The 142,962-nt window shown below is 39.3% G+C and overlaps 9 protein-coding genes, 1 long non-coding RNA gene, 2 other non-coding genes and 2 pseudogenes across 19 annotated transcripts in view; 3 read left to right on the plus strand and 11 right to left on the minus strand.

Annotated features, from left to right (window-relative positions):
- Positions 1–2,745: 2,745 nt before the first annotated feature.
- LOC143888126 (uncharacterized) lies at positions 2,746–18,780 on the minus strand. 3 transcript variants are annotated; one of them, XM_077392446.1, is made up of 17 exons: positions 17,797–18,780; positions 15,391–15,787; positions 15,192–15,299; positions 14,989–15,093; positions 14,689–14,802; positions 14,096–14,197; positions 13,136–13,682; positions 11,916–11,956; positions 11,750–11,818; positions 11,542–11,642; positions 11,337–11,415; positions 11,139–11,237; positions 10,985–11,053; positions 8,012–8,061; positions 7,837–7,918; positions 3,157–3,251; positions 2,746–3,064 (listed from the first exon to the last, which is right to left on the minus strand). In XM_077392446.1, exons 1-17 carry the CDS (start codon positions 18,060–18,062, stop codon positions 2,956–2,958), a joined length of 2,433 nt encoding a protein of 810 aa, XP_077248561.1. In that variant the 5' UTR covers positions 18,063–18,780; the 3' UTR covers positions 2,746–2,955. The 3 variants fall into 3 exon arrangements, with proteins under 3 accessions (XP_077248561.1, XP_077248562.1, XP_077248563.1); XM_077392447.1 differs by lacking the exon at positions 14,096–14,197; XM_077392448.1 differs by lacking the exon at positions 14,689–14,802 and having other exon boundaries at positions 17,797–18,778.
- LOC143888127 (uncharacterized) lies at positions 2,753–16,429 on the plus strand. Its single transcript, XR_013254486.1, has 2 exons — positions 2,753–3,208; positions 16,224–16,429. It is a non-coding gene; the product is annotated as an uncharacterized LOC143888127 (long non-coding RNA).
- A 1,350-nt stretch (positions 18,781–20,130) lies between the features above and the next one.
- Positions 20,131–35,966, minus strand: FUS6 (COP9 signalosome complex subunit 1). Of its 2 annotated transcripts, XR_013254487.1 has the most exons (7): positions 35,278–35,966; positions 24,786–25,106; positions 23,161–23,277; positions 22,980–23,065; positions 20,919–21,153; positions 20,532–20,781; positions 20,131–20,469 (listed from the first exon to the last, which is right to left on the minus strand). XR_013254487.1 is itself a non-coding variant. In XM_077392449.1 (6 exons), exons 1-6 carry the CDS (start codon positions 35,662–35,664, stop codon positions 20,608–20,610), a joined length of 1,320 nt encoding a protein of 439 aa, XP_077248564.1. In that variant the 5' UTR covers positions 35,665–35,966; the 3' UTR covers positions 20,131–20,607. The 2 variants fall into 2 exon arrangements, 1 of the variants encoding a protein (XP_077248564.1); XM_077392449.1 differs by having other exon boundaries at positions 20,131–20,781.
- On the minus strand, positions 21,777–21,888 carry LOC143889038 (small nucleolar RNA snoR100). The gene has a single exon (XR_013254663.1). It is a non-coding gene; the product is annotated as a small nucleolar RNA snoR100 (small nucleolar RNA).
- A 5,236-nt stretch (positions 35,967–41,202) lies between the features above and the next one.
- LOC143887301 (cytochrome P450 87A3-like) lies at positions 41,203–44,251 on the minus strand (annotated as a pseudogene). Its single transcript, XR_013254127.1, has 9 exons — positions 44,052–44,251; positions 43,613–43,944; positions 43,393–43,538; positions 42,559–42,813; positions 42,365–42,454; positions 42,177–42,254; positions 41,994–42,100; positions 41,748–41,875; positions 41,203–41,567 (listed from the first exon to the last, which is right to left on the minus strand). The product of XR_013254127.1 is annotated as a cytochrome P450 87A3-like (transcript).
- Positions 44,252–54,824: 10,573 nt separating this feature from the next.
- Positions 54,825–57,324, minus strand: LOC143887302 (cytochrome P450 87A3-like). 4 transcript variants are annotated; one of them, XM_077391412.1, is made up of 9 exons: positions 57,127–57,324; positions 56,702–57,046; positions 56,476–56,625; positions 56,147–56,398; positions 55,977–56,066; positions 55,788–55,866; positions 55,592–55,698; positions 55,343–55,470; positions 54,825–55,225 (listed from the first exon to the last, which is right to left on the minus strand). In XM_077391412.1, exons 1-9 carry the CDS (start codon positions 57,322–57,324, stop codon positions 55,135–55,137), a joined length of 1,440 nt encoding a protein of 479 aa, XP_077247527.1. In that variant the 3' UTR covers positions 54,825–55,134. The 4 variants fall into 4 exon arrangements, with proteins under 4 accessions (XP_077247527.1, XP_077247528.1, XP_077247529.1 ...); XM_077391413.1 differs by having other exon boundaries at positions 56,702–57,026; positions 57,125–57,324; XM_077391414.1 differs by having other exon boundaries at positions 55,343–55,460; positions 55,588–55,698; positions 56,702–57,026; positions 57,125–57,324.
- A 7,704-nt stretch (positions 57,325–65,028) lies between these two features.
- On the plus strand, positions 65,029–65,100 carry TRNAW-CCA (transfer RNA tryptophan (anticodon CCA)). The gene has a single exon. It is a non-coding gene; the product is annotated as a tRNA-Trp (tRNA).
- Positions 65,101–67,574: 2,474 nt separating this feature from the next.
- LOC143887304 (sm-like protein LSM3B) lies at positions 67,575–79,537 on the minus strand. The gene is made up of 3 exons (XM_077391415.1): positions 79,377–79,537; positions 69,416–69,511; positions 67,575–67,880 (listed from the first exon to the last, which is right to left on the minus strand). Exons 1-3 carry the CDS (start codon positions 79,491–79,493, stop codon positions 67,800–67,802), a joined length of 294 nt encoding a protein of 97 aa, XP_077247530.1. The 5' UTR covers positions 79,494–79,537; the 3' UTR covers positions 67,575–67,799.
- Positions 79,538–84,502: 4,965 nt separating this feature from the next.
- On the plus strand, positions 84,503–99,317 carry LOC143888129 (plant UBX domain-containing protein 8-like). The gene is made up of 11 exons (XM_077392450.1): positions 84,503–84,696; positions 87,189–87,250; positions 87,372–87,930; positions 88,037–88,120; positions 88,221–88,339; positions 89,998–90,253; positions 90,369–90,581; positions 90,866–91,030; positions 92,822–92,965; positions 93,147–93,203; positions 98,859–99,317. The coding sequence occupies exons 1-11, from the start codon at positions 84,613–84,615 to the stop codon at positions 98,964–98,966; spliced, it is 1,851 nt and encodes a 616-aa protein (XP_077248565.1). The 5' UTR covers positions 84,503–84,612; the 3' UTR covers positions 98,967–99,317.
- A 7,455-nt stretch (positions 99,318–106,772) lies between these two features.
- On the minus strand, positions 106,773–108,208 carry LOC143888131 (protein LIM3-like). Its single transcript, XM_077392452.1, has 2 exons — positions 107,877–108,208; positions 106,773–106,926 (listed from the first exon to the last, which is right to left on the minus strand). The coding sequence occupies exons 1-2, from the start codon at positions 108,178–108,180 to the stop codon at positions 106,919–106,921; spliced, it is 312 nt and encodes a 103-aa protein (XP_077248567.1). The 5' UTR covers positions 108,181–108,208; the 3' UTR covers positions 106,773–106,918.
- A 1,116-nt stretch (positions 108,209–109,324) lies between these two features.
- LOC143888130 (putative methyltransferase PMT15) lies at positions 109,325–113,096 on the minus strand. The gene is made up of 6 exons (XM_077392451.1): positions 112,269–113,096; positions 111,564–111,774; positions 111,160–111,457; positions 110,327–110,719; positions 110,169–110,246; positions 109,325–109,810 (listed from the first exon to the last, which is right to left on the minus strand). Exons 1-6 carry the CDS (start codon positions 112,935–112,937, stop codon positions 109,564–109,566), a joined length of 1,896 nt encoding a protein of 631 aa, XP_077248566.1. The 5' UTR covers positions 112,938–113,096; the 3' UTR covers positions 109,325–109,563.
- A 15,130-nt stretch (positions 113,097–128,226) lies between these two features.
- Positions 128,227–131,693, minus strand: LOC143887305 (scarecrow-like protein 28 pseudogene; annotated as a pseudogene).
- A 7,380-nt stretch (positions 131,694–139,073) lies between these two features.
- Positions 139,074–139,685, minus strand: LOC143888778 (uncharacterized). Its single transcript, XM_077393187.1, has one exon. It carries the CDS (start codon positions 139,683–139,685, stop codon positions 139,074–139,076), a length of 612 nt encoding a protein of 203 aa, XP_077249302.1.
- A 2,822-nt stretch (positions 139,686–142,507) lies between these two features.
- Positions 142,508–142,962, minus strand: part of LOC143887306 (putative (S)-N-methylcoclaurine 3'-hydroxylase isozyme 2) — a 2,905-nt gene continuing 2,450 nt past the window's right edge. Inside the window, exon 2 of the mRNA XM_077391416.1 lies at positions 142,508–142,962. This exon is cut by the window's right edge and continues 381 nt beyond it. Coding sequence (XP_077247531.1) covers positions 142,741–142,962 — 222 coding nt within the window. The 3' untranslated portion in view covers positions 142,508–142,740.

Consider the following 142,962-nt stretch of genomic DNA (forward strand, 5'->3'; position numbering starts at 1 on the left):
GGTAGTTCTGAGCCAGGTGGTGGCCTCTGTATGGACCAGGTTTCATACCTAAGGAGGGCAGGTGGAGGTCCCTGATTGGTCCAGGTGCCACACCTAGTGGAGACAGGTGTTGGCCTTCCAACGGTCCTTGTGAGGGCCACGTGCCAGAAGCTAATTGGATGCTGAGTTCGGACCCCTCAGTGCTGAGTCCGGATTCCCTCAGTGCTGAGTCCGGACCCTATCAGGTTCCACTAAGAAAGACAATGAGATGATTTTTGTAGGCCTTTATCTTACAAATCAGATTTCTACTAGGCATGTTTGGACTCAAGTTCAATGGTCACCTATCGATGGCCGTACACATGCATATACCAGATATGACCTAAAAATCCATCCTCAGGATTGATCCAACAAGTGGTATCAGAGTCCGGTCAGGGTAAATTCAGTCAACCCTCAAGGACGTAGAAAATCCATCGGACAAGATCTCTCAGATCCTACGTTTGATCTCTAATAAGTGCCTGTTTTGCGGTTTTATAGTCTCAAAAGAAGAAGAAAAAACAGGAGCCAGAAGAAACGTAGGCCAGAGGCCGAGGTAGAAGGGAGAAACTTCACAGGGTCTGAGTGCGATTCCAAGTTCTGTTGCAGACAGAACTGACACTTTCCTTTTGTTTTATCTTGTCAAAACCCTCTCCTTCTCTACACAGAGAAAATCCACTTCTTTTCTTGTCAAATCCCATGACCAAAGAAACACTATTATCGTGTCTTCTAGTCTTCCTAAAGCTGTAAAAGTAGGCTTCGGTCATTCAATCCTACTTGTCCACGTGGATAGAGAGGGTGGCTTGTCAGGAAAAATCTTTGTACGGCTGCATGTGGGATCCATCCCACTCAGCTAATTGGTATACGACTCACATCCTGTAACTCAGTGGGTCCCACATTTGATTCCATCCTAACATCCCAATTGTCCAATCCTAACATTCAACCTACTAGCAGTGACAATCGTCTGGAATTTGGCCCTTAAAGTAGGGGTATCTGTGTCATTCCAAAACAAAATCAAGGGGTTCCAGACTTCCAGATTGGTCACTCCAGTAGCTGGAGGACACATGCTATGGCAAAGGTAGACTAGATAGATACATTGCATCTTCTTACCACGACTCATGTTCCATCCATGAATTTTGACTGAATGATTTGTGGGCCACATTGAACATACATAAACTGGTAAACATCATCCTTTCTTTTTCAAATGGAAACTTTCCCAAATGTAGGAATAAATGAAGTACATGTAAACTTTAGAAGCGCTTTACCATGATTTGAACCCCACCGAGATGCTGCTCCGCGAGGGTCACTGCCCCACGCATCACATGGGCTCAAAACCACCACATTCTTAACCATTATTAGAGCAAAAAATTAGTGGGGAAGTGATAAATGTGCCCCTATTCATTACTTGGGACACCCAGCTGCAGTGTATCTATGACTGTAGAGGGGCTGATGTACTTCACATGGGAATGATTCAACCAGCCTGATTGCCATGTACATTGCATCTGGGTGTCCGTAGTTATCCTTTCCCAAATTAGTGTTACGTTACAAAATTGAAGTGTAGAATTAGTGTGAGTCTCTTCTTTGACCATTCTCCCGGCGCTTCTGCCCTTTTTTTTAGGGGTGCAACTTGGGTGGGGCTCAACCCGAACCCTACGGGTTCAACCCGATTTTGGCTCGGGTTGGGTTAGGGTTGAGAAAAGCCAGCCCGATTTAATTACAGGTTGAGACCTTGGCAGCCTCACCCATCCCGAGTCCGACCTCCATCCTGCTAATTTTATCTCGATTTTCTTTGGGTTATTGTATATTTCTGTTTGGCCCAAGGTGAAATGGGTTTGGTAAGGGTTGACCATCCTCGACCGAGACTCGGATTGGGCTTGGTTAGGGTTGAGGGAATGCTATCTCGGGTCGGGTTAGGGTTGGCCTCAATCCGATCCAATCCAACCCGAGTTGCACCCCTAGTTTTTTTCATGGGGAGAACGAAAAAAGGAGAATGGTGTTAGACAAATCCAACTCGTTCACCCCGTTTCTCCTATTTCCAACTCCCAGGGGGCATTTGTCTTGAATTTGTGTTGAATTTTCGGAGTGAAGTGGAGTCGCTCCAACTGATTCTGTTCCACCCGCTCCAAAGTTCGGCGAATGAGAAATGCTGAATAAATGGTAGGCCCCACCCTATGCATGGTTTATGCATGGAGAAGGTGGGCTCACCACATTAAAATATTAAGTGTAAAATGGCGAGCGCCACGAATGCTAGGCATGGTTGTAAATTGTTGAGCACCTCATCATAGCACCCATGTAAAGAAGTGGGCTCACCATATGCTGAGTAGCAGAAATTAACAAAAAAATTGGAAAAAACCAAAAACCAGGTAGAGAGGCTATCAAATTTTAAAGTGGAAAAGATTTACCAATAAAAAATTTCCTTGAAAAGGAAATGAATTGCCAAACCTGGTTTACAATCTCCCTTCTAATTCCGTTCTAATCTGAACAAGATAGGACCAAGGATAGGAGATTGATTAGCTATTTATTCTATGCAGGGATTTGCTAGGGACTTTTGTGGAAAGGCATTTCGCGGCTGGCTGTTGCATGAGAAAGCAGCCAGGATGAATTAAATGAATAAGACAAAATCTGCTGAAAAGTGAGCCTATGTGGCTGCTTTCTCATGCAACAGCCAACCCCTAAATGCCTTTCTGCGAAAGACCCTAGCTAATCCTATTCCATGCGTGAACAGAGGATTCATTTTAAACCACAAAATTGTTAACGAAAGCCCGCCACAAAATTGAACATTCTATACACACAGTAATCGCATTTCCCCCTTCTTCCATTATCCGAGAGAGTTCCCTCTCCTCTTCTCAAACCCTAACCTCCCCAACCTCTGCAAAACCCTAAATCTCTTTCCATCTACATTGCTCCCAAAATCAACACGAAAGAAAAAAAACGAAAAACTCTTCAAACCTGAGGATCCGAACTCCTCCGACCTTGTGTGGCCACAACCGTGTTGATCAGATCCACCATTTTCTGGATTATATCTTTGAAGGAAGGACGAAGTTCGGGATCGCTGCATCATTTTTCCAAAATTAGGGTTCCGTTTCATTAGAATCGCAGATTTTTAAGTAAAATGTGGTGTGAAAAGATTAGCAATCATGTTACCTTCGCCAGCACTCGTGTATGACTGGTGAAATTCGAGGATCCAGATCTTCTGGTATGTCCAATCTTCGATCCATGAATCCTACAACACCTACGACCTTTAACAGGCGAAAGTAGAAGTTAGATTGAGCATTCTTCAGATGAATTATAAATTTTTCCACTTTATTGTGCTATACATGTATCTGCAAATCTCAGAAATTTGATACTGTTCGTTAATGTTGTATACATTTATACTATGAGCTACACTGATTTATCATTTGCAAGAGAAATCTTATCATGAAATGAAAAGGTTAAACGAAATTATAGTTCTGAAACTGTTCTGTTTCCAAGATATTGGAAAAAAAGTTTATGCTAAATTAGATGATAATTAAATTAAGATGTTGCAAGTATTTCGACTGTTGAACTCTCTGACTTACAGTATTAAACAGGTTTCAACTGTTCTGCAGTTAATGGCGACCGTCATATGGTTAGAATTAGAGATGATTAGCCTTGCTCAAATATTTCTAAAGGGGATCTCTAACGGGATTGACATTTTTTCCATCCGACTTCAATTGTGCAGTTATTATGATACTATTTAGGGTGATTTGGAACAACTGTGATTTTAAGATGTGTTTTTAAAACTTTATTCAACTATGAGATAACAGGCAAAAGTGCTCTCGGTGGCTATATTGGCTCTTAAAGGGGTGTGAAAGCTTCATTTTGATGGGAGTAGCTCAGGAAATTTTGGTTCATCGTTCTGTATGCTTTTATTAATGCCATTCAAAATTCAACGGAGTCGAAACTTCGTGTTTTGTAAACAATTATGCTTATAATTGTCCTACTAGAAACTTACTTATGGGCGCTGAGCATATTGTAGGGGAGAATCATGATGAACTTGTTTGTGATCATGAGTCGAGTGAGCCTGCCATCAAGGAGTATGCATTTGGGGAAGATGCCTCTCAACTTAATTTGTTAGAGGATTTCGAATGACCCCGAAGGTGGGTGAGCAAGAGGATTGGCTTCGTACAACAATCTTTTGCCCTAATATATGTTGCGGAGAGAAGATATGCCGATTGATCATTGATGGAAGTAGTATGAATGTGATTTCGTAGAGCGCTTTTGATTGTCTTAAAACTAACACTATACACACACCTGAACCCGTATAAGGTTGCATGGGTTGATAAGCTACTATACTAGTCACCCCTGTGATGTCATTTCCCATCAATGTTGCAAATATATTACATGACAGGCCATGGATGTATGATCGAAGTGTTTTCCATAATGGTTGATCGAATACATATCATTTCAAACATAATGGTAAGTACATTGCTCTGAATCCCCCGACAATTTGAGAAGTAATAGTCAAGAAGAATGTAAAGGAAGTTCCAAAATTTACAAAGGAATCCTAACCTCTGCAACTTTTGAACAAGAAATAATTTGAGCAAGAAACTAAGAAGAGTGTAGTGGCTTTCGCCTTGATAGAGAAAGAGGTTAAGCCATCTGAAGAAGAGCAGCCTCTATGGGCACATCCTAAACTTCAAGAGATCTTGTCCAACTTTTGGACATAATTCCAAAAGAATTGTCGCATGAATTGTCGAGAGATATGCAACATGATATTGATTTGGTTTTATGATCTTCTTTGCCAAATTTACTCGCTTATATAATGAGCCGGTCAGCGTGTGCAACTACCATTGTGCCCTATGTGTGGAGGTAGGTGAGTCGATGGATCATATGTTTCTTCATTACAGGTTGGCCAAAGAAATAGAGAGCAAGATTCTCAGGAGATTTGGTCTTTAGATTAGGTATTCCAAGCTCGTCTAGCCGACCTCTCGAAGTGCTGAATCTTTGTCTCTTGGCGAAAGAAAGGGAAGATCCTTTGAAAATTGGTTTTGTTGGCCGCTATATGGATACTATGGAAGGAAAGGAACTCTCGGGTCTTCAAAGGCCCGGTTAAGAGTTTGCTATTCTTCCTTTCGAAGGTAATTGCCTTAACCATTTCATGGGTGGCATGGCTGGGGAGAGATTTGTCCGAGAGTGGCGAGATAGTAGAGAAACCCTCCTTGGCGTGGAATCCTCTTGGTCCAGGTCTCTTGAAGCTCAACTTTGATGGGTCTAGTATGGGCAACCCAGGGCTAGCAGGAGTAGGAGGCATTCTATGGGATGAGCAAGGTTTGACCAGTTGGAATCATGGACACAAATGAAGTGGGGGTGAGGGTGATTCTTAGAGCATAAGGATAATAACTAGGAGAGACTTCCCTACACTGATTGCGGATGGAGATTCCCTCAATGTCATCTGTTAGATTGATGTGAGCCACCCACATTCATGGCGATTTGCTCACTACAATGAAATCCAGGACCGTGTGGCGGGCTTCCTCATTTCCTTCCAGCATGTTAGGAGATCCGCTAACAGCGATGCTGGCATACTAGCAAGGTTGGGAGCTGATCGAGATAATTTGGATATTTTTTTATTTCCTTCCACCTTGGCTTCGTTATATCATTGCTATGTACTTTTTCTCTAGTGATTGTACCTTTTTATTGACCACAATGATCATGGGACGCTTACCTCTCTTTTCTTAATAAAATCTCTCATCATTCCCCCCCCAAAAAAAAGAAAGAGAATGAGCCCAGTCGGAACATGCATAAATAAGTGACAAGACGATAAGCTTCTCAAAAAGAGGTTTCATGCAAGAAATTCTTAGTCTGTGCAGTGCCAACCTTATTGACACCCAAGAAGGATGGCTCGTGGAGGATGTGTTGATAATAAAGATATTAACAAATTGGCATTGAGTAATACTTTTCGATCCCACGATTGGATGACTTGTTGGACATGATGTACCTTCGTCTTCATGAAGATTGGCTTGTGAAGTGGTTATCATCAGATTCACATGATGATGTGGAAGACTGCCTTTAAGACGAAGGGCACACTGTATGAATGGTTTGTGATGCCCTTTGGCCTCACTAACACACCAAGTACGTTTATCATAATAATGACATGTGATCATCCTTACATAGGTCACTTTCTAGTGGTCTACTTTGATGATATACTTATCTACAACAAAACAGAAGAGCATTTGTCTCACATGTAGATCATATAGAGGCTTCTCCATCAATAGAAACTGTGTAAATTAAAAAAAATGCCCTTTCATGTGCCCCAACGTATTATTCCTTGGTTTTGTTGTTTTAGCCAAAGGAATAGAAACTGACCCTAATAAAGTGAAAGCAATACTTGATTGGTCAACTTCGAAAAATATTCACGAAGTCACGAAGTTTGGAGCTTCCATGAGTCAAAAACAATGTTACCTGGAACGTGGTTCAGCCCGGTATGCCGTACAGGAATGGATACAGGGTACGGTGGTAATCCGGTACCCGGTATGATGAGGGTAGGCTAAGTTGGTTCGCTATTTGGGGTCATGGGTCTGTTTGGAGCACTAATTTGGGTCGCTCTAGTACTCTCTCTCTCTCGGATCTGGTGTGGTAGGATTGTTATAGGGTGACAATTGGTTTCACTTGATCCTCCTCTAAAGGCCTAAAGGAGGCTCAAACTAGACCTGGAAAAGTAGAGAACATTCCATAAGTCTAGATTCGGGTTGAAAACTCCTGAATCTTGTCAAACCTGGAAGCGTGTAAATATTTGTAGAGATGTAGGAGTTCTAGAGAATTCTTGAGGGTCCTTTCTATAGACAAGTATGAAGAGTTACAGTAAGTCTAGAAGCTTCTAGTATGGTCTTGGATCTTTGGATGATTGTCATATGGCATGATCAAGTGCATTGGTGTAGGAGGGAGCCTATCTGCAGGAGTGAGCTCCTCATTTGCAGATCATCTCTTAACCTCGGAACTTCAAGTCTTGTATGCTTCCCACAAGGAATGCATGTCCTCCATCCATTCACTGTAGGCTTTCCACAAGTCATACAAGCCCCCCTTCCATTCACTCTTTGTGGTTCCCAGTGGGAGAGACTAAGTGTCCTTGCCTTAGGCCAAGACTAGCTCACTTATCTTGGGTTAGGCTGGCTTGGGGCTAATGTTCAGGCGTTGCACAAGTGTCGCACAGGTTTGAAGCTAAGGATTAGCAGGCCCACGACATATGATGTTTCTATGCATGTGTAGCTAGCAGTATGTTTACCAAAGGGTTTAGTAAAAGCCCACTATAGGTTCTTTTGGGTTTTCCGGTGTCCCATCAATGATTTCTTCAATTTCTCAACTCTGGATTTTGTGGTCCCATCATATAGTTTTTCAGGTTGGCAAAAGCCGTATGAATTAAAAAGACCTCATCTGAGATCTTATTCCCGATTTGAAATCTAATTGGGACTGTATGGTTCTTTGCTCTGAGTTTCGAGTCAAAAGCAAATCCTGCAGTTCTTCTGTTGGAGTTAAAGCCAGGAGTTCGTGAAACTGAAGTGTAAAGATAACGTAGGTAGTAATACGATAACCTACTAAGAGTAGTTGGTCATTTCATTAGTCATTGGGCAGCTTTGCGTATAGGTTTAGTTGTCAAGGCTAATTTTGTGCTTGCATAGAACGAACAATTGATTGCTTAATAATGAATCCTGTATGAGACGTCTGATAGTTTGTCTTTCACCTAGTAAATGTTACCAAAGTTCATCATATATACACAGTCGAATAGATGGATGGGTGGGTCAATATTATATCTGCAAGAGGATTAATAGATTTTGTTGATATTTTACTTCATGATTGAAGGAAACATACCTCTAGGGAATTTAGATGGCTCCATGGAATGGATTCGGTCATTAGTTCCCACAGAATAACACCAAAGCTGAACACATCAGACCTGTTCAAAGAGGAATAAGTTTTGTAACAGCAGATCAGCTACTTGTTTATATAGAGAATTTGCCATTTTAGGAGATTCGTCTTGGTAGATTACTTCTCATCTGAAGGTTCGTTCCGAAGAACTTCAGGGGCCATCCATTGTGGCTGCACCAAATATAAGAATTTCATGAACAGCTATAAACAAGAAATTTGAATTATCTATGCACTATTGGAAATAAATTAAGCTAAAAAATTTGAAACAAATATTTTCATCTTACGACGTGTCTGAGGAAACAAAAGTATGATCCAGTGACATGAAAACACATCATACAATTATCTCCCCATCCTGTATCGAATGAGCATGCCCCCCTTATTTTCTCACTGACTACATCATTATATGGCATATTATGCATTAGAATATGAACTTTTCATATATTTCTTTTGCATTACAACCATAATGAACTTTTTTAGTCTCTACGTCAATACCTCATTGTACGACCATGCATGTCCCATAAATTATGGTTGGAACTTGGAAATGTTGCCCGACATGTTTATGTATCACCAAGGTCCGATGCGATACAGAGTTCCAAACCCTTCTTATCAGAGATCACAAAAAAGGCAACCGTATCGGCTGATACACAAGGCGTGATCACAAATACGACTGATATGGAGATAGTACAACTGATATGGGGCTGATGCATGGTGCATATCATATCATATCATGTCATGTTATTCTTTTCTTTTTTTAATATTCTTTTTTTCTTTTCCCCCCCCCCTTTTAAAGGGAGTTTTGCTTGATAGTTGGTAATAGATAAACTAGATTCAACCACAGAAAATAAGATTTGAAGCATGAATCAATGGAATTGAAGTTGGATTCACAAAATTTTGAGATTTTTCCATTCAAGGTAGAATCGTTCTCTTTCTATGGATTAGTTGTATTGTAATACACCAAAAAATGCATGATTGAGTGGATATTTTGTGATAAGATTTGGGTGTTCTTTATGCAAGTTTTATTGTTTTCTGCTTTTTGTTTCTATTTCTTCGTGTTATTTCATCTTTTAATGATAGATTTGTGCAATGTATTGTTTGATGTTTTATACATCCGTTAGGCTTGATCTATCAAGTTATGCATGCTTTTGGTTTTTTCCTTCATTTATTTAATTTCTTAAAATTTTATTTATTTTTATTTTATTTAACATATACTATCTGTTCATTATTATAGAGCTAGATCTACATGTTATGAGCGTGATCTACGCATGTATAGGTATATGCATAGTTTTAAAACTCCCCCACGTCATCGTGGACTCCCCCGAGTCTGTTCCCTTTTCCCTTAGCCACATTCCGCGTTTTGCCCTACAAAGTCCATAAAAACTCCTTTGACTCTCCTGAGTTATGACCGTATCAACAGAGTACTCAGCATAAACCACATTTTTGTCTGCGCCCGAGCCGAGTCGACATGGGTTTTTCTTGGGTGCATTTTGACCCACATCCGTGTTTTTAAACACTGGGTATATGCGCTCATTTTTATGAACTCCTTTTCATTTTCATGATATTTTAATTTTTTTAATAATTATCTTCTTTTATTGTTGATATTTTAAAATTTTGGAGCTAGATCTATGTGTGAAAGCTTGTTCTTAATTCCTTATTTATTTTACTATTTTTTCTTAAAAAAAAAAAAAAAACTGTGGGACTTGTGAGTACTTGTGCAGTTATGTTGGTGTTTTACCTAAAGAGAGTCCCTCTGTCAGGACTCTTCCGAAAGTTTCTAAAGTTACAGATTCTATAAATCAAAGAACCCCTTTCCAAGAGAGCTCTTCCCAAAAGGTTCTGTGACAATTAAAGAGTCATCCACTGGCATGACTCTTCCCAAAAGTCTCTTAATTGGAAACACCATTCTCTAATGGGCTTCTTCGAACACCATACAAGTAAAGACTCTTAGGACTCTTAAAAGAACTCTATAACTAATCTCAAGAAATGGACAGTGTCTTCTCCTGAGAGATCAGAAACCATGGCAGAGCTAAGGAGAATCAAACAGCAAGCCAGAAAGCATTCCTCTTTGGAGAGGACTCTCCACATAAAATCTTTTGATACCTTTTCTGTGAATCCTTGAATCTGTAATTAACATCAAGATGAAAGTGCAAGATACCAAAAAATTAATAAAACCTTTCTTTTAACAAGAGGGAAATTGGATCTCAATAATATTGGTGTGTTTTTTCCATGCATACAAGTGTAGTGAAAAAATATTGATCAAACTCGGTGTGAAAGATTTATGCTCTCATCTTGAAATATAGACTCTAGAGGTTTCATAGCTTATCAGTTGGTGCTATAGCGGTACTTGACAGTTCCTACATATGCTTTGACAAATTGGCAAAATACACTTCCACTGCCCAATAGATCTTGAAGATAACGGCATATTCTCCAAGTTTAACAAAACCAAGAAAGTTCACCTCTAAGTCTACTTTCTCATCTCATACCAAAGTGACTTTTGCTAACTACGATGGAATAGCATAGGCCACTCACCACCACCAAAGGTCGTTAAAGCCTAAGTGCAAGATTACCATCAATTTCAACCTCTCCTTCCATAATTGGGTGGACTTAAAAGCCATTCCTGGAGCTATTGTCATTAAAAGCTACAAGGGTCTTGAGTGCTCTATTTTCTCCAATGAGGTCACCATCTAGATCATTGAGATCTCCTGTGGTCACAGGAGTTGTTGCTCATACAATACTGATCAGTGTTGCAAAAACTACTGAGTAATTTTTATTAATAACAAAGGTAGTATAAAGACCTGTAATCATAGACCTTTCTTTCTGGATAAATCGAACAATGCCTTTGTTGATAAAAGTCTCTAGAGATCCATCCAGGTTATAAACTTTGAAAAAGCCCAGTCCATACAATGATTTAGCACGTTTTCTGAAATGGGGAAGGGTCGTGGGTCTCGGAGTGAGTTGGATGTTCAATGAATTGAAACGAGGAAGAGAAGATTTAGGAATTAGTTTATGTAATCAAGCCAAGAACTCTTTTTTTAATCTCAGTTGTTAATTTGATGCACATGCAATAGCAATTTCTGCAAAGACAGAAGACCCTTACTGTTCCTCTTCCAGATTTTGCAGTCAAGAAGGTTGAGTTCTTCAGTTTTGATAGGCCAAAGTCACCAACCTATTTAAGACAAAGTGAATAGACCCAGTTAATCCATAAAAAATAGTCTTCCGGCCATGACCTGTTATAAAGGACAAACTCTTACCTTGACTGTCCAGTTTTTGTCAACAAGGAGGTTTGAAGATTTCAGATCTCTATGTATTATTGGTGGTTTCCTATGATGCAAATAATTCATGCCCCTAGCCTGCAATAAAGATCACAGTTATCAGTTGTCTACATATGTAAGAAGCTATCCACTAGACTCCTTGCAAGAAGGCTTAAGTATTTGCGGAAAGAGACATACAACATCGAGGGCCATCCTCAAGCGGCGCATAAGGTCTAATGCCTGATTACTCTTGTGTAGTATTCTGAAGAGACTTCCCCTGTCCATTGGGAATAAAAAAAATCATTTCAAATAACTAACCAACTATTTTTTAAGAGTCAGGGAGCACAAATATGAAATTTTTTTTTTTTTGTATTCATAATTATGAGATGTCATTTTTAATTACCGTGGTAAGAATTCTGTGACTATGGCAAGTCGTTTAGGTGAGTATACTGCTCCCATAAACAGCAAAACATTTGGATGTCTGAGTCTTTTCATTATCCCAACCTGAAATAAGCGTGAATGAGACTTTGTGGTAGGCAATTCCTTTTACTTACTCCAGACAATTAGAGCTTTAGAAACTAATCCCACAGAGTATGGAGTTTTTGTTTTACCTCTTTCTTGTAATCAAGTAAAACCCCCTCACAATATTCATTTCCTAAATAAACTTTTATAGCAACATCCTGATGAACACAAGACAGAATTATAATGCATTTTTGTAATGGTATTGTAGGTGCAACCACTAAACTAGAAAGAAATTTTGAAATTGAGCTATTGTACCGATCCATTCCAAATTCCTCGATATACAACACCATATGAACCTGAAAAATGAATGATAATCCGAGCCATCAAAATGAAAGAAAACACCTTAAAGATATGAAATGGTGCATATGCACTAGCCTGCAGATAGTCAAGTAATAAAATCATTTAAACTAGCAACAAAAAACTTGTAGAAAGAGATAGTGTTATAGTCAGTCAGGGTAGAAGAGTTAATGTAGGTCAAGGTTAGAATTACAAGCTTTAGGGATTCATATTTTTACATGTCCTATTCATTTAGATTTAATTTTAAGTTCTTGGAAAATGATTTACATAACTTTTTATTTGTAAATATGAGTTTTAAGTTTTAAATATACTCGTTTTCTAAATACTCTCTTTTGGCATTATCAAAAGGGGGGAAAACTTTTAGAAAAATGAAATCGCATGAATATAAATCATACTCTAAATTAAGCGGAAGCATATTGGAAGTACGCTTTGAGTCTTTGACTAAATTGGGGAGGGAAAAGAATTTAGCTTCCTAAGCGAGCTCCAGACCCAGCTAGGGATCTTCTGGTAACTGTGCCAAACTATAAGCTTGTTATTAGCTCAGGCCTTGGCTTGCAGAGTGAAATGTTTAAGTATTATGTTGGATGCGCAAATAAAGTCATTTATGATAAGAAAAAAAAAGTGAAAATCTAATTATTAGTGCTACAGTAATGTAAAGCAACAAAATATTTAGTTTTTTTAATGGTAACAAAATATTTCATTGTTCGGTGCATAAAATCTTTATTTGTTATAAAGCACTAACTAACCAATATTTACTATTTACATTTCCATTTATCTTCCAAATTTTCAATTCTAGACTTGTTATTCTTATCATCATGTGAGAATTTTACTGCTCGTGATATACTGATATGGTTCAGTCTTAAATGCTTTACTAACACCGTAGGAATATTAAAAAACATATAGATGTGAGAAATTTAACAGAAAGCAAAGGCTATGCTGTTCTGAAGACATTTAAGTAAATATAAACCCATTATGTTGAACTGAATGCAACTAAAGAAGAGGTGCACAGCCAATTGTGCTATTCCTACATGTACTGCTTTGCTGCATCGGGAAATCCTTGCAGTGAATTAGCAGAGACCATAGGCTTTAATCAAAACATATCCTATTATAAAACTTCATAATAGGAAAAAAAACTTTAAAATGTAGGTGTTGTCCAATTTTTTTCTGGAAGTAAGTACCTTGTCCAATTTTTTCCCCTAAAAGCAGGTCTTGCCAAAGAATCTCGCAATCAATTAGTGAGTTTGATTCTTCTTCCCCCCTGGCCGATGAACCTGAGGGGCTACCAAAGCTCTCTCCAGGGCTTGATAATTCTGACGCAACTTCTGCATTCTGATGTGCCATTGCGTCTGCTTGTAAATCCTCACCTGAAGTCACTGGATTAGGCGGTGTCTCCTCATCATGTTCAGAGCCAAATCGAGGCACCACATTTCCAAATGTGCACACGGGAGAACACTCTTTGCATCCCAACCAGAAACTGATGGATTTTCTATTTACAACAGAGGGACCCTCCACCCCAAGAGAATTATTATTTGCGCTCTCCTTTCGATTAGAATATCCACCCCTTAAGGCTTGGAAAGAAACTCTCTTGTCAGGATCTGCCCCCTTTACCTCAGTGCCAAGATTGCGATGACCCATAGCTCCTCTTAGTCCTCTTAAGGGGTTTGAAACACCAAAAACTGCATGTTCCACACTCTGTGTTACATCTTCATTTGCTTGAACACAAACCTGTAAGAGATTACATGTATCATCAGTTGAGCCGAGTGAGAACTAGGAATCTAGATCAAGGCATTGGCGATGGGAGTGAAAATTAGGGTCTAGAAGCAACAACAATGAATCAGTGAGTCCTATTTCTTTCTTTTTATCTATTTGTCCTTTTTTGGATCGGAGCTGTACTTTTTTTTTCCTCTTGTTGCAGTGGGAGCATTTGGGGCTCTTTCTTCAAATCCAAGTTTCTCTCTTCCACACACACACACACACATTATTCTCCTCACAATTTAATAATTTTATTATTATACAAAAATATTTAGTTTTGTTGATTTAGAACTGTCAAGACCAAATCGATTCTCGAGTCAACTTGACCCAATGGAACTCCAAATCAAGTTTTCGTACTGATCATTGAGTGAGGTTGAAAGATATACCGGTATTGAATTATGTGAACCTTCCACATTCTGCTCATTTGACTCATAACCTTCAGTTCCATTGAAACTGGTGTAGTTGTCTTGCTTTGATAACACTGCAGGCTACAGTCAAAGAAACCAATCCAAGCTAATTAAACAAACCCAACACGAATGATTGTTTGAAGCTTTTGAAATTCAGTTGCTTGCAAATTTTATTGGCAAAACAGGACTGAATGTTTCATTCTCAAGATCGACAATTAGCGCATCAAGACTCCAGAGCCAGAAATGAGGAAGACATAGATGCTAAAGAGTTACATCTTTGGAAAATTTCTCATTCTAGTAATTCAAGAAATGAAATACATAATTACTGAGAAACTACTTGTTAATTTGTCCATATCTCTACTCCGACAACCGTTAGAAGTGACCGAAGAAACTGTTACTTTAATGTATTGTTCTATGCATAGCTCCTGAGCTTCTATTTCAATAGTATGTTTCATGACTTTCATCCAAAATGTTTGTCCTCATACCAACTCTCTCTCTCTCTCTACAATGTAGATTAAAAAAGGGGCATGTATAAACAGCATGAAAGTAAATGCTTTTAAACTGTGAAACACCTTTTTGCTAAGATTGATTTCTGAAATATTTGGTGATCCAACTTGAACATTTCTAGAACCATCTTGAATATTTGTGCTATTTCCAATATGTAATTTTGCTAAAACCTTTGCTGCCTGCATTCAGAGTATTGAGGAAGTTCGACAAATCAGTTACCAAGCAAAAAAAAAAAGACCTAACGAGGAAGCTGCAAGAATAGTAAGGGTGGAAAGGCAATAAATGCTCAAATAGACTTATTCTAAGATAACATTCAAGTGCATAAAAAGAATGTGCTGTTTGAATCAAGAGAAAGTCCATATTACAATTTTAGAAGGTTCAGCAAATCCAAATACAGTTTCCTCTTTCTTATTTCCCTTCCCCTCTTTAGCTCTCTTCTCATCATATAATCTGAAGACCGGCTTGGGTCCCTGAAAGAAATTTCATGTTTCCTTAGAAGCTGTCTTAGGATGTCGATCTACTATGTCAAAGGACCACTAAATAGTCATAACTAGAGAATCAAACTTACTGGTGTTCCCGTCTTTTCTGATTGCTTGATTTCAGTTTCCTGCATCAATTCTCGTCTACTCTTAGTGCTTGAACTATCCCCACATCGATCTGTGAAAATTTTTGATGCCTGTAGGTTCATTTGAATATCCCTTTAGCACTTGGAATGGAAGAAATAATAAAAAGAATAGCTAAAATGTGATAGTGTAGTACACAAGCACCAGATTGGAAACAGACGATGCAATCTGTGGGCTTTGGTGCCACTGAATCCTTCTCATGCTTAGCCTCCAATCTCTAGGTTGTTCGTGGGCATCATCCTGGCATTCTCTTATTTTTCGCAAGTTTATAGAATTAAATACGGCTGCATCACTTGATACAGTAATGACACCTATAAACTTGCCATCCTCATATAATGGGCTTTTTGTTACTATTGCCATAAATAGCTCACCAGTCTTTTTCTTCAATGGAAGCTGACCTGACCATGATTGACCAGCATTCAACCTTTTCGTGATTTTTTTTACTAAAACATAATTTTCTTCATCAATAAGCAGATCATTAACTCTTTGGCCAAGTACTTCATAGTCCTTCCATCCGTAGAGATTTTCAGCTGATCCATTCCTGAAAGAGAGAAAAGATCTTTATTTGGACTGGGCCGTTATAACATCACCATGTTCTTTTAAGTATAATCTCTGTTCTGCTTCGCACTATATCTCTATTGAACGTATTAGTGTCCTGTTTTAAGTGAAGCCTTTTTACATTCAAACATCGCTTCTGATGAAGACTGCGAAAATTTAAAGCCAATAGAAGAAATAATCCTTCCAAGAAAAAATGATCAGAGATCCAACTAACTTGAGTAATCGAAGTGTTGGTAAGGGACCTATAGTAATTGACTGGAGAAACACTAGAAAGTTAAAACAGCTTAACCTTTTTTGTTTGTCATTGAGATAGGAATCCTTAATGACTAAAATACAATGGTTTGATAAGTGAACATGACAAACATTTCCAATTACCACATGCTTTCTCTTATATTTTGTGTTTTCACATTGAACACTAGGTGGGAGTTCAGCTAGATGGCAAGACATCTGCTGCAATTGCAGGACCAAAGGTGACTGGCGAAGCAGTTATGTGTAAGATTTCTGACAATATGAGCTTTCCGTTATGTGTAAGATTTCTGACAATATGAGCTTTCCTTGAAAAACTACTGGGAAGGCAAAAGCAAAAGTTAGGTACACTTGTTCAATGACCAAACCGTTTATTTGCTAGGCTTTGCTATGGATGAGTGACGCCCCTCCAATGCCTTTAAATTAATGGATAGAAAACAAAAAATCAATGGCCTAAATTCACCAAGAAAGCCTCCAAAATTCGAAGGGAGATTAGATTTTGGAGCATGGTCTATCAATAGCAAAACTAGACCTGGCAAACGGGTGGGTCGGGCTGGGTCAACCTGCGGGTGATGCGGGTGCGGGTCCACGGGTCGGGTGAGGAAATGACCCGCATTTTTGCGGGTCAGAATTTAGGTGACCCGTGCGGCCCGCGGGTGGGCCGGGTCACCCCCGCAAATATATATTGTAATAATTCTCATGATTTTACCGCATCTGTTTTTCCGGTAATTGTCATAACTTTCTATATTTTATTAGTATTTTTTTTGTAATTTTACAACTTTATAACCATTTCTAGGTAATTTTTCATTTAAAACTTTATAATTTAGCTATTTTACTTTTTTGGTGTAATGATTACTTTTTTTTGTTTGCTACGTGCGCATCTTTGCACCCGATGGCACATGCCGAGAAGTTGCCATAGGAGAAGTTTGGTAGCAAATTGTTATAAAATAAAAAACAGAAGAAATGTTATCAACACTGCTGTTTTCTTATGAGCGCACTCTCACTTTATTAAAAGTATGGTATGGCCCATACCATAGGATGATCCAAACCGTCCATTAGATGGGCCATAGCCTAAATAGGTTATGCTCCAAAAATCATTTCCATAGGATGATCCTAACCCTCCAATCTGAATGTTAGAGGGTTGATCCTAACCCGCGGGTTGACCTGACCCGACCCGTGTTTTTGCGGGTTGGATCACCCGCGGGTTAGATTTTGACGGGTCACTAAAACTTAGACCCGTGCCCGCAAATTTGCGGGTGGGTCGGGTCGACCCGCGGGCACGGGTCGCTTTTGCCAGGTCTAAGCAAAACCATGAGGCATGCTTTTTTTCCAGACACCCTGGACTCAACTTATACCAAGAATAAGCTTGAACTACTCTATCTGGGTAGTTATAGAGATTTGGCCCTTAGTGTTGAATCTGTTTGGAGCTGCCTAGATTTTCCATGTGAAACAACCAATGACTCCAAAAGCTTAAGCTGTTAGAGCTTTAGAGCTGGTGTAATTCAATCATTTATACATCAGCAATATCAACTGTTATATCAGATGGATTATCATTGACAAGGAGGTCATTGCTTTAACAGTCATTCGAGCACTGTTCATATGAGTGACATTCACCAATATCTATAAATGAAAAAGAAGCAGATGATCTTATCTCATATTTAGCACAACAACAAGACTATATTCATGGCATCTACCCACCAAAAAAGGTATGTAATACTAACAAGTGAAGAAAAAGAAACCATATACCAGTATATAATTTCCCCAGAAGAAGCTTTCCATATATGAACAGCATGACCCATACACTGCAACACATTCCAGTAAGGATTTCTTAAGAAGAAACCAGGAATAACCTCTCCACCTCTCCCTCTCTCCGAAGCTCTCTTCTCTATTTCTCTCTCCTTCACAATCACCTCAAACTGCTCTTCAAGTCTCGCGTGACTCACTTCTAAGTCTCGGAATCTCTTCAACAGACCCTCGTAAAGTTTCTTCTCACTCCGAGTCGACTCAGCCATTGAGCCCGAAAATCACCAGGAAAAAACGCAGAGAACCCACATCTGATGATGTTCGAGTTGCGAAAGTGAAAACAATGAGTTTCATGAAAATCTAACGCGTGTCATTTTTACAGGTTGGAGCTTCTTGTGTTGCCGGATGGCCGAGTTTTGGAATTTAAAACAAAAGTGAAGAAGAGAGTTTAAGCGTTAGTTTCAGATTTAGAGAATTGAGAATTACCGAGAAAGAGTTTTGACGTGTTGTGTTGTATTGTTTCACGGGAAAAGAGAAGGAAAAAACCATTTTTACTTCACGTGAGAGCCTCTTTTTTGTTAGATAAGTTCAAAATAGTAAAGTTGGCTTTTGTGAAAGTGAAGTGTCGAGACTCTGCCATGCCTCAAACGGCAGTGGCCGAAGCTTTGAGTTGGAGAACCTCGGATCTTTGTCTTTTCCTTTCACAAGTAGTGCGTGCGACAAAGACATGACCGACTATAGGACTTCATTAGTGGTGTTTTATGTAAATGAAAGCTGCTGACAAAAAGCCCCCACAGGGGGGACAAAAGGATAAAGAGAGGGAGCAGCATAGGTGTAAAATTTGAGTTCTACCAAGATGACCAAAATCGACTCATTTTGAGGGTAAAATTTTGAAGCAGCCGATATGGTATCAGAGGAAAGTTTGGGATTTATTTGAAAACTTTATAATCTATACTAATATCTCTCATTACTCTGATACTCCTTGGATTAACACTGTTCTAAGTTACAAATCCCAAAAATCTATCACCAATGAGTAAAGTAGAGAGAGAGAGAGAGAGAGAGAGAGAGGTGCTATTACTTTTTTGAAAAAAAAAAAGGGATGTTAGATTATTTTATTCTGAACTTGATCTCTTTAGAGCTGTATTCTTTGGTCGTGAGGGATTGAGGTTGGCTAACGCCAGCTTAGATTGGGGATGAATCATCAGAGGTTGCGTAAGAGCTTCATCCAATTTGAGTATCATTGACTCTCTCTTCTACAGATAATTTAAAATAGAAAGGCCTGCTTTTACTTGCATTCCAATTTCATGTTGGTGGTCTGCCCTAATCTCTACCATCCACCTTAAAATGAACTGGAACCAACCACCTCGAAGAAAACAGAAAAGGACAACTATAAAACCAACAATTGGCCCTCCCAACCGTCTTCAAGATCCACCAAAAAGGACAAGTCCGCTAGCAACTTAAATGGCTGAGTTCCAACTCTATCAAGATACGGGCCGTGAGACCCTACAAGTACACTCCTCTATCAGATAGTTGTTGAACCCCTGACTGGTAAGGGCCCCTCCAACTAGAATAGTGGTATTCTAACTCCCTGTTAATGGAGAAATCCACTCCTAGGGTTGCACAACCCGTGATTTTATGGTAAAAGCTCAATCCAAATTCCTGAAAATCGGCCCGAGTCGCATCCCGGATACGGGTGCAACTTGGGTAGGGTTGGGTTGAGCTTTTGCTATAAAATGAATTGGAATCAACCTAACCAGATTTAGGTAAAAGCTCAACTCGAATTCCCAAAAAACACCCCGAGTTGCACCCGAGTATTCAATAGGCTATAGTTCATACAAAGTAAATATCATTGGATCAATGTAAAATTTGGTAGTGGCTGCCCTAATCGAGCAACACACCGGGTACTGGCTATCTTGTTGGCCAACTTATTAAATCGAGACCATTGATCTTGTAGATTATGAGGCAACCCAAACGGTCTTTGGTCTCATGCGAAATGGACAATCATGGTTCCAAATGTCAACAGAAATTGAGACAAAGTGGACTTGTTTTTATTCTCATACCCACAGAAATGAAATCATTCATTCAATGGACATATAGATTCCGATAATGTTACAACTATGCCCACCAAAATATTACCTTTTATTTAAGTATGTAAATTACAGAAAACCAAAGTGTAAAGAAAAGCTTGAGTTATTATTTTTTTTATAAATGCTTTTTTTATTTTTTATTAGGAAAATATGGGTCGCCTTAAGGTCATTCTTTTTTTAACCCAGAATTTATATAGGAACCCGTGCGGGCAACTTACATTTATGAAAATAAAAATAAAAATGGTTACCCTATTCAAAGCCTAATAAATGTCTATTTATAAGGCAATTTAAATATATGCAAATATTCTATGCATGCTAACAAAATCTAAAATAAAAAAAGTAACACAATATCTGTTGCTTTATCCCACATTAAAACCAGTTGACTCTAGGTTTTCTCACCTAACGCAACTACGCGGGTTCGACGTACAGATGTTAGCTCACATATTACAAGCAAAACGCATCAAAATACCAAGTCCTTGGTCTATCCTTGGAGTAATGTGCTGAGAAACATGTAAGCAATTTCCTAGTTCTTCATTTTTTTTATTGGCATCCTAGTTCTTCAATTTCCTAGTTCTTCATGGCATCTGATCTGCATAATTTCTCATGGATAAGAAATGAAAAGATGATTCAAAAGATAAACTATTCACATACCTGCACTAGAGGGCCATGTGAAACCAAACTAACAAATTCCTTGATCCAAATTTCTCCAAATTCTGCTATATACTATTCACATTTTCCTTGCTTTAAGGTTGTATTCATGCTTGATGAGACTGGCTCGCAACAGCATTGCACGTACATCACGATCAAACTCAACACCGGTTTGTAGGGTGCGTTGGAATGTAGCATTCCTTTGATCCGCATGTCGGGCATAAAGAATTTTATTATGCGAGTCAATGCGAGCCTGTGAATTGCACCATGGAATAAATTAGATGAAAAGAAAATCAAGGTTCTGCCAATGAAAATCACCTTTTATTTCCACATCAAATTAAGCTTCAGCATTTGAATGGCGTAAGCAAATGGAGAAAGTATGTACTATACCTGAATTTGGTCGTCGGTAATCAAAGCTTCAAGTTCTTTCTCCAACCCGGCAACACTAGTTTTGAAGGCACTGGCCATTGTGTGGAGATCAACAGAAATGAATGGGTGTGTATATTGGATGATGGCTTTGTGACGAATATCACTGTAAAGTGTTTCGACGTGGTCGTATAAATGGATATCAAGCAACAAGTTCGCTTTGAGATTCTCAAGATACTCGAGGCAGGAGGCATAACGGCTGCAATTAAATAATGTTGCGGTCAGATACGGATATTTCAGACTATCTAGCAGATTAGCTGACTGAAGGTGTAAATCAAAGTACACAAAAACCCCCAGAATTCCTTATAGCCCAGATTTCTTTACATGGTAACCAACACTGTCGTTGCTACATTGCAAAAGTTTTTCAGGTTCTTTTGGGTGCTTCTGCCTGCTCCTATTGGCAGGTTCTGGTTCTTGTGTTTTTTCTTTCCAAGGGATGATGGAGACTGAGAAAATAATACGAGTAGTTTTATCATTGTTTTGATGGGAAGGTTCTATCTGCATTTTTTTTGGGACACCTTGCTCCACTATGTGCCTCAGGATTCCATCTTTAATTGAATATTGACATCTTTAAAAAAAATGTTTGTCTTTTTTTCTTTCCCTTTCTAATTTTGTTGTTTCTACTACCTGGAAAAAATCATTAAAGAAGCAAAATCAAGCACATGAAGAACATGTGCTAGAAACCAGCCAGCCAAGGAGGCTGGATCTCTGAAAAGGGAAGGTGGACCCAAACGACTCAGAATCAATTTGTGACATGATGGCTTTGCGAACTCGTAAAATCACTGTAATTTGAAACAGACTAGCAAGTTGCAACAAAAATATGGATGTGGGCTAATCCAGGCCAGCAAAATAAAGGCCCGAAGGCATCAAAGCGAGCAGATACGAGGACCCATTCAGGGATCAATCTGTGAACCCTACCATGCTTCATTCATTTTGAAATCCAGAGCATCAGCTTATTGTACACAGACCAAAAACACAAGGACAGCATAAGTAGAAATATGGTAGATGAGGAGAGCGGGAAAAATAGGGGGAAAAAGCAAGCAAAGAGACGAGAAAAATGAGAGACTCCCAAACCCTCGAGGACGATGCAACAGACACTAACAAGAAAAGGCAAAGACTATGAACAGATGGTGTTAGGGAGAATACAGATACAGGAATCATAAGACACACTTGACAGCATATGGCAAAGATTTGCATCTTTCAACAGCACTGAGTGGAGCAGCAAAAGCAAAGAGAACAAGTCCCTCTTGCTATCAAGTACATAAACACAAAGATCCCAACGAAACTCGAGAAAACAATATTTATATATTTTTTCTCTGACACTTGAATCGCATACTACTTAGATCAGAGAAAGTAAATCCATGATCTGGAAAATTTTGTTCCTAATTCTATATTACCTAAATGCTCATAAAAAAAAGATTAAAATCCAGAACATTTTATCTTGCCACTTATTAGCAGCCATTGCCAACGAACCTGGAAATCCATCATCAATGAAGGTCCCCAAGGATGACAAATCACTGTCACTAGAAAGAAATCTCTCAAGCCTGAGATCTCTACGTCACACTTTGAATAGTCCGCAATAACTTCTTGTCCAAATCTCATCATCAATTAGCTCAAGTCTATTCTTCGCAATTTGCCAGAGGATACTGCCTATCAATCTGTGTATCTAGAATATACCAGTGTCTAGGGCATCTAAGTCCCAATCACCACCCTTTAGAAAACAGATCTTATTCCAATGCCAATTGACAAAGTGTTTGCTGAGAGCCACGGTTTTATATATCATGGAGGGAATAGTATACAGAATAATTGACAGAAATATAACATGATTCAACTATAATACTCATCGCAAATGCTACTGGGCTTTAGGTCTCATTTCAAGGTAAGTAGAGCCATTTCCTAAAACATGGATCCACGTAACACATTCATAGCGAACAAAATAATGACAGATTTATAGTGATTTACACTAGATCATGCAGGCTAAGGATATCCAAACAAAGCACAATGTTGGATTTCCAATTGCTTTACCTTGCATAGAAGTCATGAATAAGCTCCCTTACTTCAGGAACTAACTCCAAGAAATTCCGGAAGTTGATATTGTCTATAACTTTGTTCTGTCAAACAGGAACAAATAGTCAGGGCATCACCTAAAAGTTGAATATAATTTTTCAGATGTAAAAAAAGAAGTAAACAAGTAATGGATGCATGCCTTCAGCTCTGTCCTGTCAAAACTAGCAAGTGCACAAAGTCCACCATATGTTGCAACATCTTGTGGTGCTATCACTTCTGAATAGTTATTCCCTAGTTCTGGCACCGTTTCCAAGAACTGCAAATGCACCAGGAGAAATAAAATATCGGGAAAAAATTTCAAGCACTTAGAAATCGTTCCATCTTAAAATTGCTATCACTTCTGAATAGTTATTCTCTAGTTCTGGCACCGTTTCCAAGAACTGCAAATGCACCTGGAGAAATAAAATGTAGGCAGAAATTTTCAAGAACTTAGAAATCATCCCATCTTAAAATCTGCAATGAAGTCCCATCCAGGACACAAATTCAGGAACGCGCCTCTCATAATGCAAACTATCTTCAGTAAGGCTTCAAATTGCTTAAGGACCTCATCACAATCCATTTAAAAAAAAGGGAGCTCCTCACAGCAGTAAATCATCCGTGAAAATTCATGACCGACCTAGATCTGCATTCTAGAGTCGTAATGCCAAAGAGGGACCTGCCCATTGACTCGGATTGGAAAAATAGCATCATACTAGCATTGGTGACCGGGAAAACAAATGGAATCCTTCAGTAATCGAGAATTCCTTATAGACCATCTTCATTGCCCACAACCATGGAGAAAAACTAATCACAAGCTAATCAAAACTAGCTAGCAGGAGAATATATTTCTTTAGAATGAAAATATCCTTGTTGCTTTTCAAACTATTACAAATCTAATAATAAAAATTCAGGAGGATATAAAAAGAGAAATCACCCCAAGGCAGAGCGCCCTTGGCTTCTATATCAACATTTTGTATTCTTAGCAGTTAGCACTGATTAGATAGGAGGAACAAATAGTTACCAAGTTGGAAAATGAATTCGTGAAGCAAAACGTTGAACGGAAGCAATAAATGTGAGGAAAAAAATAGTGTGGAAACAAGAAACGGGGAAGCAATAGAAAATCATAAGAGGAACGCTTCAAAAACGATAAGGGAAACACATGAAATGCAAGGGAAACACGAGAAAAATATGTGAGAGGAATGCACCTAGCTTTTTCATATATATATATATATATATATTATTTATTTTTTTAAATTAGAGGCACACATAGATGATTAATGTATGGTCATTAGATATTTTATATTTGAACGTATTTTTTACTTATTTCTACCTTTATTACTATATACTATTGTTTTGCTTATTAGCATGTATTCCACATATTTTTTGGTGTGAGTTCTGCAAAACGTTTCTCGTATGTTCGCACGTTTTCCACACATATCACATACATTTTCCATGTGTTTTACATATGTTTTTCATGTGTTTCACACATGCTTCCTCAATTTCTTTTTTCGTGTTCCGGAAACATTTCCAAAACACGTTTCTGGGGACTGAGGATTAAGCCTCTAGCTCAATGGTCAATGACTTGTTCTCCGGCCTCGAGATCCGAGGTTCAAAAAACATGTCTCCCACCTCCCCGAGGAGTTTCCAGAAACAATGGTAGGAACAATATCACTAGTCATTACATCTGGATAAAGCTCATCTCCCCTATATATAACTAAATCTTTTTAATGATGAAAAAAGCCCAATAACTAAATATTAAAAGACAATAATAGATACCAAACAAACCTTGCGGGCAGCAAGTTTATATTTTTTAGATTCCAATAGAGCCAACCCTGCAGCGCACCGTAACTTTGCAACTGTGATTGAGTCCAACACCTCTGGTGTTTGCTCAGCTTTGCTAACATAGTTTGTGACATGAATAAATTGGCCCATCTCAATACTGACCAAAATTACATTCAAACACATCTGAATTAAGTGTTTTGATGTGGTGCAATAGTCACGAGTACGGGTATAATTCTTAAGAGCATCCCCAAGTGAGCCATGGGCATAGTAAAATTCTCCAAAATCATTATATCCCATTCTGATACTTTCCTTGATCAAATTTGTCTGCAAATGAAAATTAAGAATATTAGGTCAAGGCAAAATTAAAATTAAAATTACGACAAAAGAAATCTAGTTATATTTTTATCCTCATGACGTGATTTGTGAAGATATAGCAAACCAAGTCCCATGGAAATGCAAGTACTAATTTGCCCAAAGAAGGACCCATGTTAGATTCGCCTCTATAAGCATTAAAGAATAGAAAAGCAAGAACAGCGTATTCCAACTATAATTAAGGAAAATAGCACTTTTTCTTTACCTGTATAAGAGAAAGAATGCAAGGCAAGGAACCACCGTCAATCAAGGGATACGCATACAAAATAAACAAATTGGATCTAACATCCAAAATATTTTCTAATATCTAATTCAGATTGATAAATCTAATTGTTATAGGCTTGTCCATGGTTGACTTTAGTTGCAACCGTGCTTATACTAAGAAAGTAGGTTCTCACATGAATGGCTGATGATACTCCAATGGGATAAAACTATCCAAAGGAAAGGGTCCCAAGCAAACTGGCTCACAGAAGGCAATGAGATCTAGACCTTTTCCATAATGCAATAGCTATAGGAAGAATGAACAACTGCTCACAAAACTAGGGGTGGGAGACCATTGGATATTTTAAGAATGTTAATACTCTGAGTAGTATGTCAGGTTATTGCCATTCAAAAAAAAAAAAGAAGTATGTCAGGTTATTCCTTACTGAGGAGTGAAGGGAAGTGGGCAGTCACTGTTAAAAGGAGTCTCATGCTACTTCATGGATGAGTTATTATGGTATTATTGATGTACACTTGGTTGTTTGTTTGAATAAGATCCCAAAAAGGAGTCGGGAGTTGAATTAGTTATGATGGAGTCTAGAGAGTAACAAATTGCTCGAATGAAGAAAGCAGTTGAGTGATAATAGGAGTGTGATGTAAAAATTTGGAAGGTATTGGTGTCAAAATCTTAAGCTTATCATTTTTTTTAATTCACCAAATTGGAGGAGGGTGTCCCTCAAAAGGAGCACATTATAGTTTTCAATCAAATACTCAATTGTTATGTCCATCAATATGCTTTCAGGAATTGATAGTGATAACGAGGTCCAAGGATGTGTCACCATCACACCTTTATTTCGTTGGAACAATTCACATGCCACAACAGTTATCCTAGTGAATGATGTAATGGGCCTAATGGCACCCTGGATTGCTCAATTGTTAGAATCCCTGGATCTACTATTGTTAATATGTTATATATGATCACCTCAATAACAATTCAGGACACAATGATGAGATGACATTGGTAGCCATGGAGCAACAGGAAGATGACGTTCCTTTATCCTGGACCACGACAGATGGAACTGAGGTAAACAAGAAATGGACTTGATAAGATTAATGAACTGGTCGGGAGACACATTCCTCAGGTAGGTAAGGTGTTTGCCTATCATTTGTGGGACTAGAAAAGGAAGTTGCAACAGTGGAGTTATGGGCCAAATGATATGAAAATCTGACAAACGAAGAGGAAAAAGCATGACCCACATGGATCGCAAGATTGCTGAATTAGAATTTAACATCTATTTACAGTTGACCCTCTTCCAAAGTTGGGCATCCAGAAGTAGGTCACGGAGTCCAAACAAAGACTCCAAGGAGGGCTCAGTTGTTAGATATGTTTGTCCAAAGTTGGAACTTGCTTTGGATACTCCAGAGAAACAAATCTTGATCGAACTCATATTTGCCAAATGAATACAATTTGTTCATGGTAAGACTCCATATGGGTTCTCAACGAATCGCCCAGCATTCAATGATAGTTACAAACTAAATGAAACGGAAGAGACCCGAGTGAAAGGAAAAACTTAAAGATAAAGACGAACTCCAGTAGACCACTTACAATAATTGTCCTAGTTTTACCATATCTTTTGTTTCATTTCTTCCGGTACAATCACAACAGCTGTATGGAGTTTCTACAATTGTTATTGTATGTATTACTATATCGAGAATCGATAAAAAATAAGCGAACAGTTAGGAACACCAAGGTACATGAAGGAAGATCACGCTTGTGAAAGCTCTCTCTCTCTCTCTCTCTCTCTCTCTCTCTCTCTCTCTCTCTCTCTCTCTCTCTCGTCTTTGTTTCAATGCCTGTGCAATGTGAGTGATAAGATTGAACGACTACACAGAAACTTTCTTTGGAATGATAATGAGAGTTGCAATAAATATCATCTCGTTGTAGGGACGAGGTATGCTAATCCAAAGAGGAAGGTGCTCGTTCTATCCAAAGAGGAAGGTGGTCTTGGAATCAAGGGTGATGAATACTGTTCTTCTTGGCAAATGAATATGGAGGTTCAGGGCAAAAGGGACCAACTTTGGCACAGTTTCAATGTTGAGAAATATGTATCTAGATTTACGGGATGGCATTCTATGAAAAAGTACAGATTTCAGGGATTCCAATTCGGCATGTGTTTGGTAAGCATGTTTCAAGATAATGCTCGATTCAGAGTGACTAACGATGAGAAGGTAAGATTCTAACATGACATTATGGGTAGAAGAAACTAAAATAGCTTCCCTCTTTGAATTTTTGAGATAGACCTTTACAATAAGTACATAGACATAACAACAATGTTCTCAACCCCATTTCCATCTTTAGTATTACCCTTGTCATCTTTAGATCCACCCTTTGGCAGGGCAAAAGGTTACAGCTTCCTGTAACTAAATTTGGGATTTCACTTGTTTTGTATGCCTCACAGTTTGCACCATGGGTGTGAACTGCTCAATCATTCCTCACATCTCCAACATCTCAGCATGTTGGGCCTTGATTTGTCTTTGAACTCGTAGACGCTTTGCTGCAGTAGAAAATCTCATATCTACTTCAGTTATGATACCAACTTGGCACAACAAAAGCAAATAGGACATCCGCTTATCATGCAGAGAGACCAACCTTCCTTCACTCAACAATGAGGATGGGCCAGGGTCGCTTGAGTTCTGCCTTTCTCGTGGTTACTCTCCATGGTTTTGAAGGCTGCCTCTCTTAACCCGTACAGGTGTGGCTCTTTGGCTTAAAGTCTTGGGTATGCTCCCCAGAGACGAGAGTTCGAATCCCCATGGGCTTGCCTGATGAGCGTGGTTTACAGGTGATTGCGCGCATCAGGAGGGAATTAGTCCCACTCTATAAAGTGGGGTGGGGACACCCTACGTCATCAAAAAAGAAAAAATGAGGATGGGCCATTGGCTATTTCACAAAGTAAGATGGTTAAATGTCATTTCCAGGTTGTCATAGAAGTGCTCCGTCACTAGGACAACAAGACACCAAAAAACCAAATGGGAAGTACAACAAGCTCAGCAGAAGGTTTCCAAATTTTCAACCTTGACGACAAGGTTACTCTCCAAGAAGGGTTGAATATTACTTATATTTTTCATGGTACATACATGAAGGTAGGATGTTAATGTATAGGATGGCTTAGGGGAAAATTAATGAACAAAAAATATATGCTTGAAATAAAAGAGAAATAGTGATTCGAAGAAGAAAATTAGAACTTGTTAAAAAGAAAAGATAGGAGTTAGGGCATCACACCACTATCTAACCAAAGGCATTGCATCAATGACTAGAACATGAGCACCACGCCCATGTCTAAGAATAATGGAAGTCGCATCCTCCAAAAGCAAAAACTTCTGATTTTTTTTTTCATCCCATCATTCTTCCAAAATATAAAAAGGCTTTCTCTTTTAAAGATGGGCGGTTCTAGTAGTTACATAACTACTTGACTCTATTTAAATGATAGAAGGACACACGGCAATGAGTGGTTTTAATATGACATAATTACTTGGATAACTACTTAGGAATCTCTTTATAAAAGAGAATGACACATATGAAAGGGTGATTTTTGTAGACACCTACTTGAGTAACCACTTGGGACTCTCTTTAAAAGAGAGATTGACACATGACACTCTTACCCTATTACAACATGTAATTACAAGGTTACATGTTGTTACCCAAGTAAGTATATCATACAAAAACGACCATTATAAAGAGAGACCCAAGTAGTTACCCAAGTAAGTATGTCATACAAAAACCACACTTTCCTATGTGGTATTCTCTCTTACAAAGAGAGTCCCAAATAGTTAGTCAAGCAGTTATGTGATGTCTTACCAAAACAACTCATTGGTATGTGTCATTCTCTCTTTTAAAGAGAGTCCCAAGTAGTTATGTAACTACCAGAACCACCCATCTATAAAGAGAAAACCTTCTACACTTTGGAAGGATGATGGAATGAAAAAAAGAAATTAGAAGCTTTTACTTTTGGTGTATATGACTTCTATTATTCTTAGACATAAGTGTAACGCTCATGTTCTAGCCATTGATACTATGCTTTAGGTTAGTTAGGAGGGTGATGTCATAACTCCTATCTTTGCTATTTTAGAAGTTCTAGTTTTCTTCTTCAAATCACTATTTCTCTTTCATTCCAAGCATACAATTTATGTTCATTAATTTTCCCCCAAGTCGTCCTACACCAAATGCACACATAAGTTGGATTGAAAAGTCCATGCATTTCTACACATATAATGGACGATTGTTTTGATTTATAAGTTTGTTCGAGTCACATATGGGTTGCATATTTGACTTGGAAACTTAGTTATTTGATTGAATAAGATCATCAAGAGGAGTTGGGATATGCTATGAGTGCAGTAAATTGCTTGAATGTAGGAAGCAAATTGAATAATAGTAGGAGTTGTGTACATGTTTGGAAGGGGGAGTAGTGTACAAAATATTAAGCTATCATTTTCAACATCACCAAATTGGAGAACATCCCTTCAGAAGGACTACATTACTGCTTTCGAATTTCAATAAAACATTCCATAGTTAATCCCTTCTTTTTACAAATTTATGGAGAACTTCCTTAAAAGTTTCAACCCAACAACAATAATTCAGGCGGTTGAGAATCCATATTTTTAAAATTTCTAGGGAAAAAAACAATGAAGCTGAGGAAATCTTTGGATCTTAATGTCCCATTTTGAAGCCTTGGACTGCCCCTTCACCATCGAATATGTCTTCCCTGATAGCATCTTCTTGTTTGCATAATATCAAACAATTAACCAAAAAAAAAATTATAACAAAAAAACAGTTGAAATGGAGAATAAAGATGACAAGCAGATGACCCAGTGCCCGACCCTAAAACTCATAAAATTAGAGTAAAAGCAATTGCATAAAGAAGACATGTATGGATAGATACGTAATATAGAAAATCAGAATCGATTGAATAAAACCAAATCATAAACAGCGAAAACCTTATCCAAACAAGGCCAAATGATCGATCGATGAAGCAACATACCCTATAACATTGAGCTCATTCTCGAGCTTCTCCTTCCTAGAAAGTGAATGAATGGATTGGATGACTCAAACAACATGGGAGAAGGCGTATATAGAGGGCTGCTCAGGCTGCGCGATACCTCAGAAACCTTTTCCTGTTTTATTAAATACAATATCATGTGCAGATAATAAGTTAATAACTAATAAGTAACATAAAGCCATAGAGAAGAGGAAGTGAGAGTAGGTAAAAAGGATCGTCCAATAACAACATATTGGTTTGTTGATTAATCTCTTTCCACCTAAGATTGTCGTTACAACTTACACCTTGATGACGATCACGCACCTTCTTGCTTTTCGCTTATTTTGGTTTCTCGTTTCCCTTTCCCTTTCTAAATTACAGTAAAAATTAAGGCAGAGAGAGAGAGTAGTATAAGATGTGAGTAGGGGTAGTCTTTCTCTCTCTATCTTTCAGTTGGGAGGTGTTGTCGGCGCTCCATATGCAAAATTCATGTGAGGGTTATGATGGAAGAGAAGAAATATGAGAAACCCATGTGTTATTTTGAGTGAAAAATCTGAGAAAAGGGAGAAAGAGAGGAAAAGGGAAGAGACCCATGTGTGATTTTGAGTGAAAAAATTGAGAGGGGAAGAAATCCATGTGGGATTTTGAGTGACAAATCTGAGACGAGGGAGAAAGAGTGGGTGGAGGGGTAGAAACTTATTTGTGATTTTGGGGGGAAATTTTGAGAGAAGGGAGGAGGGGGGAAATACTTATGTGGGATTTTGGGGGGAAATTTTGAAAGAAGGGAGAAAGGGGGGGATGAAGATGAGAAACCTAACCTCCTCATCTTCATCCCCCCCTTTCTCCCTTCTTTCAAAATTTCCTCTCAATATCCCACCTAAGTATTCTCCCCCCTCCTCCCTTCTCTCAAAATTTCCCCTCAAAATCACAAATGGGCTTCTACCCCTCCACCCACTCTTTCTCCCTCGTCTCAGATTTTTCACTCAAAATCCCACATGGGTTTCTTCCCCTTTCAATTTTTTCACTCAAAATCACACATGGGTCTCTTCCCTTTTCCTCTTTCTCCCTTTTCTCAGATTTTTCACTCAAAATAACACATGGGTTTCTCAGATTTCCTCTCTTCCATCATAACCCTCACATGAATTTTGCATATGGAGCGCTGACAACACCTCCCAACTGAAAGATAGAGAGAGAAAGACTACCCCTACTCATCTTATACTACTACTCTCTCTCTCTCTCTCTGCCTTAATTTTTATTGTAATTTAGAAAGGGAAAGGGAAACGAGAAACCATAAAAAGCGAAAAGCAAGGTGCGTGATCGTCATCAAGGTGTAAGTTGTAACAACAATCTTAGATGGACGATCCTTTTTACCTGCTCTCACTTCCTCTTCTCTATGGATTTATGTTACTTATTAGTTATTAACTTATTATCTGTACATGTTATTGTATTTAATAAAACAGGAAAAGGTTTCTGAGGTATCGCGCAGCCTGAGCAGCCCTCTATGTACGCCATCTCCCATGTTATTCGTTTTTCTATTGATGAAAAACGATAGTCTAGAAAGTGACAAGATTTGAAACGGTAGACCATTCAGTTCCAGATATTTCCCTCAAAAGAAGCATTTATTCCGTATCTCATTATTCTTGCAACTTAAAGCCAGTTACAATGCTCTTACAACTTTTTTTTCTCCTTTCGAATTAATTCTCCATCAATAATTAAGAATATGTTCGCTCTTCAGCTGAATAGGAAAAGAGAATCATCTTCCAACAATCTCCACCCTACATCAGATCATGGATCATGGATTGATGATCGATTAGATACTTCACTAAACATTGATTAGGGACTCCTTTTTCTGTTCGGAAAATCCAAGCCATTGATCATCTAACTGATGGAGCTTCTAGAACATCCCTCATGTATGATGGGTTCTCATGGAGCACCCAATCTAGTGGGCCACAATCTCTACCCAAACCATGCATATGGTGGGCCCCACTATTTTATCCATCATACTATGATGGGGCGGGGCTAACATTTTATAACCATGCCTAGTGTGGGTGGGGCCCACCGTTTTACCCATCATGTTCTGATTTAGTGGGCCCACCATTTTGCACCTGTTATTAATGATGGATAGAGGGGCCTACCATTTTATACCTCAACCTTTGATGGGGTGGGGCCCACCATCTCTACCCAAACGGCCAAACCTAGACATAGGGTGGGGCCACCATTATGCCCCTATTGATGTTGACGGGTCAAGGTCCCCATTCTCTACCCTCATGTTTTCTTACAAGCCCTCGAAATTGAAGTAGGTGAAATAAAATTCACCAATAAGATCTATCCACGTGTATACTGACAAATACTCTCACATGCCCCTTGGACTCTGGCACTCTGCTACCCGTTGGTCTCATTCTACCCTCCCCTGTCCACCCTTTCCTTTCCGTCCCATTCTCGGGCAGGTCATATGCTGCCCGAGTGCCCGCTATTCTCTCCTCTTCCCTCTCCTGTTTCAAAACACTTCCTCTCAGAGAGAGAAATAGCTATAAAAAGGGAGCGAGAAAGAGAGAGGGTTGGCCTCTTCGTTACCTGATCATAACAAATATCAGTGGGGGCCCCTCTAGCCTCTTTCAATTGTCAGAATGGGAAAGTTGATTGGAATGTGCACTTTCACAAATCCTTCTTCAATTGGGAAATTGATATTGTTGCTTCTTTCATGGCTACAATGGACTCCACTTATATTAGAAGGCAGGATGAGGATAGATGGGTTTGGATCAGGAAGACGAACAATAGGTTTTCAAGGAGATCTTTCGATTATTATCTTGCCCCAAATTTTGACATGTTCCCAGGTAGAAGGGTTTGGAGAGTGCCTGCTCTACAAAAGGTTGATTGCTTTCTATTGGACTGCTTGCTTGAATAAGATTCTTATGGTTGATCATCTTCGTTACCAATGGAGGATTATGGCTGACCATTGTGACATATGTCTCAATCAGAGGAAACAGTCCATCATTTATTTATTCATTGTTGCTTGGCTTGCAAGATTTGGAGTTTCATATTCTGATTGATTGGCGTTAGTTGGGTTCTCCCTGATCAAATTGTTGAGCTATTTGGCACTTGCCCTTCTCTTTTTTTGCTTTGTTGTAGTTTGACCACCATGGTCACGGAAGCCTTGCTCCCATTCAATAAAATTTTCTTCACCATCCGAAAAAAAACATTCAGTTGGATACCCTTCTAAATTTCTAATACATATAATGTGTGATCCTTCTATAGACGACTCCATAAGAGATAACCACCCTTACACTTGCCATCCCTTGTATCTCAACTCTCCCCAATGCTATGTCCAATGTGGGCTGAATAAGGGATCAGACTAAATCCTTTCTCTAGTTGCACGGAGCTCCTCATTATTGCCTAATATTTTATAATCTCATCAAGCCATAGCAATTTTGGGTAGAGGAGACCAAAATAGCTTCTCTCTTTGAATTTCTAAGACAGAACATGAACAACAATGTTCTCTAGCCCTTTACAATAAGTACATTGACATAACAACAATGTTCTCAATCCCATTTTCATCATCCAATCTTTAGATCCACCTTTCGGCAGGTCCAAAGGTTCATAGTCAGCTTCCTGTGCCTCCATTTGGGCTTTTGCTCGATTTATATGATTCAAAGCTTGCACCCTGGGCGTGAACTGCTCAATCATTCTTCGCATCTCCAACAACCCAACTTGTTGGCCCTGATTTGTCTGCAAATTCGTAGATGCTTTGCTGGCATAGAGAATCTCATATCTACTTCAGCTATGATACCAACTTGGCACAACATATTCAAATAGGACATCAGCTTATGATGCAGAGAGACCTTCCTTCACTCGACAATGAGGATGAGCCATTGGATATTTCACAGAGTACAATGGTTAAACATCATTGTCGTGTTGTCACATAAGTGCTCCGTCACTGGGCCGACAATATGCCCAAAACCACATGGGAAGTATGACACAAGTTTTGCAGAAGGTTTCCAAATTTTCAACCTTGAGGACAAGGTTACTCTCTGAAGGTTGAATATTACTTATTTGTGCACGGTACATGCATGAAGGTAGGATGCACACATAAGTTGGATTAGTATTTTCATACGTGTATATACATAGGATGGAAGGTAGTTTTGATTTCCTAGTTTGTTCGAGTCACACGTGGATTGCATATTTGACTTGGAAACTTGGTTATTTGTGGAGTAAGATCATCCAGAGAAGTTGGTATTTGCAAAGAGTGTAATAAATTGCTTGAGTGCAGGAATCAATTGAGTAATCGTAGGAGCGGTGCACATGTTTGGAATAGGAAGTAGTGTACAAAATCTTAAGCTATCATTTTCAAATTCACCAAATTAGAGAACATCCCATTGACAGAACTACATTACCACTTTCAATAAAATACTTCATAGTTATTCCCTTCAAAATTGGTTCTTACAAATTTATGGAGAACTTATATAAGTCTCAACCTACCAACAATAATTCAAGTGGTTGCGAATCCAGATTTTTGAAATTTCCAGATAAAAAAAAAAGTGAAGTTGGGGAAATCTTCGGGTCTTAATGTCCCATTTTGAAGCCTTAGACTGCCCCTTTACCGTTGAATCTTTCTTCCCTACTAGTGTCTTCTTGTTTGTGTAATATCAAACAATTAACTAAGAAAAATATGATAACAAACAGTTAGAATGGAGAATGAAAATGACAAGCACATGATCCAGTACTCGAACCTCAAACCCTAAAATTAGAGTAAATGCAATTACAGAAAGAAGACACTCATGGATAGATACATGTAGAGAAAAATCAGAATCAATTGAATAAAACCAAAGCATAAACAGCGAAAATCCTATCCAAACAAGGCGAAATGATCGATCGATGAAGCAAAATACCCTATAACCATTGAGCTCATTCTCAAGCTTCTCCTTCCTCTGCTCAGCTCTCCGGTCAACACTGTCAGCCCATGATTGGTCCATCATATAAGAAGGCCCCAACCTCCCTCCGATCTTATCCACGACTTCTCTGAAGAGCTGAGAATTCTCCCCCTTCTTAATCTCTTCATAAGCCATTCTCAGCGCTTCGAGCTGCATTCCCTGATTCCCACAATGATCCGCGATGAAAATAAGACGCCTGATCTTAGTCCTCCCGATATAGAGACCGGCGTAAGCCTCCACGTCCATTAGCTCGCTGCTTCTAACCGGTTTGCTTCTTTTCTCCTCGATTCCGTTCGAGCAGATTGCATCGATCATCGCCCCAGTACCTTCGTCTTCTCCTTCCATGAATGCTTATCTTCCCGAAAAAAAAAAAAACCCTAGAAGCTTCTATCTGTAAATCTCTGGCAAAATCGCTTTCCACCCTTAGAAACCCTAACAGAGTACCCGCTCCTGCCTCACAAAAACTTGATGCTTCTTCTTCCCAAAAAAAAAAACCTAGCGAGCTCTATCTGCAAGCAAATTCGCTTCTCACCCTTCGAAACCCTAGAAGAGGACCCGCTATAACCTCACAAACACTCGCCCTCTACTTCTGTTTGCTTTTTATGGGAAATGAACTCAGGTATTAAATTATTAATGCGTGAAAATGGCTCAAAAGACACAGGCTGTTATCTTTTATTTGCTGACGGACACTTTCTGGGACTCTGGGACCACATGTGCCATGTGGACGTGATCAGGGCTGTTGAGTACCAATCCGGCCTTTGGCCCATCTTGATCGGACGATCTTGCTTCTTGGATCACCATCGGAATCGGAAATTGGAATCGGCATCCTATTCTAATTCAGCTGATTCCGGTTCTAGTAATTGAATTGAATGGGGGTTGTAAATAAGACTGGGTTAGGATAAATCTCCAAATTTAGGCCATCACCCATTTTCCTGAGGAGGGAATCTCCTTGGAAGAGACATTTGATCCTTAACTCGTTCAAGGGTTACTTTTATTAGAAAAACACTTCTAAAACGGGATCCGTGCTGAAAATAAAGAAGGGGTGTGTTGAGGCCAAAATTGGTGATCCGCTGAGGTGGCTTCGGAAGAGAGAAGAGCTACCTGCACACACGGGGGCAGACGGTCAGACGACCTACTTGGAGTTGTTTCCCGTGAAGGCTCTCTAATGCTTAAGTCAACGACCAACCAACAATGAATAAATTAGCTTTTTCTCTTGAATAGTAAACTGTGGGAATTGAACTCATACTTGGAGCCTTACGAGGCTATTTATAGTTTGAGGCTCGTTGGGCATTAGGGATGAGATTACCCTAATACCCCTCGAAAAGTGTCACTTTTTGGTTGGGCAAGAATTTACTCCAGAATCTTCTAGATATGGTAGGATTATTTAATTATCTTTGGACATGTGGCTTCCTGTGATTAGGCCGTCATTTTTACCCCCATTAGGATGAAGTGGCCTACCGGTAAGGCCATTTCCACGAGTTCTTGTTTCCCCATATGTGGGGATATGAGCTTACTTCCTTTGTCTTTTGCACGTGTATCCCAACATTAGATTTCGTCTCTATCTTCCAAAGGAAATCTCGTTTTGCTAGCAGCCCTCCTTTTGTTACGATACCTTTGTTTTTGACAGATTAAATAATACACGCTGGGAGGATTGCCTCATTTTTAGCATTGGGAATGACTTCATTGGCCTGTTATAATGGGTATGTCAAAAATACTTTGACCGTAGAGGCGATTGAAAGCGTGAGCATAGAACTCTTCCCACATGCTAAGCATAAAACTTTTTAACTTGATCAAGGTTGGTGTTAAGGTCTTGAATTTGATGGCTTTTTATCTGATGGGATCTCCTTGATGACATAGGGACTACTCCAATTAGGCTTGAAGTGCGAGTTGTTATTTGAGATGAGTTTTGAGGTGTTAAGGTCTTGAATTTGATGGCTTTTTATCTGATGGGATCTCCTTGATGACATAGGGACTACTCCAATTAGGCTTGAAGTGCGAGTTGTTATTTGAGATGAGTTTTGAGGTGTTAAGGTCTTGAATTTGATGGCTTTTTATCTGATGGGATCTCCTTGATGACATAGGGACTACTCCAATTAGGCTTGAAGTGCGAGTTGTTATTTGAGATGAGTTTTGAGGTGTTAAGGTCTTGAATTTGATGGCTTTTTATCTGATGGGATCTCCTTGATGACATAGGGACTACTCCAATTAGGCTTGAAGTGCGAGTTGTTATTTGAGATGAGTTTTGAGGTGTTAAGGTCTTGAATTTGATGGCTTTTTTTCTGATGGGATCTCCTTGATGACATAGGGACTACTCCAATTAGGCTTGAAGTGCGAGTTGTTATTTGAGATGAGTTTTGAGGTGTTAAGGTCTTGAATTTGATGGCTTTTTTTCTGATGGGATCTCCTTGATGACATAGGGACTACTCCAATTAGGCTTGAAGTGCGAGTTGTTATTTGAGATGAGTTTTGAGGTGTTAAGGTCTTGAATTTGATGGCTTTTTTTCTGATGGGATCTCCTTGATGACATAGGGACTACTCCAATTAGGCTTGAAGTGCGAGTTGTTATTTGAGATGAGTTTTGAGGTGTTAAGGTCTTGAATTTGATGGCTTTTTATCTGATGGGATCTCCTTGATGACATAGGGACTACTCCAATTAGGCTTGAAGTGCGAGTTGTTATTTGAGATGAGTTTTGAGGTGTTAAGGTCTTGAATTTGATGGCTTTTTTTCTGATGGGATCTCCTTGATGACATAGGGACTACTCCAATTAGGCTTGAAGTGCGAGTTGTTATTTGAGATGAGTTTTGAGGTGTTAAGGTCTTGAATTTGATGGCTTTTTTTCTGATGGGATCTCCTTGATGACATAGGGACTACTCCAATTAGGCTTGAAGTGCGAGTTGTTATTTGAGATGAGTTTTGAGGTGTTAAGGTCTTGAATTTGATGGCTTTTTTTCTGATGGGATCTCCTTGATGACATAGGGACTACTCCAATTAGGCTTGAAGTGCGAGTTGTTATTTGAGCTGAGTTTTGAGACACTCAGTATCTGCAGATGTATTTGTTATTGTTCCTATAATGCTGACATGGGTGTGAAAGATGACACTTCCACCCAATTCACTGGCTAATTTGTAGTTTGATTGTATTTTTTCAAATTTCACATCGGAAGAACAACTAAACATGCACATGACTTCAATTAAACTTTATTTCAATGCAAATGAGTCATTTCAAATGGTCCAACAACACAATTTTCTAAAGGGGAAATGATAAATGCGTCCCTTCTCCACACTTGGGACACCCAGCAGCAGTGTACATGGCAATCAAATGCATTGAATCCTTCTGACGAAAAGTACATCACTCCCTCTGCATTAATTGATTCACTGCTGCTGGCTGTCCCAAATGATGAAAAAGGGCGCATTTATCATTTCCCTTTTCTGAAGCAAAACCTAAATTCTTACATATTTCATGAAAGTACTTCATTTGTTTCTCTTCCATGGAAGTTTCGCTTTTCCTTGATGAATCATAATTGTCCCAATTCTTCTTGAGATGATAGATTGATGGAACCTTGATAAAAAAAAAATGCCCCTCTGTATTAACATATTAACAGGTACTTTAGGATGGAATGTTTTTTTTTTTAAAGGGAAGTGAAATATTCTCCTCTTTTCTTCCTCAGGTCAGCTCCCCTCTAGTGTTTTATAACCATACTTTCACACTACAAGGGTGTGGCCAAAGAAGAAAATGGAGTGACTATATCATCTCCATTTTTTAATAGGGAAATGATAAATTCGCACCCCTTTTAAAGGAGGATGTGTGGCAGACTTTTAACCTTTATTAACATTAAAGGGGAGTGAATTATCTTATAGGGAGTGCGAATTTATCATTGCCCTTTTAATAAAGGGATTTGCTAGGGTCCATCGCAAAAGGCCTATCGCACGTCAGAACAGCCACCACATGAATGGATCTCCAAGCTTTTGTCTCCATTCATGCGGTGGCTGTTCTGACGTGCAATAGACCATCCGCGAAATGCCTTTTGCGATGGATGCTAGCATTTCCCTTTAATAAATGGTGTCAACATGTATAATCAATATCTTTGGAGGTCCAAAATGTTTCAGTTTGTTTTTACGATAAAAAATCTCTCATCCTGCATTGATGTACATTGATGTAACTGTTAATTACAGTCACCTGAGGCACAAATCAAGATCGATTGCCACTGAGAACAATCGAGGAATGAGAGAGAGAAATTGATTGTGATGGCCAGGGTTTTTCTTGATCTTTCTTGTTCTCGAACCCTAGTGTTATAGTATAAAAGATTAAATACTGCCTTTCTCCAACAGCTTAAGCTTTTGGAGAAGTTGGTAAGTTAACATGGTATCAAATCAAATGCCTGGGTTCAAACCTCCATGATTGCAAAATCCACATGCAATGGCTAAACCCAAAAGTGGGGCCACATGTGCCACCTGTAGGCCAACCCTAGAAAGTGGGGCCACACATGAGGGGGAGTGTTAAAGTATAAAAGATTAAATACTGCCTTTCTCCAACAGCTCAAGAGTATAAAAGATTAAATACTGCCTTTCTCCTACAGCTTAAGCTTTTGGAGAAGTTAGTTAAGCTGTTGGAGAAAGGCAGATTCAAGGTTTTTAGGAAACTGATAGAAAAAATAAAAACAAGTTTGTGTTGGTTGATGATTTAAGGTTGAAAAGAATGTCTTAAAGTGCACCTTCGGGCAGTTCCTGGTCATGTCTTGGTTCCTTTGTTCTGCAAAGGAGGTATGAGACATTGTAACTAAGACATACTCATAGAGGAATGACATTGCTGATCTGTATCAGTCACAGCAAGGAATAACAAATCTTGCTCGGGGGAGATGTCAGTGAACCTGGATCATTACCAACCCATTTCATCTACTCCAGAGTTCATGCGTAGGTAGCCTGGCTAGAGGAGAATTTTTGAGTTCGTCGCTGGATTCAACCATGATTCAGAGCTCCAGAGGGTTCAAGTCTTAGGGAGGGATTCTCTACCACCACCAGAGATAATATTTAATTATATCAAACGGGAAGTAAGCAGTAGACCGAGCAGTCGACCCTAGTATTTGATTCAAGGCATGGGGGCAACTCTAGCAGAGGGGTAGCATGATAGTCTCTGAAAAGACAAGCTGAAATGCATCCATTATGGCAAAAGAAGACATACCATAGAGATGTGTTGGGATCTTAATCCTCATCTTTTACAGATGTTCAGGAGCTCAAGTGCTCATCCATACATAGGGGCTATCACCTCCCATAAAGATAGGGGTACTCACAAAGCTCTTCCATAGTTAGCCTCAGGTGACTCATCTACAGTCCAAATCATCGATGATTGCAGACAATGCTATGCTCTTCTTGATACTTGTAAAGTATAAAAAGATTAAATAACAACCAGTTACTCCAAAAGCTTAAGCTGTTGGAGAAGGCGTTATTTAATATTTGTATACTTTAACACACACCCTCACATGTGGCCCCTCTTTTTTAGGGTTGGCCTACACATGGCACATGTGGCCCCACTTTTTGGGGCTAACCATTGCATGTGGATTTATGCTATTGAGGATGTTTGAACTCAGGACATTTTGCTCTAATACCATGTTAGAAGATAAAGAATAGAAGGAGAAGAATAAGACTGAGGGAGAAAATGAGAGTCTCCACTAAGGAGTTCTCCCATGAATATGATGTATAAATAGGCCCAAAGTAGGGCAACATGGTACAAAGACTACAATACCCTCCAACATACTCGTAATGACCAATATACCCTTTGACACACTTCAACAGATACGATTTGCATGATTTATAGTACTTGGAAGCTTAGGATTTATTATGCCTGACATACATGACTTATCCTTCTGATTTTTTCCATTTATCCAGTCCTTATATAACATGTTTATATGGTCGGATTGATAAAGTCACCAATAGGAAATTTTGACATCGGCATTTTGCTCCGGTATCATTTCCTATGAGGATAGAAGTAACAAGCACTAGCAATGCCGAAGTCACGACCACCTGAATTCCGACCCACACACTTAAAACATTAAAAGGCAGCTCAGCTCAGTTTATTCGGATTTATAGATACTGGCATAACATCATGTTGAGGTAGCAGTTATGCAATTTTTTTTGTTCCAACGGATGACATTGAGGCTGTCATTAATGCTTTTCCATGAGCTGAATATGAAAACCACTTGGAAATGCTATGCCTGGAGTTCTGACTATGTTTCCTCCTTTGATTGCTATCCACCTGTCCAGACCAGATTTAAAAACATCAGTCTCTCTCTCTCTCTCTCTCTCTCTCTCTCTCTCTCTCTCTCTCTCATACATATGCATATATGACACTGATACTATTTGTTTATATGCGGGTGCATACAAGACACTGCTACTCCCTCTCTTTTCTGTGTCTGGACTACGAGTGCATATGTACCTGTACTTTGTGACCAAGCAATGGAGGAAGATGGCCATATGCAGCCTGGAGAAATCTGCTCCAACACAAAAACTCATGCCACCACCAAAAGCCATGAAATTCTTAGATCCAGCATCTGATTCCTTGCCCTGTGGTAAGTCAAGAAAAAAAAAAAAAAACTTTGCACCTTGGAAAGTATACATTGGAATAAGAACGGGATAAAAAACATTGAGTCATTTCTTCATATAGTTCCACTCTGGTACGCACCTCCCACCGCCATGGATTGAAGGCAAGTGGATCTTCATATGTTGCAGGATTCAAATGGACAGCTGGAGGGCAGACCATAACAGCCCATCCTGCGGGAAATGTATACCCTACATCAAATCCCAATGAACAGAAACGCTATGTGAGAATTATAACTAGCAATAGTTCAATTGATTTTTAAAATACCCTTCATCTGAATATCTTGCAATGCTTTTTTGAAAATCCCAGGAGCAATATTTGCAGCCTAACTGTTTCGTTGATAACCTGCCAGTTCATCGGACCCAGTAGTTTATAAGACCGAGCTAATGATAGGGATAGCAATCTTGTCACACTTATGTGGGCATCTGAGGAAATAAGTTATTCATTTCATTCACCTGAAATGTAAAGGTCATTGATTTGTACTCTTTCCATGTTATTTCAGAGTCCTGGTTTTCCCTTCTACTGAGAATTGCCTCATGCTCCTCCTGATAGATGACCAATGTTAAAGACCATGTCAAGTTACTCATTAATCAAAGGATCTGAAAGAGAAAGGATATTAGGTGGGGTTCTAAAAAGTAATATCCCAGACCGTTAATTTATCCAATACAGATGGCTGGTCTGTCAGAAACTTGATTGCTATTGTTAGAGCTAAGGAAGTCGTCTCGTAACTTCAAAGAGAAGTACAAACATCAAATCCAGAGCAATTTCTTCCGTCAGAACTGTTTTTTCTTTCTTCAACTCGTCCAAAACGTAATCAAAGAAATCCCCATGACGCCTCTCAGGCGAAGCATGTCTCTCCGCCAGCATATTTTTCAGCATCTTCATTGCCTTCTTCCGTCCCTGCCAAGAAATATAGTAATTGAATACATGAAAGATCCATTGGGTCGAAAGGGAAAAGGGAAAACTCCCCTCCCTCTTCCCATAGAAGAGAAGGAACAGGAAGCTGGTGAAGAAGAGCATCTCCAACATAAGAAAATAGAACTCCTCAATCGAAGAAAAACAGAATCCCCAAAGGTTCAGGAGCTGAGGAAGAGCCAGAGAATAAGAAAGTTTAGCCAGAAGATGATAGATGTCCTGGATCATAGTAAACATGGCTCCACCTCGGTATGGGGACCGGCTGTAGGGACCATGTGTCTCCCAAGCCCCACCAATTGCATAATTTCAGCTCGTGTTTTTTCTTTTCCCTTGCCTATTTTGAGTTTGTATCATGACCCTGGTTGTTCTACCCTCTTCCTTTATTGCCCCTCTTCCTTTATTGCTCTAAGGATTGGGCAGTGGTCTTGTTCCATATATTGTATCATATTTCTTTATTTAATATACTGATAGGGGTCCGCCAAACCCCAGTTTACCCATCAAAAAAGAAGAAAGATGCCTTGGGCATCGCAGTCATTTGGAGAGGTTTCTCAAGTACCTGCAAGGCTGCAAACATTTATGGTAAGCGGTACCGGGAATGTTCACGGGAAAGGATATCAGACCCTGTATGAAAGCATTGAAATTCAACCTCAAATTCCCTGAGGACTTGTTCGGATCATAAGTGATCAGCTTCTTCGCAGTCAGATCAAAAATCATCTGTAGAAGCAAAAGAATTACAGTCAATATGAGAAAATGTGAAATTTTTTCGTACATTCTTTGTTGAAATTTACAGTTGCAGTGGCTTCTTTCAATTCTATACTGGGTTGGGTGGACCACCGACCATGCACGCAGATTTTTCTCGGCCATCTGTTCCACTTGAGGAAGTAGCTTCCCTTTCAGGTTTTCAGGACCGAAGAGATTCAAAACCATGTTCTTGAGATACTTGTACATGAAGCCATGTAAGGAACCCACATTCTTGCGGCCGAGGACTTCCATAAATGTGTCAGGATACCAGCTCTGAAACAACTTCCCTTATTGATGAAAGACAAAATGGTTGAGTTCTGGGTCGGTCGATATTATGAATGGTTGGCCCACTAAGTGGGTCCGAAACACTGGCCCATATCTGAAAAATGATTGGTCAGCATGCAAGACATTCAAAATTTGAAGGAAGGAAAATTCACATTGTACTTTTTTCTCCCAAACAAGAAAAAAATGGCATACTATCTTCACCTTTCCATCCTTTCTCTGATGAAAGGAGGAATGTTAGATGAGGTATTTGGGGCGAAGAACTGAAGAGTCTCTCCAAGAAGTGGCAAGCCCATGGACCCTGGTGGGAGCTTTCCATTGCATCTAGGATTCCTCTGGCTGTAAACCCAATGACTGAGGCATACTATAAGCAAGATTCCAGTGCATAAAACAACAGACCACATGGTATCTATGTGTATATATGTCAAAGCTTTCTGTTATTAAAAAGAAAAGATACGGGTTCTATTGAGAAGGAAGGGAACATTGAGAAAGAAAGAGAAAGAGAAGGTGGTGAAGGGCCAGCTGTGTTGGGGTGTAAAAATATGGATAGGTAGTACCTTGTTTGTAACGCAGACATCTTTTTGTCTTGCCCCCATCACACCAATTTACTGACTTTGGAATTTCAGTAAAGTTACATGAAGGGAGGGAATATTGAGAGTTGGGTGTATATGAAGGAAAAGGAAGAAGGTAGTGAAGGGCCTTCTGTGATTTTATCTCACAGAGCGTGAGAGAGGGAGAGGGTTCCTTCTACGTTTATTTCAATGTAAAAATGGACGTAAATTTTGTTTTATGTTGTAACAATAAACATGAAACAAAATTTAAGTCTGTCCGTTTTTACCACCCCTGATATTTGAACCAACAGTAGCCTCTTAAAAAATAAAAAGTGGGCTGCTTTTGGAAAATCCCTTAAATAAACAGATATTATTTACATATGGTACATTAAGTAATATACAAAGTAGAGTAGCGATAAACTTAAGGGCGTCCTTGCAAAAATCAGCTACAAGAGCAACCCCACTGGGCCTTTTCAACAAAGTCGGCACAGAAAAATATGAATTGGTCCAGATAAATATGAAATTATATGAACAATAAATGCATTGTGTTGAGAAGGACCGGTACGAGCGCCTGTAGCTGGCTTTTTGCAAGGGCGCCCTTCAGTCTATCATTCCTCATGCAGATATAAGCTTGGCTTCTTTGTTTTCGTATTGTTGGTTGGTGAGAAAGCTGTGAAAGTTCATGGAGATAAGAATAGAATTGACTGAATATTTTCTTCTACACCACTTATTATCCTCTTGTCAGCCCATTTTAATAAGATGTGTAAGGCTTATTACGCCAACCGTGACCAAAACACGATGCTTCCTTATTCCCTAGGTTGTCAATTCAGCTTGTTGGTTTTGAGTATACTGACCCATGTCCTTTTGAATTCTTCTTAATTTGACATGTGGCCATCCTCTGTGCAAAAGTCTGAATAGCCTAGCGGTTTTGCTTGGAAAGACAAACAAAGAAGGCCAAAAAAGGCAGGAAAAGTGGTGGAGATATAAGTTTGTTAAGGCCACGTCTGTATACCCACAAGATTTAGATTTGGATTTCTCACATTTGCGGTTGAGATTTGGAACTGGATCGGATCAAAATCTGATTTTCAAATCTTTTCTTGGATATTCATATTTGTGGCAATGACCTTCACCCTCGCTCCTCGACGTTGCTGTAGCAACAGCAACACGCACAGCATGAGCATGAGGATGATTGATGTATTTTGTATCCAAAACTTAAATCCAAATCCAAATACTAAAACATGGGGTATCCAAACGGTCCTAATATTATGCATTTCTCACATGCAACAGCGCGAAATGCCTTCTGCAGTGCCCGACCATCTCGGCCAAATCTTTTCTGCGAGTAGCGCCATTCGCAAAACAAAAAACCTTATTATAAATTCCCCGCGGTGGCAACTTCAACGCTCGTATTCGAGCATCTCGGCCAGGAAGCCTAGTGCCGCTCGTCTCCGAGTACATATTTCTCTGAAAAGAAGATATTTCTCTGGAATTAGGGTTTTGGAGTTGGATGGCATTGAATAATCGACATTGTCTTTCAAAACCATATTTTGCAAAAAAAATGGGTTCCAAGGTTCGTCTTCCAACTTTGAACCATTCCTTCAGCTCGTCACAATCGATTACACCTTGTTTTTAAACCCTCGAGGTTTTACTTGTGATCTCAGCTTTGGAAAACTCAAGCGATTGGAGAATGAGAATCGTTCTTTGTGTTGTGCAATGTAGTTCGCTGGCATCCGCAGGGGTATTTCGATCATTGTTGGTCGGCCTAATTATCCTCTGCTAATCTAAACCATGTAGGATGAATGACTTCTACTGCATTGCCACAGAGTGAGCCACCGTGGAAGGAGCCATCTGTGGAAAAGGGCTACTTAGAAAAAGTTTAGAATGAAAGCTGCCAGAGTGGGCCGCTGATGACGGCAGATGCTCTAGGTGGCTTACGGTCCTAAGTGTGGGTCTGCTTAGGTATGCGACATGGGACTAGGTGGAGGTGGGACCCATTCTAGTATGTGGGGGCTTTCACTTTGGCATTTTTTCCAAGTAGCCGTTTTCAGAGGTCACCCCTCTGCGGCCTACTATGTGGAGGCTTTTACTCTGGCATTTTTCCCAAGTAGCCCTTTTCAGAGGTCACCCCTTCCGCAGTGGCCTACTTTGTGGCAAATTCACTTAGGTAGCTTTCACTATGGCTTTTTTCCAGGTAGTCCTCTCCATATGTTAGGTACTTAACCAGCTTTCACTTAACATTCCACCATGCTTCTGATACCAGATGTTAGGTACTTAACGAATATGCCGAAAGCTCCAGAGCTGATGGAGTGTTAGGCTAGGCCCTTTAAACCTGCCCCATACCAGGCTAGGTCCCACCTAGTCCCACACCTAGGCAGGCCCTACTTAGGACCGTAACAAGCGCACTGAGAGCTTCAACTAGGCTTAATTCCTTAGATGTGGAGACGAATATTCCTCCGCATGTTATGCTACATTTATGGGCAGACCCTCTCCGCAATTTCTTGAATGCGTTGGAGGTTTGAGTCCCTCCACCTTCCATTGATGAAGTCCAGCACTGTCTCTCTTGGACCATCATTATTTGAGCTAGCTCAGAGATGCCAACAGTCCTATGTGTACTGTACCAATTGGCAAGGAATGTGCATCATTAGATGTTTTCATTTATTCTCTGACACGGTTTTCACTCATCTCAGTTGACTCATTGGAAACATCAAGTCATTTGTTGGTTAGAGGCTATCTTCATACTTTTCTTTATAAATTGAGGATGATGCTCTTTACATTATCTGGCTGACGTATGGAATGTGGTTTACATTATAGATGGGAGGTTCTTGCACTATAGGAGGCAGGTCTGTACTATTAAGATTTCTTTGAGCTCAAAGATAATCCTTGTCCTTTTATGTTAGATTATTTTATGCATATTTTTGTGATCTCATTTTGAAGTTTTCCTATTTGTGTGCAATGGAATCAATTTTTTTATTATTAATTAATCCTCTTTTTCTGTTTCTACTTATTAGTCTTATTATTATCATTAAACTGTTATTTCTATTTCTATTTTTGTAATCAAATTGCTACTTTGCTTATTGAACCAGACTTCTTAGTTTCTCTAGTTTTCATGGTAACAAATTTTTGCACAAAACTAAGGCTATCATGGGACCTTGCTGGATGCTTGCAATCTTCTCACTGAATCAATCTTGTCTCATGGCCCTGCCATTGTTCTTTTATTTAAGAAGGATAGTTCATTTTTAAAATAGCAACTGAACTGGAGGCAGAACACGTGAAGTTTTGCCGATCTGCACATTGAAACAAGCATCTAAAGTTTGGAAATGGTGAGCCAATATTAGCGAACAAGTTCTCCACATGATTTCCATCCTTCTGATTATGATGGTGCAAATCCTTACAACTTCAAAACCAAACATGAGATTATACATCTCGTAACAAATCAACACTAAGGGCTAGTTTTGGGCTGGTTGCTTCCATGCACACCAAAATGCATTAAGGGATTGACCTTGTTGATCATAGGAAAATCCATTGCTAACTTGTCCAAAGTATTGACCTACACCGCCATCACCACATATAAAGGTCAACATTTTTGCAATTTATTACTGGAAGAAGGCAAATCATAGTATTGAGTATTGAGCATAAAAAATCATAGTATTGAGCATTAGACGATAACCCATTGATCCTTGTCCCAAGGTCTCACCTACACCACCATCAATTCCAAATTAACCAATGCTTTCACAATTCTATTACAGAGTGATACCCAGTTTTATCCTTATTAGCAGCCAAGGTACCCTGGCCTCCTATATGTTACTATAATTAAAGATGGCACACTAGTTCTCTCTCAAGTTGTCGACAAACTATGATGTCAAACTGGAGCTGAAATTGATGGTTTGCATATTGGTGCAACCAAAGTGGATGATCAATAATTCTCTTGGATGAGTACTGGATTAGTTCCCCATGATGACATCCATGAGTCATTGCTTCCCTGTCCAGAGATTCTTTACAAGATGCATGTTGGAAACCAGATCAAATGGAAGTCATCAACAAATTGTGAAATGGACAACATGTTTTTCTGGATTTTCGGAACTAGTACATATAACTCTCAAATATATTGCACATGCAAGCCCTTTTTATTTTTCGGTATGCTGTACAGATGATAGTCGGTGAAAAGGCTGCCCCATTGTGTTATAGACTGGTCATTCCCATCATGCATCTTCTCTTGTTTGGAATTATAGTTTTAAATTTACCTGTATAATTGTTACAGTGATTTGCTGGTTTGTGTATGCAGTCCATGAAGAATCTGATGGTGCTGACGTGAACATTTTAGCCCATGAGTGGACCAAGGCAATATATTGATAACTAGAAATTTAAGTGCATTCGCAACATTCTGTCACCGTATTGTTTGACACTCAAAAACTTGACTCTTGTGCGGTTGATACGAGTGTGTAGATCTTCATTGTTGCTATTTTCCATTTGTGGGTCCATAGAATTTTGCATTTGTAGTTGACTAAATGTTCAAACTTTTGCTTATCATGTTCGCAGTCACAAAAAGACTTTATAATTTACAACCTTGCTTATGATATTGTGATTGAACTATCCAAAATTTCAGCAGGTGCAGTCATGGTTGGTTCCGTATGAACATTGCTTTATTCTGGAGTCTGGGATATACAAGCTTGGAAAACTTGGAAGGATTGATACTTACAGTAGTCCTTGGGAGGCACATCACTTGGTGAGAATCAGTCTTATGATCCATGAAAGCCATATATTTAGATTGCTTTCCATCAATTAGTATGATCAACAAGGGATGTTTTCCTTTGAAGTTCCATTTGATATTCATATATTGATTTTCTGCTTGTGACTCGTGGATCATGACAAAAATGGCCCAGTTTAAAGAAGTCCACAATCTTTATAGACGCTTTACGTTCTTGAGACTTCTTATGATGAAGGAAATTTTGTGGAAGCTTTGGTAAGTTGATCTTCTTATCATGCGTATTTGCTTCTTTCACATTGAATTTGGCGGGTGCAAGGATAGAGCCATTTAGGCATCTCTAAAGACTTTTCGATGGAAAATAATTGTGATTTTCCCTTTCCACATCTCTAAGTTGTGAAATGAAAGAATATAAACCCATTCAAGTAAACAGGAAGAGAGATACACTTGTACCCTGAAACTGTAAAAGGTAAACGGTAAAATAATTGAAGACTATCAATCAAGTGTTTTTATTTTTTTGGGTGTCAATGATCATAGAAATAAATACTGATTTGAAGCATGTTCAGGTTTCAGTTATGATCATTGGAGGAACACTGTTAAAAGAAGAGGTCAGAGCGGCAGAAGGAAGAAACAACTAAAAGAACAAAAGCTTCTAGGGTGTTGCGAAAAAACTGAACAAGAAAAGGTTAAATGTGAAGAAATGGTACACGAAACTTATGCCTCTCATTTGATGTAAGGACGAAATGCTAAGGAGGGTAGTCTTACTATGCTTGACAAAGAAATCCATAGAAAATCTGAAGTTGCAAAAATGTTAGGTGCACAAGATTTGTATGGTTTTGAAGCGACTGATCCCGTGGGAAGAATTGTTAACCATGTTCCTTTTCATTAATTATATTGATATTTATACAAAGAGGATAATTATTGAAGCATCCCTTTTCTTAGCCGCATAAATGGCTAGTGATTATGAGACGTATAAAGGAACAGTCCCTTATATCCATAATGTATCTATAAGGAAGCTTCCTCTCTTGGGCAGAAATGTTGGGCTAATTCATCTCCGTGGGAGTTATGACTGTTACAGATAAGAGAGGATAAACGTGACACTAGGAACTCGTGATCTCTGCCATGCCACTCTTTATTGCTCCACATTTGAATTTTTGTTATCCAAGTTTACATTTATGGTGGTTGGAAATGATTTGAGTATAACTAAATCAGAAAAGATGAGTTACATTTATGTGTTCAACTAGTTCAGTACCGCGTGGATTCGTGCATCTGTATATCCACGTATCAGCTTATGCTATTTATGCTTTCTCTAGTAATAGTCCGCAGCATGGGATGGTAAAGGCATACTGTTCAAGTGCTCGTGCATTATCAATTTCACTTGTCAAGGATCCATAAATATTGTTAGCCTTTATAGCCTCCTATGGACCACTTTTCATCTTCCAATAGAAGTTACTTAGTCCATTCATTTTAATCTCCATTAGTTGACATCTTTCTAGATGTACTTATCCATTCAGTTTGACATGCATGAGTTCACATCTTTCCAGGGTCCATTTAGTTTGATATCCATGAGTTAACATCTTTTAGAGGGCGTTCATATTGTTAAAATAAGCCATTATCATCCACTTCATTTGAGAGAAAGGAGAAGACGAAGTAGAAAGAGAGGAATAAGGAGAAGAATTTCTTGGGGGTCGAGGATTGAACCCCATGACTAGTTTCTATTATAAATATTGAGTTGTAAATAATTACAACTAGTGCAATTAGGGCCATCCTAGATGGGCCCTATCTTTATAACGTGAAATAAGTCTACTTTAAATTAAAAGAATTGCATCAAAATTTACAATATGACTTATAATATTGTGAAACAACCAATTGCTCCAAAGTTTAAGCTGTTAGAGTTGGTGTTATTTAATCATTATACTTCAACAAATATAAACTATGTAACTCTTGACACTCCTCTTCAAGCTGGAGAATAGATATCATCTGAGCCCTGCATGGGACAAGTGCTACCAAACTGAACGCGTGCAAGTGCCTTTGTGAATATTTTTGTCAACTGATCTTTTGACCTGACACACACACGCGGAGTGGATATTAATTTGTTGGTAATCTTCTCACAAACAAAATGAAAATCTACTTCAGTATGTTTCGTCCTCTCATGGAACACAAGACTACTAACGATGTAACTTGCTACATTTTTATCATAGAACAGCTTCATAGGCTTACCATTCCAACAAAAAAAATCTCCATAGGCTTGCCAACCTCAACCCCCATTTCTTTCGTAAGTGTCTTCAACCACTTTAACTCACAATCTGTGTGAGCCTTTGCATGATATTGTCTCTGTACTCGATCGTGCAACCACATTCAGTTTCTTGTTGTGCCAATTAACTAGATTGTCTCCAACGAATGTACAATATCATGCAGTTGAATGTCGGTCTGAAGGTGATCCTGCCCACTATGCTTTTGGAAATCTTTCCACTCTTAAGTGGTTGTTTTTCTGAAAGATAAGTCCTCTTCTCGGTGTACCCTCAAGTGCCTCAGAATGTGTCGAACTACATCCCAATGGTCAAATGTAGGATTGTGTCTAAACTGGCCCACTACATTCTCAGGAAATGCAATGTCTAGACATGTAATTGTCAAATAAATGAGCCTTCCAATAATACGACGATATCCACCAGGGTTTTCAGATAAATATCCTCTATCCTAGTAAGGTCTGTGAAATATATGTTTATTTCGAGTCATTTTGATGGAACTTAAGTTAGGGTCATTTTTGTGTCCTTTTGTAACTTATGACTTAAGTGAAAAGCGAGAGAATGTCTCAAGATGGTGACACAGTCCTATTCCATATTCTTTCTTCTCCTTCCACTGCTTTCAAGTTTCAACTACAAATGACATGGTATTAGATCAAGTTTAAATCAGAATTGAAAACAAGATCTGAACCAGCCCTAAACATGATACAAAGGAGCAAAGGAGATCCAAGGCTTGACAAAAGGGGGGTAACCACGCTTCCCTAAGCCGCATGTCTCATCAATTTTATGACCACATATCTCTCAAATCTTGGAAAAAAAAAAAAAACCATGGTCTGATAAAGATCCTTCTTGAGGTATTTATGATTATTTTTTGAATTTTCACCGGTTTTTGAGTATATGTGAAGTTTCTTTTTATCTAGTTCTCAAAAATCTAGAGGCCTTATCTGGGGTATGAAGCATTGAAAAGGTTCTTAGGAGGGACATCAATACCCATCCCATTGTCTTTATCAAGGTAGAGAATGGAAGTGGTTTAACTCCATTCCGATCAATATTTTTTAATGGCCGAAAAATTCATTAAAGGAAAAAGATCGAGATGGTCAAATACAAGCTACTAAAAAAAACAAGAAAGATACATTGCTAAGCCCTAGCAAGCCTATCCGCCTCCCCATTGGCAGATCTTCTGATATGGCGAAAGGATATTCTCGAGTTGCCCATAATGTCTTTAATCTCATCAAATAACTCAGCAAATCTCCAAGGGAAAACATGGGAACCACCCAACCAACGGATCACATATTGATCGTCAGCAAATCTCAATTCCGATCAATATTGAAGGTGCTGAAATTATATAGTTGAGGACTTGAGGGGCTTTGACTGAATATGGGGGTATTTATCAAGGTTTTTTAGGAAACTGGTTGAAAAGATAAAACCAAGTCTGTGTATGTTTGGACCACATTGGAGTGCCCCCCCACCAAAAAAAAAAAAAAACGTTTTTACTTCCCACTTTCAACGTAGTGAAGCAGTCAGATGGACCACCTTGGAGTCCAGATCACGACCGTTAGAATAGATGGATTGAATTACTTGGAATGGTCACAATCCGCCAAAATTTTCATCGGAATAGATCCAAATTGGGCTATATAAATGGCAGAGTAAAGGAGACAAGGGAAGATGATCACAGCTGTTAGAAGTACCAATTGGAGAACCTTAGAAGGTTATGTCTTGGTTGCTACACTCAATGCAACAAAGTATTAGCAGGGGTAAACTTTTTCTTTGTTCTGCAAAGGAGGTATGAACACTGTAACTAAGACACTCTGACACTCATAGTGGAATGACATTGTTAAACAGTATCAATTTGTTTGGGCGAGACGTCCGTGAAGTAGTATTATGGATTGCTCAAGAATAAATGGGAAGACCTGGATCGTTTCCAACCCATTCCCTCTACTCTTGAGGGCATGTGTAGATAGGCTGGCCAAAGGAGAATTTTCGAGTTTGTCGCTTGATTCAGAGCTCCACAGGGTTCAAGTCTTAGGGAGGGATTCTCTACCATCACTGGAGATAATATATAATTATATCAAACGGGAAGCAAGCAGTAGCCCGAGCAGTCTACACTAGTATTTGATTCAAGACATTGGGGCAGCTCTAGCAGAGGAGCAAATAAGGGTAGCATGATAGTCTCTGAGAAAGAAAAGTTGAAATGCACCCATTATGACAAAAGAAGACGTACCAGAGAGATGTGTTGGGATCTTAATCCTCATCTTCGACAGAGGTTCAAGAGCTCAAGTGCTCATCCAACATCTACATAGGAGGATATCATAGACAACGCCATGCTCTTCTAGAGGCATCTTTATGTTCTAGACCCACTGTGGAGCAGCCAGCTACACGCTTATTCTCATCATGTGTCCTTGTCTTCTTGATCCAACTCCTAGATAATTGATTCATGAGCTTCTGATCGCATCACTGGTAAGAAGGATGATTCTTTCATTTCATTCACATTCTATTAGTTCAAGTCCGAATGCAAATGGATGGATCTGTTATTTCTGTGTTAGGGAAAGGAAGCCTCAAAGTTTCATTTTCCTTGACATTACCTTCTGTTCTTCATGCTGCTGTTTTTTCTTCAAATCTATTTTCTGTTAGCAGCCTTAGCAGCGTGACTTTTTTGGGTTTTGGTGTTGGATACCATTTGCTCTATTTATAGTACTTGGAAATTGTGGATTTATTGTGTCTAGCATACATGACTTATCCTTAAGTTTTTTTTTTTTTTTTTTTTTTTTTTTTTTTTTTTTTTTTTTGCATTTATCCAGTCCTTCTAACTTATTTATATGGTCAGATTGATAAAGTCACCCATAGGAAATTTTTACATTGGCATTTTGCTCCAGGATCATTTCCAATGAAGATATAAGTAACAAGCACTTGCTATGCTGAAGTCACGACTCACGACCACCTGAATTCCATCCCACACACTTAGAAACACTAAAAAGTAGCTCAGTTTATTTGGATCTGTTAACTTACCAACTTATCCAAAAGCTTAAGCTGTTGGAGAAAGGCGTTATTTATCTTTTTATACTTTAACACTCCCCCGCACGTGTGGCCCACTTGGCAAACACGTGGCACATGTGGTGCCACTTTGGGCCGACCATCGCATGTGGATTTTTGCTATCGAGGAGGTTTGAACTCGAGACCTTTGGCTTTGATACCATGTTAACTTACCAACTTCTCCAAAAGCTTAAGCTGTTGCAGAAAGGCGTTATTTATCTTTTTATACTTTAACAGGATCTATATATGCTGTCATAACATCATGTTGCTGTAGCAGTTATGCCAATTGTTTTGTTCCGTCACTAGAGAACTCTCTGTTAACTTCTCACATGGCTGTACCGTCATTTGAACATTGGAAAGCTAGATTTCAGTAACTGCTGTTATTCAAAACATTTACATAATTATTGCATGTAAATCTCATTCTGGAACCTTTCTTACATAATTTTTTGCAAGTTTATATATCGAGAAAATAAAGGGCTGACAACAGTCTTCTGTAAATACAGAAAATTTCTTTGTATGCAAATCTGATTGAAGATATCCTCATCCTGGTTTCAGTTTGAGAATAAACAGTGATAACTAGCCTTCTCTCGTAATATGGCGTACAGAGTTATGGAGACTATTTTTTTGTAGCCTGAAAATTGCATTCTTTCCACCCGATAGCCGATAACGTTGAACCTTTCAATATATAGAGGCTTCAGTCATTTTGTATGCCTGTATCCTTTTTTTTAACTAGAGGAGCAATATGACCTGAGGGACTGCCGTCATTAATTCTTTTCCAGGAGCTGAATATGAAAACCATTTGGAAATGCTAAGCCTGGAGTTCGGATTATGTTTCCTCCTTTGATTGCAATCCACCTGTCCAGACCAGTTTTAAAAATGTCAGTCTCTCTCTCTCTCTCTCTCTCTCTCTCTCTCTCTCTCTCTCTCTCTCTCTCTCTCTCTCTCGTGTCTGGACTCTGGGTGCATATGTACCTGTACTTTGTGACCAGGCAATGGAGGAAGACGGCCATCTGCAGCTTGGTGAAATCTGTTCCAACACAAAATCTCATGCCACCGCCAAAAGCCATGAAATTCTTAGATCCACCATTTGCTTCCATGCCCTGTGGTAAGCCAATTTTTGTAAAAAACTATGCACTTTTTTTAGGAAAGAATACATTGGAATGAAAAAGGGATAAAAAACAGCAAGTTATTTCTTTCATAATGCTCCACTCTGGTACGCACCTCCCACCGCCATGGATTGAAGGTAAGCGGATCTTCATATGTGGCAGGATTCAAGTGGACAGCTGGAGGGCAGACCATAACAGCCCATCCTGCTGGAATTGTATACCCTGCGTCAAATCCCAATTCACAGAAACAATATATGAGAACTGGAAGTCAGTATTATAACTAGCAATAGTTCAATTGATTTTGAAAGTACCCTTCATCTGAATATCTTGCAATGCTTTTCTGAAAATCCCAGGGACAATATTTGCCAGCCTAACTGTTTCATTGATAACCTGCCATTTCATTGGACCCAGTAGTTAATAAGACCGAGCTAATGATAGGGATAGCAATTGTGTCACAAGTATGTGGGTATCTGAGGAAACAAGTTATTCATTTCATTCACCTGAGATGTAAAGGTCATTGATTTGTACTCTTTCCATGTTATTTCAGAGTCCTTGTTTTCCCTTCCACTGAGAATTGCCTCATGCTCCTCCTGATAGATGATCAATGTTGAGGATTATGTCAATTTACTAATGAATCAAAGGATGTGAAAGAGACAGTAACATTAAATACCGTTAATTTCTCCAATGCCAATGGGTGGTCTGTAAGAAACTTGATTGCTAATGTTAGAGCCAAGGAAGTCGTCTCGAAGCTGGCAAAGAGAAGTACAAACATCAAATCCAAAGCAATTTCTTCTGTAAGAACCGTTCTTTCTTTCTTCAACTCATCCACGACGTAATCAAAGAAATCCCCATGACGCCTCTCAGGCAAAGCACGTCTCTCTGCTAGCATATTTTTCAGCATCTTCATTGCCTTCTTCCGTCCCTGCCAACAAATGTAGTAATTGAGTGCAGGAAAGATGCATTGGGCATAGCAACTATTCGAAGAAGTTTCTTAAGTACCTCCAAACATTTATGGTAAGCGGTACCGGGAATGTTCACGGGAAAGGAGATCAGACCCTGTATGAAAGCAACAAAATTCAACCTCAGATTCTCTGAGGACTTAGCAGGATCATAACTGATCAGTTTCTTAGCCGTCAGATCAAAAATCATCTGTCGAAGCAAAAGAATTAGTCAATATGAGAAAATCCCTGTGAAATTTTTTAGAACATTCTGTGTCGAAATTTACAGTTGCGGTGCCTTCTTTCAACTCTATGCTGGGTTGGCTAGACCATGTATGCAGATTTTTCTGGGCCATCTGTTCCAACTGAGGAAGTAACTTCTCTTTCAGGCTTTCAGGACCAAAGAGATTCAAAACCATTTTCTTGAGATACTTGTACATGAAACCATGTAAGGAGCCCACATTCTGGCGACCGAAGATTTCTGTAAATGTGTCAGGGTAACAGCTCTGAAAAGATTTTCCTTCTTGGTGGAAGACAAAATGGTTGAGTTCTGGGTCGGTCGATATTATGACTGGTCGGCCCACTAAGTGGGTCCGAAACACTGGCCCATATCTGAAAAATGATGGGTCAGAATGCAAAACATTCAAAATTTGTAGGAAAATTCACACTGTACTTCCCCAAAAGCAAAAAAAGTGGTACGATATCTCTACCTTTCCATCCTCTCACTGATGAAAGGAGGAATGCCAGATGATGTATAGGGAGCGAAGAACTGAAGAGTCTCTCCGAGTAGTGGCAAGCCCATGGAACCTGGTGGGAGCTTTCCATTGCATCTAGGATTCCTCCAGCTGTAAACCCAATGACTGATACATACTATAAGCAAGATTCCAGTGCACAAAGCAACAGACCACATGGTATTTATGTGTGTATATGTCAAAGCTTTCTGTGATCAAGAAGAAAAGATACTGTTTCTATTGAGAAGAAACTACTGAGGAAGGGGCTGAGGCTTTTTTCTAAGGTGTTTTTCTTCTCAATGTTTATTGAGAAGAAACACTGAGAGTTGGGTGTATATGGAGGAAAGGAAGAAGGTGGTGAAGGGCCTTCATTTATCTAAGAAAGCATGAGTCAGAGAGAGAGAGAGGGTTCCTTAAATAAACAGACATTATTTACATCTGGTACATAAAGTAATATTTTTGTATTTACATCTGGTACATAAAGCAATATACAAATATGGGATTTGCCAAGGTCCATCGCAAAAGGCTTTTCACGGCTTGTCTGTTGCACTTCAGACCAGCCACCTCGCGAATGAAGACAAAAGCTGTTGTCTTTATTAACGAGGTGGCTGGTCTGACGTGTGACAGACCAGCCGTGAAAACCCTTTTGCGATGGACGCTAACAATTCTTGGGTTCTTTGTTTTTGTATTGTTGGTTGCTGAGAAAGCTGTGAAAGTTGATGGAGATAAGAATATAATATATTGAATATTTCTTTCTCCACCACTTAATTATCCTCTTGTCAACTCATTTTATTAAGATGTGGAAAGCTTATTACGCCAACCATGACCCAAACATGATGCTTCTTGATTCCTTCAGTTGTCAAGCCAGCTTGTTGGTTTTCAGTATACTGACCCACGTCCCTTTGAATTCTTAATTCCAGATCAAGGTGGGTATCAAAGGCCGAAGGCCACCCGGCAGTTCTGCCATTCACGCGGGCCGAAGGAGCACGGGGAACAAATGTTAGTATTTTTATTTTTTAAAAAGGAAGCATCCTCTATTCCTCTTCCCTAGATTTGAGAAGATAGAGGTCCAAAGGATCTGAAAATCAAGAACAATCTTCAATGTATCTTAAAATACTGGTTTTAATGGGTTCACCAACCGTTTAGATCTTCTCAATATCTATGCTAAATACTCTAGGATCTATGTGATGGGGACTGGTAAAAGAAATGCCGCGTGAAACTTGTTCTAGAATCTAGATCTTCATCTATCATTAGCTCTTGAGCAGATAAACCTACGACCATTTTTTTTCATTTCATGGTCTTTGTTGCTATATCAAATGGGTTTTCGAAATGCAATGCAGCTACATTGTATAGGGTTCTGATTATTGTACACTACTTGTATTATTATGCTAAAATTCAGAATGGGATTTGGGAAATGTGTGGGATTTGAGAACAAGAACCATTGGGATCCTAGAGCAGCACTGTTTGATTTTGGGATGGGTGTTTTCATCGAGCCATGTACGTTTTGGGTGGACTAAAATGGATGGGAAGTGTGGGTTTTGGGAATTATATTGCCCTTTTACTTTTGCTAATTTGCAGGCCTTGTTTAGGTTCTTTGACTTCTCCTGTTGCTAATATGACTCCTTGGGGTTCTTAAATTTTGCACGGAGATTGCTTACCCGCTTGGAAATGGGCAGGAAGGTCTCCCCAAAGGGTACAAGGGAGACAGCTCATCAACTAGATTAGCGATAGAATGCTACTACCAAGTCAAGTTCCCTAGAAAGTTTGAATAGAAAATGCAATTGTTTTAATTACTAGCTTAGGAAAAGCATTAGATGTGTGTGAGAGAGAGAGAGAGTAGCATTTCTTTTGTTTTTTTGATAAGTACCACCACTTTTAGGGCCCTTTTGTATACCTCTACTAATTATTTGCAATTAGTGTTACATGCAAATGGTCTTGAAGCTAAATATGCTTATTTGCAAACAATGGTTAAAATAGTGGAAATGATATATTTGCCACTTTTTCTTCCTTGGGCCACCCCTTTCTAGTGTAAAAAGACTAGTCATAACTACACTAGATGGGGGTGGTCCAGGGAAGAACCCGACCTGCTTTTATGGTGAAATATCAACCCGAATTCCCAAAACAACGACCCTAGTTGCACCCTTAATAATTATTTACAAATAATGGTGTTTCGAAAATGATTTAATTAATGGCTTCCAAAGCTACCTGAATGTCTCATTTGCAAATAAGAGTAAGTTAAAATTGATCTTATTTGCAAATAAGGTTCTGGTTAGATTTAAACCCGTAGTTTTTTTTCTTTATTATTAGGTTTCCAAGATATTAGGCACGGATTAGATTTCTTATAACCTAGATTTATCGCGAGATTAGATGTTGGTTCATGTTTAATTGGTTGATCTCATTTTGTTGAACCTGCTTAAACTGGGTGACCAGATTGTTCAGGCAATTTAATACTCTAATTATCATTAAAGAAATAATAACAAAGCTAAGGAAGAGTGACTAAGGGAATATTAACTATTAAGTGTAGATTTTACAATATGATGTGGCGTGGCTGGAATCCCGAGGATTAGGACGTGTCATCTCATAGACCAAGCAAGGGATCTTGTGCTTTGCAATTGCAACAGGTGGTAAATTGCTCCGGGGATAGCAATCCGGGGTTTATTTTCTCTTCGGAGGCTTGTTATACTCCTTCCAGAACAGCCCCAACGAGTAGTGTAGAGTAAACGAGTAGACTCGCCAATTATAAGGGTTTATTGAAGATAAAACTATCCAAGCAGGGTATATATATATATGAAGGGAAGATAAAACTATCCGAGCAAGGTATATTATTATTTATTTAACAGTATTCTCCTTTTATTCTACTCTCCGCAACAATTAGGTAGGTGCTATCTCATCACCTCAAATCTATGCCATTGGTTGCAACAATATTTTTGTATAACATATGTGCATTTGAATGTTCAATATAGAGATGTCTTAGGTGACATAATTAGTTTAATTACCTTAGTCTGGGTATACAAATTATGGATTGATGTTGTATATGTTTAAGTATAAATGATTAAGTAACACCAACTCAAACAGCTTAAGCTTATGGAGTAAATGGTTATTTCACAATATCAAACAAGTAATGTGGTAGAATTCTAGGAAAACTTGAGGTGTCATGCACATTACATTTTATATGATTATAGAATAAGTGAATATTAACTATGAAAACAGCCCCTAAGGGTCATTGAATATTTAACAAAAAATAAAACACCTTGATTATTGAGAAACCCACCAGCTTTGGACTCTCCCTCACCGGCTTTTGACTCTCTCTCTCTCTCTCTCTCACCGGCTTTGGAGTCTCCTCACCGGCTTTTGACTCTCTCACGGATGACTACAACTCTAACCTATTTCCATTGGTCCCACCATAACTTGTATTATCCTAGACCTTGGATCAATAAGGCCACTTCTTCTAAGGCCATGATAATAGAAGCTAAGTCATTAATTTTTGTAAGCATGGATGTTGATGATGGCGTAGTAAGGACAATGTGGGTCATCTCACTATTTTTATTAGGTTAGTAATATGATGTCAATTATGATTGCTATCAAGGAAAAATTAAAATAGTCTAGCAAATCATATATGTGGGTCCGATCATACAGTAGTCAATATTCTATATAGTTTCTTGTCATTAATTCATTGTATTCGTGCACTGCATAAGCCCTTTTTTGTATGCTTAATGTTCTCTCTCTCTAGTAGATCTGCTAAAACAAAGGTATTGGGAAAGAAACAATGGAAAAAGTTATTTTATAAATTTCTCCAAAAAATACTTTTGAAAAAAAAATGAAAAAATGATGTAGAAATAGCCTTTTCAAGATTAAAAAAAAGACAAAATTAAAACTTCAAACAACCATAACTTTTGATCTCACTGCCAGATGCCGGTTTGCATGTGGATTTTTTTGACACCCGGGAGGTTTGAACTCGAGACCTTCGGCTCTGATACCATGTTAACTTATCAAGCTTTTCGAAGTTGACATGGTATCAGAGCCAAAGGTCCTCAGTTCAAACCTTCTGGATAGCAAAAATCCACATGCAATGGTCGGCCGAAAGTGGGATCCTATGTGCCACGTGTTTGCCAAGTGGGCCATACGTGCGGGGGAGTGTTAAAGTATAAAAGATAAATAACGCCTTTCTCCAATAGCTTAAGCTTTTGGAGAAGTTGGTAAGTTAGCAACTATGATCCCCGGCTCCCCGCCTAGGGGAAGGGGCTGGCATTATATACATGGGCCTTTCCAGCCTATATTGTAATCGTAGCGGGGCATATCGTAGAACGGGTTCATTTGAGAGACAACCATGACACCCAAGTCCAGACCAATACCTCCAAAGTTGAAAGAGCTATAATCAAAATTATCAAAGCAAATTATTCTCAGGCAACGGGCCCTAATAGATTAACCCTGCATTACTGTTATAATGAGTTCTATCTGGAAACTATCTCTCAGTTTCCAACATTTTCATTTTCATTAATAGTGCTTTTCACATAAGGATTTTAAGTTTGGAGGGATGATTTAACTTATCACTTTTTCTTCCCAATAACTTAAAAAATGTATTTTAAAGTTGGGACTACTGATGGCTCTATATGAGCTAGCAGTTTTTTTTTTAAATCTCTAGGCCCCATTCTCGATCCCATGTGGAGATTTATGTCAATATTTTAATATAACAGTGACTTTTAGTCTTTTCAAAAAGATTCCTTGAGTTTTCCCACCCAAATTCAAATATTTGAAGCCAGCTCTCTTATCTCTCAAAAAGTTTAGTCCCACATTGAAAAGTGGAAGAAGCTTTTGCATCCATATTAGAGATAGTGAGGAGGAAAAAGCTTGAGCCTTTAAAAGGGCATTGGATTTGTATGGGTGAGAGCATTTTACAAAGAATTAAAATAAACATATTTTACAAAGAATTAAAATAAACATACGCACACTCTAGGTTGGGCGTGGATGTGGGTGCGGGTTTTAAATTTACACGGTTTTTTATTTCTAATAACGTTTAGAGAATTACTCTATTTTTAATGGTTGTTTTGGAAGGGTTGTCATTACTGATCTAAGAAGTGTCTCTCAAACAGACACTTTTTCCCTCATAAAAATCTGAGGCTACCCTGTATTTTCGACATAGAAAAAAACTAACAGAAACTTTCTCTGGCTCTCTGGCTTTCCCTCTGTTATAGTGTTTTTTATCTTCTTCTTTCTTTCTCCATTTTTAATATTTTTGTTGGGCAATTGGAGTGTCCTAGTGAGTGGTTCAAATCTATTTGATTGTGCAGTTCATTTTGATACCGACGATGAGTTGGGCTATTGTATCCTGAGGGTGATTGTGATCTAATTTGCTGCACTAGAGGTTCTCATGCAAAGGTGCAAGTTCACCTTAAAAGGAACGACCTAGTTTGTGCCGTATCTCGCTGCATCAAAAAGGTTTTGCTAATCATTTGCTTTCTGTTTTTCTTGGAAATCAGGTACGCCATATTTTAATTTGGAGGAAAATTCAACAACAATTTCATGGGATGGTTAGAGTATCACAAGAGGAGCTATAACAAATCCTAGTATTTAGGGGCCGTTTGGATACGTGGATTTTAGAATCCAGGTTTTAGTTTGAAAATAGTGTAAAACAGGGTTCATGATCAAGCTGTTGTGTGCTTTCATGACAGTGTTTCTTGGATTTTAAGTAAGAAAATCAGGTTTTAAAAATCTCTTCTGCATCCTGAGATTTCTAAAACCTGGAAACATGGGACTATCTGCTATGGCCTTGCTGACAGAAAGAAGGGTGAGAAATCAGAAAACGACAACTGGTCCGCTTCTTCTCTTGTCTCTCATCTACAATTTTGAAGAAATCCCGGATTCTAAAATCCGCATATCCAAACAGCCCCTTAGAGTTGTGGAGGTGTGGCTGAGGCACATATTTTGTTTACGGGCTTGTGCTTCTTAGCAGCTATCTGGCATTGGGTGTATAGGACCTGGAAATATTCTATGACATAATCTTTCAAGTGCCTAATAAGTGTTTTACAACTTCATTATCAACATCTTAATATTTTTGAATTAGCTCAATTGCTAGATTCATTGGATCTGCCTATATTGTCCGATAATATCTGATTTCTTACATGGCTTAAACATTAATTAAGACCATGTTCTAATCCCAATCTTTCTTAAGCATTTTAGCTATTAAACTAATGCTAAGTAACCAACATTTTCATTAGAAAAATATGAGAAGTTAAAAGGTGAGTTTGCTTGTTGGTTCATGGTCTCCCAATACATTCCCACCTCCCAATGGAAGTTGGAGAAAAAGTAGGAACCTTTGGGTAATTATATATGGACTTGTTTCAACCATGTATTTAATAAATCATTGCTGATATTTCTAAAATTAGAACTTTTCAAATCTTAAAATATACATATGTTAATCTCAACTCATGTATATAAGGGGCATTAACTACTCTTATATTGAGGTGGGGTGTGACTTTTAAATTTTAATCAAACAAAGCAACTTTTCCTCCTATGAGGAATAAGTTATTGTAAGTTCCCATCGAATAAGTTTTGACTTTGCTTGGCATACATTGAAGTTAATACCAAAAGGTAAATTAAAATAAGCAAATTTTTAATATGAAATAAATAATTCTAGTGGAGACATTATGTAATGTGTATATAATACATTAGTGGGTGTTTGGATTTAGGGAAAAGAAAATTATGGAAAATATTATCCTCCATGTAAAATAAAATGACAGGGTCTAGTAGGTTTGCCAAAAAATAAAGAAGAACTCCACAGGAATTGAGTTTAGTTTACAAAAAAAAAATTCATTTTCCACAAAAAAATTTGAGAAAAAATCCCTATATAACCAGACAGCCACTTGGACCATGTGTTGGTAACCATGAATTTTTTTTTTCATGGAATATTGTTTTATCAAGTGGCAAGAGAGGAGTAGGAAGGGTAGGAGGAGAGACTTGAGAGGACATGAATGAGGAGGAGGAGAGACGTGGCTAAATAAAAAAATTGTATTTTGCATGGAGTGTTTTTTTCTTTAATTTTCACTATTTTCTTATCCTTTCCTCATTCAATCTCCTCAGGTCTCACCCTCTCCCATCCTCCTCCCTTTGCATTCTTTAAGTTAATATTGTATGGGAAAAAAATCATGGTTGCTAGTGTTTCATGTCACGTATTACTAACACTTTTCTTTTTTAAGAATAAATAAGATGTGGACTTTAGTAAAATCATGGTTCATCCCTAAAGAGTATAAGGTGATGGATATTGACAATATTTGTCTGTGATCATGTGCACACACGTGTAAATGTGAAATAGAGAAATTATAACATGAAAGGCATTTTGCGGAACGTCTGTTGCATGAGAGAGCAGCCACATAGGCTCACTTTCCAACAGATTTTTGTCATTACTCATGAGGTGGCTGCTCTCTCATGCAACAAATGTTCTACGGAATGCCTTCTGCCGATTGACCGCTGCATGAGAGAGCAGCCACATAGGCTCACTTTCCAACAGATTTTTGTCATTACTCATCAGATGGCTGCTCTCTCATGCAACAGATGTTCTGCGAAATGCCTTCTGCGATTGACCCTAGTAAATCCCAAAATTTAAACAGCTCATTTTATAGAACTTGCCGTAGTGGTATCCAAAGTTCCAAACCAATGTCTATTAAAATAAACGTTTCAGATCAGTACTACGCCAAGTTCTATAAAATGAACAATTCAGATAAAGCAAACGTAGGGAATAGGGACCCACAATGCCATAGATCAATCCAGCTCGGTCAATACGGTATAATAATTGGAGTGGCATTATTAAAAGAGAGGAGGGGAGATTCTTTCTTTGGTTCCAAACATAGTATGTCTATATTTACTTGTCCAAATATATAGCCAAAATGGGATCTGTGGCGCAACGGTAGCGCGTCTGACTCCAGATCAGAAGGTTGCGTGTTCGATTCACGTCGGGTTCAAACATACATTTTTTTAAATCCAGCCCCAACGCACACCACCCCTCCCCCAACGCGCACACTCCAATGGATCCCCACCTTGAATTGTTCTGGGACATCTTCTATAAGGACTTCTCCTTTTAGAATTTTAAATCCACCTCTCGAACCCCCCACCCCCCAGCTAGAGGTGCAACTCGGGTTGAGGCCAACCTAACCCAACCCGAGATAGCATTCCCTCAACCCTAAACCTACCCAACCCGAGCCTCGGGTTGAGATGGTCAACCCTAACCCAACCCGCCTCCAAATCGGGTTGGGTTGAGTCGGGTTGGGTTCGGCTTCATCTAGGGCCGAACAAGAAAATACAAGAAAAAAAAACATAATCCCTAGAAATTAATGATAAAATTAGAGGACGGAGGTCGGGTCGGTCGCCAAAGCCTCAACCCTAACCCAACCCGAAATTAAATCGGGTTGGCTTATCCAAACCCAACCCGAGCCAAAATCAGATTGAACCCATCGGGTTCAGGTTTAGCCCGACCCAAGTTGCACCCCCACGCACCCACACTCCAATAGGTCCCACCTTGAATTGTTCTAGGACATCGATGGTGGGGCCATACTTCGATATCACAGTAATCATATGATTCTAACCACACAATCAAGAGCCTACAAACGGATCATCAAAAAAAGTGCAAGCTAAAGAATGCATCTGATCACAGTTAAGATTGCCTTGTTTGTTCATTACAACCTTTACTCCAATGGATTTATGCAGGTGGACCCAATAAATGAACAATCCAGATGATCTGCTGAGCTGCTTGCTATTTATCATGGTATTCATATTGCCCATCCAGACCCTGGCTCCTTCTCCAATTGGGTCAAAAGTAATGCCCTCCCAAGGTAAATCTCGAAATTCCTGGAGGAATCACTGCTCTCCTCCATGATGGTGGATTAGGGAATCTCAAGACTGATTTGGCTGTAACACAAACAAACAATTGTAAAATAGAAAAAGAGGGGGAGAGAGGTTGATTCGAGGCAACCAGACCTCCTAATGGCTCAATTTAAGAGGAGCCTGGCTCTCCTAAACAAAGTCTCATTTGCTGTAAATTTCTCTTCTTCCTCAATTTCATTCAAATACACTTCTTAAATACAAGTATGAAGGCAGTTCCACATCACTACCCCATAAACCCACTTACATGACACATAACAAACAACCAACACCCCCACCTACATGACTCCCTTTCTTTTGACAAAAATATGTTCAAATTTTATGTTCATTTTAAAGAGGATTTCTGCAATCTCCTCTAATTTTCTCCATTTTAATAAACCTCATTTCCCTAGCAAAATGTACTGGCCAATACGAGTAATTTTCTCACAAAAGGAATATATATATATATATATATATATATATATATATATATATATATAGGGAAAGGTGTGCGTACTCGGTCGAGTAGATAAGCTTATCTACTCGGTCGGGTTAAAAACAGTGTGGGCCCACATTTTTGGGGTGATCCAAACCATTCATTTGAAATGCCCTTACCTAGATAGGGTGTTCACAAAAAATCAGCCCCATAGGATCATTCTAACCCATCCAACAGTGGAGGGAAAAATGGGTAGATTTGTGGACAAGCTGTGTTTGTCCATTTTTCCCCATTTTTCCCTCCACTGTTGCATGGGTTAGGATGATCCTATGAGGCTGATTTTTTGTGGACACCCTATCTAGGTAAGGGACTTTCAAATGAATGGTTTGGATCACCCCAGAAATGTGGGCCCACACTGTTTTTAACCCGACCGAGTAGATAAGCTTATCTACTCGACCGAGTACGCACACCTTTCCCATATATATATATATAAAGAAGCAAAGACCTTATTATCCGATTTTTTGAGCCTGCGAAAACAAGGTTGCCCGAAGCAACTCGGCTTCACTATTGCAGGAATTTTCTAAAAAAAATTGGCAAAGGAAAAGTTTTCAAGAATTTCCTGAATTTCAATTTTTTAATTACACCTGAAAAAAGTAACTTCAAGTTTTTATTTAGAAGGGACTTCAATTTACAATGACATCACTATAAATAAGCCATAACGATATCACTTCTTTATAAATAGTGGAAACAAAAAAATCTTCCGAAATTTTTTTCCACAAAAAATGTTTTCTTGCAATCCAAACACAGGGCGTAGGGAAACCGGCAATTTTCAGGCTCAGTTTATTTTGGATTTTGAGAATCGATTGGGAGTCCAAAACTGATTATTGGACTCAAGATTACATAAATTTAAATCCAGTAATCAGTTATGGACTCACAATCGGTTCTCAAAATCCAAAACAAACGGCCTAAGAGGCCAGGATTTTGAGAAACAGATGAAATGGTTAGGCATGCTGAGCATCAGTCTCCCTGCTTTTCGTTAAGCTCTACTGAGAATGGTTGAAGAACACAACTTCAAGGGCCTCTATATAAGGAGATACTAGCTCTTAGGACCATCCAACTGAATCCTTGGGTGAGAGGAATTGATTGATGAAAGGCTGAGGAACCAAGCAAAAAATGCAAGGCCCTACTTTCATAATCAAGCTCTGTGATGCATCATCTCTCCTGGTGCATCATTTACATATCACACGGAGAACAACATATTTGAGAAATTACATTTAAACATATTTCAGTTGGAGGATATAGAAATAGGAGATTAATCAACAAAACTCCACATAAATTTTCATCAAAAGTGTATTCCTAACCCCTAAACTAGGCCGTCCTTAGCGGCGGAGAAACCAAAATTACGCCATCTCCTCTAACAAAAAGATACGGAACAGTGCGCTTGGTCGTCTGACATGAAGCAGGAAAAAAAAAAGAGGAAAGTCACACATCAATAGAGCAAGAGTCTCAACAGAAACAGAAGCTGATAATTACTAAATCTAGTATTTCATATATAAACAATTGACTAGTCCTTGTGCTTCTACTTAGGTCCAAAGAATATAAAATTTTCAGTTAGGTCTTCCTTAGAGGTCAAAAATATTTCTCTAGAACAAGCCTATCCTTCAAAAAGAAATAATTCTCTGGAAAATCAAATTCTTTCAAATATCCCACCACTATTTTTGTTGTTTCGGTCGCAATCCAATGGAAACACATTGATTTTTGGATGGAAATTTTGGTGGAAATCCAGTAAATCACAAAAATGTATAGAAACATGCAAATGATGGACATTTAAGATGGAACTTCGATAAGTGCAAGAATAAGTACAAATACATTTAAAAAAAAATACCCATAATAGTTTAACAACATCAAACACCCAGTGACACAAATTGTCATGTATGTGTGATAATTCAATATACTTCTAATATTTATGATTTTGGTTTCAGAATGCATTTCAGTTTCGGAATGTGTTTCTATTATATAGGTATGGAAACGGAAATAATTCGGGCTTTTCGTTATCAGTTTTGGTGGAAATTTAAAGCTATGTGTATCACTAAATGCATGGGAGTGTAATGTTACCTGGAACGCGGTCACTCCGATTCATAGTACTAGAAATAGAAACTTGGTATGACAGTTCCTTGGTACGTGATACAAGAGTAGGAACTTGGTATGAAACTTCTTTGGTACGTGATACACTAGGCGTTACTCGGGTCGTGCCCAGTATGTTAGGAAAGCATTGTTGGAGTCATTCCATTAGATATTACTGTGTAATTATACTTTCATAAATTTTCTCTTTGATATTGCTACAGAATTGTGGATTTCGCGGGCTGTAGTTCTTTTATTTCTTCCCAAGTCCCAAGTCTCAATCTTAATTGGCCTACAATTTTCACCAAAATGAGTTGTAAATAAAGACCTTTTGGGAATGCCATTTTTTGGCAATCTAGAACAAAAATGTTTTGTTCATGTGATCGTGCGATCCAGATGGTAGAACTTGAGTGCCTGGTGTTTTGTGGTAACCCTATCTCCATTGTTTCCTCTAATTCTTGCACTCTTTCAAACAAGTGTCATTACAGCAATTGTAGTTGTTTTACATTGCAGCATACATTTAACACAATTTAAGCTCATCAAACAAAGTTTTGTAAGAAGAATACTTACACCAGAATCCAGAAGATTCAAGATGGCTTCAGAAAAACTATTGAAATCTTGCAAGAATAAAACAAAAATGACAGTATAGAGGCAAATGGTCTCCTTATTATAGCAAAGTTTAGTAAAGTGAAAAACTAAGAAGCATTTAATAAATTAAATAAGGTGGATATTCGTATAGTAAAAGAGAAAGATATAGCTATCCACATATTATATGAAAGTGCAATCACCATCCCTATTACTTCTTAAGAAAGCATTTCCGCCTCAAGTTTAAATGAAATAGAAATAATGCAAATGTGGCGTACCCGAACAATCTCTTCATAGGTTTCATCATCAATTTCTACAGTGGTGATGATTTCTTCAACATCCCCAAGTATCATATTTAAATGCTGGTCATAAGCCTGCAAAACAAGAAACAAGAAACAAAAAATGAGTCAACTAGTTAATACTTTCTTATTAGAGAGAAACAAGATGTTTGGGTTGGGAAATGGAAATTGAAACGTAGATAAATACTCGTTATTTTATTGAATGATAATAAATACATAACTAGAGTGCAAGGTGGAAAAAAGTACCTAGAAAGATGGGGACTTTTATGTAAGGCAGTGACAAATATGCAAATATGTCAAGAAACCAAAACAAACATTGAAACTATATTTAATATAATAGATGAATTTGATGCCTTCCATCCAACAAAAAAGTTGTGGATTGACCTACGATTAATAATGGTTCTGGTTTGATTCTGGTAAGTGCACCTGGCAGCACAAGCAGAATCTTTATTTTTTTTAAATACAAACGATAAGCTTTTTTTATATAAAAATGAAAAAAAGGGGAAGGGTAGAAAGGGAGAAAGAGAACTTACTGAACAGTGTTTTGGAGGATAAATCGTACACATCGAGGATCTTTTCGTTTAGAGAGATAGAAAGAGAGGGATAGAGAACTTACTTGGCACAATCCCATCCACCTAATACATACTAGGAATCTCCATCGACTATAAAGGGACCTTGAATGGAAGCACAAAACAAATTACCTCCTTACCACATAGCAAGCACCTCCCCTCATTTGAATCCGTCACTGCAGTCGAACATGAGAAAACCATTATACCCTGTTTGGTTGCCAAAACTGTGGAAGACTGCGGAAAATTTTGTGGAATATGGAACGCCCAACGCTGTTTGGTTGCCAAATTTTGGTGGAAACTCCATCCGACTTCTAGACATCAAGGGGACATAATCATGAGGTTTTTTCCTATGTGGCACCCCACTTTTTCAATTATTCCCCCCTCTCGTCTCCCAAGCAAATTTCTTCAAAAAGTAGGTTTTTGAGTGGAAGAAAAGTAGAATGGTCTTGTCTTATTCTCTCTCTCCTTCTCTCTATTCCACTCTCTATTTTGATAATGGCACCCCTACATTTTCCACACGTCTTCTATGCGCAACCAAACGCTACTACCGCTCTTCCCCTATTCTCCCTAGACAACTCCACACAGCTTCCATGCATGTCACCTCCGTCTTGACTACTTCTTCCACTTCTCTCCCAGCCAACCAAACAGGGCTGCTTTGGTGAGATCCTAATTATCCTACCCGTACCTGCTGGTCCCATTTACCAAGACTATTGGAATCTGTCAACACATAATAGGCTATCTGTCAAAAATTCATCACAAGAATCACGATGGAACAGGGAGATAACGAGCTACAACTTTCTCAGCTGCCACTGACTATATCACTAAAAACTGTAAAAATGACGATCTTGAATATATGGGGGAAGAAGAAGATAGTATGGACTACCGAGACAAGGAAGTTAACGGCAGAGAATTGAAGGACATTTTCTCAGGGGTTGGGCCTGTAGCTCAACAGTTGAGGCTTTGTTTCTCAACCTTGAGGTTTCAGGTTCGATCCCAGCTAACCAATAAAAAAAAGGAGGATAGTTTCTCATTAACTGTACAGCCGCATCCAACACATGCGAACATGCATCATGCCTTATTATATATTTTCCCATAAAGTGAACGAAATGCCCTTTGGCTTTCTGTTATGATTCTTTTAACTGGGAGAAGAACGAGAGGAAGAGAGCATTCAAGTTTTGAGGGGGATCTTCTCCAATAACTTCTAAAATGTAGAACCAGACATGATGTCCCCAGGAGAGCTTTACAAAAGTCTTTGACGAGCTTAGAAACCCTCGTAACAACAAGTGAACCCTTACAGGAGATGTGTGAGGGTTCTTCAATGTCTCTACCTGGTCATTGGTCTTCTTGTCAATGGGATAGGCGCCTATCCAATGGAGGCATCATAGACACGGAGGATGTGATCGGAAATCTTTGATGAGCGTAGAAATCCTCGGTGTCGTAGACGAGCAGATACTTTCAGGAGACATGTGAGGATTCCTCAATGTCTTCTTACTGGTCCAATCACCTGGTTGTCTTTTGTTTTCTTGTCACTGAGATGGAGCCTATCCATCTAAGGATGTTGATTGCAGCGGACATCTTCTTGATGGTTTTAGTGGAGATGGATGAATGGGAATCGTGGGGAGCAACAGCGATGGACAAGACTGCGGACGAGCCAACGAGGGTCTAGGAGCAACAGCCACAGAGCCACTTTGAATATATCACTTCAAATTTCCTCTTGTACACTTATTTGTCTCGACTTTCAATTTGAATCTGGGTGCTTTATGTTTTGTAAGTCGAGATTCTAAAAGTCGTCTCCCTCCCTCCCTCCCTCCCTCGAGAAAACTGAGGTGATAAGGGGTTTTTTAGCCAGTTAAAAAAATTAAAGAAACAAGCTGTCCCCTCGAGATAAATCTAAGGAGATAAGGGGTATTTTTGTCAATTAAAATTTTAAAGAAACAAAGAAATCCTCCCTCCCTCCCTCCTAATTGATTCCGATGATAAGCAGTCAGTCCATCAGTAAAGACCAGAATCATGACTTATGACAAAGCAAGAAATGATCTCATCATCCTCCACCTTCTCACCAAGTGGTAGTCAATTTCAATGTGCTTCATCCTAGCATGAAAACTAGGATTCCACGACAACTTAATAGCACTTTGAATAGCACAATACAGTGCAAATGAGTTAGCTTCAAATCTAGTTCTTGCAGCAGGTGTATAAACTAAGCAATTTAAGCAACAATAGTGTCCATGGCCCAGTATTCAACCTTTGCACTCAACTATGTTATTGTGCATTGTATTTGTATTGTATCTTGCTACTTAAGAAACTAAGAAGTTATCCCTCATGATACAAAATCCATTCATCTATCTTCTAGTGCCTAGTTCACCTACCCAATTTGCATCTATATAGCTCTTAATATTTATACCTACACTCCCTTGAAGATGATAGAAATAAAACAACTCATAATCAAGATTCAAGTGTACCTATTAGATATTTCATAATAAGTTCAGCTACATACAGATGTTCCTCTCAAGGATCATAAATGAACAGGCATACTTCATTGATGCAGAGGTAATATCGGCCCTAGTAAATGTTAAACTGCAATGCACCCACCATATTATGGCACACAGGAGAACTTCCCACCTGCTGATCTTCCTTTCCACTTGTCTTCTTATTAAACATAGCTAGTGTATTAATTTGCTTGCAATTGAACCGTCAAACATGCCTAACAAGTCAGAAGAATTCTTCCATCAAGCCATGACCATACCCTTTGCTATCCTTTCTAGTCCCGCTCCAAGGAAGTAATGAAGGTTCCCTAGATCCTTCTTGTTGAAATCTCTTTTCAGATTTTTTAAGCCTTTGAATTTTGCCGTTTTCCCCACCAGTTATGGTTATGTTTTTTAAAGCAGGAACAGTTTTATTGGTCAGTCCAAAATTACATAAATGTCCCAATCGAGGAGGGTCAGGCAACAAAGACATAATAAGGACTGAAAAAATAAAGGTCAAAAAAAAGATTTACACGTCCAAGACTTAAAAACTGCAGTAAACTACTACTTCGGCATAAAGCCTAATAACCGGTTCATTGCATGGCACTCCTTCATTGTGTAATCTATCAGCCTGGTTGTTAGCTTCTATATGACTTTAAGAGAATCCCATGTCATATATGATTCCTATCAGAAAAATGGAATTGAGAGCCTAACACCCTGCATAAGAACCAAAGCTTCTGCCTTAGCAGAGCTCCTTTCTCCTGTTGGACCAGCAAACATGAGACTAATAATACGGTCATTCTCATCTCTGATCAGTCTTCATATGCCTGTAGCTCCTGGGTTACTGATGCAGGACCAATGTTACCTGGAACGTGGTTCGTTCCGGTACGTGGTACGGGAACGGGGTACGATGGTAGCCCGGTACACGGTACGATGAGGGTACTATTTTTATAAGAATATCATTCCATAGTACACACCACATACATTTAATACACAAAATATAAAAACCTCATTTATGTCATACATATTTTTTCAAAAAGAAAGTTCCCGTTGGAATACATGAATATCCTTCCATAGTCCATACTACATCCATTTAATAAACAAAATAAAAAAACCTCATGTATCCCTACATATTTTTTTCAAAAAGAAAGCTCCAGTTCCAATCCAACCCAAAATATATAAAAATTGTAGCTCTCTCTCCATCTCTCCCTTAGTCTATATGCATCTCTCTCTTTCTCTCCCGCAGGTCGCCTTGGGTCATCTTTTTTTACGATCCGAGTCGCTAGCGAAACACGTTTGGGATTGTGCGACCCCGGGTCGGAGGGCGGATGGCGAATCCGGTAACTATGTGCAGGACAATACCTAATTTAGGGAAAATCCTACACTCCTAGTGGGATTAAGACTTTAGGACAATTTAAGGCTTAAGCGGAAAACTAAAATAACTCTTAACAACTTACCTAGGGCCTAATTAACGCCTAATTAATCTATGGGCAGCAGCAATAATGGGACTTCAATAGCATAAATAATTGTAAAGATTGTAATTAAGAATGAACTAAACCTTATACAAATCAATCAAAGCGATAAGGATTCGTTAGATGAATTGATAATAGAAAAATTAGTATGAAACTAGGCCTACGCATGCAACCAATTAAAAGAACTAAAAGCTAATGCAAGTACCAATGAAATAGATGTCACATAAGCATGAAAATAATAATATCCAATGAAGAAAAACAAAACAAAAATGTGTCCAACAGCAGTAAAAGGCTCAAAACGGTCCAATTTTGGGTTGCAGGGGTATTTTGATAATTTGGCAGATCTGGAATTTTGGTTTAATACTACTGTTCAAATCTTAGGTTAAGGTTTAAAAGGTAAAAGAAAGGTTAATCTAGGATTTAGGCTCTGCTTTGATGGTAGATTTAGGCTATAGATCTTTAAAAATGGTTTTCGGGCTTGAAAATGGTGCAAATTTTCAATAGGGCTCAAAAGGAGTTTAAAGTTAGGGTTCTTGGGTGTTTAGGCTGAGGTTTAATCATAAAAACAATCCCTCAAAATCTCATGACAAGATCTTGGAGAACAAGGGGATTTTGGATTTTCTAGTTTTAGGGTTCAAGAACAAAGAAAATAGAAAATCTAAGTTACTAACCTCATTTGTGTTGATTTGATTGAAGAAATAGAAGATGATAGATGAGAGGAGATGAGAGAAGAATGGCTCCAAGCCACCAAGAGGAGAAGAGAAGAACAAGTCCAAGCCACAATAGCTCTCACAAAAAATTCTCAATTCTATTCAATATTCCAAAGTCTTTTACATTGCTTTCATAAGATGTATTTATAAGAAAAGAAACCCTAGACGATAACCTAAAGTTAAAAACTAATCACAACCATTCATCTAATCTAAAGCAAAGATAAATAAAGATAAAAACTTACCTAGAATAGTAATACAGTAATAGACCTCTACCACTTCCTAAAAATACTCATAACTTGCTCAAATCACATCCAAATCATGTAATCTTGGGCCCAATAGATAGGTAATTGAAAAACCTTTCTAATAATACCAAAAACACGCCAAACGGATGAGATTTGATGCCTAAAAAGTAGGCTACAAATAAAATGACGAAAATAGAAAGTAAATAATAAAAAAAGGCGACAATGTCTGTGACTCATGCTAGAGTCCCTGCCATCAGTCTCGTCCACATCTACGCTTGTAGACCTTGAATCCACGCCCATTGTTGATGTCCCCATCAGTTACCTTTGCTTCCACAGTCAAAATTCATCTTTATATACCCCAACGGGGATCATTTCCACCTCGGTACTATCGTAAGTTTGGGAACAATTTTTTAAAATAAAATTTCCACTTCTCACTGCACTCAGACGCGTACAACATGAGTTCTGAATGTTCCGGTTCCTGCTGATGAGGTGATCGATAGGATTTTTTCATGGCCTGTTGTCAGCAGAAAGCTAGTTGTGATGAAAACCAAGGGATCACACATGAAATTCTGGGAATCTAGGAGCATAAGATGAGTTCTAATTTTTGTAAAACAGCAAAATGAATTCCAAAATCAAACTAAACAGGTCATCAAATAGAAATTACACCACGAGGAGAAGAGAAAAGGCTAGATTGAAGGAAAAAAGGGTTAGATCCCAACCAAGACAAGCAAAGATGAAGGGAAATGATCAAGATCAAGAAACGTTCAAGATCAGGAAGAGAAAGGAAGATTTTTTTTTTTTTGAAAATAAAGATCCAGATCATGATCAAGAAAATAAAAGTGGATCAAGATCCACGAAAGATCAAGATTAAGAAAAGGGAGGAAAAAATCAAGGGGGGAATGATTCATAATCCTAGCCGGGAGGGGGAGGGGGAGTGGAAAGGGAATAAAAGAATATACGAAGTAAGAAGAGAGAAAGGGGGAAAAGGAGAACCGTTTATAAACCCAGTAGGGAAGGGTGAAGGGGAAAGAATATAGAATTGGGAAGTAAGAAGGAAGAGGTAGAGAAGGAAGTGCGATAAATGTAAGAGGTAGAACAAGGAAATGGGGATGTGTCGATCAAGAATGGAGGTAGATGGGGAAGACGGAAAGGGCGAATAGAATCGACCAAGGGGGAAATTCGAATGAGAAGACTCAAAGGAAGAAGAGAGTGAGTAGTGTTACCTTGCGGCAAGGGAGTCAATTCCATGATTTCCAAAGTTGGGCTTTAGGTGAGATGATTAATATTTATATTGAGGGGAGTAATTTAAGTGGTGGATCCGAGGTTTTACCTAAAAGGATTTAAGAAATTGGTTTTAAGGGTTTTAGGTGCAATATGTTGTGGACCATGGGGCTATAAGTAAAGGGGAATAGGTTATGAGCTATAAGGAAAAGGGAATATTGTGGGGCTATGGGTTGATGTAGACATCTGTCACATCCAGGATTATTAAAACATGAAATATAAATCTAAATAAAGCCCAAAAATAAAAACAAATAAATATGTACATGAAACAAACAATCATATACTAAATCACATATGCAACCACCCCCCCCCCCCCCCCCCCACCCCTTCAAACGTGGGAAGAACCCAACTCCATCGAGTAGAAGTCTGCAACACTTAGAAACATGCCCTCGCAAAGTCGTTGTAACTTCTAACTGTGTGGCATCCAAACATGAACACCCAATCAGCGGACATCCTCGCCAACGAACTAGTATCTCCAACGAAATCCTTGACAGATCTCCATCGACCGAAAGTCCATGTCGTAAACTCCACGAGGTAATGAACCGATGATGATAAGCTCTGGCATATCTCCAAGGCATGTTAGATGAGCAAATCCGGTCGTGAACTGATCGCATTCGAAGGAACGTGGTCACTAGAACCCCCATGCTGTGGACGTGATCTCCCAAGTATTGATTAGCGACCACTCCATATCACTCAAGACTCAGTCACAATATCTCTTGCACCTCTCAGTATACCACCTCGATGTAGTGGACGAAAAAGTCGACCTCGGCACTCAGCTTTCCATGACAGAGTATAGGGGTAAGGTCTAAGAGGTTTGGAAGTAACCGTGAATGGTCTCAAAGGAATGGGTAATGGAACTATAGTATGTACACTCGGTTATGGGTAGCATTAAGTTCCATTGATGGTGTTCCTCACCAACTAAGCATTTCAACAAATGCCCTGAGTTGTGTCTGATCACTTCTTTCTTTCCATCTGCTCGGGAGCAGTAAGTATAGTCAAATTGAAATATAACCCTTATTTTGCCCCATAAAATTCCCCAGATATGAGACACATCGGAGAACCAAGCTACAAAATCGACATGAAATGAGATACATCCCTATCAACAATAAAGATGAACTCGCATCTCCTAGCAACCCTAACTAGAGGGGAAATAAATGAAAGTGTTGAGAATTTAACTTTTAACTTTCAATAGACTGACTTACCCCGAATTGGGTGACACAAACTGTTCTTACATGATCCCCATCAAGTACGGTTTCATCATGCTTGCTCGCCCTCAAGAGATTGCTCATTCGTCCCATGTGTGGAGTACTTTCATCGTGTAGACCATTTTCTTCTTCAGTATTAGTTTTATGCCCATAGTTTACTAATTCCGCTAGAACAGATGCTAGCAGTAATCACTTCAACCTGGTACCAATTCTCTCCTTTGTCCCGATGGCTTGGAATGTTTCTTAATCCTCACAGGTTTAGGTTTCAAGTATCGGTGTAGGCAGACCCAAAAAAATCACTTCTACCCGGTTCCTCACTATAATCTTTGACTACCATCTAGCAAGTTGCAACCTCCATAAATGCATAGAAAAAATAATTAATAATGACATTTCAGATATTTCTCAATAAACCTGTTTGAGTTTGTCGAATAACACCACCATGTGGTCCTATTATCAGATGTTCTAGACAGTCTAATGTAGACCTGGCAAACGGGTGGGTTGGGCCGGGTAAACCCGCGGGTGATGCGGGTGTGGGTCACAGGGGTCGGGTCAGGAGATGACCCGCATTTTTGTGGGTCAGAATTTTGGTGACCCGCGCGGCCCGCGGGTGGGCCGGGTCAACCCGCGGGTCACCCGCAAATTCAAACAGTAGTTTATTTTGGAAAATATTATCACTGGATTTTGATGAGGGGTATGGCCGGCACCGTGGGATGATCCAAACCGTCCATTAGGTGGCCCACAGCCTAAATAGGTTGTGCCCCAAAAATCATTTCAATAGGTTGATCCTAACCCTCCGATCTATAGAGGGTTAGGATCAAGTGATCAACCCTCTAACATTCAAATCGGAGGGTTGGGATCAACCTATGGTGCTAGCCACAACCTATTTATATTCTATGGTGCCAGCCATAACCTATTTAGGCATCAAACACTTAAAAAATAGATTAGCATGACAAAATCACCATCCTTTGCATTAGAAAAAAAAGCAATCTAACTAGATTAACATAACAAAATCACCACCCTTTAAAAAGCCAAGTGACTTGAGGGTGCCCGCAGGTTGACCCGACCCGACCCGTGTTTTTGCGGGTTGGGTCACCCGCGGGTTAGTTTTGACGGGTCACTAAAACTCAGACCCGTGCCCACAAATTTGTGGGTGGGTCGGGTCGACCCGCGGGCACGGGTCGCTTTTGCCAGGTCTAGTCTAATGTGAGGTCCGCTACAGTAGATGGATGTGGTACCAATACCACACAGATTGGATGGCCTTAATCCTCCAATTAATGGACTCTTGTCGAATCCCACCCACTGAATTGTGGATAACTGACTGTTTCAGTCTCTAACAGAGGGTTTGAAGGGCACCAACAGGACGACTAGGACCGGACCATCAGATCGATCTTTCTTGTCACAGCCCATCCATGGCGGAGTCCAACAGAAGGGCATTCAAGATCACTCAATCATATGCTCGTGTCTATGGTCGTATCGTGTAACAAAGCAAGATGAATTCTGTATACTCTCGTACTTTATAACCCACTTCTCTTTCAATTTCCAATATTTAAACAACTTCATGTGCTTTAGGAGAAGCAAAAAACCAGAGACCCTTCACCAGTTCACCCTACTCTCGAAAACAAACCCTAGACAATGATACCAAGTCAGGGAAAGAAACCCCATCAAGAAAATGTAACGACATAGAGAAACGGGAAGAAAACAAAAAACAAGAAGAATCCATTGGATTGAAACAAGCATAAGACAACACAGAGAATATGTAGGGAAAAAGGGACAAAAACCCATCTAGAAAAAAACGAGATGGGTGTCGAGAAACAACTGAACCGATTCACAAAAACATAAGGGAGTTAGAAAAACAACAAGAATACGCATAGATGAAGAAATGGATAATAACCTAGACAGAAAAAAAAAAAAGTATGATACAGAGAAAGATGTATTGTCTCCATTATAAGAAAGGAACAAGGGTTTCCTAAAAAAAATTAGAAAAAAAAAAAAAACATACATGTAATTTTCCACGGAGTTCTCTGTCGGAGCGGAGCTTGACGTAGATACGCTCGTCGAGGCTGAGTCGAATGAGATCAAGAGGCTCTTTCACTGCGCTCTCCTCTTCGCTCGCCATTCCCTCCTACAGCGCTGCCCTTTTCCTTCCCGATCACTGCTTTTACTCTCTCCCCCTTTAAAAAGTAAAACAGTCGGTCCAGCCGCGATGCCAACAGGTCTAGACCTGGCAAAAGCGACCCGTGTCCGCAGGTCGACCCGACCCAGCCGCAAATTTGCGGGCACGGGTCTAAGTTTTAGTGACCCGTCAAAAATTAACCCGCTGGTGACCCAACCCCCAAAAACACGGGTCGGGTCGGGTCAACCCGCGGGCACCCGCATTTTTACAGTGTTTTTTAATTTGTTGAGAATGTTATCCGCACTGCTGTTTTTTACAAGGGAACTCTTCACTTTATAAAAAGTACGGTATGGCCCGCACCATAGGATTATCCAAACCGTCCATTAGATGGGCCATAGCTTAAATAGGTTATGCCCCAAAATTATTTCCATTGGTTGATTCTAACCCTCCGATCTATAGAGGGTTAGGATCAACCCTCTAACTTTCAGATTGGAGGGTTAGGATCATCCTATGGAAATGATTTTTGGAGCATAACCTATTTAGGCTATGGCCCATCTAATGGACGGTTTGGATCATCCTATGGTGTGGGCCATACCATACTTTTAATAAAGTGAGAGTGCGCTCATAAGAAACAGTAGTGTTGATAACATTTCCATCTGTTTTTTATTTTATAAAAATTTGCTACTAAACTTCTCTTATGGCAACTTCTCGGCAGCAAATGTTGCTCGCAAACAAAAAAAGTAATCATTACACAAAAAAAGTAAAAAAAGCTAAAGTTATAAAGTTTAAATGAAAAATTACCTAGAAATGGCTATAAAATTGTAAAATTACGAAAAAAAATACCAATAAAATATAGAAGGTTATGACAATTACGAAAAAAACAGATGCGGTCAAATCGGAGAATTATTACAATCCTATATTATTTGCGGGTGACCCGCAGGTTGACCCGCCCACCCGCAGGCCGCGCGGGTCACCTAAATTCTGACCCGCAAAAATGCGGGTCATTTCCTCACCCGACCCATGGACCCGCACCCACATCACCCGCGGGTTGACCCGGCCCGACCCACCCGTTTGCCAGGTCTAAACAGGTCACAGGTGGGCCCTTTGTTAGATCTCTATGGCAACAAGGGCCCTTGTAGGATAAATTCCCCCACTACGACCCAGTAGTCTATTACCCTCTCCCCCCAACATGAATTGTTGGTCTAGGCCAACAATTGAATTGTTTAAATCTTTGAACAAGGTACTCCCCCACACCCACGGCCTCCTGCCCCCCCCCCCCCCCCTCAAACACCAGCCCTCGGTGAGTCCCAACAATGAATGATTTGGATCTTTGAAGGCAGACATCATAAATAACTGTATTTAAAAAAATCAATAAATAAGATACATCTGGGTTCACTTTGTTCAAAAATCCAAACCGTTTGTATGTTGCTACCTAACATAAATAGGCCTTGCCTCGAAAATCATCTCCCTAGGATGATCTAAGTCTTTGATCCATGGAAACTCGTATATGGTGTCGTCGTATTAGATCGGGGGTGGGATCAGCGAGGTGATTTTTGAGGCACGGCCTATTTGTGTTGAAGCTCAACAAATGAATGATTTTGGACTTTCAAACAAAGTGGCCTGGTGAATTTTCTTAAAAAGTGTGGGCCCCAGTGTTTATTGTGCTTGTTTGCAGGTGAGCACGTATTTTGAAAAATACAATGAAGCCCACTTTGTTCGAAGATCCAAATAATCCAATTGTTGGGCCCTAGTGTTACTAGACCGTGCCTCAAAAGTCAGCTTCGTTGGATGATCCTAAACCTTACAGAAAAAGTACACCATGTAGAAATCTCTATAAATCAAAGAGTTTGATCATCCAATGGAGATGATTTTTGTACCATGGTGATGATTTTCGTGGTACGATGTATTTACGCTAGGCCTACCAACTGTATTTGCGTTGGCAATCAATCCAGATTCCTTGTTTGATCGTCAATGTTGCATTGAAATTCCACTCGACTCAACATGTTTTAGACATGAAGATTGATTTTCTTCCCATGTGACGCCCGTGTGTCACTTATGTCCCCAATTCCCATCTTCCAACCGAATTCTACCAAAATGGAGAAATTTTGGTAGAAGAACAGAGGAAAAGGTTTTCTCTGTTTCCCTATCTTCTCTATCTCTCTCTTGACTCTCTATTTGGTAATGACACCCCTAATTTTTCCACTACTTTCCGAGAGGACTGCCTTGCAAACACACATTGCTACCGCTATTCCACTACTATCCGAGTGGTAATTTTAGACATCTTCTATGCTTGTCTCCTCCCTTTTGACTACTCAATCCACTACTCTTTGAGCCACCCCGCGCAACTAAACACAGCCTTTATGTTTTTCTATTTAGTTTTTTATTTCTTGTTTAATTTTATCCTTTATGATATTTTATAGGGATTCTTTCTTTTAATAAACTATGAGACATCCTCTATGTGAAGACTTCCACCTATGCTTAGAAAAATAAATGTTTGGTTGTGTAGGGGTGGCAGAGAGAGTAGTGGAATAAAAGTTAAAAGAGAGGAGACGTGCATTTTGATTTGTCTGAAATTACCTCGAAGAATAGTATAAGTAGCGTTTGATTGTGTGGCGTATACTTAGAGAGTAGGAGAATAAGTAGGAGGTGTCATTACCAACATAGGAAGAGAGGAGAGAGAAGGAAGAGAGTGCATCATTCTCTAAAAAATTCAACCACAATCCCTTGCTTTTGGAAGAATGGTTTAAAAGTTATAAGGAGGGGACAAGAAATCCACGTCACTAAATAAGCAATTATTACATGAGAGACATTCAAGGGAGTCAAAGGGGGGTGCACTGCTATTTTGGCAAACCAAATGTGAAACAACATGCCAAATCCAAGCTAAATTCTAACTGTTGCCGAGCTTTTATGCAACCAAACACTAAAGCGAATGAAAAATATGAAGAACAAAGACAAAGTGGGAAAAGAAGAAGATGTTACCAAAACAAGAGGGAGAAATAGGACATGCCTGTGCACCTGTACAACTGGTACGTAATGCACGTTGTAGCTGCAAGGACAGACATATAAGTCCAGACAAAATAGTCCGGTAACGTGCTGCCTAAACTTTCTAGCTAAGTACTTTGATAATAATTCTGAGATAAAAATGCCTGGGCCTTGAACTCCGTCCCACGAGCTACTTATTGGGGCCCACTCGTGGCACGTGGACGCTCAAAAACTACAATTTAAATTTATTTTCATTGACCTGGTGGGCCCGCCTATTTAGATGATCTAATCCATCTAAATAAGTGGCCGCCCTTTACTTTTTGAGGGCATGTATTTACAACCAAGAGGAATGCTAGATTCACAGGCACCCTTGCGAAAAAAAGGGCAAAAGTGCTCCCATTGGTCAAATTCCATTAAAGACAGTCATGATTATAATTTTATGTGCCAACTAAAATATGATTTGACCAACGGGGGTACCCTTTGGCCATCTAAAACATAATTTTATGTGCCACCATGAACCCTCTTTTACACCATTTTCAAACAAAAAACCTGGATTCTAAATTCCGAGTAGGGGTGGACATGGTATGGCTCGGTTCGGTTCGGTTCAGTGGTATATCCAGAACCGAACCATATGCAATCGGTTCCCAAAATTTGAAACCAGAACCGAATCACTTATCTTTGGAACCGAACCGAACCAAAACCGAATTTGATCGGTTCGGTTTAGTTCTGGGTTTACTCGACCTTTATTTTATAATTTTTCCCCATTTATTGGATGAATTAATGGAGTGCATGGGCCCCGTTATCATACTATATAAATGAAAATGAAGTTTGGGCCATGAAAGTTTAATGCATGTTCTATGCTGATGCTCAACATTGGCCCATGAAAGTTTAATAAACCACCATGTAATCGTGTATCAACCCGTTCAACAAAATTTAATATAGCATATTAGCATTGATGCTCTATCCTCAAGTAGTAGTAAACCATTCTCACGGAACAGTTATGGGTTGGGGGTGATTTTATCCGTCGGGGGATGTCATCACTCTCGGATCTCGGTTCCGGGATCCCAAACCCAAAACCAAACCAATTGCAATCGGTTCCCAAACAACTGAACCGGAACCGAACCACTTAAATTTGGAACCGAACCAAAGTGGCCGGTTTGGTTCGGTTCCTCAGGTTGGACCCGAACCATGTCCACCCCTAATTTCGCGTATCCAAACTGCCCCTAAAAGTCGGAAGCCCGTTTCTCTTCGTTGCGACTAGGTGCGTAGCCCACAAATCAGCCATTCATTTTTCTTATAAAAGTTGAGATTAATTTCACCGGAATACTTATTTTTTTAATATCAGCTTTTTCCCAAGAAATTGAAAGGCTGATTTTTGGGTGACACTTAAAGCCATATTTGCCATTCAAACAAAAGGAAAAAAAAAAAAAAAAACTCAAAAAGCATGTTTGGCAACCATGAAAAGTTATTCCATTTAATATTGGTGAACCCAATTGCGAAAGAAGAGGTGAAAAGGAAAGATGGGTGAGACTTGAGAGGGTATGAATGGAGGGAGCATGGAGAGAGCACAAGAAATCCCTAAAAAACAACGAAAAAAAAATCTAAGCTAATTCATATTGGACATTTCGTTTACATTTTTTCCGGGGCTTTTCATGATCTCAATCTCACGCTCCCACGTCTCTCCCTCTCGGCTCTCAGCTATCAGGCCATATGTCACAACTGGTCCCACAAGAAATCTCCTTTCTTCGAACGCAAGTTATGAACCTCGAAAGCTAACTTGCGCTTTAAGCGCGTACTTAACTTGCAAGTGGAAGTTGGAGAGGCACCCGTTGGATTCTGGGACTCTTCAAAAGGGGTGTCCCCTAAATAGGCCAATGATAAATTTGCACCCTAATTGACGTTAAAAAGAGTTAAAGTTTGCCACATAGCCTCCTTTAAAGGGGAGCGAATTATCCTCCAGGGGTGCGAATTTATTCATCCTTTGCCCTTTAAAAAAAAAGAGACAGACCCCATATTACAGAACACTTGTGCTTACAATTAAAAGCCTTCAGTTTTAGTCTCCACCGTCTTGTTCTTTCTCGCTCTCTACACCGAATTTGAACGAAAAAAATCAACTGATTTTTCTCCAAATTCGGTTCCAATGGCGAGACCCCAACAAGACGCAATCGAGACTTTTATGAGCATCACTGGTGCCTCTGAGGCTATCGCGTTGCAAAAACTCGAGGTGAGATTTTTCAGATCGCCAATGCGGAATTAGGGTTACTGAATGGTTTTGTCTTTTCATCTTATTTTTTTGATTATCTGATTAAGGAAATGATTATTCGTGCTGATTTTATTCTCTGTTTGAATTAGGGTTTTGATTTCATTTCCGTGTCTTCTGTATCGATTATCTGGTTAGAACAAATATCATTTTTTGTTGTTCTTTCCTTGTTTCAATTAGGGTTTTGTTTCTTCTGATTTCATCCCTTGTAAGAGAGGGATTTGGTTTGTTAGTTAGTTTGGTTTCTAGTCCGCTTACGTCTGAGATTGTGCCAACTGATTGCGAGTCCAAAACCAATTACTAAACTTAAAATTAGGTTTAATTTTGATTCCAGTAATTGGTTTTGGACTCGCAATCGGTTGGCATAATCTTAAACGAACAGGGCATTAGTCTATTATAAAACCAGAGACAGATTTTACATGGTGCGTAAAGCTGGAATTCAATTGAGACGTGTTAAACCTTGGTGATAGTGTCTTTTACCACCTATTCTAGAGTTCAAAGAATTGTATTTTAGTTACACTGTGTATTTTGTTTGTTTTCTTGAAATTGAAATACTCTTTGCATTGAGTTCTTGGTAGGCTGGAGATATTACACTTAAAAAATATGATGGAATAAGGAGATGCCCGCTATTACTAGCGCCTTCCCAAGGAATACTAGGGTGCTAAATCATCTTGTTCATGGGTTGGTATCATGAAATTAGATAATTCATGGTTTAAAGCTTTACATGCGGCTACCTTTTGAGACCCAATCCGGCTTGCATTGTGCAACTTGGTTTAGCTGCATTTGGCAGGGCTCTTAAGCATCTGCTCTCCATTTTCTGTGATTGATTAGATTTAGATCCTAGTTGCAGCAATCTTCTACCTGAGGTTTGGCCCCTCTCTGTTCTGATTTCTGAATCACTTCTTAATCCTACGACCAACTATCCCTACATACATAAATTCCATAAAAAAATGGGTTTATCTCAATCAGTATTGTATAGTTAGGAGTCTATGTGATTTTTGACTTAGCTGTCTAAGTTTTAAAGTACACCTATCGAATAAGTTACTTTATATTGGAGGAGACAAGCATGTTCAGTGGAGAAGACCATTGCCTATGTGGAAGATCAATATGGGAGAGTGAATACTGAGCCATGAAGAGTGAAGTTGTTCCGGAGAAAGAATGGTTGCTGATCATGTTGGATCCAGTAGTACTGGAATAGTTTTAAAACTCCCCTGGTCATCGTAGACTCCCCTAGTCGACTCCCATTTGCCTTAGTCGCGTTCTGCATTTTGCCCTATAGAGTCAATAAAAACTCCTTTTGACTCTCCCGAATTATGACCGTGTCAACCGAGTACTCAGCCGCGCCCACTGCATTTCGACCTCGTCGTGCCGAGTCGACTGGGATTTTCTTCGGCCGCGTTCCTCGCCGCATCTGCGTTTTTAAGCACTGCCGGTGAGGAAAAAGAATTCCACAACTTCTGTCTGCTTCTTTCTTCTTTCTTGATCTTGATTCTCAATTCTTCTCCTTTTATTCTCGCTATGAAAACCCCATCCTTTTTCTCACTCTAACTATCTCTGTCCCCTCTTTTTGAAACCATATGCAAATCCCTGATCCACATCATGCCTATAGAGTCAAAATTTACTAGTTGAATCATTTCCTCATGATCTCTGAATAAGACACCACTTCTGGCGGGGCCTGCTAGGATTTATAAGGCGCAAAGTTAAACGTTTATTTTTAAGGCGACAAAATTGATGCCTCGAAATAGGAGTATTCATGGCAACCCTTTTCTCGTTCCATCTATCACTAGAATTCTATCACCGAAAAGTAAATATGTTCTATTATAGCAACGTCAGAAGAAACAACCAAAATGACACTACTGAAAGGGCAATTCTTGTCCCAAATTACACGCAGGTTGAAAGTAGTACCATATTCCTTGTGTTTTTGGTACATTGAACAGCAGCTATTTGCATTGGCATGGGCAAAAACTATATCCATGTGCTCGTGTGGATTCTTGCAACTCCAGCTGCGAAGAACTCTTTGTCCAGTCACTTTGCATGCATATCCTTGATGAAATTAATTATTACTACTGGAAGATACTTTTGTAGTAAGTTTGGTTCACACACTATTCTTCACTGACTGCAAAAATCTGAAAATGTTAATATTAAGTTTTTGAGCCTACCGTAAACCTTGTTTTCTGAAAATTTCTCTTCTTGCAGGACTTTAAGCATCTGCTGTTAAATTGACCTGTAATCAGCTATGAGATTTTTTCTTCTCCTTTCCTTTCCCATAATTTGGTCTCTTGCTTCTTCTTGTTGTGATGGGCTTCTTCTTATTTTCTGTTTAGTATTACAGAACATCATTCCAATATAATGTAGTTCTTTAGTATTCATAACTTTATATTTCTCCTGGAATGTGTACTACTATTTCTGTCCGTAAAATTTCAATGGTTTGTATTTGACATCTGGCTAATAAACAGGAACATAATGGTGACCTCAATGAAGCTGTCAATGCTCATTTCAGTGAAGGAGATAGAACCATGTGCGTAATTTAAGCTATTTGCTTTGTTTTACCTAGAGCCTCACAAATATTTTGTAAGAATGCTTCATATTTTTTTCCTGTTATCTTACCTCTAGCAATCTTCTCTGTTTTCAATGTCCAGTACACATCCAAGATCTGTGCCGCAAAATGATTATATGAGTATAGATGATCCACTTGAATCTCTTGAACCTCCTCTGCCTCTTTTATCTGCTGCCAGAAGTTTGAATCCATCTGCACCCCTCGACCCGAACTTTGGTCGGAGTTTTTTTGATGGGAGGGCTTCTGCTGACTTCACTAGCCGTGCACCAACGGTTTCACATCCAAGGGAAGTGAAGGAGATTCCCATAGAGGTTAAGGATGGGAACGGCCAATCTAGTCACTCTGAACCTGGGCCTATGATTGAGAATGTGTCTGGAAGTGCATATCCACATGGTCCTGAAAACCATGGAAATGTCATAATTGATGACGACGAAGATGAAGACCTTCCAATTGCTCCTGCTATTCAAAATGAAAGAAAAGATGATTCTTATGAGAGACGTCCTGGACCAAGTGTTCCTCAATTAGACAACGCGGCTGACTATGGTAATGACATAGAAGAGGAAATGCTCCAAGCTGCCATTGAGGCTTCAAAACGGGAGGTTGAAGAGGGATACCCGGATCTGCGGTTTGGTGTTCCTAATGTAGCTGATAGTTTTCCTGGATTTTATTTTCAACTTCTTGATTATGATGCAATTAAGAGTGCTCTCATCACATTGCATATCTTGATCCATTTTCATTTTCTTGTAGGACTCATCTGGGCCGCAGCCTGAGCAAAGATATCCTCCGTCAGACGATGTTGAGCTTGCACGCGCAGTTTCATTGTCCTTGAAGGTTCCTCAATCATACCATTTGTTTCCAATTTTCCATCTTTTTTCTTTCCTTCGTTTTGCTCATGTGCTTCGTGGTTCCGTTTGACTTGCCTTGAGTTCAGACCGCCGAGCAAGAGAAAGCACTACGTGAACAGAGTGGACCAAGTGGAACAGCAGAACGGGTGGTTCATGATTCATCCGGTATGGACGAGCTGGGTGGAAAGGCAGCAGCAAATGGCAGGTAGATATCTTCTATTTCTGTTCATGTCAATCTGTCAATGCGATATGTATACCTTTTATTCATTTTGTTAGATGTGACACTCTATTTGTGAAGACATATATCCATGATTGGAATTACGTCTCTACATACACATATACAATACATACTTACAAACATGTAATTTCTGCACTCTTTGATTCACACACGTGCACACACAAGCGATATCCACACTAATTGTTTTAGTAATCACTCCTTTAAAGGCTGTTTCAATTCCTAAAATGCTAGTAACAATCAATAAAAAAATGTTTCATGGTGAGGATGGCCGTTACGAAAAACTAAGAAGTGGATATCATCTCTGTGTGTGCGCGCGTATGCGTGCTTGCGTGCCCATTACGAAAACAACAAATTTGTGGATATCATTTCTCTGTCTGTGTATGTATATATACGTGTATCTGTATGCTTTTTTCCATTGTTATTTGTTTTCTTTCCATCGAAAATTTATATTAGAAAACTTCTCCCATAAGAAATTTTTACCGGAATTTTTCTATGGTTATTTTTTTCACACCTCGTGCATAGCATGGCTGGGGCCACTAAGTCCACCCAAACAACGAATAGTCAACTCATTTTTTAAGAGATGAGGCCCACCATTTTACACCTCATTTTTATGGGTGGGGTCCACCAATTTACACTCATGAGTAGCATGGGTGGCCAGGTGGGGCCCAACATATATTACACCACATGTTTTGATAGGGTGGGCCACCATCTCCACACAAATTATGCATATGGTAGGGCCCAACATTTTACACCTCATGTTCTCATGAGGGTGGGCCCCACCATTTCACCCATGTATAACATGGGCTTGGAAATGCTAGTGTACGTCCCTTGGGAAATGCATAACAGGCACAATATAATCCCCCCCCCCTTCCCGGGCAACAACCAAGGTTTTAAATTTTGACTTCGGATTTCGGTGGAGACCGAAACCGAAAGTGTTTAAAGTCGAAACGTTACAAAATTTCGATCGAAATTTCGTTTCCAATTTCAGGCCGAAATTTAAGGGATATCTCCAAAAAATCAGTTTTTTGTTGATTGTTTAATATTATCCCGAAATTTCGGAGGGATTTCGTCGAAATTTGGTACTGCCTAAAATATTGCTTAATTTAATTTTGACAGATTTCGCCGAAATTTCGGTTTCGGTGAGGGCCGAAACGCATTCCGAAACCGAAATTTAAAACATTGCCAACAACACACACACACACAATGGGAAAAAAAACCCACTGACACCAACCTACAATGCCTGTCTCCGTTGGGCGGTTGATTGAGGGCCCTCACCAGTTCATATACGTACGGAAAAACAAGTCTCACGGTGAACTGAGGTCCAGCCTGCTTGAACAATACCTAAAAAGATCTGGTCCAATTTCTGTAAAAATCACCTTAGATCTGCTCACTCTGCTCAGCAGATTAATGGCATTGATCAACATACACACGTGTATGCTGTGTTGGTGGGTGTGTGTGGGGAGGGGGGGGGGGGGGCGGGGGGGGGGTTGTTCAAAAAGTGCAAGGGGAAGAGCAGTATTAGCAAATCTTTCTCTAACTGTATCATATGGGGGAGTTAGGTGTGTATATCGTGTGCGAATGCTTGTGTTATGTGTTTGCCTAATGTAAATTTTTCCCTGGTGGAGGCAAGGATTGGGTTCATCTAGCAAGGAAAGCTCAAGTCAATTTAAGTCGGAGGTAGGAAACTCATCTCTCCAAGAGGAAGCTGAAGATGTAGAGGAACAGCCATTAGTGAGACACAGGTCCAGACGGTCCCCATCTGGAGCTTCAGAATCTGCCAAAGAAATTGCGGAAATGGTGGATAGCCCACCATCGAGTCCTGAACCACATGATATTGGCAGTCATCCCCAGCATAATGGAGATGCCTTCCATTCTGATGAGGTTGTCCTTTACAAAAAAAAACGTTAACTGTGATTTGCAGTATTCAACTAATGAATGGTTTGTCAGAATATTATTACATTGTCTAATTTGTTCTGCATTCTTATTGTGAATAAAGTGGGGAGGTCTATCATCTGTGGAACATGATGAGGCAGTTATGCTTGAGGCTGCGCTTTTTGGTGGAATTCCTGAAGGGGCTGCTTACCGTTTTCCTTACCCTCCTCAAGTCCTTCAAACTGGTTCAGACATGGATGCAGATATATACCCTCGACGGGTACCTCGTCCCCCATCACCAACTCTAGCAGCCCAACGCTTATTACGTGAACAACAGGTCTGTCTGCATATCCTGCCACCATGGTTATGGTCAAGGTTTAAAATTTCAGTTTCGGTCCGACCGAAACCGAAATTTTGGTCGAAATTCTGTAAAAAACAAAATTCAAACTTGTGCCCAAATTTCCTTGAAAAAAGCAAATCTCATCCGAAATTTCTGCCAAAATTTGGCACTCTGGCTGAAATTTCGGTTTTAGGTAGTTTCGATTTTGGTCAAAATTTAAAACCATGGTTATGGTTATCATCATTACTGCAACATAATTGATGCGAGATTTAAGCATGCAGGATGACGAGTATAATGCGGCACTGCAAGCGGACAGAGAAAAAGAATTGAAGGCAATAGAGGAAGCTGAAATACGTCGTTTAGAAGCAGCAGCAGCGAGAGAAGCTGCTCTTGAAAAGGAAAAACATCAGCAAGAAGAAACACGCAGGAAATTGCTTGAGGAAGAGGTAATATCTGTTGGTATTTTCACATTAGTTGTTTTTTTATGTGCAAATAAGTTCTTATGTTGTCATTTATGAATAATTCATTGCATTCCTTCTCCGAGAGAACTGTTAGATATTACATATTAGTGAGAAGGGTTGAGTTTATAATTATGTTATTTTAGTCGTTGTCTATGGCTGATGTTGCACTTTAGCTCTTATTTATGTTTTTGAATTTTAAGATCTATACTATTCATATATGGTAAAGGTGTCCAATATGGCAAGGGTCAGGTGAGGTGGTCTTCTAGATTTCTTTGTCCCATGTAATGTTCTTAAGGATCTGATAGAAATATCCTCATGCAATGTTTGGCAACATTGAAAAAATATTCCATGGAATATTTGTGGGGCCAGCTGTTTGAGATAAGCAGGAGATGCAGAAACTTTTTTTTTTTGAAAGGTAGGAGATGCAGAAACTTGAGAGGGTGGGAGTGAGGGGAGCATGAAAAGCTCATAAAAATCAGGAAAGTAGAAAACCAGTTTTATGTAAGTATTTTTTTCCATTATTTTTTAGGGATTGCTGATGCTCTCGCCACTCCCACCAACTCTTGTCTCTCTTTCTCCTCAGCCCTTCTCACATGCTTGGGCCCATGATTATTCCATGGAATAGTTTTTCATGGCGGCCAAACATGGCCTGAGTATATACTCAAATAATCCACTGTTTTGAAGGATCTGAGGATCATATCTTGAAACATGCCTGCCATTCCTATTATGGTATCTCGTATAACTGTAGCAGCTTATACATTATTTGTATTTGATTTCTCTCATCGAGCAATCAGTTATTCCCAGTTTCAGATTGTCTTCCTTATGGTTGTCCCCTTCTATCTTTTACCCTGCCCTCTAAATTTATTATTTGTTCTGTGTCCATGCATCTTGGACACGGACATGTGTAAATATTAGAAACTAGACTGGGGTTTGGGACCCAAAAGTCCTCAGATGCTGCAATATCCACACTCAATCACCTATGCATTATAGTGTTAAAAGGATATTAATAGATAAAACTTATTATTTAAATATATAATTTCAGTCATGTAAGCATATTTCTAGATGTAAAATTGTAGGGATTTGCTAGGGACCATCGCTTAAAGACATTTCACGGCTGGCTGTTGCATGTGAGAGAAGCTGCCATAGATAAATTAAATGAAAAAGAGAAAATCTGCTGAAAAGTGAGCTGGTGTCGATGCTCTCACAAGTTTATCCTCAGGTTGGCAAGTGTCACATGGACATTGAAATTGAGAGGAATTAGGGCCCGTTTGGATACCTCATATTTTGTATTTGGATTTGGAATTGAGTTTTGAATACAAAATGAATACATCCGCCAGCTCATGTTGAGGCAGACAGAGAGGGAAGGGGTTATTTCCTACTGGAGGGGAGATGTTGAGGAGCAAAGAGGGTGGAGGAAGCTGTCAGATCTATGGATTTCCAATTACTTATTTCCACAACATATTTGGAAATATGATGTTTTTCACTGTCAGTCGCTGATTTGGAAATCCAAGGATTTGATCCGGATCCAAATCACAACGGAAAAAGGGCTGCAAATGTGAGAAATTCAAATCAAAATCTTCTCGGCATCCAAAGGTGCCCTTATTGATTTAAAAGTCGGAATCAGTTCATTAGTAAATACATAGATAGCTGTTGTACCTTTTAGTGTGAAAGGAACAAATGAGTGCTTTTAACTAGGGTTGAATGCATCCAAAATTGTTTTTTTTTTCTTGTGATATTGAGGTTTTCACGCGTTCTAAAAACTCTCACTAATGACAGGAGTTTGAGAGAATGCTTGCAGCAAAGCAAGCATCACTTCCTCAGGAACCGACTTCAGATGACGAAAGTGCTGTAACTCTTCTTGTACGAATGCCTGACGGTAGCCGCCGTGGTCGTCGCTTTTTGAAATCTAATAAGCTTCAGGTAATATTTTTTATTTATCTCATTTTCAAAAAAAATATTTTTTATTTAGCTGTTTTGAGCTTTTGGTTGAAGGGCATGACTTGTAGTTTTTTTTTTTTTTTGGGCATGACTTGTAGTTATGCCGTGATTACTCTTTCTGCATCTTCGTTTAGCTCATACTTGCTGCTTCTTTATTTTGCAGTCTCTTTTTGACTTCATAGATGTTGGTAGAGGGGTTAAGCCTGGAACATACAGATTGGTAATTCTTCTTCCCATCACTTGCATTATTCGCATTAGTTTTCTGTGTTTTTTTTTTAAATTTTCAAAGCAATAACTGTTTGGCTCGTGTAGTGCTATTTTGTCTCTCTATCCACTCTTACGACTTGAAAAAAGTGGATCACCATGATTGCCTTTGTGTCTTGCCTTCAAGAGAGAGCTCTCATATGGCAAAAGATATGTGCCTGTATGGATGTCATACATCAGTGCAGTGTTTTAAATGAAGACCCATGTCATGTTAGGTCTGTGCCGTCAGTAAGTTGCCATGAAGCATTTAATATAGCGTTGCCATGGCACAACATGACCTGAGCTGTGTCTTTGTGCTTCTTTGTGGCTCCTTGTGGTGGTCAAAATGCCACCTGTCACAAGAATATTGATCTTGTTAGTTTTTTTTTTTTTTAAAGTTGATATATTTTATTGATACTATGAAAGATACAATAGGGACCAGGAGTCCCACATGTCATTACATAGCATCAAATAGGGCAATTCAGGGCATACCCTGAATCACCAAGAGCCAGAAACATAAACTTCTAAATCCTCCACGCCATTTTGTCAGTATAGGAACCTAGGTTTTAAATACAATGCTTCACCCACCATCCAGAGCTTCCCAATCCACCTTCTTTTCCAAAACCAAGCTAAAATTCCATAAAATCTCATTCATAAAAACTAATTCCCAAAAAATCTCATTCTATAACAACCAAAACTAAGATCCCAAAAAATCCATAAGATCTCATTTTACTTCCTTGCCATCATCCAGTTTTCTCCATCCAATCAGGAGCTAATTTCCAACTACCCAAAGCCATCTATCACAGACCTTTTAATCAAAGCACCAAAACTAACTAAGCTCAAGACTTTCAAGCACAGGTGCTCAATTCCATCAATAGGATCCCAATGTCTAATTCTAATTCTATATCTTCTGAGAAAAAATTTGAGGCGAATTGCGGGTATGGAACCTCTTCTACTGGATTCATCCGAATTGCTATTAGTTCTGATATTTTACGGATGCAAAGAATTTGCTTCGCCTCCCATTCTATCCGTCTCAAGTTGTTCGCAAAGTCCATACATCCTTGGAAGAAAGGCAATTTGTAAATCGGTATACATATATCCTTTATATTATAAGTACCTGTTAATGGGAAAAACTCTTCCGCAACGAGCCTATAATCCTCCTGAAAAAGCTTCCATTGCCGTTTGATAATTCCTTTAACTAGTTCAGGCACAGTGGGAACCTCCACCAAGGCTTTTTCAACACTGCATTTCAGATTACGGGCCCACCGACGATGCTGAACCCACTCCGTGCAATCGGGAAACTCCCTCCGTAATCTCTTATAAGTTAGAGAGTTCAAAGAAGACGAAGAGGAATCCATTTTCTTAAACACTAAGTTTTACTTACCTTTTCTGAAGGATACCAATAGACCGGATATTCTTAGCCTCATTACCCCTTATATAAATAAAATAGAATGAAGCCGCCCTAAGCTTCGTATCCTTGGACCCACGACCATTCTCGAGAAAGCAATTATTACAATCTTAGATTTCTTTCCCGACAAGGCGAGTCAAATTAATAACTATGCACAAGAAAGACACTTGTCGAATTAATCTCCAACCCCGAGGAGACTAGATTTAAACTTTCCTTTCCTTTGGGTATTCTAAATTCTAAGATATTTCCATATCTTACTTGAGCCACGAGCCAGCCATAAGTATACCTCTTGCTTTTCTCACTCTACGAGAAATTAGAAGCCACAAGCATACCGTATTTATACTCAGTACTTCAATAGAAATTTAAACTACCCGCACCCCACCCACTCAAAACCAAAAGGCCAAACCAGATTGGAGGACTCCTCATCCACAAGAGACGAGGACACTACGGTGCAGGGCGGGCTTACTCAAACTTTCATCTTTTGATATTGGTGCTTCTACTATTTCTGGAATTGTATCCAATGAGGGCCTTATTTTTTCCTTTGTCCTGAGCAAGGACCCCCTACGAAATTCTGCAACAGCCATTTTTAGCTGAAATTTCCTTGCACACCCAAATGTAGGTTTACAACTGTTCGAAAGAGATATGGTAGTCCCCTTTATAACAATACCTAAATGTTTCCTTATCTCTGCAAAGCGTCCTTCCTTGACCAAGAACGAAAAGGACTGACATGCCCTGGGCGGCTCTTCAGCAGTGGTCCCTTCACCTTCAACCCTTTCCCCGTACTAGGGTTGACTGAGGGGTAATCCGTACCCCAAGCAGGAGACCTTTCTGGCATGGCAGAATATTTGAAATTTGAAATCGATGGGGTAGGCCCCGAGGGTCCAACGGCTCCCCGGCCAAGGTGTTCTGGTGAAGGAACGGGTAGACCTTCCAAAGCCGATCCAAACTTTTCTTGGTTCTGAAGACCAAGATTCAAGGGGCCAGAACCTGATAGGGGTGGAATCCTGTTCATAATCGTTGAACCCCTACTGTCCAGAGGTTCAATGCCAATTGTGTAGTTTTGACTGGATATCTGAACTAGAATAGATGATGGCAGGAACTTCCACCACAGAGCGAGAATTTTAGCAGATACGGAGGTCATACACTGGTTGTGGCTTCCTTTTGATGTTAGTAGGCCACCCTTTTGATGTTGAGAAGCTGTCTTTTAAATATGAAAACACAGAACCATGTGGCAAATGCACTTTGGCTGCAATTCAACCTGACACTTTACCAAATGGTTCTTTAAGAATAAAAGAACACACTAAATGCCATAAAACACTCATTGAGACTAATGTAAAGTAGTATCAACGAAGAAGAAAAAAATTGCAGCAAATAATAGATCCAAGAAGAAGATTAAGTAGAAGAGGATGAGAAATAAGGTAAAACCCTAATAGCCTCGATTGAAAAGAAAACTTTAGCAAAGAAAATTCTCTTTCTTATTTTCTTTCTTCCTCTTAGATATCTATATCTATATATAACCCTAGGCTAGATGCCCATTCCATGTGAATTTTCTTTGAAATAAATAAACTATATCTACTAAATTGCTCCCTTAAGCTATTTAAACAAAATGACAAATCATCCCTTATTTGCAGCAATCAATAACTCAGTCTTCTTCTTGCCATGCCAAGGTTTAAGTCATGTTCTCCGAGTGGGGGCATAATGGTAATATGAACTGCACACACAAATCAAATCCTTATTTCTCTTGTTTTTTTATTATTCTTCTTTGATATCTTTTTTTTTTTTTTGAATGGTAGCAAATTTACATTAAAACCAGAAGGCAGACCAAGATGGTCAAACCAAGAGGTACAATGAGAAACCCAAAAACAATAAGCATGGCAAGAACAAAAAGGAAAAAGCAATCAAGAGGGGAGGTAGCCGAACATCTCCAACCCCGCCTTCTTTGATATCTTTGATGCATAGGATATTACATTTGCATCAGTCCCTCCTTGGGAAGAACTCATCCTCTAGTTCAGGCCTTCAGATATCTCCGGGATCTTTGGTTCAACGTCTTTTAAGTTGTAACTCTTCCATGAAAACCAATGTGTCAGCTCATTCCACTAAAAATTCAGCCACCTCTCTACTGCCATCTTTAACTATGCAACTCAAGGATATCATTGACATCTTCTTCCCCTATGGTGCCTTGATATGGCAAGAGATTATTTATATTTAAAGGTGTTGTCAACACCCAGTGCTCAAGCAGTTCAATGAATCTTATAAGCATTTTCATTGATTTGTTTCGACACCTTGTACGGTCCTATGCGATGATCTCCCAACTTAGGATGTGCGCTCAGAGGGGATTTCTTGCCTTCACCGCAACCATGTCAATGAACCAATTGTTTATACTAACAAATGAATGTTTCTGAAATTGGGCAATTTATGTACCAAACCCCGATACTCCCCATGATAAAGCAGCTCAGTCGGAGCACGCAGATTGATGGGTGATCTAGGGATCCTAGGGTTTTCAACGACATCATTGGTTCCCGCTTGCTCGAATCGTTTGCGAAGTTGCCCTACGAATCGTTTGCGAAGTTGCCCTACCAATTTCAAGGAGGGATCCTTGAAATTCCTCCTCCAGACTTGCATAGTCTTGCTGGTTTGGTGGATTATTTCGTCCTCCGGCCACGATCCGCAAGAATCACTAGTCAAATAAGCTCTAATACCGACAAATGAATATAGTAGTGGATCCAAGAACATGAAAGTAGAAGAGGAAGTCAAATAGGGTATACCCTAATAGCCTCAATAGTAAAGAAAACCATAGCAAAGAGAAGCCCTCTCTCTCTCTCTCTCTCTCTCTCTCTCTCTCTCTCTCATATAAAACCCTAGGTTTGATGCCCTTCTATGTGAATGTTCGTGTAAATAAATAAACTAAAATTCTTAAAGTGCCCCACTAGTTATTTAAAAGGAAATAACAACTCTACCCCTATTTTCGTAACTAACTACAATCCTCTTCTTGCCACCAAAATTGTACCAAATATTATCCATTTCAAACCAAAGTTGAACCATAGGTAGTTGGCTTGATGACGACCCTCCACGCTAATTTTCAACCTGTATGCTCCAAAGTGGAGCCCATAGTAGTGATTTGAAGTTAGGACAGATTTTGGGATTGCACAAAGAAATTAACCCCTTGTTTCTTTTTGCCTTTATCTTTATTCTTTATCTTTGATTTTTGTTAATCAATAGGATATTACTATTTATCAGATATGGCAAGCAGTATGTCCATTGAGTGCTTAAGGGCTATTTTTCGAATGCAAATAAGAGAGCACAGTGTGTGCACCATGGCATGCTTTTATGCTATTTAGCCCCGGTCATGCATTTGACATAAACTTGACTGCTTGCTTCTTTTCAAGAAATCCCTGAAAAGTCTATCAATTCATCGAGTTTTTCTTGCAATGAGATAGGTATATTGGATTTAGTTTTGACAAAGCTAACAATCTCCTTTTAGCAAAAGCTGGATTGCACCAAAAGGTTATCATCAAGTCATCGTTCGATAAACATTGTCAAGTCCCATTACACGAATATTAATGAAAGGCTAATAAAGTTGACCATCATGATGGCATGGTGGATCTTTTATTTGCACATATTCTTATTTTTGCTGACAGTAATCATCATCTTAGCATTATCCTATTCGTATACCATCTTGAGAGAAAACTTGTGTTCTGCTCTATTTGAACATGTGGTACCCATAATTAGTATCTGGTGCACATTTGGTTTCCAAATTAAAGTAATTGTCTACCGTTGGTTGTCTAATGGGGATCAGTTTCCCCAATTTCTATAAAAAGCAGTTCTTTGTGCATGTTAGTTGTTACTGAAATTACAAGGTTGCAGGATTGCCACATGGCTTGTAGAAATATGTTGAAGAAATTATGTCAAATAACATGGTTTTTTCTTCTTATGTAAATAATGAACATGTGCTTGAGGAATCTTTCTTGTTTCCTACCACAGAAACACTGGGTATTGAGTTTCTTGGTTGTACCCAATCAATCAAAATGTTCTATATTTATCATGATTATACATAAGTCTAATAAGAATTGTAGTAGTTGGTAACTTGGTATCATTTAGAAGTACGGTGCTGATTTTTGCTGTGCATAGAGGCTCTGGAAGTAATATCTATTTATTCCTATGTTTTTTTCTCTTTCTGGAAATGACTATTTATACTTGTTATTACTCTATTTCTCTTGTGGACAGGTGAGGCCATATCCTCGACGTGCTTTCAGTGATGGTGAAAGTGGGCTGTCTCTGAGTGAACTGGGCTTGACCAGTAAACAAGAAGCTTTGTTCCTGGAGTTGATTTAACAACCTCACTCTCTTAAAAGCATTGCTGTGACAGGTAAGTAGCAAAGTTTGGTTAATATGATAAATATGAAGTGTGGAAGTCAGTATTAGGTTCTGGTATTTGATTGGAAATACCCAAAGATAGCAGAAAACAAGAGAAGGATCTCCCATGTGAATGAGGGGAATGTTGGAACTCTCATCTCACTTTTTTCAGCCATCCCTACCATTTTAAGACTTTTCCAAAGGTACTGAACCCTTTGCCCTTTGCCTCATGGCATTTATTTCTATTGCTGATGTGAGATGAGCCAACACATATGAATATGTATATGTTTAAACAGTTACTATTAATTTACCTCGTGAAACGTTATTTTTCGTGAAGATGTCATCGGTTACGTAGGATCTGGAATGAACTTGAAATGCTATAGTGGTGTTTTTAGGAGTGTCAGGAAGAAGCTCGCGGTTTGATAGGGGGGAGGGGAGTGGTACTGACAATTTAGGCACTTCCACCCACGTCATTTTGTCCTATTTGAACTGCAAGAGGAAGATACATGGGACAAATTAACATGGGCGGAAATGCTAATTTTTAAGGGTGGCAATACTCGCTGTCTATATATGTATGTATGTATGTATGTTTTATCGGCATTCATGTGCATTCATTTTTAAGCATTTTTAAGAATTACCATGGGTCCCACTCAATTAATTAAAACTTGACTGGTTCCTTTGGTCTGTTTGGTTGCCAGTAATTTTTTTTTTTTTTTTGATGAGTAAGCTGGAGTTAGGCAGGATCCCGGCTAGTAAAATTTTTATCCTAGCCTTTTAATGCCAACAGTGAAGTCAACGGGATTTGCTATGTTTTTTTTTTTCTCGTACAATTTCTAAAATTCCCGCCAAAATTTAAGGGTGTCATTACCAAATATGGGAAGGGGGAGAGAGGGGGAAGAGAGAAAAAGAAAGAGGACATCATTCCCTATGAAAGAAAAAGAGGGGACAAGGAGTCCATGTCACACTCATAAGCAATCATTACAAGAGTGGGATTAAAAAAATTCTAGTGCTAAAAGGCGACCAAACATGGGATGGGACAAAAATTTTACTAAAAACTTCCTAGGTTTTAAATTTTACTGGCAACCAAACAGACCTAGATATTTCTGTGCTCTAGAGTTTTAGGAGAAAACCTTAATATACAAGTTCTCTTTTATAATTGTAAAGTAAAAAGAAAAGTGAGATATGTGAGAGAATGTTTTTCTCTTACCATTGAGATGGCTAAAGAGAAGGTGTTCTTGGGTGTGAAAAAGATTAAAGGGATACGCTGAAAGGGGATTGGGATCTCATTTGTAATTCTTGTTGTTTTCTCTCATAATAGAATATTGGATCTCGCCTTATAGATGTAGGCAATGTTGTCAAACCACAGTAGCATTTTACTCTGAGGTTCAATGGTTGTCGCTATTCAAAACTTTAAATCACTGATTGGCAATCGTGTTCACCTCAACCAAGATCAATGAATAAGCTCCAAGTTTTGTCCTTTTTTTAAGAATTTGATTTTGATTCTCGATAACTAATTATTTCATGATTTAAATACCCAATTACAGATTGAGAAGTTTGTTAGAAAAGGTAGCTTTACTCCATGGCAAAAAAACATGAAGGACAACTTAGTTTAATTTTATGGCTTGGCTGAGGTGTTGAAGAGAAATGATGAAAAACTAGAGAAGATGACGGGTGACAAGTGGGAGGACATTGAGTTAGAGGCCATTTGCACGATTCAACTCTATGTGGTTCAACACTGTCTGATTAATAACATTGTGTTGAACTTTATGTAGGAAGATTCAAAAATAAATTTTTTTTGGGAGAAGTTGGAAAAGTTCCGTAAGGCGAAGAGTTTGACCAAGAATTTTTAATTAAAGTGTTAGTTGTACAAATTGAAGATGCAAGGCCGATGGAATATTAAAGAACACCTGAATATGTTCAATGAGATCTCAGATCAGCTCCACAAAGTTGATGTCAAGATGGAAGGAGAAAATAATGCCATATTACTTCTTGCCTTCCTAATTCACGTGTCAATCTGGTGATTATGTTGTTGCTCGGGAAAAGAGATAATGAGGCTAGAATAGGTCATATTGTCGCTCCTATTAACATTAGACAGAAGCCCAAGTTCTCAATATCATAGCTTGATTGCTTGTGGTAAGAATTGAAAAGGAAGATCATTTGATTGGGGATTATAGAAAAGCATGTCAAGAATTTCAAGGAATTTGATTGAGAAAGTCCACATCACACTGAGATGGGACCCATCACTGGAGGGGTGGTTTAAGTTAAATTTCGATGGCAGCTCGCTTGGCAACCCTGGAAGGGCCTATATAGGTGGACTAATCAGGGATGCTGAAGGTCGCATTGTTATGAGCTTTTCGGAATTTGTGGAGATATGTGATGCTAACGAGGCAGAGGCTAAGGCATTATTATTCGGGTTGCAATGGTGTGACAACAATAATTTGGGCCCACTGATAGTCGAAGGAAACTCCGCAAACGCTATTTGCTTGGTCGCTAAATCGTTGCTGTGGACCATGGCGACTCCACATGATCCTAGATGAGATTCAGGACTTAGTTCAGGCTTTTCACCACCAGTTACAGCATCAGAGGCGATCTACAAATTCTTTGGCTGATACATTGGCGAAAGAGGGTGTGAACATCCCAATCATTTGCATCACATTTCCTCATGGTCTCCGTATCGATCCAGAAAGTGGACTTCCTATGTGAAGCCCGTATCATTGCTCTGTTTTGACGCTTGTATTCGATTTTATCGTGTCGGGGACCTCGTCCCCTTTTTGTAACAAAAAGCAATTTGCAGATTTCAGCGCAAATCGGGGACCTCGTCCCCTTTTTGTAACAACTAACAAAAAGCGAGTTCAGCGCTCCAACGTTTTGATAAACATGCGCTCCACATGTTTGTTGTGTAGTATTTAAGGGCTTTAAGACCTTTTTGAGACAAAAGTTGGAGCGCATGTTTATCAAAACATTGGAGCGCATAAATCATTTCCCTAAATAAATCAGTTACTTTTCAAAAAAGAAAAGAGTAGTCTACAGTACTTTAGTTGCAAGGAATTTGATCACATGAAGTGGCATTGTGTAAAGCATTCTGGCAAAGAGAGAATGATGTCTTTTCTGGTAGTACTGCAGTAGTAATGACTGATGAGGAAAACGAGTTTGTTAGAGATATCCTCAATCTTCACCAGTAATATATCAGTTGTTCTCATGATAATTGGATCTTTTTGGTTGTTCTATTCATGTGTTCTCTAGATGAAATATTTTGATACATTCCAACAGAAGATGGTAGGTATACTATCCTTGGGTGACGGGTCAAGTGTTGGGATTTTGAAGATCAGGCTATTCAATAGAGTGATTCGTATTTGGGCGGTATGGCATATGTCCCAAAGATTAAAGGAATCTGTTGCATTTTATCAATTTGACAGTATAGGTTGTAGGTACCCGGCTACTGGTTGAGCTATGAATTACACACAACTACATAGTCATGATGAAAGAAGAGAAGTGCAGTGATTTGTATCGTCTGATAGACAATACGATGTTTAGTATTTTACTTGTGACCTTATGGGCAGTTGGAAATAGGATGCGTAGAGTAACAATCATTTGTGTAGGTTTTTTTTTGCAGTTGAGACTTGCGATGGAGACAGTGATAAGTTTCTAAACGATGGTGAGGCATTGGTTCATGTCATGGGAGAGGACAGATCGAGGCAACTACACAGTTATTGGCTGTGTTGATCGAGTCAGGTGGAGTCAAGAATAGGTTGATTTAATGATGTGTATAGTGCTTATGGCCAATGATTATTAGCGATGACAACAAAAAGGGGGAGACCCCAAACAAAAAATCTTCAAGGTGCTTGTGAAATAAGCAGAAGTAGCGATTATTGGGTTCCTTTATATGCTTCCTAGTTAAACTAGGATAAGTTTCATCACTTCAGGATTTTAGTAGAGAACCTTAAACATATAAGGTACTCTTTTAAAACTATAATGTTGAAAGGAGAGTTAGTGTGAGGGAACGAGTATTCTGTCACCGTGGAGAGGAGGGCTAGAGAGAGTGCCTGTTCTTGGGTGTGACACAGAGGAAAGGGTTGCAGTGTTAGGGAATTGGGATCTCATTTGTAACTCTTGTTATTTTCTCTCATGATATAACATGGGATCTAGAATCACAAAAATTCTTAGTGTACATGGTTGTGTGTTGCATTTTCTTCATGTTTTCTTTATTGCTATGAGCGAGGATTTCATCATAAAATTATAGTAGTTTGTATAAGAGTGGAGGCTTGTAGCTTAGGCGAGGAAGAGAATTAGAGTAGAATAGTCAAATCTTCTACTAGTGGAGTTAGATGGAGATTCAGCAATCCTGTCACCGTTTGACACTCGGAATCACCGATTACAAATATGGTCACTTCATCTGACGGTTGGCGCAAATTTTAGTAAGTTTTGTTCTTTTCTTTTTCTAGATGGTGTGTGTGGTTGGGCCTTATTATGGCCAATAATAGCTCGCAATGGCTAGGATATGGTTCTTATCTTTGGGGTTTCATGAGAAAACAGATTAAGGTCACTTATAAAGACTGATGTAGAGAAAGTTGAGGCTTTAGTAGGTTTTGTCCTTTTCATTTTCTAGATGGCGTGTAGTTGGGCACTTGGGCCAAAGCAGGTGTATGTTTAGAAGCTATGTCAGTGGTTCTTGAAACCAGACATAACGACGCTTTAACACCAATATCTCTGTGTAATTTTTTTTTTTTTTTTTTTTTTTTGCATTTAGTAGTGGGGATGTAATGGTTGTATGTCGGGGGACATCTTGTCCCTGTTTCTGATATTGGAGTAATAAAAGTCATCTTTCAAAAAAAAATATTAATAAGAAGGGAAAACCCCGAGACCGGGGAGATCAGCTACAACCAAGGTTTAAAATTTCGGTTTCGGCACCGGATTTCGGTCGAAATCTGGTACAAAACCCGAAACTAAAATTTTATTCAATATTAAATTTCGGTTGAAATTTCGTTGAAATATTAAATTAATATTAAAAAAAAAAGATTTTTTAGATCAAATTTCGGAAAAACCGAAATTTCGGTCGAAATAAATGACCGTTTCGGTTTTTATCGATTTCGGTGTCGGTCTCCACGAAATCCGAAATTTTAGTTGAAATTTAAAACCATGGCTACAACAAAGGAAAGAAAGAAATGGACAATGGCAATGAAGAGATGGAGTTCAAGGGTGAAGGGAATAAAAAATTTCCTGGCTCGTTCGGTTTTCCCTAGATCTAGCAGGACGATCCGCCTTGCAATTGGTCGAGCGAGCGACGGACATGCTAAAATTGGATCGAATGCATATATACATGGTCATGGATTTCATCAAACAACTCCCTATATACATGGTCGCGGGTCTCATCAAACAACTCCGCAAACCTCCACGGGTAAGACCTGCCTACCGTCAAACCATCTAATGATGTTTACGGAGTCTCATTCCACAATTAGCCTATCCAAGATTCTATTGTGAGTAATCATGATACCTTGGACAGCCGCTCTCACCTCTGTCTCATTAGAGTCTTTGGCCTCTATGGAACCCGAGAAAGCCCATCTGATCGCTCCCTTCTCGTCTTTAAGCAATCCTCCCACCCTGACTGGCCCTGGGTTACCAAGGCTAGATCTGTCAAAATTTAACTGAAGCCAACAAAGGTCACACGATTTCCATCTAGGAGAAGTAGGTTCTACTTGTCTGATCTAAAACAAGTCTCATTCCAGCATTTGTTGAGATCAAAGCGCGAGTGGAATTTGAAAGAAAAATCCTCACCCAAGTTACAAAGATGGAGATGATTTTTTATGTGAATAAGGAGAGCTAGAAACCGAATTGGTAGCTAGCATTACCGGTTTGGTGGCTAGCATCGCCATTCCATAAGATCCTTCCTTTTGAAGGCCAGGGAGCTAGAAACTGGCTTTCCAAAAAAATCTGACAATCCATGAGGGAAGACCCAAGATATCCCAAATTTCCTAAGGATGCCAGACCAAACTTCTCTAGGAAAGGGACTTTGAACGAACAAGTGATCTACGGTCTCACCATCCCCCGCGCAAAGGGCACATTGATCAATAATCCACATGTGGCGGTTACGAAGGTGTTCCACAGTAAGGATCTTATCTTGGAAGGCTGGCTAAGCAAGAATGCACACTCTAGAAGGGGTTGTAATAATCCAAACTCTAGACAGGTGAGAGGGATGCAAACTAGAAGCAATATGAGTGTAGAAAGATTTTGTGCCGAATATAATCATATGAGCTCCAAATCTAAACCCTTTTGTCGTTGCGTGGCTTCACGGTGTAGGTAGATTCAAGCATGTGGGTAAGAAGAGCATTGACCTCCCTGTCAAAGAAATTTTTCCTGAAATTTATTCTCAAAGAGATACCACCTTCAACCCTTTGAAAGCAATCTTGGACCAATGCTTATGCATTGGAAACCATAGCATTGAGTCGGTGTGGAAAAATTTCTCTATGTGAACATATGTTGGATATTGATCCTTTATAGAAACTTTGTTTCCTCAAGAAATTTCTACTTAAGTCTTTTGTGATAGCTCTCGGTAGAGTCATGGCCATGCTTCTATATTTGTTATTACAGTTATCTGAGATATCAGTTCCCCATGCTAGGCTCATAATTAATCTCAATTGCTTTAGTCGAGAGTTGGTTCCTTTCCTCCCCAAGCCTCCGCAGCCACTTTTCAAGGAGAGGAGTATTCCCTTATTCCCAATCCACCAGATTTAATGGCCTACACACTTCTTCCCAACTCACTTAAGTAGATTTTTCTCTTATCAAATGAAAGATTATTTGGATTGGCTCAGTAAGGACGATCCAGAGCGACCGGGAAAGAGAAATGCTAGGTGTAGCCATTCACCTTCAAATCATGCCCCGATGGGACATGCTTGGTGGGTCCCTATCGGATCAATATCCAACATATTTGACTATACACCTATGCTCCAATGTATTCACTATATAGTTGATTCTTCAATGATTGAAACCTTTCTCTTGTACAGATTTAATTATACTAATTATTTTCTGTACCGTCTTTTCCCGACTAGATAGATGGTAGAAGGGTTTTCCTGATAACGTGCAAATCACCAGACTAAAGAAAGTGGGCCACATGAGTCCTTTTTGTCACGATGATGATGAATCACAGACAATTTTTTGTTTTTTTTTGATAACAATGGGGCGCACCCCATTCGATGATCCCGACAATTCATTTGTTGGGCCCCAATGTAAATAGGTCATGCCCCGAAAATCATCTCCATGGGATGATCCTAGATTGGTGGGTTAGGATTGTCCAATGGACATGATTTTGGGGCACAGCCAACAAATGAATGGTTTGGATCATCAATGGAGCGCGTCCAACTGTATATTTGTACATTTGAATGCGAACATTATATAAAAACTCATAACAAAACATGAGCTTGATGGAAACCGACAGTTTGTCATTTACTTATTTGTCATATTATCAATTCCGATAGATAACATGAGCTTGATTCGGGCCCACCCACATGTCATCAACGTGATCTTGTTGTTCATTAAAGGGGGCCCATCAATTTGAAAATATCTTTGATCTAACTAGGGTAAGCCACACATTTTCCTTTTCCTTCACTTCCCTGCCTCAAGGAACATAACAGAGGATTTCGACGTACAGATAGAATTATGTGGCATATACATGGTGGGGTCCACCCGATGAAGGGTTTCGATCAGCATTATATAACAACGTGGATGGGCCCACGTTTATGCTTCTCAATCAAAGAGTCCTGCTGCATAAAGTTCCAAATAAAACACGACACAAAAGACGGATTTTCTTCTTCTTTTATTGAAATGGTAAGATGGATTTTTTTATATATTTGAAATAACAAATCCTAGCAACGGATTTGTATAAAAAGACCAAAAAAGGGGGAAATCATGTTCCTTTATTTAATCGACAATCCACGCCTTCACTCACCTGCCCAATCAAACAAAACAAACAATGGCAGGTTAGTCAACGGAATAGAAATTGATTTTTATACTCCTTCTTTTTTGATACATACACCACCTCTTTATTTTATTAATCTTTTCCTACGTTTTTTTTAGGAATAATTCCAACTGATATTTCCTCCCCCTTTCCTACCATTCCCACCCCCTTTGTTCTCCTGAAATCGACCACATTTGCAACCCCTTTATTTGAATTTTTTTTTTTTTTTCTGATAATAAAATCATGTTTAGGAAAACGAATAAGAAGGGATGGAATTTCATTTCCCTTTACCTGAAAAAGGGATTTATTAGAGAGCTAGGACTCTGCCTGCACGCCTTGCATGCTGGCTAGACCACATGGTCTCTAAAGGTGGACCTTGCCTGGTCCCCATGCGCCTATTCTAGCAAATCTCCTCTTCTTTTTCTTGTAAAAAAAGCTGTAAATCCCTCAAATTGTATGTAGGAAATTAATGAGAACGGCTAAAAATAAAAGTGTAGTTGTAGCTATTATTAGAATGGGATTTGCTAGGCAATTTAAGGAAAGCCATTTCGCCACTCACTTTTCATACCCTCTGATGAATTAAATGAATAAGACAAAATCTGTTAAAAAGTGAGCCGCGAAATTGCCTAGCAAATTCCTATTAAAATAGGGGTGTTTGTATCAATGTTTAAAATGCGGATGCAGCGCGGAACGTGGCCGAAGAAAATTTGGGAGAGTGAAAAGAGTTTTTACTGACTCCATAGGGCAAAATGCGGAATGCGGAATGCGGATGTGATACAACGCGGAACGCGGCAAGGTGAAAGGGAGTCAACTCGGGTGAGTTGACACGGACATCGGGGAGATTTAAAACTATGCTGTACAAGTCATGAATATATTGTTAGAGAGAGAGAGAGAGAGAGAGAGAGAGAGAGAGAGAGAGAGAGAGAGAGAGAGAGACTAACTTGGGCAAGTGATGGGAGGGAGATTGCAGAAGGAAGGGATACGAGTAATGATCCTGATAGTGCTGCAGAGGCATTCATGATTTACTTGTTCAAGGGAAGAACAACACTGAGGACTCGGGTCATTCGTGGAGGTGCTGCCTGGCACCACATAGGGTGCGCATGGGTTCAGGTTTATTAGGTCGGCCGAGCAGTTCTGAGCCCGACCCATCTGGGCCTGCCCCGCTAGACAGATTAGTAAGAGAAAGATGGCTTTAGAAAAGCGGAACAGGGGGCGATTAGAGAGGAGTAACTTGACGAATGCCATTACTTTTTAGGATGTCTCTTCATTGGGTGGGGATATCAATTTATAGGAGATTATGAGTGGGACGTGAATCTTTGCATGGTTTACCTACGGGAGATTAAATGAGAAAGACCCTTTGGGTGAACCCCAACTGTTTGTTTTATTGGTTGGCAAATGGAATTGTGTTTTAATTAGAAGTAACGAGAAAAAAGGAATGTGATATTCACACTCCCTTGTTTTAATAATTGCACTACTTTTGCCATTTTTGTGGCATGGGCCACCATAAATGAGGTGTTCAATATTGAATCCCAACTGCTTGTTTTCTTGGTTGGCAATGGAATTGTGCAGTGTGCTTAATTTAATTAGAAGTAACGAGAAAAAGGAATCTGATATTCAGATCCCCTTGTTTCAATAATTGCACTACTTTTGCCATTTTTGTGGAGTGGGTCCACCATAAATGAGGTGTTCATTGAACCCCAACTGCTTGTTTTAATGGTTGGCAATGTAATTGTGCTTTAATTAGAAGTAACGAGAAAAAAGAACCTGATATTCACACTACCTTCTTTCAATAATTGCACTACATTTGCCGAGTGGGCCCGCCATAAATGGTTGTTCATTGAACCCCAACTGCTTGTTTTCATGGTTGAATAGAAGTAACGAGAAAAAGGAATATGATATTTCCACTCCCTTGTTTCAATAATTGCACTACTTTAGCCATTTTTGTTATATGGGCCCACCATATATGAGGTGTTGATCCGCCTAATGCAAATGCTTTTATTCACCTTGGCCCATCATCAGGCGTGAAAATTCTCTACTTCCAGTGCTGAAACAAGCAAGCCAATGAGAAGATAGAGATGGGTTGATGAATTAAAAGCTTTACCATTTCCGCTTGGGTACAACTGTACAAGTGTTAGTAGCGGTTCTATTTCTATTGCCATGACGCAAAAGAGTCTGCTCTGTTCTCCTTTCTGTTGGGCTCGACATGTGTAGGGAAAGGGGCCATTGAATGCAACAAACAAGAAACAATAAATTCACTCCCACTTAGGAGATTCAAAGAAAAAGAAGAGTATCAGAGTTTGGTTTGACTAGTACCACTTTTTCATTTTAATTGCTTGTAGGTCTACCTCTACCATCTCCAAGCTTACCCATAACAGAAAACTGAACAATATACTATAGGATGGCTATGGCATTTTCATTTGAATATTGATCTGACTATAATAACATTTAGGTCACACCCCATCAGTATAGACATAAAAAGTGTTATCAGTAGTACCATTTTCAATTTTCAAATGATCAAGCTGCAAAGCAGCTAAAAAGAATCAGAGATTTGAAAGAATTACTCAAGAAAGCAAACAAGAAAAAGCAAAACAGAAACATATGAAGCTCTCTTCCTCTCTTTGCCTCCTTTCACAATGTGGGACCGTTGGATTCTTCTTGATTTGGTGCAGGGGCCGTCCAATACAACTTAACGGCCAAAAGAAGCTTCTCCCTCTTCATGGGCCCATCTTCATGATCTACAATCTGGCTATCCCATTTCATTCCATCTGTTACTCTTTTGATTCTTACCAAAACATCAACGTCGTCTCTAAAGATTACAGTCCCTTCTGGTCTCAAAATTCTATCCATCTCCAATAGAATGTCTTCCATTTCACATCTGGTTTATGAATTTAAATAGCATGTTAGAAGAGATTCACAGTAAGTGAAATTCCTCCCTATTAGTATTGTTGAAGTATAAAGATTAAGTAACACCAACTCTTAAGAGCTTAAGGTTCTGGAGTAATTGATTGTTTCACATAGTATCAAAGATATTGCCTAAAGGTAGGTCCTAGCTGTGAAACCCAACAACTCCTTGACATTAAAAATCAACGTGTATGGGCCAGCCCAAAAAAGACAGGTCCCATTTGAGGGGGAGTGTTGAAGTATAAAAGATTAAATAACACCAGCTCTAACAGCTTAAGCCTTTAGAGTAATTGGTTGTTTGACAAGTATGATTAATTTCCATTCTTAATTACCTGCCATCGTAGAGACTAAACACCGAATTGGCGTGAAGAAGATCGTAAGTCCTTGGATAAGTAGACATTGCTTCGCACCTGGGATGATGGAAGTGAAATTAGCGCAAAAATTGAGCACCAAATATTCAATTCAGCATAAAAAATGAGGGGAAGATTACCAATTCTGGTATGTTCCGATCAATCCGCGTTCATAGATGACCCCCAGAGTGTTGAGTTTTGATTCTGGTGGTACAACATTCATGACCCATACTGGATCATTAATCAGTGCGGCTGCAAATCCTCCCAGATGAGAATTCATGTCTAACAAATTGCGGTATCTCCCTTGATGTCCCAACTGATTGACCAGAGTCTTATAATATCCTAATCTTCTTTTCCAGAGCTCTGTATCTTGTGTAAACATCTCCCCTGTTATCCCCTTCACGCTCCCGCTACTGATCCTTGGCGGCACAACAGTCAATCTTTCTGGCCATTTTGACAATTCCCCACCCGCAACTTCTTGTATTCCGGCCACCTCAGGCAGGGGAGTTATGCATGTCTCCATTTTTGTGTACCTGCAAGACCATAATTCAAATGATTTGAAGCTTTTAAAATTTTAATTGTTTTAAGTATAAATGATTAAATAACACCAACTCTAACAGCTTAAGCTTCTGGAATAATTGGTTGATTCACATGGTATCAAAGCTATTGCCTCGCTGCATGTTGTGGATTCAAAACCCAATAATATTAAAATCCATATTTATGGCCAACCCAAAAGAAGTTCCTGGGTTCAAAACTCAAGAACAAATTGATATTACAAATCCACGTGTATGATTAACCCGAAAGAGGGGCCACACTGTAAGGGGAGTGTTGTAGTATAAATGATTAAATAACACCAACTTTACCAGCTTACGCTTTTGGAGTAATTGGTTGTTTCAAAGTAATTCAAATGATTGAAGTTTTGAAATTTCTAATTGAGTGAGAAAATTTAGAGTTTGTGATGGAAAATGCATACCAAGCAGCATCAGGATCTTGGGCAGGGCATATCGGCGGGGTCTTGGTGACCTTCCTATTGATTTTGCAATGGATATGATTAGTGGGTTTCTGCCAAATTGAAAACTCGCCTTTCTCCTTCAATTTCTTCCAGCAGAGGCTTTTCGCAACAGTTTCCATTGCAGACTGTTCACCTTCCAGGTCTTCTTTTGTTCTCTCCCAATCCTTCCAGTGGGTCCTCCAGTTAATCGGCGGCCCCGACAGAACCCAGTACCCACCAGGCCGTAAAATTCGATCAACTTCAATTAGGAAAGCTCCATCTGTTTAACAAATCCAAGTCATGATCAATGACAATTCAGAAAAAAAAAACAAAAAAAAAAAACCCAAATTGCGTCATTTTAATTTCAATTCACATCTGAAAATTACCATAAAGGTGCCATGGAATGAGACAACGAGAACAATGTGCCATGTCGAAAGCTCTCGACGGGTAAGGAAGCCTATTAGAAGAGAGTACTCCGATCATGGCGGGTACACCTCGTTCAAGAGCGAATTGCACTTGCGCTTCGTGGGAGTCCCTTGGCGCAAATGACATGGTGATTATGTTTCTGGATAGCAGGTAAGCTCCCCAGCTTGCTACCTATTACAAAAAAGGCAAACAATTCCTTAATAATCAAAGGAAAATTGGTGGAAAAAACAAATCACTATACATATTCCTCAGAGGAAGATATCCCCTTTAATCACTTACACCGATCTTTCAGCGTATGCAAATTGATCTCATAGTCATAAACTATAGAGTTAAAAATGCTAGGCCATTTTTTAAGACAGTGGAGACCAAAGTTGAACAAATCAGATTCATGAAATTACTAACAAATTTCACATGTACTAAAAGAGAATCAGAATCACACACATATAAAATGCATTAAAATAATTTTTTTTGGGGTCAACAAGTTCCACCTTTATTATGTTCTTCTTTGACTCAAGTCTCATTGAGATCAAATCAGAATCTCATAGTACGCATCCGAGTCAACTCAGCAAAAGGGTCTTCCTTTAACAAGTTAGTTAAAATCTGATGTAAAAGAAACCTTTCCAAAAACCATATTTCCCAAAAATTCGTTCACAAAGAAATCTTACCCCACAACCAGTATCAACAGCAGTCCTAATCGAACCGTCCGTTAGAGGAACAAGCTTCTCAATCTCATCAATATAAGCATCAGCCCCATCAGGAAACATGGTTCCACCACCAGGGAATCGAAACTTTTCCCCTTCAACCTGAATCCAATTCTGAACCGCCTTCTCAACTGTCAACTCCTTATGAGGAACGTTTGCAAACCACGCAAGCTGTCTACTAACAGGCCAAGGAAACGGATTCCGATAACCAAACGGAGCCGGAATCAAACACTTAAGAAGCTCTCCTTTCTCAGGACAATGCCTCTCTCTATACACTAACCTCTCCCTAGCGTATTTTAGCGACCTGTCTCTATCCTCACACGGTGTATACTCACTATACCTTAAATCACAGGCCGCAAATTGTTTGACCTCCGGTGCCGGACCTATTTCTGCCATGTGGTGGACTGAAAAATCGAGGGTCATGGTTGGATTCAAATCGTGGATTTGTGAAGAACATGGGATTCCGGCGAGGAGATCGGATGAGGGTTCTGAGCCACCATGTTGCCAAACGCCGAGAAAGTAAGAGAGACAACAGAGGCCAGAAATTATAGAGAGACGGATAAGGTGGGATTTTTTCCAGTAAGGGGAGTAGAGTTTCCATATGCCGGAATAGGGTTTATTAGTGCCGGCCATGGATTTTTTTTTGTTTTGTTTTGGGTTGTGAATTTTGTAAAGGGAAGATGGGTTTTAAAGAGGGGTTGTGTTAGATGATGAGAAGGGACTTGTTAATTGATTTAAAAAATATATGGGTGTGTGAAATAGCTACTATGCTATGTTAGGTATATTTGGGTGGGGTTCATGTGGGAAGGGTTAGAAGAGAGACGGATATTTTAAGAATGTGGGGTTGTGTTGCCCAATTTGGGTTTCTGTCTGTGGGTGGGATTTGGATAATTTACACGGTCTCTGTTTTGATAGACGCACCCCTTCTCTCCATGTCTCTATTTTAAGCAACTTTCATTATGAAGATACAGTGAATGAATGTGTCCTTAACAAGAACGGTGTAAATATCAGTTTCCTTCAATATGTCCGTCTCTTAATTATGTATTTATTAGCCACCTCATATTAATTAGATGAATAAGACAGAATCTGCTGAAAAGTGTGAGTATGTGGCAGTTCTCTCATGCAAAAGGCAGCCGGGACGAAATTCCCTAGCAAATCCTAGTTTTCATAGGGGTGCCTGAAGTTAATTGCTTAGAATATTCACTCATCAATGGAAGGACTCGTTTGGCATTTTCAAGTTTGTTTGGGCAATTTTGGGAATGTAATTCATGTAAGTTTTTCTCTTTATTTATTTGGTTGGTAATGGAAGTCTTTTCTACGGAAGGAGAACCAAGTTTTTGTACGAAAATACGAAGAAACAGGGTCGTGACTGTTAATCTTGTTCTACACTAATTTATTTATGGGATAAATACATTTACACCCCCTCTAGTTTCTGATACATCCACTTCGACTCCTATAGTTTAAAAAGTGACAAATACATTTAAAAAGTGACCCCTATAGTTTAAGGTTTGCCCCCTCAGCTGAAGGTTCGTCCATAGATTGAAGGGTTAGGATGATCCGATGGAGCTGATTTTTTGGGCACACCCTATCTATGTCAGGACCCATCAAATGAACGCTTTGGATCATCCAAATAATGTGGGCCCATACCCGAATCCAAACAAACCTTCAGCTGAGGGGGCAAACCTTAAACTAATTGAAACTACAGGGATTTATTTGTCACTTTTTAAACTATAAGGGTCGAAGTGGATGTGTCAGAAACTAGAGGGGGTGTAAATGTATTTATCCCTTTATTTATCTAGGGACGTCGTACATGTACTCCAAGTCCAAACTGGTAACATGATATTTTTTATTAGGAGTGAAAGGAATCCAATATGAACACACCCTTGCTACTGGTTTTATTAGGTACAAGGGTGTGTTCATATTTTGCATAGGAAGCTGGCAAGGACGCACAGATGCACATTCTTATTCTTTATTTATTAAGAAGAACACCCAACTGGCAATTTACAATGGCTTGGGAAAATATAGTTAATAGTCTATAGTCAAGCTCTACATGATCAATGAGTTAGAAATATTTAAAAGACAATTGTTTTGAAATCAAATCTCAATTGTACCTGTGTCAACAGATCCACTACGGATTGGATCTGCCTATGTCTAGGCCACGATCTATTTCTATATGTCCCTTATCATTCGGATCCTTTTTACTGTGGTTTTTGGATCTTAATTACTTCTTGAGTTTTGGTCGTGATCTATTTTGAGGAGTGTCTTACGTCCTACTTAGTACTTAGTCACTCGCATTATACGTAGTTAGGGGAGGGAAGATGAAAGAAACTTGAGACTGAGGCTGGAAAATTAAATGTTGTTCGTCATTTTCAATAGGGTTTTTAATATTACAAAAATATCCTTCAAGAACAAATATATCTTCGTAGGGAAATGATTGAAGACAACCATATTTTGATATTTTTCACAAATCATCTTTCTTTTAGCATTTAAAGAGCTGTCAAAAGGTTATTACATTTCCCAAAAAGCTCTCGTGAGCATGGTTTAAAATTTCAGTTTCGGTACAGGTTTTGGTACTTGGAAATTCCAAAATTTCGGTCGAAATTTGGTAATAAATTAAAAAAGTGTATTTAATAAATTTTGAAGCCGAAATCCAAAATTTTGGTTTCAACGGATTTCGGTCGAAATTTAAAACCATGCTCGTGAGACAATTAAAGATGAAAAGACAGCTGAGTTTGTGCAAATATCAAAATAACACTATCTCCAACAGCTGGAGTAATTGTCTGTTTCACATGGTATCAGGGCAAAGATCCCAAGTTCAGAACTCTCTTTTTATTAAAATTCCACATGTCATTGCCAATCCAAAAAAGAGGGGCCACATGTGGCCATGTGTAGGCCAACCCTAAAAGGAGGGGCTTTTTTATTTCTTTTATGGGTAAGCCGGGGTTAGGTGGACCCTGACCAGATATATTAGAAAAAAAGAGACAACCCTAAAAGGAGGGGCTGCACGTGCACGTGAGGGGGAGTGTTAAAGTATAAAAGACTAAATAACGCTATATCCATAAATGAACGAAAAATATGAAGGATTATTTTAGACATTGGTATTCTCCCCTCGGACCTAGGACGGACGCTCAATCGAATTTTATGAGTACGCCTGGGTCTTGGGTCGTTTTTCAGACTTAAGTTATGGATCCAACGGACACAGCTCGGATCCAATTACCATGCCCAAATCATGTCCATTAACATTCGAATCCTCTGAACCCATTAGACCATCCGGGTCTACTGATACTCCCATTTATACCTAGAAAGCAAGCAACCGTTGACCTAACGTGGGTAGGCCCAAATAGAGCTTCCGACGAGCTTCTCATATTGCGAGCTCTCTCCTAGTAGTATTATTTTTCACGTGATACTGACAAATATTGGGAGTGTTGTTATAAAATACAAGAGCCATCTACATCGTCAGCCATTTGAGTTAAAATAAACACCGGTATGAGTAGAACATGGTCTAGAAACCTCTAACGTCATTGAATAACAGGCTCAAGAATCTCATGTCTTTGGAAAAATTATTTGAGCCGGCCCATAAACACCTACGATTTTATTTTTTTTATACCATTTTAACGATCCAATTCTGAGGGTAATTCCGTCTTTCTCAAATAAACAACTGTTGAAACTTTTCGTAGTTTGGAGCTCGACAAGGAACGCCGTCTGGAAACTGTTGTCGACTGTGATCTTCAAGGTTTTGGATTCTTAATTACAATTGAATGCTTTGATTCAAACGAAGCCTAAAGATGGACGGACGGCTGAGATTATCTTTGAGGATGCTTTGTGTGACCGGCATCTCAATGCAAGATAGTCTCGAGATATTATATATTACTTCCTGAGGCACCGCTGACTAGCAATCTTGGTGGGCTTTCCCGAAACTAGAGGTGTCAACGGATCCACTTCGGATGAGAGATGAATGCCAGTACTGAAAATAAAAATAGTTTGAAAAAAATGCATGACTTATTTTCACTAAAATACCCCTGAAAATTTACTCAAGGTTATAAAAATCGAAGGGTATTTTCATAAAGTGAGATGATATTTTCACTCCCCCTACATTACACATGCGCTCCCCTGATAACTTGATTTGACGTGAAAAGTGGGCAACTTTAATGCTTTTTTATGTCAAATCACGTCAGCAGGGGGGTCGCATTCGTAATGCAAGAGGTGAAAATATCACCGCCCTTTCATAAAATAGTATGATAAATTCTGATTTCGAACTGTAACACGGGCTTTTGTTAGTTGTCCAGATCCGATCGCAAAACATTTAGGATCCTATGATAAGGATCCTAAATGCGTCCATGGCATGGTTTTAAATTTCGGTTTCGGTACCGGTTTCAGACCCCACAGAAATTCGAAATTTCGGTCGAAATCCGGCGAAATGTTAAAAAATAATATTTTATTCAATACCAAATTTCTTCATAATTTCGGTCGAAATTTTGGAAAAAAAACAAAATTTTGACCGAAATTCCAAAATTTTGGCCGAAATAAAATACCGTTTCGGGTATTAGACGTTTCGGTGTCGAAATTTAAAACCATGGTCCATGGATCCTGATAATGTGTCTAGATCCTGTACATTTAAGTTCGGTTTTGGATGGTCCATCGGACTGTCTGGATCCATTGACACGCTTGCACGCAACAACAAATCATGTGGGCCGGCTTAGCCCCCTAATGGGCTAAGTCCCTGTTACTTAAAGACTATGATAACCTACTGTGAGTCCAGAACCAATTATATTTTGAGTCCAATAATGGGTTTTGAAGTCGGAATGAGCTGTCATAGTCTTAAACGAACAGAGCCTAAATATGCACGCCTCTTCATTCCACGTATATTAGGCACTGAAAACTAGGGGTGCAACTTGGGTCGGGTTTTACCCGACTTGCATCGACCCGACCCGAAAGTAGCATGGTTCGGGTTTAGAAATCATGGGTCTTGGGTAGGGTTGGGTTTTAGTTTAAAAACCCGGCTCAATCTTTGAAGAAAAAAACCCGAAACCCGACCCGACTTATGTAGGTGTACTGTGACTTTTTTAATTATCTCTTGAATAACATAGCAAATTATCTTTTAATATATTGATATAATTGTTTCAATTGAGGTGATCATGTTTGTGGTATGGAAATATAGTTTTCTTCTTAAATCTGTACACTTGTATTACGTAAATTTAAAGATTTTTGGTGTGAAGAGTTTTCAACACGTCAAAGTGAAAAAACCCGACCCGACCCGAGAATTATCATGAGTAGGGCCGGGTTTGGGAACCATGAGTTTTCCGGAAAAAAACCCAACCCGACCCGAGATATTTCTCGGGTAGGGCAGGGTTCTTCAAAACCCCACCCGCCGGACCCGAGTTGCACCCATACTGAAAACCACAACATAGACGTCCGTACGACTACATTTTGATAAAGGCATTACTTTGTTTTACCCTACACATTTCTGCCTCTTTGCATGTGCTGGCAATAGGGCGCTGGTAGTGTTTTTTTGCGCACTTTGAGTCCCTTAATTTTTTTTCTTCCAATTAGATCTAAAATGTGAAGTCGATTTAGACCGTAGAATTATGATTGGGCATGATCTAACGGTCAGATTATCATGCCAGATTTATAAAGCACCTTTAAAAGGTGCAATTCATGTATAAGAGGCACCGAAAGGTCTATAGATGGACTAGAAATACACTATTTGCAATAATAATATTCGAGATTGGTTCGGTGACTATCAACTTTGGAATTTCCTAAGCCATCTATGCTCTCGCTTTTTTTTCTTCTTTTAATGTAAGCCGTCTACGCCTCTCTCTCTCTCTCTCTCTCTCTCTAAACTCTTTTGAACTCCAATTTTCATTTTTCATTCTTTCTGGCCATCTTTCATTCTACAGAATCAGAAATTAGTGTCTCACATCTCTTCCAAACCCGACGGTGTTTCAAGTTTGTTTCCGTCTGCGCACAACATTAACAGACATCAATAGATTCTGATGTATAAAAAAAGCAACCTATAACAGGCCGACACCTATCCAAGGGTATCATGGTAATTACATCAGAATAGGTAAACTCAAGCCTATGACAGGCCGATACCTGTCCAGGGGTATTATGGTAATTACCTCAGAGTAGGTAAGCTCAAGCCTATAACAGGCCGACACCTGTCCTGAGGTAGGTAATTCAACCACGCTCTATAAAAGGGCTTTCAAAGCTCAAACAAATGGGTAATAACCTCTCATCCACCACTCTTAAAACTAGCTCTGCGCTCCTGCTCATACTGACTTGAGTGTCGAAGGGCCTGTCCGGAGCAACACTCCGGGTTGGTCTTCTGACCTCGTTTGCTCCTTCTGCAGGACTCAGTTCCTCAGCCTCTCCACTCTGATCCCTCAGAACTCGGCTCCTTCACTTCGGCTCCTCGGGTCCTCCAGCTCAGCTCTGACGTCACTGCCGTATCTGTTACCGATTTTAGGCCTAACAGATTCTGTCTACTAGGCTTCATTGTATCTTAGAGGCAAATTCTTTAAAACCCGGAATATATCAATTCATCAGTTAGTTAGGGCAGATATTGTTTTAAGGAAAGCAACATAATAATGAGCCTTAGAAACTTAATCTTCTTCCATGTCTCCACCAAATATTCATCATCACCTACCATGAGCCATGAAAGGTTTTTAATTTCCAAATACTAGTTAGTTTATCAAGTGGTGATCCGGGGGGCATGGACTAATCCACAGGCTTGAGTCTCGCAAGGGTGGCCCAAGGGCACCATCTCCTCACTTGTGCCACCTAAAATCCCTCCCTTTCCCACTCTCCCTACTCCTCGGTGAAATAATTTTCCATGGAAAAAATTTCATAGTTACATGCAACCGGGGTTACAAATTTAAATAGAATGAAGAGTGCCAATATAAAAAACAAGCAAGCACAGAATCTCCTCTCGGTCAAATAAATTACTAAAATCCAGACTGGCCCTCGTTTTCTGCAGCAACAATATCAGGCTAAACCAGCAACTGTAGCCCCAAACAGACACCACCTTTGGACAAATGGTTACGAAGTTGGGCCCTATAATCTGAAAGGCAAAAGGGATACTTCACCCACCGCCAGTTCAACCAAAAACTAAGCAAAAGGGATATTTCAACTAAAACCAAGCCACGAGGCCCATCACTCACTCACTCAAATCTCATATCAACTTACTAAAATTTAGTGTGAACTGGTGGACTTCAATCTCCAAGCTAAAAAAATATTTCCGGTGGAATTGTTTTTTGTTTTTTTGGAATAATTTTCCTTCCCATGATTAATATAGAGGGAAATGAAATAGTTATGTTTGCTTTATTTAGAGGGATATCATCTTATATTTCTTGTATGGGATTTGCTAGGCTTTCCGTGAAATTGCCTAGCAAATCCCTTCTCATATTTAAGGTTCCTCTAAATAAAACTTGAACCGCGGTAGCTCAAGTTATCTTTCTTCGTGTAACCAAACAGAAGTTATTCCTTCCCAATTTTTTTTTTTGAAAAATTCCTGCAATCCAGACATGGGCTAGCTAGAAAAGCCTGATAAAGCTTTTTTATTTTTTATTTTGGGGAGGGGGGGGGCGGGCAGCAAGCTGGGGTTTGGCAGGACCCCTACACGATATTAAAAATGAAATATAAAAAAACAAATTACAGGCCGAGAAAGAGAGCTCCAGAGGAGTCCCAATCTACAATTTGAAGGGGGGGGGGGGGGGGGGGGGGGAGCCGAGCCAAGCTTTGGGGTGTTCGGGCTCGGCTCGTTTAGTTTTTATGAAGGCTCGTGTTCGGCTCGGCTCGTTTAGTTTTCGAAAAAGCTCGGCTCGGCTCGTGAAATATTCGAGAAAGCTCGGCTCGGGCTCGGCTCGGCTCGGCTCGTTAAGTGGAACGAACCGAGCTTAAGCTCGTCTCGTCTCAAGAATGATAAAAAAAACAACCCACATTCTTTAATTTAATATATAAAAAACAAACATAATCCAAGCTTTAAAGCTCGGCTCGGCTCGTTTATGAACCGAGCCTAAAAAGCTCACAAGCTTTTCCGAGCTGAACTTGAGCTCGGCTTGTTTAATTGGCGAGCCTAATTTTTGGGCTCGGGTTCGGCTTGTTTAGTAAACGAATGAGCCCGAGTCGAGCTTTTAACGAGCCGAACCGAAACATGTTCCCTAGCCGGCTCAGTTCATTTGCAGCCCTAGATGTCATCACCCTTAGAAGGGCAATCTGGGCTAGAGTGATGATCTGTGCCAGAGTTTGCCTCTCTCTGAAGCCCGATAAAGTTTGCGTAGGAATTTTCTTATATTTAGGGCACATTTGGCTACCCTGAATTTTTTTAACCTCGAATAGCTCATCCAAAGGTGATGGAGGGTGGGAGTGGGATAGGTAAGAGATGGATTGAGTGAGGAGAGGGCTAGAAAAGCCTGAAAATCCAGGAAACAAAAAACTCTTATCTGTTTGGCTACAGGTAGTTACCTTATAGATTAGTGATATAAGTTGTCAATAGGGAGGAGACAAACATTTGATTTACTTAGAATTTACCTTGTAGAAATAGTGATAAGTAGTGTTTAATTGCCAACCTCGTAGAGTAGTGGGAGGTGGTGTCATTACCAATATAGAAAGAGAAGAGAGAGGGAAGAGAGAGGAAGAGAGAAAAAGCATCATTCTCCAAGCCAAATTCCACCTTTTTCGAGAAATTTGGCTTGGAAGGTATAAGGAGGGGACATCACGGGACATGGATGCCACGCCACCAGGTATGCAATAATTACCTACAAAACTTGCCTAGTAGTCTCCAGGGATTTTGATGCTTCATTTGCAACTAATTAGTGGTATAATTAGTCAATAGGGAGGAGACAAACATTTGATTTACCTACAATTTACCTTGTCGAATAGTGATAAGTTGGTTGCTATCTACGTAGAGTAGGGGGTTGTCATACCAATATAGAAAGAGAAGAGAGGGAAGAGAGAGAAAGACAGAAAACATCATTCTCCAAGCCAAATTCTCATGAAGGGGACATGGTTGGCACATCACCGAACATGCAATAATTACCTATGAAACTTGTGCGACCAAACAAGAGATTTTGCTGAAGTGGCACACAAATGCAAAGCAAAACCCCTAAACTAACTTGGCTTCTGTGCAACCAAACACACCCTTGGGTGCCACATCAGCAAAACTTCTGGCTTGGCTGCAATATAGCATTGAAGTCACTAGAGTGCTGGTGGGCTGCCTTTAAAATTAAATTAAACTAGCTTTTCTGTTTCAAAACTGATCGATACTGTGAAATGTGTGATCGGTACTTGCTCACTATTGATTGGCAGTAAGTCACCATCAATTGTACTTAGTCAATACTGATTGGCACTGAGTCACACTCAATTGGAGATTTTTTAAATTTTCATAAAACAACACAAATGCCAAGCAAATTTATATTCGAGAGAGATCAATGAATTTATAATCAAGAGAGGTCAACACTCAAATACTAATCTTAGGCTCTGTTTCTTTCAAAGTAAAATGGGAGTAAAATCAATTTTACTCCAATTTTTCCACTTAAAATGGGAGTAAAATTTGTCTTACATCCATTTTACATTGAAAGAAAAAGAACCTTAAGAAAAATTATACCGATTAAAAGGGCCTAATGAACTTGTTAAAATGGTATATGGCTGATGTTTCACATTTGGTTCAATTAAAATTATTAGCGTAAACCTAAAGGACAATTTTTCGAAAAGGTTATTTTTTTAGAAGAAAGATGATCCTTTTAGTCTTAATTATATTAAAGATAGATCAATGAATATAAATATCTATGGTTAAGCTATTCTTGGCAAAACCTTCATTGCATCCTTCAAGGAGGCAATATCATTTGAAATTTAACTTTGATCCATTTCTTTAGGGAAATGATACCTGCGCCAAGGTGTTTCGATAAACAAGCTCTCCACTTGTTTGTCGTGTAGTATGTAAAGGGATTTCAGAGGATATTACGGTTCTCAAAAAGCTCTTTAAACCCTTTAAATACTACACGACAAACAAGTGGAGCGCATGTTTATCGAAACACTTGGCACATATATCATTTCCCTTTCTTTAATGTATAAAGTTTATGATTACTAATTAACTTAAACATGTTATAGGATGGAAAATACTAAGTGGTTGTCATGATAAGTTTAGGAGATTTCACTAAACTTGAATGCTTTACAAAGATAATTAATGGTTATAATATAGAGCACTTACATGATGAACATAGAAAGTAAATCAAGATAATTGTGGAAGGAAATAATCCTAATCAAATCTACTTTCTAATCTCTCTTGCTTTCCCCTTCTAATCTACTTGCCTAATTTATCTAGTTGCTTCATTTAGCCAACTTACCCAATCCACCTCCAAGATGATCCAACGGTGAGATCCTAACCCAATCTAACCGTTGGATCCCACAAATTCTAACATGCCCCCTCAAACGTAAATGGTTTGAAAATCGATATACGTTTGACAACAACAACAAAAATTCCTTTGATGAAGACTGATGTTGTTGCCAATGATCATTGATGATTGTTATTGAATAAGATGCCGCTTGTTTATGTGTTACGAAAAGCCTCGGTGGGCTGGATCGAACTCAAGCCTCGATGGGCGAGTTATTATGGGCCGGTTTTGGAATACCGAACCTCATAAAAATGGGTCACTATGGACCAAAGCCTTGATTGGCAAAAAGAAGCCTCGATGGGCAGGACATCATGGACCAATTCTCATGGAATGAGACATCATGAGTCGATCGATTCGCTAAACATTCAAGATTCGAGATGAGCTGCTAAAAGAAGGGGAAGGGCGATAGAGAGAGGTCACGCCTTCGCTATCGCCCCTCGCTACCGCTCAACCTCGCTATCGCATTGATTCTTTTCTTGCCGGCCCTTCCATCTTTCATTCCATCCATGATCGGTCAGATCAGTTCCATAAGATAGCTTGCCCGGACCTCGGGCCATCGACATCATACGCGGAAGACGAAGCGGAAGAAAAGAAGAACTAGATGGCTCGGGCTTGAAATCTTTGTTCAGGTTCAGGACCAAACAATGTTGTCAATGAGCATCCTACTGTAGGCTCGACCTTATCTGGTGAGGATCGAAGGGGATGGGAAATCCGGATCCGAATCAATCATGAAATCGGGAAATCATCAATCCGAAGCAACTGACGGAACAAGGGAAGCAGTCGTCTTAAGCCAATAAAGAAGTTCCACCAGTTGAAACTAAGTAGAGAGACTAAGCGAACGAGTAGGGAAGGAGCGACGAAGAAGCGAGTGATAACGAGCGATTGTAAGGAGAGGAGCGTGGAGCTCAAAGAATCGAGGCCCCTCAACTGAGTAGAGCGATCAATTTCAGGCACGCACCTTAAGAAAGGCACCTCAACTGAAATAAAAATTTGTGAGAAAAGGAGAATGAGATGAGTGACAACAAAAGGCTCACAACAATTATCAATGGCAGTACGAACATCATAAGAATTTGGACAATGCGACGATTTTTTTTTTTTTTAAGAAGTGTTGATATCAAATTCGGGGGTCTTTCACGAAGGATGATGCAAAAGGAATATTTGCAAGAAAATTGGCACTAGAAATGGAAAAGGGTGCCATTATCAATGACTAGATGTGAAATCCTTCTTAAGACAACTGGATGGGTGCTGTTTTGCTAGAGGTAAAGGAAAATGTGTTATTCCGATACATAGCAATGGAGATATTTTGCCTAAGCCAAAAGAGGTGGATGTCTTGAGCGATAATGGAGTGTTATTTGTCTTAAAGATGGAAGGGAGGGCACACCGAGTAAAATGGCAGTAAACTTTCTGTGTTGGAATTCAAACCTCATTTACATCTATATTGAACAGGAGATTAAACATTTATGAACCATCAACTTCCATCTTGTATTGTAGCCATCGTGAGTGCATCCTCCCAGCAACTTGACTTCCATACGTTCATATGAGAAGATGAAACATTTATGAACCATCAACTTCCATCTTGTATTGCAGCCATCGTGAGTGCATCCACCCAGCAGCTTGACTTCCATATGTTCATACGAGAAGAGGAATTTTTCAAAATCCAATCGGGGCATTGAAAAATAGAGGCAGCATGGAAATGCCATTGGAGTGGACTGTGGACGCCAATGCCTTGGCTCACTGGAGGTAGGATAGATAGTGGTAGTGGGTGCTAGATGAAACAAAGTGGGAAAGGAGAAAGAAACAAGATACCTATTAATTGGAACTGGGCCGGGCGGACGGCGCGCCGCCGTCCGCCAGAGGAAATAATCCTAGTGTTGTGCTTAAGGCTTAGGATCGTTCTGCTCTGATACCATGATAAGTTTAGGAGATTTCACTAAACTTGAATGCTTTACAAAGAGAATTAATGGTTATAATATAGAGCACTTACATGATGAACATAGAAAGTAAATCAAGATAATTGTGGAAGGAAATAATCCTAATCAAATCTACTTTCTAATCTCTCTTGCTTTCCCCTTCTAATCTACTTGCCTAATTTATTTAGTTGCTTCATTTAGCCAACTTACCCAATCCACCTTCAAGATGATCCAACGGTGAGATCCTAACCCAATCTAACCGTTGGATCCCACAAATTCTAACATGTCAAGCTCTATCCTTGTCACCACTTTTGAGGTCCCATTTATGCCACATGGACTGGAGAGATACACTTTTTTGTAACTAGACACCCTAGACAACCATATCCAAGATCGTAGAAAAACAAAGGCCTATACTCTAAACAACAAAAAGAAGAGCACACACAAAGGAAAAATCTAACAAAAATTACTTCTATTTAATTAAAAAAAGATATACTCTTAGTGCTCAACTTCTCTCTTGCACTTGAGAAAAATCCCAGAGTACGTAAAAACCACAGGGAGTTTTTCAGACCCATTTTAAGGCCCTGTTCGTTTTGGATTTTGAGAACCGATTGTGAGTCTGAAACTGACTATTGAACTCAAATATACGTTTAATTTCAAGGCAAAAAATCAGTTTCGGAATCACAATCTGTTCTTTAAAATTTCCCTTGAAGTAGAGGAATGCTCGAATTTACAAAACATTTCTCTTATCATTTCTTCGGCGGGAACTATAATCACTCCGATGGACCTCAGAAGATGTTGGAGGGAGATATGCTCTTGCAAGGAAAGGGTTGAGTCCATTGCTCCAAGATGGACCCTACTACTAGACCCTGAATAGGTTAAGCTAAATTTTGATGGATCATCATTCAAAAAATAATTGACTTTTAGCTATCTTTTCAAAGTTCATATTGATTTTCTTTTTAGATCTTTTCCTAGCTAATATGCCCAGGTGCGGAATTATTTTATCATGCTAGTTTAGATCTCTGTAATTTTCAGTTCATTAGCATGTACATCAAATCTGAGTTTTTCAATTAAACCGTAACTCTTTTCAAATATCATCTGTTTCTCAAAATGTAGTTAAATTTCAATGTTCTCATAAATTTCTGAATCCCCTTCTAATTTTATTTCGATCCTGGTTTAAAATTTTAAGTTCATGTAGGGTTAGCTAAATGTTGTTCCATTTTACTCTATTTTATCAATTTCTAAGTGAATTCATGCAAATTTCTAAGTTTTGAGAAAGTTTGTACTCGTTTTTGGAACTTAAACTCGGATCCACAAAAAGAGTAAAAATTTTTCTGACAAAAAAATGTTTCTCCAATGTTCATCATCTTGGTTACTGAACTGAATGTCTCCTCATTATCTAGCCTATGCAGTTTTGAAAAAGCCATGAGCCAAGAACTTTCTTTTTATCTATCGATTGAGCCATTCAAATTGTGCTTACTTTTTAAAAAATCCATTTACAAATAATGGGCTCAACATCATTCAGCTTGGGAACCTATTCGGATGTTTAATTCTTATTGAGAGCCAACATATCTTCTTCTTGTTTTGCATATTCTTGTTCTGAAATCCCTTTTTCTTCCTCACATGACGATGATTCACAATACTCCATAGGCCGTATAAGAAAGCATTCAACGACAGTGCAATAGTTAGACCCATGTAGAAAATCATAAATTTCTATGACATCTACCTTGATCTTTTTGACTTCCACAAGCTTTGTTGATCTTCATTATCTCCTTCGTAGGCTAGTGTATGAAGTTAATTCACTTGGAGCATTTGATGATACTTGAAATGGAATCTTCATAAATTTGGCTTCTTCCACCTGCTCATCCCCCTAAAGGAGCTTCACATTGGGTTATTTATAGGTTGTTCATGATAAGAAGAAGCCTTATCAAATATAGAGATTTGCTAGGGACCATCACAGAAGGCATTTCGTGGACCGGCTGTTGCATGAGAGCGCAGCCACATAGGCTCACTTTTCAACAGATTTTTTTCTTATTCATTTAATTCATTTGACGTGGCTGCTCTCTCACGCAACAGGTGGTCTGCGAAATACCTTCAGCGATGGTCCCTAGCAAATCCCTCAAATATAATATCAAGAGATTGTCAGTCTTGTGAGTTACTGACTGCACTATATCTCTCCACCCTTCACTTCTTGTGTCATAACAAAAAATACACACTTCATAGCTTTTGCTTCTAGTTTTGTCCTTTCTTCATCAAGAGCATGCATGAACAAAGCTTGCTCCTTACGAACAATCAGTTTTAAGTTTGAAAACAAGCCAGCCTTCGATTCCAAAGGGGATCCATGATTAAGTCATAGGATTGAAAGGTGTTAGGCATCAACCCTGCCTAGTGAAAACTGGTCTTACCTGTTGTATGATTCTTGGAGGTGTTATAACCAAGAGAAGCCTAAAAATTTCGATCAAGAGAAGAAGAAAGAATAGTGAAAAAAAATAATCTGATCAAACTCGATCGTATTACTCCAATTTAAGCTCTTAGTAAAACCCTTGAATCAAACTAACAATCTACCTTAAAAAATCACATAAATAGAAGCGTAATTTTTTTTATCAAATGAAGAAAAAGGAATGGTGAAGAGAATACAACGAAAAGATGAGAAAAAGAAGATAAACCGAAGGCTTCCTCATCAAGAAATCCCATCAACATTGAACAGAAGAAAAGTTCTTTAGAAGCAAAAGCCTTCATAAAGAAGTGTCCTAGCCCATCTCCTGGCGCTGGGATTTTGTTATATGATGGAATACCTAATAATTCGCTCTCTCGGAAAATTACTGAGATGAGAACCAATTATATTTGACATTTTTTGAAATAAAACAATAAACAAGCCCTGCACTACACATCTCTGTAGGTGGAATTCCTAAATTTCTGGTCCATCCCTTGCGAGGGATTCTGTTATAAGATGGAATTCCTAATCTTATTGCCTGTCACTTGATAGGGAGTCCACAATCTCATTAGCTGTGCGCCCTTCATTCTCTTTAAGAAATACTGAAATGATACCCTTGTATTTGATTGGATTCGAAGTAAAACAACAAACAAGCCCCTGCACTACACACATCTAACTAATGTAGATGGAAGCCTTAAACTTGTGGTCCATCTCTTGAAAGGGCTTCTTTTATAAGATGGAATTCCTAACCCGTGCTACCCATCTCATGAAAGATGCCTGTTATAAGATGGAATTTCTAATCTTGTTGCCGCTAGAGTGTGTCGTGTTATAAGTGGAATTGCTAATCGTGTTGCCCATCTCTTGTTAGAGTGCAATCTCATTTTGCGGCATAAAGTTGCACAGTAACATCTGAGAGTGATAGCATTCGGGGAAAAAGAAGAAGAAATGCTTCTAAGGAGTGACCCCATTACAACTCACGCACATCTAATGCTGTTTTGTTTGAGCGACAAATCTTGTAAATAACAGTAAAAGATAATCGCCACAATCAAAGGAAACATTGAACAGTTGGAATAATTAGAAAATCGAATCAATATAAGTATTCATTAGTATTCATTAATATTTGAATTGAAGAATAGTGCATCCCATAGATCCTGGTTAGCAAATCAATCACAGAGACAGAAAAAAGTGACTAGAAGATTATTATATATCATTGAAATGATTCACATATACATTGAAAAATCAAACCAGAAGAAGATCAAGACAGAGTATATCCAATGAATTTATTTCATATTATATGATCCAGGTCCCAACAACATGGTAAGCAACAATAGAACCCAGCAAAAAGCAAAACATTTCAATAAAGAATGCCAACATATGGATAAAGAATATGACACCAGATTTTGTTCTTTCCTTCTAGGAAGAAAAGAATCAAAGAATACCAAAAAAAAGATTCAAAATGCTGCTGAAAACCTCATATCTGACCTCGACAGAGCTGAGTTGGGTATCAAACGTGGTACTGGTTTTTAAATGGCTTTTAAGGTTTCTAATGAGAAGGGCAAAGAATGAAAGAATAGAAACATAACTTTTCCAACCTACGAAGAATTTACTTTCTAAATTTTCTGGGTGGTGAGATAGAATTTGTAGGGATGCTTTTGAAAGAAGGATATATAAATAAACCATGGAAAAGCGCCTCAACCTGGCTGAGATACTGAGGAGCTGCCTGCGATATCGATGAGTGCCCATGCAGAAAGAGTATACAAAGGCTGATCTAACCAATAGAGAGTTAGCCCAGCACCATCTTGCCCTTGCTTTTCCACACTAAACATGTCACTTGAGAACATTTTCAACAACAATTGGCTCTGAAGGATCTCCCTTTCTCCGACGCTCACACTTCTGAACCCTCCAATCTCCATCAGTCTCCTCCATGTTTCATAACTTTCGTGCCTTTCAACCCTTTCACTTCCTTCACAAGCAACTATATTTCTGATCTCCCTCGCAAACATCTCCTCTACCTTGACCCTAGCCGGGCTATCTAATGGTAGACTTGAATCGATCGAATCAAAGATAGCAGAGTAGTATTTCAGTGAATTGGAAAACCTTGTTTCCCATATGGGGTCATTATGCTCGGCCTCTTGCTCACCCATAAGAACAACAATCGGGTTAGTACTCCGTATCAAGCTCAGCAAGTCTCTTAGAGCCACACCATTGTCATCGTAAAGCGCTTTGTGTAATTGGAGAATACAATTCACCACAACACTCTCCCCCTCCTTCACATGAAGCATCCACAGCCTCACATCTTCCAACCTGTCCACAACTGCGTGGAATTCGAAACGCAAATTCAAGGCCTCTGCAAATCCTGCTAGTCTATCCCCTGTGTCTTGGAGCTCTTCTTTCGACTCGCCAATCCCCGTTATCCTCACGTGGCTTGGGGGATTAGGCCGGGAAGCCAAGCTCTGAAACAAACTAGGCCATTGTAGCCCTTGCTTGATGTCAAAATCTATAATGTGAACCCGATCTTTTCCTTCTAAAGCCCTCAACATGATCTCGTTCGATGTGAATTGAAGGAACTTCGGAATTGGACTTATGTGGTTGAGAAGCCTGAACGCAGTCGCCACATCATCCTCGGCCCAAACAAACTCTCGAGCGGTGCTGACGTGGAAAATGTGAGGCCAAACCTTCGTAACACGAATAGCTAAAGCTTCTGTAAAGTAAGCTACTACGCGGTGAATTGAGGTTCCTTCTGGAGAAGCAAGCTCACCCAATCTAGACAGATATTGACTGATAGCTGAGAAATTATTGGAGCTAATTGATTCAACACAGGCGACAAGTACACTCAAGAGCTCAAGACACTGATTCTCTGTTTGAATATTCTCATTGCCTGTTACTCTGGCTCCTTCAGACAGGTAAGGATTCTGAGTCCCATTGCCCGTTTCAGCGGAGTACTCGTGTGACTTAATACTCAGGCTGTGAGTCTCCGATGAGGTACTTGAAGTAGACTTTGTGTTCTTCGGCCCGTGGCTCGTCTCGGCTTCTTTGTCACCTTCATCTGGAATCTCTGTCACAGTAGATTTCACCAAAGGATTGTTTGACAGTGGCAAAGGTGGTAATTTGGCATCTGAAGGGTCTAGTCTTGTGACTCCTATCATAGATTGAGACTCCTCAATAGGTTGAGCAATCCAGATATCTCTGCCGCCCAATTGGTTAACACTTAGTCTTTCACCTTCCAAAGAACCATCTAATGTTGTGTTATTACTGCTCCTTTTTCTTTTCGCTCTATTTATACATGACTCCTCAGACGAACTCTGCTCACAAAACCTCTTCAAGCCCTTCCGTTTCTCCCAAAACTTATCTTCAATCTCTCTTCTACCTTCCCAAAACGATGTTTTGGAGCTAACATTTTGTCTAAGAGAGCAATTTCCCTTTGTCTCGACCGATTTCTCTACCGAAAGGCTAACCGTTCTTGAAGGTTGGGGTCGAGGGGCTTCTTTTCGCGTGTAATTGCAAGGGAGATCCAATCTTTGTGTACCCATGGAACCCAATTTATGCCTTGGTGACAAGAATGTAGGACACCCAGCCAACATCCTCTATACTCTTCCAAGTTTTTTTTTAAAATCAATTCCAATCCCCTTTTTTTCTTCCCTCTCTCTTCTTTAGTTTTTTTGACAATGTATGTTCTGTATAATTTCCTAAATTTTCAAATGAATCTATGCATGCTAAAAGAATACAAATGAGAGAGAAGGAGAGTGGATGGCTATAATTAACAGAAACCGCTTGAAATAATAAAGAACAAGATGTAGAGATGAGGATAAATTGAATTTGGGTGTCTATGTTTGGAAAAGAAATGTGGAATACCAAGAAAGAGAAGCTTCAAAAAAATTCAAAAAATTTAAAAAATATGATATGATTCTCTACACCTACCGGAAAATGGCCGGGAAATTCATCAGAGAAAGTCGTGTTTCTTCTCCACAAGTCTACTGAAATGATACCCAGAAATCCCAAGAAAAATTCGCTGTCCTTTGAAGCTGATTTTCTGAGGAGGTTCAAGACCCAAACCAGAATCAGAAATTTGTAAACAACCCATAATCGCTGATTCTTAATCCAAAGAGAAAACCCAGAAAAAACCCAGAAAGTTCCCCTAATTAAGGTTTCCTGGATGCAAAAAAGCCTATATCCAAGCTGATTAGGGTTTTAAAATAGGGTTTTGTTCATCCATATTTGCACTCATGATTGCTGCTCACATTTTTGGGTTTTGTCTGTTGATTTGATCTCATGGAGTATGAACAAACGCTGCCTGTAAAAAGGGGTGCAATCTCAAGATTTTCCAATCTCGTGTTCTGGCCGTTGGATGGAGATCCTAGGGTGGTAAGGGCGGTCAATATGACCGTTGGGATATGGTCAATATGACCGTTGGAACAGTGGTGTACGGTTGGGAGGTGGGATTTGATTTGGGTTCGTTCCCCGTTGGAGCACGTCATGTGTTTGGTTGCAGAGTCTGCTGAATATCCGTTTTTGTGACCGTTGCCCACTCATGACCATTCCGTCATCATTCTCCTCTACTCGTTCGTCGGGGTTTCTTCCCCGGGCCACCCCCTCCAGTGTATTTACGACTGCACTTTTTAGACTAGAAGGGAGTGGCCCAGGATGAAAAGGCGGCTAATATATCATTTCAAGAGTATAAATAACTTCAAAAATGAAGTGGCCTAGAAGTCTAGAACTCTCTGCCTATGAGATCCATTTTTTTTGTTCAGTTTCGTCATAAAAAGGTCTGGACCCAACAAATGAAGGGATTCGATCACAAGAAATTATATACTCGCCCCTTTTTTATATGAGACAATCCGCTATAGTGTAATATAGTAATCATAGATACGCTCTCGGGGTTGTCCTGAGTAAATAAAAGGGGGTGAATATATCACTTTCCTTGGATCATCTAAATATGTGGGCCCATGGAGGAAAAAACTACTCGGTGTAAAAGTTGGGAAATGATATTTCCCCCCCTTAAACGGATAAAATCCCCCCCCCCCCCCCCTTTAACGGTTTCTTGAGAATGGTTCTTTGAGGATAAATTCACCCTCTTTAATATTTTTCTTTGCCTGTAAAACTTAATGAATAACATTAAAGGGGGGGATTTGCTAGCCTCCTTTACGGAAGCACTTTTGCGCTCCGTCCTTTGCGAGTGATGACAGCAGCATATGTTGACTTTTGCTTTATTCATTTATAATTCATCTGACATGGCTGTCATCAGTTGCAAAGGGAGAAGATGCTTCGGCAAAGGAAGCTAGCAAATCCCAATTAATGATAACAATGGAATGTTTAGGCAATATGGCACAAAGCCATTTTACAGCCTTTTGTTAAGGCAAATGATATAAGCACTAGCATGTTTTGATAATAGGCACGAACTTTACTTGTCCCGTATGCTTTAACAAGCAGCCAAAGGTTGCTGACAGCTTCTTGGGGATTCTAACAAATGGTTAAGCATGTATGACAATGTGAGGGCACCTATTTTTTTTTTGAAAAGGGCAACAGAATATATATATATATATATATATATAGAGAATAGAGTTCCTAAGGTGTCACCTCATATAGCTTATATGAGGTGGCGCTTAAAAACATAAGGGGCTCACTTTGTTTGGATGATCCAAAGCATTCATATGATAGGCCCTCACATAGATAGGTTGTGCCCAAAAAATCAATTTCATAGGATCATCCTAACCCTTCCATTGGTGGAGGTTGAAATGGATGGGTATAAACCTCCATAAATCTGCCCATTTTTAACCTCCATAAATGGAAGGGTTAGGATGATCCTATGGACCTGATTTTTTGTAGGCACCATATCCATCTAAGGGCCTTTCAAATGAATGGTTTCGATCACCCCAAAAATGTGGGCCCCTTATGTTTTTTTAGTCCACTTTTTGCCTCCACAATTTGAATGGTTGGGATGATCCTATGGATCTGATTTTTTGTAGACACCCTATCTATGTGAGGGCCTTTAAAATGGATGGCTTGGATCACCCAAACAATGTGGGCCCCCACTGTATTTTAAGCTAGTGTGTAGAGAACTCTCTACACATATGTGTAGGAACCGTTTTCTCTCTCTCTCTATATATATATATATATATAAACAGAACCGAGGTGGTCCTGAAAGAACATAGATAATACAAAGATAGCAGTACAATAATTCAAGGAGTGAGGGCACCTATAAACATTGTTGTGAGAAGCTAACATCACTTTGTATTCAATGTTTGGTTTCTTTATTTATGTATATATTTTTTTAACAATTAATAGATGAATATTAACTTAACTTTTGCTAACTTGACAACACAAGCGGGAAGATGAAACTCTTCATAATCGGATGGAGATGTGGATGGCCCAGCATTGTAGGAAGGGTGAGGCGGGGCCTAGCACCTACGTCACCCGTCAGACTCTCAAACAGCTACAGTATTCATCGAGACAATGCCATTGCACAGGTCCTCATCCTTATTCGCATACCTGTGGGGAGACTTCGAGATCATCTTTGGATCCAGTTGAGGACTTACGGCGTAAGATGTCAGTCTGTGGGCATTTATGAGGCTCAGCATGCGCAGCTTCGGTGACGATTGCAGAGCATCTGATTGAGATACTAGAGTAGCGGTCTGAGTTAGCAGAGCTCAGGGTGACAGTGAAGGAGACGTGGATGATGATTACACAGACACACCCACATTACAACCTGCACTTCTCATCACTTAGTGTCATGCAATTCTCCTTATCACTTGGTGTTGGTGAGAGTACAAAGGTCATATTTAATAAGTTTTGTATTATGTATAAGGGAAAAGGGAATCCAAGAGTTTGCATACGGAGCTTACCTATGCAAACTCCCCAAAAATACGGTATGGCCAACACCATAGGATGATCCAAACCGCCAATTTGGATGCCGCAGTTTAAGAAAGTGGTTCCCCCAAAATAATTGGATAATCCTAACCGTTTGATCTTTCTATTTTTTATGACTACTCTTTTTGAGATTTTATATGATTTGTGGCCATTTAAATCCGTATTTTTCGAAAAGTAAGGTACCGCCCACACCATAGGATGATTCAAACCATCCATTTGATGGTCCACAACTAGGGGTGGAACTAGGGTTGGGTTCAACCTTAAAAAAGGTCGGGTCGGGGTCGAGTTCGGGTCCGGGTTAAGTTTTTCCAGCCTGGGTTGAGTTCGGGTTAAGTTTTCCCAACCTGGGGCCGAGTTTCTGGTATATAGTCAGTGCATTATCTTATTTATTATTCTTTGCAAATGTGTAGGCAAATCTTCATAATTACGCTACTCCACGTCAACCTTCAAAGAGGCATATGACTCGGGGCAAGGGCGATAGCGACATTGACAATGCTGATTAGGTTATTTTAACTAGGGAAAATTATTAAAAAAATACAAAGTTTTAGTTTTATTGTGAATCAAGGGTAGACATTTCAAATTCATAAAGTAGGGCTGTCAGGTACGAAAATTTGGGTTTTGGGACAACTATACCCCTTTGACTTTCCCACCCTTTTTAGAGGCACTAATCCCTATGTTTCTCACCTACCCATATCACCTTTTTGTTTTCTTCTTCCCTAAGCCTTCCACAAGGCTTCTAACATGAAACTCCATTGGCAACGTTTCCAAGCTCCATTGCCATTGTAGTTTTGAAAAAAAACTCCATTGCCAACGTTTCCAAGCTCCATTGCCATTGTAGTGTTGAAAAAAAACTCCATTTGCAACGTGATAAAGCTCCATTGCCATTGTAGTTTTGAAAAAAAAAAAACTCCATTGCCAACGTGATAAAGCTCCATTTTTACTGGTTTCTGTCGGATTTCCGACGTTTGTTTTGGACTTCCGACTCAGAAATTCGAACCAAGCTTTGGATTTCCGACGGAAACCAGTAGATTTGCCATTTCTACTGGCTTCCATTCGGAAGTCCGACCATTGGTTCAGACTTCCGACTCGGAGTTTAAGGCAGGGTTCCCTAGTGGTTCCGGGTATAAAATGTGGTTCCCTAGTGGTTCCGGGGTAGAAAATGTGGTTCCCTAGTGGTTCGGGGGTAGAAAATGTGGTTTCCTAGTGGTTCCGTGGTGGTTCCGGGGTATAAAATGTGGTTCCCTAGTGGTTCCGAGGTATAAGATGTGGTTCCCTAGTGATTCCGGGGTAGAAAATATAGTTCCCTAGTGGTTCCGTGGTATAAGATGTGGTTCTCTAGTTTTAGTTTTATTGTGAATCAAGGGTAGACATTTCAAATTCATAAAATAGGGGCTGTCAGGTACGAAAATTTGGGTTTTGGGACAACTATAGCCCCTTGCTTTTCCCACCCTTTTTAGAGGCACTAATCCCTATGTTTCTCACTTACACATATCACCTTTTTGTTTTCTTCTTCCCTAAGCCTTCCACAAGTCTTCTAACATGAAACTCCATTGGCAATGTTTCCAAGCTCCAATGCCATTGTAGTTTTGAAAAAAAACTCCATTGCCAACGTTTCCAAGCTCCATTGCCATTGTAGTGTTGAAAAAAAACTCCATTTGCAACGTGATAAAGCTCCATTGCCATTGTAGTTTTGAAAAAAAAAAATCCATTGCCAACGTGATAAAGCTCAATTTCTACTGGTTTTTGTCGGATTTCCGACGTTTGTTTTGGACTTCTGACTTGGAAGTCTGAACCAAGCTTTGGATTTCCGACGGAAACCAGTAGATTTGCCATTTCTACTGGCTTCCATTCGGAAGTCCGACCATTGGTTCAGACTTTCGACTCGGAGTTTAAGGCAGGGTTCCCTTGTGGTTCCGGGGTATAAAATATGGTTCCCTAGTGGTTCGGGGGTAGAAAATGTGATTTCCTAGTGGTTCCGGGGTATAAGATGTGGTTCCCTAGTGGTTCCGGGGTATAAGATGTGGTTCCCTAGTGGTTCCGAGGTATAAGATGTGGTTCCCCATTGGTTCCGGGTATAAGATGTGGTTCCCTAGTACTTTCGGGGTAGAAAATGTAGTTCCCTAGTGGTTCCCCGGGGTATAAGATGTGGTTCCTTAGTGGTTCCGGGGTAGAAAATGTGGTTCGCTAGTGGAATATGAGTTTCTATTTTGTTTGCCATTAGGATGTAAGGTATGTTTGAATCATCTTCAGAATAAAAAAAAAACAAACTTACAATATTGTGTTTTCCGATTCTCTTTGTGGATTCAAAGTGTGCACCAAAGGGTGAGACTCTGATCTCCTCCGTAATGATATCTGCACTGTCATGTTTTGATATTTCCACTAATACATAATGTCTTTTAGTTTTTGAAGAGCTGTCAAAAAGTTATTACAATTCCCAAAAATGCTATCACAATCCAATTAAAAAAGAAAAGACAACATGGGACCGTGCAACTATTAAAACATGGTTGTGCTGATATCATTTCTCTTATATTATTATACTAATAATAATTGTTTATCTTTCAGGGTTCGTAGATCTGCTCCTAAGGTAATTTGTTTAAAAATAAAAATTTATTAACGACGGCGTCAAATCATTTTTTTTAATTACTATTCAAAACAGCGACGGTGTAGTCTGTCGCCAGATATTTTTTTTAAATGATGATTTTATTCGCGATGGTTTTATTACGTCGCTGATTCGTTTTTGCAACGACATTAATACGTGACAAAAAATTTAATATTAGTGACAGATTAATTTCGTCGCTATAAAATCCATATTAATAATCTTAAAAAAATAAAAAACCTTTGGTGATGGATAATACCATCGCCATTTCCTTAATTAATGGCGATGGTGGTATAACCGTCACCCCATCGGTCCCAATAAGGCTTTAGGGACGCCTTCTCATGCCATTGGGGAATTTCAGTCGCTAAAGACATATTGAAGGAATTCCTATTATTGTTGGTGGATTAATCAATTGCCAATGACTGTATTTCTCGTAGTGGTAGGACACAAGATATGAATCTGATCACAAACGGAATGATTTTTAACACCATAGAGGAGGTTTGAAATCTGATTACGGGGTTGGGAGGTGTTAGGCACCAACCACTCGATGTACACCAGTCTCTACTAATGTTGATAAACATCCTTAAGCATCGATTATTGCTAATAAAGATTAACCGAGATTAATCAAATCTTCTTGTACTTTATCATGGTCAGAGGTGAAATTAACAAAAACGGGGAGGTGGAAATATCTTTTCCCTATGAGACTATTCCCAATACGTGACACGTCTGTATCAGCACGTAAGCGTATCGACGTGGTTGGGGTGTTAGAAAATCAAAACAACTATAGAATTATAATGATAAAATTAATTTTATTCAATTCTCAAAATTCTTTAACTTGCATAAGTCAAACAATTATAGAATTAAGTAGGCAAAGGAAGAAAGAAAACAGTCCAAGAAAAGTAGGAAATTAGTTTCTTAAAGTCAAAAAAATAGAAAATGAGTTTCTAGAAAATAGAAAACTTTGGAAACACATTTCATTAATATTTTTATTTAGATAGTTATTTTACACAGAGGGAAGTCTGTATATGGTAATTTTTAAAGAAAATGGTCCAAAAAAGTTGAGGACGACCCACAAAGAGTTTCCTAATGGGGAAGAGAGTCTCTTATTTGATATGTGGGTTCTCACCTTACACCACCAAAGAAGTAAGTTGAATTAGGATTTATTTCATATTAAAAATGACTATAGGTCATGAAAATGTATAGTTAATTTAATATATGATCACGTGTATCTGCATATTTTTCTTTGAAAAAATATGAAAAGAAGTGCAAGTAGATACCATTTGTTCAACGATCCAAATCATTTATCTACTGGGCCTTGTCACGAATGAGTCATGAAGCAAAATTCTCTCCAAACAATAAAAACCATAATGACAGTTTAATTTTTGTAGAGGTTTCATTATGAATATAACCATTGTTTTTATTATTATTATTATTTCCTACCTGTTGATTTAATAAACTCAAATTAGAGGTTTAGGATAGTATGAAAGGAGAGACTAGTAGTGCATGACCCATTCACAACAAAGCCTACTAGATAATGGTTTGGATCATTGAACAATTAGCCCCTCTACTTCTTCTATCTGCTCATATTTTTCAAGGGAAATGATAAATGTGCCCCTTTTCCGCTTTTCATCACATGGGACACCCAACTGCAGTGTAGTGTACGTGGCAATCATTTCCCTTTTTCAAAGGATAACAGGAAGTGCGGTCCAATATATATGAGGGAGAGAGAGTATTGGATCATTGAACAAGTAGCCCTTGTACTTCTATCCGAGGTTTTAAATTTCAACTGAGCAAAATTTTGGGTTTCGGTGGAGAACGAAACCGAAATCGTGTAAACTCAAAACGTTACAAAGTTTCGACCGAAATTTCATTTTTCCCAAAATTTCAGAGGAAAATCCTAATAAATAAGGAATCCTAATGTTATTTAATATCATCCCGAAATTTGGGGCGAAAGCCGAAAATTTAGCCGAAAATTTAGGACGAGATAAAATACAACTTTATTGGTTTCGTTTGATTTTGTTTGAAAATTTTAAAATTTCCGTTGAAATTTTGGTTTCGGGAGTGATATATTCACCCTCTTTCCATCCCTCGCCGCCCAGCCCCTCAAGTGTATTTATGACTGCCGAGGTGGCCCGGGGAAGAAAAAGGGTTGTATATTTGATTTCCCTTTTGTAAGGAAAATACGAAGTGGGTCCTATATGTAAAATGTGTGTGGGTATGAGAGAGAGAGAGAGAGAGAGAGAGAGAGAGAGAGAGAGAGAGAGAGACTCCATATCATAAGCAAGTTGTAAATCTGATTGTTGGTGAAGTTGTTCTCAATTAGAACGTCCAAGAAATCTCGTCTCCTTGAAACATCACCATCTTTGCCATCTCTCCTTTGCTGAATAGAAACCTCCCATATATATATATATATATATATATATATTTTTTTAAACCCGGAAAGGAATGCGACCCCGGGGCGGGCCTCTGCATATTATTTATTGAAGGCACAATACAAGAGGAGGGCAAACAACCAGCCCTCTAGACCGCGACAAACAAAGGGGTACCAAAGACCCTACACAACACCACCTGCTTCGATCATTTGCTTGGGCGAATATTTGGAAAACCATTAGTGTCGCATCTTGCAGCCCCCCGGGCTATGCGAGGCATTTCTGACCATCCATGGAAAATTTGATGAGATCTAGATTTGCAAGCTTCATTTGCAAGAGCATCTGCCACTTGGTTACCTTCTCTAAACTGGTGCTGATGATGAGGGCCCATGAAGTCCATGAGGTCTATGATTTCGGGCCAGAAGAAAGAGATGGACCAGGGGTGGCTTCCTTTCTTAGAGATGAAATCCATGAGAACTTTGCTGTCTGACTCTACTACGAAATTCTTGAACCCAAAGGCTTTGCATAGCCTAAGGCCGTCCAATAGAGCTCTCGCTTCAGCCACCATGTTGGTAGATGTACCGTAGAAGAACGCAAAAGCAAATATAACTTTTGCTTTGGCATCTCGCATAACTCCACCGCCTCCCGACTCTCCTGGGTTTCCCTTGGCTGCTCCAGCAAGTTCCAATCTAGAAACCTCCCATATGGAACTTGCTCTATCTATGAAATCAAAAGCCTTCTTTTTTAGGCCCTGGAGATCAAACCGTTTGAACATTGGGTAAAAGTCAGCTATATTTGGAACAGTGGTCATATCCCCCATTAGACAGAAAAGCTCTTTCATTTCTCCAGCCACTACATGCACCCTCCTCCAATTCAACAAAATCCCTCGACACATATATGTTACCTAACATATTAAACACAGTACCAAACACTACCTTCCTTTCCAACTAGAAAATCCACCATCTCCATCACCTTCTTCTCTCTCACAGTCTCACTGGCGCTTGCCCGTTGATGGATTCAGTTGAGAACAACTCCGACAGGCAAATGGTACGGAGTCGCTTCCACTGATTGATGCACTCCGGGGCCCAAATTATAGACCAGTCATAAGGGTCTGGCCTTTTGATGGTGGTTATGTTTGGGACATGTCGGGCCGAGAGTAGGCGGTCGTGGGTGAGAATTTCGGTAGGTGCAGCCACGGTGGAGCCCACTACTAAGAGGGGCGAGCCGAGCCTTAGTGAAATGGGGGGTGCACCATAGGCTTGGCATAACTTGGCTAGGACAATATGGGGCTTCTTTCCCATGTCAAGAAGGTTCCCTATAATGGGTCCATGCGGTTGGGCCAGGTGGGAGAGGGGATTTTGAAGAAAATGTTTTTCGAATGTGGTACTTGAAGATGAATAGAGAATGGGTAGGATGAGGAAGGGAAGGAAGAATTGGTTCTCTGTAGCTATAGCCATTGCTTCAACTATGAGTAATTTGAAGAGAGAGGAGCTTAATTTGCAGTGCGAAAGATGATTAGCAGTTGAAGTATATATAGAGGAGATGGAGGAGTTGGCCACCTAACGTGGCTGTGTAAATTCCAGAAGGCAGGAGAGAGCGATGCGAGTGGCTCATTCAATGAATATGAAATGAAGTTATTTTCTGAAAAAAAAGTATTCTTCTATGAGAAATTATATGATGCCTGACCGTGAGAATGTAATGGGTGAGTAGAGACAAAACCTGCTGCCTTGGTTTTTGAGCCAAGGAAAAGTCAGAAAAGAGCTTTCTCTTGGATTAAAAATCAAGGGAGAGATGGTTTTCTCTCTCTACCCTTTATAATCTCATGATCGGGCATCATATAAGTTCTCTTCTTCTATTTGGATGTTCGTTTCTTATAAAAGGAAAATGAAAGTACTAGGGCGGGTTTGGCAACATTAATATAATGGGATTCTTGCACTTTTTAAGGTTCACATAATGAGAGAAACAAAATGATGCCAAAAATCCGGTTCGGCTCCGTGAAGCCCATTTCTCGATTCCCCCTTGGCCCCCATCTATTTCTAAAAAAAAAGAAAAGATTTCTGGAGAGATTCGGAGTTTGTTTCTAAAGATTCTCAATAATCATCCAAACCCGCTCCTGGAAATTAGATATTGGAAAAATTACCAATGGGGGACATCAAAATACGAGAATTGCCAACGGGGGACACACTTTTGAAAAAAATTGTTAGAGAAGGACGAAATGGGGGTTATCAAGTCTCTAAAAGGGTGTTAGCAACTCTCTAAATGGGGTTTTCAAACTCTCAAAAGGAGAGTATCAACCCTCTTTAACAATTTTTCAAAAGTGTGCCCCCTGTTGGCAATTCTCATATTTTGATGTCTCCCATTGGCAATTTTTCCTAGATATTCTCCCCATTGTCATCCTTTGGCGAACATATCGCTTCGGCACTTCCCATGTTCTAATTTTTTTGTGAGGAATGCTAGACACAAGGGCGCACATGCATAAATAATACGAAAGGGTGCCCTCATTGGTTGAAAGTTACCGATGTGCATTTAATGCCTTTTGACTTTTCCATTTTTAAGTGCTATTATAAATGCACTTTGGTGACTTTCAACCAATGGGGGCGCCCTTTCATGTTTTGTATGCAAGGGCGCCCCTGGGTTTAGCATTCCTCATGTAGTAGTGGGTCCTATATAAAAGCCTAATGACAGACAAATAGTGAACCCTAAGTGGCCGTTTGGATACATAGATCTTGGATTTCTTTAAGAGACCAGAGAAGAAGGAGACCGGCCTTTGTTTTCTCATTTCTCGCCTTCTTTCCATCAGCAAGAGAGTAGAGATCATCCCATGTTTCCAGGTATTAAAAATCTCAGATATATTTCTAAAACCTGGATTTTTGACTTAAAATCCAGAATTCTAAAGACAAGCGAAACGGATGGTCTCCTTCTTCTCTTGTGTCCCATACAGGATTTTGAGGAAATCCATAATCCTAAAATCTGCGTATTTAAATGGCCCCTAAATGTGAACTCATGAATGATCTAATGGGGCTAAAATGGAAGGCCAAAGTCCAAAAAGTCACATGGGCTATATACGAACTAGTGAGTTAAACATTAGTGAGTCCCACATGGACCCACACATACGTAGTATTTTTTTTTTTTTTGAAATAGCACGTAGTATTTATTTTTATACCAGTGAGGCTTACAGCTTACTCAGAGAGGCTAATGGCCCGAGACTTAATGGACTCCACATATATACTAATCACTTGTCTGGGCTACAATAGAGGACCCAAATAGCCAAAAATTTCTTGAGCCCATACATAGTAATGGGTCACATACTATTTGGGCTCAAATACGGGGCATAACTACAAAAAACAATAATGAATATTCGGGTATGAAAGGTCTAAGGACAAAAAAGCAACATGGACAAGCGTCCATGTCCTATTGCGATCAAGGGGGTCGAACTCGTCAGCAATGGAATCCCTCCATTTGGGAAGTTTAGATGGTTGGAAATAAAGTGGGTTCAATTGCTATATCAGATTCAAACAAGGTGGGTGAGCGGATGGATAAAATGCAAAAGCTGGAGTCTGGATAGATGGAGGAAGTCCGGATATCATTTCTATTTAGAAAATATAAGATGAAGAGAGGAGTTCCATTATAAAAAAGCTGGAGTCTGGATATCATTTCATTTCATAAAAAGTAACTCAATACAAGTAAATTATTGGAGAACATACAAAGATAATGGGATTTCAGCGCTATTTCAGGACAACAAATGCTTTCCCAAATGAAATCCAAGGGACAGCTTATTACTAGTCTAACCCCTCCTAGGTACTAAAGATATTATTAGGACCCATCTCAAATACACTTCCACTCTACTTTTACATTTACAATGCAAGATAAACATATTATTTTTTGCATTTGGGGATGAGAAGGAGAGTCTGTTCCTTCTGTAGAGTGATGCCAAACTTCTCATTCATGTCTAGCTGGTTAGGGTTCATGTCACAAGGAAGAGACCAATCAAAGTAGTAGATCATACAAGCCATAATCAAACGAATTTGCCTAGTAGCCATGGGTAGTCCAGGGCAAATTCTTCTTCCAGCACCAAAAGGTATGAACCCAAAATCATT

Source organism: Tasmannia lanceolata, unplaced genomic scaffold (assembly GCF_043159265.1).
Source record: "Tasmannia lanceolata isolate RefF3 unplaced genomic scaffold, GAP_Taslan_0.1 ptg000012l, whole genome shotgun sequence".
NCBI lineage: Eukaryota > Viridiplantae > Streptophyta > Magnoliopsida > Canellales > Winteraceae > Tasmannia > Tasmannia lanceolata.

Bases quoted from the DNA above. Each gene is read 5' to 3' on its own strand.
- LOC143888130 (XM_077392451.1), bottom strand. From the start codon at position 112,937: ATGGCCGGCACTAATAAACCCTATTCCGGCATATGGAAACTCTACTCC. The intron at 111,458-111,563 runs GTAATTTTCAGA...TTTGTTAAACAG, and splicing joins CATTCCATGGCACCTTTATG to ATGGAGCTTTCCTAATTGAA. The intron at 110,720-111,159 runs GTATGCATTTTC...ATGGTCTTGCAG, and splicing joins CAAGATCCTGATGCTGCTTG to GTACACAAAAATGGAGACAT.
- FUS6 (XM_077392449.1), bottom strand. From the start codon at position 35,664: ATGGAAGGAGAAGACGAAGGTACTGGGGCGATGATCGATGCAATCTGC. The intron at 25,107-35,277 runs GTATTTTGCTTC...TTTCATTTGCAG, and splicing joins ATGAGCTCAATGGTTATAGG to ACAAATTTGATCAAGGAAAG. The intron at 20,782-20,918 runs GTATAGTACATA...TGCAATTCACAG, and splicing joins TTACCGACGACCAAATTCAG to GCTCGCATTGACTCGCATAA.
- LOC143888126 (XM_077392446.1), bottom strand. From the start codon at position 18,062: ATGGCTGAGTCGACTCGGAGTGAGAAGAAACTTTACGAGGGTCTGTTG. The intron at 14,198-14,688 runs GTGTTTCACAGT...CTTTGACTGTAG, and splicing joins AAATCAATCTTAGCAAAAAG to CCTGCAGTGTTATCAAAGCA. The intron at 11,643-11,749 runs GTAAAACAAAAA...CGCTTATTTCAG, and splicing joins TACTTGATTACAAGAAAGAG to GTTGGGATAATGAAAAGACT.
- LOC143888129 (XM_077392450.1), top strand. From the start codon at position 84,613: ATGGCGAGACCCCAACAAGACGCAATCGAGACTTTTATGAGCATCACT. The intron at 87,251-87,371 runs GTGCGTAATTTA...TTCAATGTCCAG, and splicing joins AGTGAAGGAGATAGAACCAT to TACACATCCAAGATCTGTGC. The intron at 93,204-98,858 runs GTAATTCTTCTT...TCTTGTGGACAG, and splicing joins AGCCTGGAACATACAGATTG to GTGAGGCCATATCCTCGACG.
- LOC143888131 (XM_077392452.1), bottom strand. From the start codon at position 108,180: ATGGCATTCGTCAAGTTACTCCTCTCTAATCGCCCCCTGTTCCGCTTT.
- LOC143887304 (XM_077391415.1), bottom strand. From the start codon at position 79,493: ATGGCGAGCGAAGAGGAGAGCGCAGTGAAAGAGCCTCTTGATCTCATT. The intron at 69,512-79,376 runs GTATGTTTTTTT...CTTGTTTTGCAG, and splicing joins AACTCCGTGGAAAATTACAT to GCTTATGACCAGCATTTAAA. The intron at 67,881-69,415 runs GTACGCCACATT...GCTTCATGTCAG, and splicing joins CCTATGAAGAGATTGTTCGG to ACGACCAAGCGCACTGTTCC.
- LOC143888778 (XM_077393187.1), bottom strand. From the start codon at position 139,685: ATGGGGGATATGACCACTGTTCCAAATATAGCTGACTTTTACCCAATG.
- LOC143887302 (XM_077391411.1), bottom strand. From the start codon at position 57,324: ATGTGGTCTGTTGCTTTGTGCACTGGAATCTTGCTTATAGTATGTATC. The intron at 56,626-56,701 runs GTAAATTTCGAC...TTGCTTCGACAG, and splicing joins TGAAAGAAGGCACCGCAACT to ATGATTTTTGATCTGACGGC. The intron at 56,399-56,475 runs GTACTTAAGAAA...ATTTGTTGGCAG, and splicing joins CTTACCATAAATGTTTGGAG to GGACGGAAGAAGGCAATGAA.